The 143,307-nt window shown below is 43.7% G+C and overlaps 8 protein-coding genes across 13 annotated transcripts; 7 read left to right on the top strand and 1 right to left on the bottom strand.

The window, feature by feature from the left end:
- The first annotated feature begins 23,082 nt into the window (after window positions 1-23,082).
- On the top strand, window positions 23,083-54,512 carry LOC129834929 (RNA-binding Raly-like protein). Its single transcript, XM_055900299.1, has 6 exons — window positions 23,083-23,144; window positions 24,915-24,965; window positions 34,811-34,980; window positions 51,873-51,986; window positions 52,612-52,763; window positions 53,372-54,512. Exons 1-6 carry the CDS (start codon window positions 23,083-23,085, stop codon window positions 53,408-53,410), a joined length of 588 nt encoding a protein of 195 aa, XP_055756274.1. The 3' UTR covers window positions 53,411-54,512.
- Window positions 43,696-51,682, bottom strand: LOC129834743 (uncharacterized). 4 transcript variants are annotated; one of them, XM_055899997.1, is made up of 5 exons: window positions 49,576-51,682; window positions 49,286-49,390; window positions 48,921-49,190; window positions 48,715-48,819; window positions 43,696-48,596 (listed from the first exon to the last, which is right to left on the bottom strand). In XM_055899997.1, exons 1-5 carry the CDS (start codon window positions 49,589-49,591, stop codon window positions 48,211-48,213), a joined length of 882 nt encoding a protein of 293 aa, XP_055755972.1. In that variant the 5' UTR covers window positions 49,592-51,682; the 3' UTR covers window positions 43,696-48,210. The 4 variants fall into 4 exon arrangements, with proteins under 4 accessions (XP_055755972.1, XP_055755970.1, XP_055755969.1 ...); XM_055899995.1 differs by having other exon boundaries at window positions 49,576-51,677; XM_055899994.1 differs by having other exon boundaries at window positions 49,286-51,677.
- A 3,967-nt stretch (window positions 54,513-58,479) lies between the features above and the next one.
- Window positions 58,480-60,877, top strand: LOC129834744 (5-hydroxyisourate hydrolase-like). 2 transcript variants are annotated; one of them, XM_055899999.1, is made up of 4 exons: window positions 58,480-58,681; window positions 59,025-59,164; window positions 59,468-59,603; window positions 59,839-59,928. In XM_055899999.1, exons 1-4 carry the CDS (start codon window positions 58,628-58,630, stop codon window positions 59,848-59,850), a joined length of 342 nt encoding a protein of 113 aa, XP_055755974.1. In that variant the 5' UTR covers window positions 58,480-58,627; the 3' UTR covers window positions 59,851-59,928. The 2 variants fall into 2 exon arrangements, with proteins under 2 accessions (XP_055755974.1, XP_055755973.1); XM_055899998.1 differs by having other exon boundaries at window positions 58,485-58,681; window positions 59,835-60,877.
- A 151-nt stretch (window positions 60,878-61,028) lies between these two features.
- Window positions 61,029-77,098, top strand: pdcd5 (programmed cell death 5). Its single transcript, XM_055900000.1, has 6 exons — window positions 61,029-61,217; window positions 66,678-66,721; window positions 67,011-67,072; window positions 67,201-67,292; window positions 75,869-75,940; window positions 76,018-77,098. The coding sequence occupies exons 1-6, from the start codon at window positions 61,152-61,154 to the stop codon at window positions 76,066-76,068; spliced, it is 387 nt and encodes a 128-aa protein (XP_055755975.1). The 5' UTR covers window positions 61,029-61,151; the 3' UTR covers window positions 76,069-77,098.
- Window positions 77,099-77,470: 372 nt separating this feature from the next.
- On the top strand, window positions 77,471-81,329 carry mvda (mevalonate (diphospho) decarboxylase a). Its single transcript, XM_055899991.1, has 10 exons — window positions 77,471-77,673; window positions 77,967-78,037; window positions 78,140-78,254; window positions 78,368-78,514; window positions 78,723-78,922; window positions 79,043-79,117; window positions 79,241-79,459; window positions 80,340-80,455; window positions 80,530-80,638; window positions 80,934-81,329. Exons 1-10 carry the CDS (start codon window positions 77,598-77,600, stop codon window positions 81,012-81,014), a joined length of 1,209 nt encoding a protein of 402 aa, XP_055755966.1. The 5' UTR covers window positions 77,471-77,597; the 3' UTR covers window positions 81,015-81,329.
- Window positions 81,330-85,795: 4,466 nt separating this feature from the next.
- LOC129834742 (cytochrome b-245 light chain) lies at window positions 85,796-88,827 on the top strand. Its single transcript, XM_055899992.1, has 6 exons — window positions 85,796-86,020; window positions 86,450-86,519; window positions 86,775-86,849; window positions 87,014-87,097; window positions 87,316-87,397; window positions 87,814-88,827. The coding sequence occupies exons 1-6, from the start codon at window positions 85,963-85,965 to the stop codon at window positions 88,009-88,011; spliced, it is 567 nt and encodes a 188-aa protein (XP_055755967.1). The 5' UTR covers window positions 85,796-85,962; the 3' UTR covers window positions 88,012-88,827.
- An 824-nt stretch (window positions 88,828-89,651) lies between these two features.
- On the top strand, window positions 89,652-124,203 carry tcf25 (transcription factor 25 (basic helix-loop-helix)). Of its 2 annotated transcripts, XM_055899990.1 has the most exons (19): window positions 89,652-90,036; window positions 90,468-90,617; window positions 90,770-90,838; window positions 91,025-91,146; window positions 91,289-91,354; window positions 91,440-91,522; window positions 98,195-98,325; window positions 98,783-98,882; window positions 100,355-100,448; window positions 100,579-100,671; window positions 104,069-104,174; window positions 104,287-104,446; window positions 104,601-104,688; window positions 104,865-105,023; window positions 108,683-108,773; window positions 111,042-111,121; window positions 115,664-115,739; window positions 122,972-123,164; window positions 123,489-124,203. In XM_055899990.1, the coding sequence occupies exons 1-18, from the start codon at window positions 89,815-89,817 to the stop codon at window positions 123,137-123,139; spliced, it is 2,058 nt and encodes a 685-aa protein (XP_055755965.1). In that variant the 5' UTR covers window positions 89,652-89,814; the 3' UTR covers window positions 123,140-123,164; window positions 123,489-124,203. The 2 variants fall into 2 exon arrangements, with proteins under 2 accessions (XP_055755965.1, XP_055755964.1); XM_055899989.1 differs by having other exon boundaries at window positions 89,653-90,036; window positions 122,972-124,203.
- Window positions 124,204-137,912: 13,709 nt separating this feature from the next.
- On the top strand, window positions 137,913-141,505 carry mc1r (melanocortin 1 receptor). Its single transcript, XM_055899988.1, has one exon. The coding sequence runs from the start codon at window positions 138,532-138,534 to the stop codon at window positions 139,546-139,548; it is 1,017 nt and encodes a 338-aa protein (XP_055755963.1). The 5' UTR covers window positions 137,913-138,531; the 3' UTR covers window positions 139,549-141,505.
- Window positions 141,506-143,307: the final 1,802 nt, after the last annotated feature.

Raw genomic sequence — 143,307 nt, 5'->3', positions numbered from 1 at the left:
GGACTGGAGAGGAGGTTCACACACACACAAATTATGAGGGTCATGCGTCACCATGGTTACAGCGGGGTCATACTTTACCTGATTATTTAAAGTCAGTTGAATGTATGATGGTTTTGGACTGAGAAAGTGCTGGTTTGGAGAGAGAGGTGGGTGGCGGGGGGGGGGGGGGGGGGGGTCTCTCGGGAGCAAAGGCTTTTAGGATGCCATCTGAGGTACATTGTTTAGGACAGACAAGCAGTCAGAAATGTTGTAGACTGTGCTCCTCTTCCAGACATAGGGGGCGTTTTAGTGAGATGACTCTGGTGCTTTAACATTGTCAAATACAGTAATCATTCCACTTTCTCTCTCAGTGGAAGAGGGTACCGAAGCTCTGAGTGGCCAAAAAGCTCTTTCTTAGAGTAAGACGACAATAATGACACCATAAAGGGCCCTTCATTGTTTCTCTATATTTAACTGTCCTTCTTCTGTGGCAATGAGCAAAAAATATTGGATTCTTTGCCAAAGTTAGTTGAAAGGCCAAAGGTAGCCTGAGGACGTTGTGGGTTCTGTCTTCAGATGTCCAGATGGTCTCTAGCCATGCAGTCTATACTAGCCCATCCCACACCAAACGGCCCTCCGCCTCCAGAAAGATGAATCTAGTCTGTGAAAAACCAAAAGAGGAATGTCTCTGATACAAACACACACACACACATGCCTTAAGATGTACTTCCTTTGTTGCAAGTGTTTAGAGTAAAGCACCCTTTTGTTTGCAGCCTCCTGTCGTCCTCTCCTGTTTCACAAAGAGATTAGTTCAATCTATCATTGAATCTGATTACCTGCAGGTGTTTCCACCAGGAAAATGCACGATGGTATGCATATATCTCCCCCCCCCCTCTCTCTTTCTCTTCCTCTGTCTCTGTCTCTCTCTCTGTCAGGAGCCTAAGTGAGTAATTATAATAATAGCTTTTGGTTGGTAATCACAGTAAACACCTGTAACCTGGGCTGATTTGAAAGGCAGATTAATGCTAATCTGTTGTTTAAACATGCCAGAGCGGTTGTTGCCCAGTATCTATTCTCTCTCTCTCTAAAATATACTGTCATACACTGGACCACACTACTGCTTTGATACACACACTATGGAGGGAGTCATTTGGACCTCTTGTTACCTCTTCTTCTCTCCTTTTTGATTTAATTGTTTCAATCTTTTCTTCTCTTATGTCCTCCTCTCTTCCTCATCTCCTGTTTTCTTTTTCTCTTTTCCCCTTCTCTTAATATTTTACCTCTGTAAAAAAGCATTTGTTACATTGATATCTCACAAATCATATTTTATTCTAATACAATTGCTCAGAGAAAGAGATTTTGTCTAACAAGTAATACCTTTTTTTCCTCAAATAGATATGGATCAACATTATTGGTACCCCTGTTCCAATACCTTTCAATACCTCACCTTGCGGGGATAACGATACTGTTGTATGAGATTGGAGAACACATTGGGAGGGATCTTAGACCATTCCTCCATACAGAATCTTTCCAGATCCTTGATATCCTTTGTCTGCACTTATGGACTACCAGTTCAAACCACAGGTTTTCAATCGGGTTCAAGTCCGGAGACTGAGATGGCCATTGCAAAATGTTGATTTTACTTGGTCAAGTTCATGATACCGTTGACCTTAACAAGGGCCCAGGACCAGTGGAAGCAAAATAGTCCCATAACATCAAAGATCCACCACCATATTTTACAGTAGTTACTGGTGTACATGGCCAAAGAGATGTATTTTTATGTCGTCTGACCATAGCACCGGTTCCAAGTGCCAATCCCGTTTAGCAAACTCCAGGCATTTAGATTTGTTTGATTACATGAAAATAGAGCCCTTTGGCCAAGCACACCAGTGATGGGTTTTACGTGGAATAAGGATGCAAAAGCAGTAACAGTCCTGCTCCCTCACAACACAGTAGAGCACAGCAGTAAAAGGGGAGTGACTGGTGAGATAGTAGCAGGTGAATGTCAGAGGAGCAGGGGCCCCACTGTTAACCATCAATACTCAGACAGAGAGAGTGGACAATCTGACTCTCTGCACAAACACACGCCCACACCACACTGGCTGGTCCCTCTCAGTTGGTTTGTCAGCTCATTCTCAGGAAACAGCAATAACCCCCCAGGCGGGAGGTCTGTGTGTGTGTGTGCGTAGGTGTGTCATGTGTCCGTGCTTGCATACCTGCATTCTATGTTTAAGACCCAAACCCTACAGACAACCTCTTATCCTAAACTCTTTCCTTTGTTCCTCTGTGTTCTGTCTGTCTTTCTGTCCCAGTCTTCTGTGTTCCAGTGCACAGCTGAGTCTGCCCTATCTGCGCTGCTCCAGGCCCAGCGTTTACTCTAGCTCCAATGCCTTATCAATGCAGCACACTCCCATTCCTCTCTATCAACCTCTTTAACTTCTCTTTTAGTTGTGCTCTTCTAGTCAAACTGTGAAGAGGCATCAGTCAGGCCTACTCAGTACAGAGGAGCAGACACAGGGTGCCTTGAGGTTTTATTTCATTCATTCAGTCTGGCTCTGAGTAGCTAATGATGAATACTGCATTTATTCTGACTTAGTACATCACTTGCCTCTTGTGGTGCACTCCCTTACTCTCTCAGGGACAAATCGTCTCTTCAGATCCATATCCGTGTCTCAGACTTTTGCATTAATCATGGACTGATGTAACAGGGAGATTTGCACCATGTACTAGAAGATGCTGCTGTGATCGTCCAGAGCCTATGTTCAGCAGCCAGACCACCCTGTGTCCCTCTGCTGCTGACCAGTGGGTCGGTCTGTAATGGATGTTGAGCACTAGATTACATGGCTCCCAAGTGGCACAGCGGTCTAAGGCACCGCATCTCAGTGCTAAAGGTGTCATTACAGACCCTGGTTCGATTCCAGGCTGTATCACAACAGGCCATGATTGGGAGTCCCATAGGGCGATGCACAATTGGCCCAGCGTCGTCCGGGTTAGTGTTTGGCTGGGGTAGGCCGTCATTGTAAATAAGTATTTGTTCTTTAACTGACTTGTCTAGTTAAATAAAGGTTAAATAAATAAAAAATAAAAACATTGCGGCGTGTTATTGATTAGGCTCTGTCGAGGAGGTGCCATTGATGAGGCTGATAGCTGTTTTTTTTAAGTAGTGCCTCTCACTGGGAGTGGCTCAAACAGAGAGATTGAAAGATTTAAGGTTATGTCTCTCTCAGGACCAAATGTCTAGAATTGTAGACGTGCTGTGTCTCTGACTGTTCTCCTCAATATGGTGGGAAAATGTGTGTCTGGAGGAGGGAGGGATGAGAGAGAGTAAAGGAGAGAAGACCAGAGAAGATGAGAGCGGGAGAGAGAGAGTGATTGAATGAGGGAGAGAGTAGATTAGCCTTGTCCGGAGGGTCTCCCCAGAGTGTGTGCTGTATGAGGAGAACAGCCTGGTCTGAAATCCCTTGCCTCACTGCCCTCTCCCTCCTCCTCCACCCACGCCTCTCTTCACCTATGTCTGGGTCATACTGACCTGTAGCTACCAGTATTTCATTTTCAGTATTTAGTTTTTTCTCCTTTTTATTCTTTCTTTCTTTCCTTCTTTCTGTATAGTGAAGCCTGCTGTGATGTTAAGTTCACATAATGTACCAGCCTTACTCCAGCAGCATGTTTAGTTCACATAATGTACCAGCCTTTCTCCAGCAGCATGTTTAGTTCACATAATGTACCAGCCTTTCTCCAGCAGCATGTTTAGTTCACATAATGTACCAGCCTTTCTCCAGCAGCATGCTTAGTTCACATAATGTACCAGCCTTTCTCCAGCAGCATGTTTAGTTCACATAATGTACCAGCCTTTCTCCAGCAGCATGTTTAGTTCACATAATGTACCAGCCTTTCTCCAGCAGCATGTTTAGTTCACATAATGTACCAGCCTTTCTCCAGCAGCATGTTTAGTTCACATAATGTACCAGCCTTTCTCCAGCAGCATGCTTAGTTCACATAATGTACCAGCCTTTCTCCAGCAGCATGTTTAGTTCACATAATGTACCAGCCTTTCTCCAGCAGCATGTTTAGTTCACATAATGTACCAGCCTTTCTCCAGCAACATGTTTAGTTCCATCTCCTTTCACCCATTTCATCCTTCATTCTATTTCATCCTTCCTTCTATTTCATCCTTCATTGAAATAAATATATCATTATTGTCACGCCCTGGCCTTAGTTCCTTGTTTATTTCTCTATTTTGGTTTGGTCAGGGCGTGAGTTGGGGTGGGCATTCTATGTTTTGTTCTATGTTTTGTATTTCTAGGTGTTTGGCCTGGTGTGGTTCTCCATCAGAGGCAGCTGTCTATCGTTGTCTCTGATTGAGAACTATACTTAGGTAGCCTCATTCCCACCTGTGCTTAGTGGGTAGTTGTTTTCTGTTTTGTGTTTTGCACCTTGCAGAACTGTTCGTTTGTCGTTTTGTTGTTTTTGTTCAAGTGTTCGTATTTATTAAAAGTATTATGAATACTTACCACGATGCACCTTGGTCCTCTTCTCCTTCTCCCGACGACGTTCGTTACAATTATTTCCTAAAGAGTGGACATTTATGTTCGCTTTGAGCAGGGACATCTCTTGGGTTGTGTCCACAATCCGTACTTCCAATCTAAATAGTAGGGTGATTCGGTGTTTGAAAATATGACGTTTTATTCTATGTCACATTTCGATTGAATATGCTTTAAATACCAGAATGCCATACTCCTTTCAGATTTGTATCTAGAATGAATTGCCTGCATGTTATTTAGGAAGAGAATCGTCTTTTCAGACCCACGTGTGTTTGATAACAGCTGATGATCAGGTAAGGGGAGTGGCTGTACCAAAATGAACATATGGTGATAAAACAATGTAATTGTACATTAGATTACACATTCTCAGTATAGATGAAGCTAGTATGTTGATGTTTGTTGCTTACTACATACGTTTTTACTAAACAGTACATTCTAAACACTATTTAGTACGATTAGTACAGTTTTAGTAAGTACAGTAGCTGGCAAGACAGATTTTGGACACGGCCTTAGTTGCTCATGTACATCTAAAAACTGAAGTCACCATATGTCACTCTGCAACTCAGACACAGTCAGACAGAAGTATTGGGGTTAGTGTAGTATTTAAGGGGAAAATCTTTATCCCTTAGCATGCACAGTGCCCACTGATGTTCATCTTTCTGTCTATGTTAGATAAAGACTCCGTGAGAGAAACTCCGTGAGAGAGGCTCCGTGAGAGAGTCTCCGTGAGAGAGACTCCGTGAGAGATGATGGAGATGGATAGAGGCTGAGAATATGACTGATAGAGAGAGAGCCAGGGGCAGATATACCATCTGATAGAAGACAGGAGAAATTGTAAGCTGCACTGGCAGGGCATGGATTTCTCTATGCTTTATCTCTGAAAATGGCAAAATAAGAGAGATATAGAGATAGAACGATGAAAACAGAGATTGGAGGAAAGCCGAGAGAAAGGGGCACATGAGGTGGGGTGGGGGAGAAAGTGGTGGAGTTTAGAGAAAAACATTGAGTTGTAAAGAGGGAGAAAAATGGAGAGCATGACAAAAAAGGAGAGAATTACACAGAAAGCCCAGACTGAAAACACCTTGCCTTGTATAGCTCTGCAGCTGCATGCTTAGTTTAGTTGCAGCATGGTACTGGTAATAGCAGGGTGCACAGCCAGCACCACACAGAGCACTACTAGCCTGGGTCTGTCTCTTACCCAGGGCTCACAGTGGGGGATCAGGGGCTTACGAGGGACCATCCTTGGGCACATGGTGCAAAGTTGGAAAGGCCACAGCAACAAAACATCAACTTATTCCTCTGGCTCTGTCTGATGATGCGGAAATGCCCTCCCCTCCAGGTTTGCTGTATCTCTGCAGCTGTCTGTCTCTGTGTGTATCTGTCTGTCTGCCTGGAGTCTCTGGCTAGGATTAACAGATTATCAGATGAGTCAGTGTGAAATAGTTTGACTCTATTCAATGTTCTGCTAATCCAACTAGAGTACATTAGGCCTGTCCGACAGATAGATACACTGCAGGGAGCATACTTAGGGAGAGGACAGGAGCAGAGGAGAGGGGGACGGAATGAAAGGGGGATAGGAGAGGGAAAAGTAGGGAGAGAATAGGAAAGGGGAGGATTGAGCGGAGATCATAGAGAAGGGATAAGAGAGGGGAGGTTCTTGGAGAGGGGGGGGCAATGTTGGAGAGAGAATGGTAGGGTGAAAAACAAACAGAGTGGAGAGCTCTTATCTCTGAGCCCAACTCCGTATAGCTCTCACTGTGCTAAATTTGGCTTTTATCATACACAGAAAATGTGTGGGTGTTAAAAAATCTTGGTTTTAAAAAAAGTGGTCAAAAGTGTTGTGAGTGTTATATATGAGGGTGTTGATTCCAGTGGGGTTAACACCAGTGGGATTGAAATTGACACCACCTGCAGTGAATAAATTAAGTGTTATTTGAATCACAGTGGAATCAACACCACGTGGTGTTGTTGTTACTTGAATGTGTTTACTTAATTTCCATTAACTCTCTCAGAGTGAAAAAGACATTGGAAGGGCCTCATTATCTTAATTCCCAGCATGCTTTGTAGCAGATAGATTTTTTTGAATATTTTGTCTTAACATCAATGTTTCTGCATGCACATTGATTGATTAGTTGATCTTATACTACACAAACATAAATAATATACATTTTTCTAAACTTTTCCAATCTGTAAGTGGTTGGACTTATTTTACCCGTTATTGAGATGGTTCTTCCAGTTTAGATAGTTTAGGTAGTCTAATTTCAGAATGTTCCCTGGCAGTCATTCTAATGGTAGATTGTGGGTGATTAAAAGTTCCAATTGTTGGATATCTGAACTGGCTGGATTTCAATAGGAATTAGTGCCTTCAGAAAGTGTTCATACCCCTTGACTTATTCCACATTTTGTTGTGTTACAGCCTTTTTTAATCATCCATCTACACACAGTACCCCATAATGACAAAGTGAGAGAATGTTTTTCCAAAATTAAATACAGAAATATCTCATTTACATAAGTATTCACACCCCTGAGTCAATACTTTGTAGAATCACTTTCTGAAGACACTGTATATTACACCTTGCAAGTGTCACGGCTCCTCCTCTGCAGTGCAGGGGGCGGTTCCTCCTGCAGGCAGAGGAGGGTCGTTAAGTGATTGGAGCCACCTGGGCTCAGGGTATAAAACTGCTTACTAATCACCTCTCCCTCTCTTGGTCTTGCTCTCTCTCTCTCTGCTCCTCCAGGTATGCTCATGATTTGTTTGTTCCTTTTTAGTTTTGCATAGTTTTCACTCAGTCATGTTCACACACACATATTCATGCATCCATGCACTTTACATACACCTTACATTATGATACATCCACACCTCATTCCTATTTCTTAGTTTAAGTTAATAGTTTGTTTAATAATAAAGAACACTTTTGAATTGGCCTATACCTGTTGTTCGTGTCCCCTCATTTTTGTCACAGGCTATGAGCCGGCTTGTGACACAAGACAGCATAATATGACTTGCCAATGTGGCCTGCAAACCAGCAGTTTCAGACCACTGTGTTAGGGTGAAACTAGGTTGTCAAAGTATGATATTGTCAAAAAAAGTAATGTATTGTCATGAATAATAACATTTTTATGATAAAATATGGGAAATTATTATACAAATACGGCATAACCACAGGTGTTAGCATCAGCTCTTATAAAGTGTTTATTTCAGTTGGAATTTTCAACACCCGTGGTGTTAGGGATCGAACACCCGTGGTGTTAGGGGTCGAACACCCGTGGTGTTAGGGGTCGAACACCCGTGGTGTTAGGGATCGAACACCCGTGGTGTTAGGGGTCGAACACCCGTGGTGTTAGGGGTCGAACACCCGTGGTGTTAGGGATCGAACACCCGTTGTGTTAGGGATCGAACACCCGTTGTGTTAGAGGTTGAACACCCATTGTGTTAGAGGTCGAATACCCGTGGTGTTAGGGGTCGAACACCTTTGGGGTGTTAGTTTATCAACACTCTGAAAAGTGTTACTTTAACACTATTTTGGTGGGTTACATATACACACTAAGAAAGTGTTAAATGGAACACTGTCGGTGTTTAAAATTCTGATCTCAAATGTTCTGTGTAGGAGCCTATAGAATGCACCCACTTGAATTGTGTTCAGTACTAAACTGTATACAGTGCAAAAATGTCAGTGTACTGTGCTTCACTGTGTGTACTGTGCTTCACTGTGTGTTTGACACGGCATGATACTCTGCCCCCCTCCTGTGCACAGTCTAATCTCAGAGTGTACAGTACAGATAGTTGTGCCCCAGCCAGAGCGCAGAGGAGCCCTGCTAAATCCCTCGTTCATGAACGCAGGCGCGGTCAGCACTTTTCTCTAATAGCCCTCTAAACACAGCCCCAGTGGGGAGAGAGAGAGAGACATGGGGGGGTGAAAGAGAACACTCTCCCTGGTCTCTGAGGTAGTACTCAGGTAAACAGTCACACCGAAACAGTCAACAAGGGCATTACCCCCCTCTCCCTTCTTCGTATCCCTCTCTCCACCCCCCCTGCCTTCTGGATTGGCACTGAGATGCCTTGACCACCGTTCTACTCTGAGATGCCTTGACCACCCTTCTACTCTGAGATGCATTGACCACCCTTCTACTCTGAGATGCATTGACCACCCTTCTACTCTGAGATGCCTTGACCATCGTTCTACTCTGAGATGCCTTGACCACCCTTCTACTCTGAGATGCATTGACCACCCTTCTACTCTGAGATGCCTTGACCACCCTTCTTCTCTGAGATGCATTGACCACCCTTCTACTCTGAGATGCCTTGACCACCCTTCTACTCTGAGATGCCTTGACCACCGTTCTACTCTGAGATGCCTTGACCACCCTTCTACTCTGAGATGCATTGACCACCCTTCTACTCTGAGATGCATTGACCACCCTTCTACTCTGAGATGCCTTGACCACCGTTCTACTCTGAGATGCATTGACCACCCTTCTACTCTGAGATGCATTGACCACCCTTCTACTCTGAGATGCCTTGACCATCGTTCTACTCTGAGATGCCTTGACCACCCTTCTACTCTGAGATGCATTGACCACCCTTCTACTCTGAGATGCCTTGACCACCCTTCTTCTCTGAGATGCATTGACCACCCTTCTACTCTGAGATGCCTTGACCACCCTTCTACTCTGAGATGCCTTGACCACCCTTCTACTCTGAGATGCCTTGACCACCGTTCTACTCTGAGATGCATTGACCACACTTCTACTCTGAGATGCATTGACCACCCTTCTACTCTGAGATGCCTTGACCACCGTTCTACTCTGAGATGCCTTGACCACCCTTCTACTCTGAGAAACATGTGAATGTAGGAGTTTTCCCCCAACTCTATAACCTAGCCTGCCCGTACAGCACTGGACAAGCCACGGCAGTGAGATTGATGTCTCTTACCTCCACTACGTCCATGTTAGTAGCAAGAAGCGAAAATGTCCTGCATGGCCAGTAGGAAAGGCTCAGTACATCAAAGAGAAGTGTGAAGCTGGCAGAGAGCAGTGAGGTGCTACAAGCTCAGTAAAACACACCTGAGTTAAGGCTTCAGAGTGTTCCATTCCTCTATCACTCTCTCCTTTCTGTGTCAGACTGGAGACTTGGACTGGGCTCTCTGGACGTTCTCTTGTAAGAGTTGAGTGTGAGCATGATTGTATGACTGACCGTTGGCAGTCATAACTCAGGGCTGATGCTCCTCCCCTGTGTTTAAGAGGCTAGTTCCATTCCCCCTGCATTAGACTGAAATGATTTACACCAGCACAGCACGGCTCAGGTTGGAGTGTGAACTTTATCAAGAACATAAATCACCTGATACATGCCTACTAGGGCCTCCGGGAGGAGAGGGACAGAGACAGCACTTCACAACTAATACACCAGGGAGGGAAGGGAGAGTGGGAATGAGAAAGGGGGAAGGAAGCGGAAGGAGAGAGGGAGGGGGGAGGAAGTGGAAGGAGAGAGGGAGGGAGGAAGAGGTTGAAAGAGAGAGGGAGGAAGAGGTGGAAGGTGGGAAGAAGAGAGCAAACAGTGGAAGGATTGTTCTATGAAATTAGTCCCTTTTGGGTAGTGTCACTTGGTGGGTGAAAATTTGTGTCACAATAAAAATTAAATTGTTAAAACATTTCTAGCCTGTCTATGGGTAACAGGGTTGACGTGTTATGCTCGACCCACTCAGTTTTCCACCACAGAACACCAGAAAATGGCCAAAAAGAGTAGAACCAGCTCACCTGATTTTACAATAGGATTTGACTATTAGACGTTCAATGTTTCTTTAGATTTTTTGGGGAGGAATAGTTTCACCATGTTAAAACCTGTTGAGGACAGAGGGCGCTGTTTTCACTTTGGGGAAAAATCGTGCCCAATTTAAACGGCCTCGTACTCAATTCTTGCTCGTACAATATGCATATTATTATTACTATTGGATAGAAAACAGTCTCTAGTTTCTAAAACTGTTTGAATTATATCTGTGAGTAAAACAGAACTCCTTTTGCAGCAAACTTCCTGACAGTAGGTGGAAAATCTGAAGTCGATGCACTCTTCTAGGGGCTGCCTATTAAAGTCCTTGTTATTTATTAGTTTAGATGCACTTCATACGTCTTCCACTAGATGTCGACAAGCAGTGAGAGAAGAAATTGAGTGTGTAACTTGATCTGGACTCGAATTATAGCTCTTGGCATGACGTGTCACCAGTTTCCTGTTTTCTGGAGAGCGCGAGGAGGGACCTGGATTTGCCTTCTCATAAGCTGCCGTTATGGACGACTAATATCTCCGGCTTTGATTTTATTTAATACATGTGACAATATCATCGTAAAGTATGTTTTTTCAATATAGTTTAATCAGATTATTGAAATTTTTTCGGGAGTTTTGCCGTGTTCCGTTCTCTTCCGTTTGTTGACATGGAGAGATTCGAGCCACTTGGCTAGCGCGCTTGCTAAATGAAGAGGGAAAAAGGCCGTTCTAAATCCAAACAACGATTGTTCCAGACAAAAGACCCCTTGTACAACATTCTGATGAAAGATCAGCAAAAGTAGGACCCATTTTATGATGCTATTTCATATATCTGTCGAACATGTTGTGCTAGTCATTTGCGGCCAGCTTTTGGGTACTCTCTCGCTATGCCTAAGCTGGATGTCGTAATTAAGTTATTTTTAGAATTCTAACACGGCGATTGCATTAAGAACTAGTGTATCTATCATTTCCTATACAACATGTATTTTTTAGTTATGTTTATGAATAGTCATTTGGTCAGAATATGTGTGTCAGAAAAAGTGTCAGAAAAATATCCGGACGTTGTGGGAAAAAGATGCTACGTTAGCACAATGTATAACCACTGATTTCAGCTCTAAATATGCACATTTTCGAACAAAACATAAGTGTATGTATAACCTGATGTTATAGGACTGTCATCTGATGAAGCTTATCAAGGTTAGTTAGTGTTTCTGGCTATTGTGGTAAGCTAATATAACACTATATTGTGTTTTCGCTGTAAAACACTTAAGAAATCGGAAATATTGTCTGGAATCACAAGATGCCTGTCTTTCATTTGCTGTACACCATGTATTTTTCAGAAATGTTTTATGATGAGTATTTAGGTATTTGACGTTGGTGTCTGTAATTATTATGGCTGCTTTCGGTGCAATTTCTGATTGTAGCTGCAATATAAACTATGATTTATACCTGAAATATGCACATTTTTCGAACAAAACATAGATTTATTGAATAACATGTTATAAGACTGCCATCTGATGAAGTTGTTAGTTTGGTTGGTTCTTAGTTAGTTAGGTTGGCTTTGTGCATGCTACCTGTGCTGTGAAAAATGTCTGTCCTTTTTTGTATTTGGTGGTGAGCTAACATAAATATACGTGCTGTTTTCGCTGTAAAACATTTAAAAAATCGGACATGTTGGCTGGATTCACAAGATGTGTACCTTTCATTTGCTGTATTGGACTTGTTAATGTGTGACAGTTAAATATTTCCAAAATATATATTTCGAATTTCGCGCTCTGCCTTTTCAGTGGAATGTGGGAGGAGTTCCGCTGGCGGAACGCCAGAGTCAGACAGGTTTTAAAACAATAAATAATTTCATGCAACGGTAAGGACCAACGCTAGAGATGAGAAGCAGGTACAGGGAGTCAACATTTAATATAGCACAGACATTAAACAGGACAGGGACAGCTTCAGCACCGGGTAACATCACGACATACTAACATTAATCCTGAAGCAGGGACATACTAACATTAATCCTGAAGCAGGGAACAGAGCTTGGGAACAGACAGATATAGGGGAGGTAATGACACAGGTGATTGAGTCCAGGTGAGTCCAATAATTGCTGATGTGCGTGACGGGGGAAGGCAGGTGTGCGTAATGATTGTGTCAGGAGTGCGTAATGCTGGGGATCCTGGCGCCTTCATGCGCCAGGGAGTGGGAGCGAAGGTTTGGCGTGACAGCAACAGGGTTGACCTTATTTTTTTTAACCTTAATATGAATCACTAATACATGAAATAAATAATACTCTTCAGAAATGACTTTGTCAAAGCAACAAAATATCTACGGGTTCTTCCCCACCCCTGTTTCAGTAAGAATCTGAGGAATAGGGCTGGAGAAATGTAACCACTCTCAAATTCATAGACAGAGCTATGGAAGTAAGGACCGACCATCCATGATATCAAAAGTATAGTTTTAACCATGTTTTGAGGCTGTATAGTGTGTGTTTACATTACATTGCTTCCAAACATTGGAGTGATAAAGCTTATGTTTTGGGTTCTGATAGGGTATGACAGTTGAACTAAGCTCATGAGGAACATTTCATTAATCCAGAAGTCCCAAAATGGATGAAGCAACTGCAGATTGCCCCTTAGAGTGAGTTCAAATCTTCCTAGAAGTCACAGAGATGCACAGAGTGAAATGTCAAAATGCTGAATTTAGGCACTTTAGCAAGTCTTTATTCATATAAAAAATCGTATCTATTGAATTATCCATGTGGGCTATATTTAAGAAACTTAATTGAATATAACAGGCTTTTTAAAATTCAATATTGGGGCACAATTTCTACTTAAAATATCAAAGGGACACTAAATGGTCTCATTTCATGGAACGACCCGGAACAGCAGAACAATTATTATGTTGAAATCAGTCTTCTGTGGCTTCTGACCCATCCCCCTTGCCGTGTGATTGGGCAAAATGCCCTCTGACCCTTCCCCACGTCGTGTGATTGGGCAGAGGGGGCAGATTGGGCTTGGTGGCTCTGGAATAGATTCAGAAATATTTGCTCTGTCTGGCCCATTTCCCCACTCCCCAGCCAGATGAGCATTAACCATCACAGCGAAAACCAGAGAGCGAGATTAAGAGGAAAAGGGAGGGGGGAGAGGAAAAGGGATGGGGGAAAGGGGGAAGAAAGTGAGGAGGCATGCGTGCGTAAGTGTGTGCATTTGTTCGTGAGCTGAAATCCATCCTGTGGATGATGTGGGACTGTGTTCACTCTTCTCTGGGGCTCGTCAAACACAGATCAATATGAACACTCAACGCACACCATTATACTGATGACGACAAACTACTAGGACAGAATGAGAGAGGGGAGGAGGGGAGGATATTTATGAGTGTTTGATTCTAGGGGAGTTGGAGTGAGCGTAAGTAAGGTTGTGTCCTTATGCCATGGGATGACTTGGCTGTTAGTGTGGAGAGAGTAGATGAGGGCACATGTTCCTCCCTAGGCTAATCCCCTAAGAGCAATGAGCACATACTCATGAGGCCAGTTTCCTGATCAAAGGAATTGATCAAATCAAATCAAATGCTATTTGTCACATGCGTCGATTTAAACAGGTAAACCTTACAGTGAAATGCTTACTTACGAGCCCCTAACCAGCAATGCAGTTAAAACAAATACGGATAAGAATAAGAGATAAAAGTAACAAGTAATTAAAGAGCAGCAGTAAAAAATAATATATACAGGGGGTGCCGGTACAGAGTCAATGTGCAGGGGCATCGGTTAGTTGAGGTAGTATGTACATGTAAAGTTATTAAAGTGACTATGTATAGATGACAGAGATTGGCAGTGGTGTGGAGAGGGGTCAATGCAAATAGTCTGGGTAGCCATTTGACTAGATGTTCAGGAGTCTTATGGCTTGGGGGTAGAAGCTGTTTAGAGGCCTCTTGGACCTAGACTTGGGGCTCCGATACCGCTTGCTGTGCGGTAACAGAGAGAACAGTCTATGACTAGGGTGGCTGGAGTCTTTGACAATTTTTAGGGCCTTCCTCTGACACCGCCTGGTATAGAGGTCCTGGTGATCATGGCATCCTGTTAATATCAACATATAGTGTGTGTAGGGATGTGTGAGTATACGCTGTGTGTCAACAGGGGGAAGTCTCAATGCTTACCACAGACAGCACCTCCACCTTCCACATTTGCACGCACACACACATGCTATGCGACCAGCAAGGGGCGATGATTTGTAGCCAGCCATGTCTAATGGATTGCCGGGGCACTCAAGAAATAATGAAAATAAATGAATCAGCCTTCAGTGACCCTGCTGTCCCTGCACTGCCTTTTAACACACACACAGCTGTAACGATGTACAGTACACTGAGAGTCGGGAAGCAAGTTCAGGATGTGAATACGTTTAATAAATAACCAAACCCAACAAGAAACACGAACAGTGCACCAACATGACAGAGGGAGTGACATATAAAAGGGCAGGTAATCAAAGAGGTGATGGAGTCCAGGTGAGTGTCATTATGCGTAGATGCGCGTAACGATGGTGAAAGGTGTGTGCCATAACGAGCAGCCTGGTTACCTAGAGGCTTGCGAGGGAGCACACTGACAACAGCCCCTTCACTGAGCTGCCTCTCTGTTACGCCCTGGCCTTCTTTGTTTTTCTTTATTATTTTAGTTAGGTCAGGGTGTGACATGGGGGATGCTTGTGTGTTTTTGTCTCGTCTAGGGTGTTTGTATTGTATAGGGGGTGTTGTAGAGTTCATGGGGTTGTGTTCAGTGTAGGTGTTTATGTAAGTCTATGGTTGCCTGGATTGGTTCTCAATTAGAGACAGCTGTCTATCGTTGTCTCTGATTGGGAGCCATATTTACATTTACGTTTACATTTTAGTTGAATATTTAGGCAGCCATAGTCATTAGGTAGGTTGTGGGTAATTGTCTATGTGTAAGTTGCCAGTGTCGGCACTTATTTGTTTTGTATAGCTTCTCGTTTTGTTAGTTTGTAAAAGTGTTTGTTTCGTCTTCATTAAAAAGGAAGATGTATTGTTATTACGCTGCGCCTTGGTCCTCCTCTCTTTCTCCTAACGACGATTGTGACTCTCTCTCTCTCTCAAATACATGGTTCCCCTCACAAACTCAGACACCATTATGTCATTAAAGAGAACCAGTGTGATTGGTTTACTCAATGTGGTTGTGTTGCTGGTTGAGTAGTGCTGAGCGATTAACAGAAATGTCAGTTATTTTTTGTTTTTTAAACAATTAATTGACCAACATTGGTTTCAGTTATTAGAATTCCATTTTGTTTCTGTGAGCTCAATGCGTATTTTCTCTAGAAATAAATCAGATCAAGCCCGAACTGTGTAATGTAGTAGATAGTTGTAGTTTCCAACAGGCCAATATTCTACTAGTTTAGCTCAGAACACGTGGTAATTAACTACAATGACCATAATCCCGTGCGCGCCTACTTGTCCGATCTATGCATGGGCGACAGAAGACAGAAGAACGTGTGTTCGAGAGAGAGATAGAGAGCAGTTGCTTCATGAGGTATCTCTATCTGATAATACATGATCTAAGTGATTGATAGTTGGTATTCAGCAGTCATAAAAGTATTCCTTATTAACTTTGAAGAACTACTAAAATAGTGATTTTGTCAGACAGCATAGGCAGCAGCTCTATAGAGCTATAAATACCCTTGCGACAGGGGGAATGGAAACTTCTTGTGTGCAGGGGCAAATGAACGCAAGCTTCACAAAACAAATGAGATTGTTAAAAAATGTCTAGGCAGGCCTCCCGGGTGCCGCAGTGGTCTAAGGCACTGCATCGCAGTGCTAGCTGTGCCACCAGAGACTCTGGGTTCGAGCTCAAGCTCTGTCGCAGCCGGCTGCACATGGGGCGGTGCACAATTGGCCTAGCGTCGTCCTGGTTAGGGAGGGTTTGTTTCCTCCGACACATTGGTGCGGCTGGCTTCCGGGTTGGATGCGCGCTGTGTTAAGAAGCAGGCGGCTTGGTTGGGTTGTGTTTCGGAGGACGCATGGCTCTCGACCTTCGCCTCTCCTGAGTCCGTACGGGAGTTGTAGCGATGAGACAAGACAGTAACTACTAACAATTGGATACCACAAAATTGGGAAGAAAAAGGGGGGGGAAATAGAAAAAATGTTTAGCCTGTGGGTACAGTGGCGATTTTAGCATGTAAATCTTGGTGCGGCAAAAAAATAAAATGTGGGATGCATGCCAGCAAAGCCACAACACAACACTAAACAGTACATATGTTGCACTATACCAATGTTACACCTGGCTATCAGCGAAGCCTTGTCTGGCAGAGAAACAGTTCATTCAGTCTCATCTACATAGCTAATATGGCTGGCTTTCTTAAACAAATGTGGATTCTACTGACAATTGAGATGCACAAGCTATGACATAAGAGGACAACAAGAGTATAAGAGGCGATCCGTAATTTTGATTAAGACATTAATGAGCGAGCTAGGACAGACGTAGTCAATATAACTATTTGTTCAGCACTTTTGAAATGTACAGCGATATAATTCAAAACATGGGCCATTCTTACAGTGTTTTCCCTGTACACCAAGTCAGAACCGTTGGATAAATGAAGGGGGCATATAAGCAGACAATGAAAGCTCTTACAATATTTGATGATTACGTTTCTCAAAATCAGGTTATAGGTTATGTGCTCCACCAAGTCAGAACAGTAAGCAAAATTAATAGTTGAAAATAGACCAAATTATTAGGGTGAGGCACATGGGCTACTAACAGTTTACTACACAACATACACTAAGTATTACTTTCTAAGCTATAGTATACATATCTCCCTGGCAAATTACATAATTTATGCAGCAGCACACAATACATTTTTGGACTCACCTTGTTGTGCTGTGCTCACTTGAACAGGAAGGTGGCGCAGCGGTCCTTCGTGGGCAAATTTTGTCATCAAACTTTGTCATCAAAGTCTGTCATTCTCTGGATTTATGGTGCTTTCAAGACAATAGGGAACTCAAAAACAACAAAAAGGTTGAATCATGATGACGTCAGTGATCTTCAGGTCGTAGCTCTAGAAAGAGGCCTAAGTTACCGATTTTCAATTCCGAGTTGGATGTAAGTTCAAAACGTATTTTCCCAGTTGTAGCTCGTTTTTCCCGAGTTCCCAGTTGTCTTGAACTCACTAATGTAAGATTTTGCAGTTCCAAGTTAACAGTTGTTTTGAGTACGGCACAAATCATGCTTAATTGACAGCATTGTCAATGTTGAACTAAGAAAAGAGACCCTTAATCTTAGACTTGGGACCACACAGCCACTCCACTGAGTAGCAGGCTAATGATTGCTTTGCAATACTTGCAGTTAGCCACTGATTCCTTCCAAACCACTTATTGTTGAATTAGCGATTTCCAACTTGTTGTGTAATGTTTATGCCCAATGGCCGATGAGCACCGATACGTTGTATCTATAATTTCTCTTCATTATTTATCTTCATATAACAAGGATTGACAAGGATTAAAAAGGATTTGACAGTAGTTTGTCGACTTGATTCATGATGATGACTGCTAGCTAAGATCAGTCCAATCAAAGCCACTGTAGATATAACGTGATTTGACGTCATTTTATCTGTGGCCAATGACCTTGAGCCTTCTTGGATGTGCACTTCCAATGTAACTTTATGGCAGCACCCAAGGGGCTTGAATTTTCGTAGTGTCTCCATGAGTAACAGAACACTGAGCCAATCACGGCGCAACGCTCTGTATTTTCTACTGGCTTGCCCCACCATCACAGAAAGCACTGAGCTAGGCTGAAACACCTGCATTGTGGAGCAGCCTTACTCAAGAAAACAAAAAGGAGACCATGTTTGTTTGCGGCTTTATTAACTAAATTATATATTTTTTGTTGTTGCATTGTTTGCAAAATAATATGCGACACGTATTAACCTGTCTAGGATCAGCGTGGCGCTAGCGGCACACCCCCCCCCCCCCCACTGAAAAACCAGTGCCGCGAAATTCAAAAAAAATATTTTTTTAAAATATTTAACTTTCACACATTAAAGTCCAATACAGCTAATGAAAGACACAGATCTTATGAATCCAGTCAACATTTCCGATTTTTAAAATGTTTTACAGGGAAGACACAATATGTAAAGATGTACATCTATTACCTAAAAACACATTAGCATATTCCACCATCTTTTATTTGTCCACCAACACCAGTAGCCATCACCAATTCGGCTAAACTAAGATATTTATAGCCCCTAACCAACAAAAAAACTCATTAGATGACAGTCTGATAACATATTTATGGTATGGGATAGGTTTTGTTAGAAAAAAGTGCATATTTCAGGTATATGGCATAGTTTACAATTGCACCCACCATCACAAATGGACTAGAATAATTACAATGAGCAACGTGTTTACCTAACTACTAATCATCAAACATTTCGTAAAAATACACAGCATACACGAATCGAAAGACACAGATCCTGTGAATACAGACAATATTTCAGATTTTCTAAGTGTCTTACAGCGAAAACACAATAAATCGTTATATTAGCTTAGCACATAGCAATTAGCAGCCCAGCATTGATTCTAGCCAAAGTGAGCGATAAAAGTCAACATCGCCAAAAGATATTAATTTTTTCACTAACCTTCTCAGAATTCTTCCGATGACACTCCTGTAACATCACATTACAACATGCATATACAGTTTGATCGAAAATGTTTATATTTAGCCACCAAAATCATGGTTAGACAATGTGAAATGTAACTCGGCTGGTCAGAATTTGTCCTTGCGCCACTTAGACAGTGATCTACTCTTATACATAAATACTCATAAACGTGACTAAAAAATATAGGGTGGACAGGGATTGATAGACAATTTAATTCTTAATACAATTGCGTTATTACATTTTTTAATTTATCCTTACTTTTCAATACAGTTTGCGCCAAGCGAAGCTACGTCAAAAAACATGGCGTCCTAAGCCACTAAAATGTTTCGACAGAAACACGATTTATCATAATAAAAATGTCCTACCTTGAGCTGTTCTTCCATCAGTATCTTGGGCAAAGGATCCTTTCTTGGGAGAAATCGTCTTTTGGTGGAAAGCTGTCCTCTTGCCATGTGGAAATGTCAACTACGTTCGGGATGAACTGAAAAGCGTGTCCAACTTTTCACATCGTTGCAAAAATAAATGTCACAAAATCGCACTAAACGGATATAAATTGCTATAAAACGCTTTAAATTAACTACTTTGTGATGTTTGTAACTCCTATAACGAGTGAAAAGATGACCGGAGAAATATAACAGGCTAAACTAATGCTTGGAACAGGAGAGGGTCGGTGTCTTCCACGCGCGTTACGCAGCAAGAAAAGACTTGCTAGCTAAAGGTTTTTTTCATTTGTAGGGCCTGTGAACGAGCAATCGAGCCCGTTGGAATCGTCATCACGTAAAGGCATCCAGGGGAAGACGTAAGAAGTGTCCGTATAGTCATAGCAACGACAGTGCCCGTTTAAATGACTTCAGAAAAGTGGCCAACGTTTCTCAAATCTGACTCCATGTCAGGGAAATTGCTGTAGAATGGGCTCTGTTCCACTTAGAGACAAAATTTCAACTCCTATAGAAACTATAGACTGTTTTCTATCCAATAATAATAATAATATGCATATTGTACGATCAAGGATTTTGTGGGAAGCCGTTTAAAAAATTAGCCACATTAGCATAAATAGTCTAAACAGCGCCCCCATCCCCAACAGGTTAATGCCAGAATCACATGCAAAACAGGCAGCTGTCACGCCCTGACGGTAGAGATCCTTTATTATCTATTTTGGGTTAGGTCGGGGTGTGACTAGGGTGGGCATTCTAGTTTCTTTATTTCTAGGTTGGCCTGGTATGGTTCCCAATCAGAGGCATCTGTCTATCGTTGTCTCTGATTGGGGATCATACTTAGGCAGCCTTTTCCCATCTGTTGGTTGTGGGATCTTGTTTTTGTATTGTTGCCTTTGAGCACGACAAAGCTGCACGTTCATTTCTTTGCTCTTTATTGTTTTTGTGCCGGTTCTCATAATAAAAGATGATGAACCCAAACCACACTGCATTTTGGTCCGATTCTTACAACAACGTTCGTGACACAAGCCTGTTTTTTTTTTGCTAAATATGTGGGGCTCAAAACAGCCCCACCTGCCCTGAATGATGGGTCACCACTGTATGGGTAACAGGGTTGACGTGTTATGCTCGACCCACTCAGTTTTCACAAAACACCCGAAAATGTCCAAAAAGAGTGGCGCCAGCTCACCTGCTTTTAAACTGGGATTTGACTATTAGATGTTCAATGTTTCTTTTGATTAAATTATTTAAAAAGGAATAGTTTCACCATACAGTATTAAAACAAGAGTTCAGTTCATGAAACAGGGTTGACATTTTTTCCATTTTTCCATTAACAAGAATCACTAATCACATTAAATAAATAATACTTTACAGAAAGGACTTTGTCAGTGCAACAAAGCTTCCATTCCAGAGACCATTATGTCATTAAAGAGACAATCCAGAGTGTGATTGGTTTACTCCAGTTGGTTGTGTTGCTGGATGAGTAGTTCTGAGCAATTAACCAACATTTTGCTAGGTATCTCTTTCTGAAAATACATGATATAAGTGAGGGATAGCTGGTATTCAGCAGTCATAAAAGTATGCCTTATTTACTTTGAAAAACTCCAAAATAGTGGTTTTGTCAGACAGCATAGGCAGCAGTGCTATAGAGATGAGATGATGACTTGGAATTAAATAACAAAGTCATCAAATAAAACAAATGTAATATACACAACTGAAATATTTTTAGTAAAGTAATGTGAATAAATGATGGTTAATAAGTGATAAGCAGTAATTGGCCATCACTACCAACATGGGACTTGTTTTATTATCTGTTGTTACAGCATTCAACCCACATAAAGCATAGTGAAAAAAATTCTAATTTGAAACCGAAATCAAAAACTGTGATTTTTTTCTCTTCATAGAATCGAACCAAAACCGAACCGACCTCAAAAAGCACTAATCGCTCAACATTATGGTCGAGAGATGTGCTGTGGTTCTAATAGATACTGTTTATGTCTCGTGGTATTCAAACTTTTTCAGCGGGGACCCCATTTTTCCACCAGAATTTCTGGGGACCCCATTTCCCCCCTCAAAATGCCTAGTGATCCCACCCCACGCCAAATCTAACCTTAAACCTTAAAACCTTAAAATTGGTACATTTAAAATTTTACATCAACAAATAACCTTCAGTTCATTGCATTAAAAATATATAAAAAATTGTCTACCCCATTGAAGTTCCCCCGCGACCCCACTAGGAGAATACCACTGACTTATGGTCTCACAGCAGTCATTTTGGTCATGGTGACCATTCTGGAGCAGGGAATCTGTCTTTTCACCAGGCAGGTGGTGTTGCAATCACAATGCCTCTCCGGAGTGCTCGGCTAAAAGGATGATGATACTGTAATGCACTATGCGGTCTCCTATGTTTCCAAACTGCAGAAAGGCACTAATACCTGACATGTCTGTCTGCTTGTCTCAGACTTGGTTGAAGAGTTTAGCCACTCTAATAACAGAAGATGGCTTGGATAATGGAAGAGGAAATGGAAATTGTTTTCTGTTCTGACTCTCTCTCTCTCCTCCCAGTGCTCAATGACACAGATTACCAACTAGAACATTGCTGCAGGGAGAGAAAATGATAGAGAAAAAGAGGGAGAAAGAGAGTTAGAGTGAGTCAGTCTGTCTTAGTTTTCCTGCTGTGAGAGTTTGGCAAATAGTTGTTATTTTCTCTGTCTTCCGCTCGAGTTCCCCATTAGGACACAGAGCCCCTCATCTGTGCCGGGGACCATGGGGCTGTTCTCTCTCCCGATTCCTCACTCCGTCTCCCCTCCCTGCCTGAGCACAGAACTTCTGTTGGCCGCCAGATCTGTTAGCTCATGGTGTTCTGCTGAGTGCAGGGAATCTGTGGGTACAGGTTGAGAGTTTGTGTTCAGTTGGGTCCTATTAGCAGACTGAGTGGAGAGGTTCTGTTTGAGTTCAGTTTCAATGGTGGCTAAGTAGAACGGTTTTGTCAGTGTCTTCGAACTGGCTAAGTAGAGTGGTTTTGTTTTGGTTCAGTAGTACAACGCACATAAACCCTAATCCACATAGCCAACCCCGCACTGTGCAGACCCACACACACACACATTTGGACATGGAAAGAAACCTTCAACCAGAGTGTGCTCCCCTACAGAGGACTGAGTTTCCATCATGTTAAACAGGGATAGCTGGAAACATAGATGTCTACCATTTCACATGAAAGGCCTACCAGTATTTAGAATAACAGAAGGCTTTCTGCAAATTGATCAGACCTTGAGCTAAATCATAAAACACAGTTGGGGAAGAGTGTGATGAGTTGTAAATATTGACACTTATTACAGATTATTTGAAGCTGGCAGAATATGGAGCTCAGAAAATCCAACTGTCTTCAGACGAGGGGAGAAAGCCAGAAACAGTTTGGCTGCGGGTAGCTGGAGGAGAATTCATTAGGAATTCACACACACCTCAGGTACACAAACACACACTTTTATACCAACACTGCTAGCTATCTCAACACTTCAGAGACAGGGTTGCTACATTCTGATTCACATTTACATACAGAGTGAGCGAGAGAAAGTGTGTGTGTATTTGTGTGCAGCACATCTGTCTGTGTGTCTGCACTCATGCTTGTGTGTACTGTATGTTTTTAGCTGTGAAAAAGTGTTAGTTTTAGTCTCCTGCTGTACTTCCTGACATGTTTACTGATACATCACTTTCCTCCAGTCAACAACATGATTACAGCACTGAGACTCACCAGCCCCCTGCAGAGACAGATAGGACAGAGGGGCTTTAGGTGTGTGTGTGTGTGTGTGTGTGTGTGTGTGTGTGTGTGTGTGTGTGTGTGTGTGTGTGTGTGTGTGTGTGTGTGTGTGTGTGTGTGTGTGTGTGTGCGTGGACGTGGACGTGGACGTGGACGTGATGAGAGTGTGTTATGTGTCTGTCATTCATCTGTGTGTGTACGTGGGTGTGATTTTGTTTGTGTGTGTCTGGTTTGATCCATCTGTTTGAGAGACTCTGATGAACTCTGCTGATACCATCTGTATCGCCCACGTACTGTATGCTACTCACTTTGAGGTGATCATGTATTACATTTTGTAGAGGCTATGCTGATGGTTCTATTTATACAGTGTATTAATATATGTGTAATAAATAGGAATTAGTATGGGTACATGAGTCACCTTTCAGGTACCTATAAATACAGTTCTTCTCTGGTTGAAAGTTTTACAGAAAGCATAAGTGGAGGGTATTTGCTGATTGTGTGTGTGTGTGTGTGTGTGTGTGTGTGTGTGTGTGTGTGTGTGTGTGTGTGTGTGTGTGTGTGTGTGTGTGTGTGTGTGTGTGTGTGTGTGTGTGTGTGTGTGTGTGTGTGTGTGTGCGTGCGTGCGTGTGTACGTGCGTACGTGCGTGTGTGTGTAGACTTTAGGGCTGGGGTATCAGTGGCCAGGCAGGGATTAAACACACAGAGAAATGCTGAGCTCTATTTAACTACACACCAGGGTATGAGCTACTTACCATCAGGCTTAGTGTCACTCCTCTCTCTGCCCTGGTCCTCTCTACACACCAAATCGTACAGGGTAATCTATAAACTACAACCTACAGCAAACTATGCCCATATATTGTAGGCAAAGGTGTGAGCAATTTGAGTCTAATCAAACACACACACACACACACACACACACACACACACACACACACACACACACACACACACACACACACACACACACACACACACACGGGCACATACACGGGTGGGTGCATACACACCTACACACACACACACACACACACACACACACACACACACACACACACACACACACACACACACACACACACACACACACACACACACACACACACACACACACACACACACACACACAACTGACAGTCCAACTTCACAGTAAATGAGCTGGAATATGTAGAAGCACATAGAGTGCACAGCCTGTGGTCATTGGTGCATAACACAGGACAATTTCTATGGATTTTCCACCTTGGGTGCTGTGGCACAACAATTCCAATGTCTTTTTCCAGCTGGCTAGAAATCATGAATAGCATATTCCTTCCAGTTGCCAGAGCCCTGCTCTAACTATGTACACACTATTCCAGCAGCCTGCTACAGAGTGAAATATCTCTGATGGCACAGTATATTTAGCTCACCTAATAAGGAACAGATCTGAAAGGCTGCTTGTATCCGAGATAGATGTTGTTTGATCTCTCAGGTTTTCATCAGCCTGTCTTAACGTTCTGCTCTCACAGAGGATGGATGACTTTGTGTGTGTGCACGCGTGTGTGTGTGTGTGTGTGCCGTGCGTGCGCCATGCTTGCGTGTGCGTTTATGTGTGTCAGTAACACCTCTGTCAGTCAGCTGTGAAGATAGTTGTGAGCCTTTGTGTCAGGCCACTGTCAACTCACTGTCTCTCTCTCACTCTCTCCATCCCCCCTCCTCTCTCCATCCCCCCTCTCTCTATCATCCCCTCCTCTCTCTCTCTCTCCATCCCACCCTCCTCTCTCTCTCTCCATCCCCCCTCCCCTCCCACCTCCTCCTCTCTCTCTGCAGATCTGACTATGACCTGGACTATGAGTGCTATCAGGAGGACCTCTATGACAGGTACTGTCAGCCCGCTCTGCACAGTGCCTCTCACACAAACCCTTAATGTTGAGAGTCGGACAGAGGAAAAGTCTAAAACACACACTTAACCCTCCTTGTCTCCCCTGTCTCCCGCTGGCCCTCTCCCTCCTCCCCCTCCCACTGCCTGTCAGTCATGTGTCTCTGCTAACAGAGCTGCCTGTTACTGCGCACTAATCGCACCTTGGTAAATCTTCGCTCCACTCGGCCTGGCAGGTGTTCGAGGCACACTTAAATGAACGAACAAATACACACACATACAGTACCGTTCAAATGTTTGGGGTCACTTAGAAAACCCTTTTGCAATTATGTTAGCACAGCTGAAAACTGTTGTCCTGATTAAAGAAGCAATAAAACGGGCCTTCTTTAGACTAGAAAGAGGAGTGGGAGGCCCCGGTGCACAACTGAGCAAGAAGACAAGTACATTAGAGTGTCTAGTTTGAGAAACAGACTCCTCACAAGTCCTCAACTGGCAGCTTCATTAAATAGTACCCGCAAAACACCAGTGTCAATGGCAACAGTGAAGAGGCGACTCCGGGATGCTGGCCTTTTATGCAGAGTTCCTCTGTCCAGTGTCTGTGTTCTTTTGCTCATCTTAATATTTTTTTTTTTTTAATTTTCTCCCCTTTTCTCCCCAATTTTCGTGGTATCCAATCGCTAGTAATTACTATCTTGTCTCATCGCTACAACTCCCGTACGGGCTCGGGAGAGACGAAGGTCGAAAGTCATGCGTCCTCCGAAGCACAACCCAACCAAGCCGCACTGCTTCTTTAACACAGCGCGCCTCCAACCCGGAAGCCAGCCGCACCAATGTGTCGGAGGAAACACCGTGCACCTGGCCCCCTTGGTTAGCACGCACTGCGCCCAGCCCGCCACAGGAGTCGCTGGAGCGCGATGAGACAAGGAAATCCCTACCGGCCAAACCCTCCCTTACCCGGACGACGCTAGCCCAATTGTGCGTCGCCCCACGGACCTCCCGGTCGCGGCCGGCTGCGACAGAGCCTGGGGGCGAACCCAGAGACTCTGGTGGCGCAGTTAGCACTGGGATGCAGTGCTCTAGACCACTGCGCCACCCGGGAGGCCCCAATATTTTATTTTTATCGGCCAGTCTGAGATATGGCTTTTCACGGAGCCAGCATCCCGGAGTCGCCTCTTCACTGTTGATGTTGAGACTGGTGTTTTTCGGGTACTATTTAATGAAGCTGCCAGTTGAGGACTTATGAGGCGTCTGTTTCTCAAACTAGACACTCTAATGTACTTGCCTTCTTGCTCAGTTGTGCACCGGGGCCTCCCACTCCTCTTTCTATTCTGGTTAGAAACAGTTTGACCTGTTCTGTGAAGGGAGTAGTACACAGCGTTGTACGAGATCTTCAGTGTCTTGGCAATTTCTCGCATGGAATAGCCTGAACAAGAATAGACTGACAAGTTTCAGAAGAAAGTTATTTGTTTCTGGCCATTTTGAGCCTGTAATCGAATCCACTAATGCTGATGCTCCAGATACTCAAGTAGTCTAAAGAAGGCCAGTTTGATTGCTTCTTTAATCAGCACAGTTTTCAGCTGTGCTAACATAATTGCAAAAGGGTTTTCTAATGATCAATTAGCCTTTTAAAATTATAAACTTGGATTAGCTAACACAATGTGCCATTGGAACACAGGAGTGATGGTTGCTGATAATGGGCCTTTGTACGCCTATGTAGATTCCATAAAAAATCAGCCGTTTCCAGCTACAATAGTCATTTACAACATTAACAATGTCTACACTGTATTTCTGATCAATTTGATGTTATTTTAATGATCAAAAAAATTTGCCTTTCTTTCAAAAATAAGGACATTTCTAAGTGACCCCAAACCTTTGAATGGTAGTGTACACATAGACAAACACACACAGACATACATCCTGTGCACGAACACACATCAAGTGCAAGCATACACACACACACAAGCACACACACAGACACACACACACACACACACAAAGACAAACACTCCCAAAACACACACATCAACACACAGAGAGTTGCTATGTGCTGTGTGGCCTCTATAAGGAATCCAGTCAGGTTGTAAGCCACTCTAACCCTAGCTGAATCTCTAATAATTATGAGTCAGCTTAAACTGTTCTAAGTGCAGCAGCTTATATTACAAGTTCCATTAAAGCTCAGGTTAGTTTTCTGTGGCTCACAGCAGATGTTGGGCCGTGGGTCAGGGAGGCTACATTACAGTAACTGAAACATATTGAGAATTAACTGTAGGCTGGAAAACTGCCATTAAGTTCACTTTCCGGTGGTACAGTACTGTACATGGTACTGTGTTTTGACACGGAGCTGTGGAGTGTTTTCGCTACAGCTCCAGCCAAGAGATCATGACCTCAGTTCAGATTCCAAGCCCGAATTTGACAGTCAGTCCGGTTCAATACAATTAATTCAAGTTTAGTGCAGCCTACCCAGGTCACAGTTCAATCCCGTTCAGTCCACTTCAGTCTTGCTCAATGACTTTCAGTCTAATGATCTCTGATCACGTCGGATTCTGTCCATATCAGTCCGGTTTAGTCCAGTTCCGCATGGCTTAACCCAGGTCAGTCATGTTCAGTCTGACTCAGTTATGCCAAGTCCAGTTGAGTCCGGTTCTGTCTGGTTCGTCACCCAGGTCAGTCACTCAGGTAATTGCTGTGGGAGCTCTCCACCTCCCTCAGGCACACTGAAGGTGACATGGCTCATTCATAAACACAGCACTCAGCACATCTGAATAAAGAGTGCTCTCTCTCTCTCACACACACAAACACACACTGAACAACCTTGTTGTCCTCTGTGTGAATGCACTCTGTGTGAGGCACTCCGATGCTGTAGATGTAGGCATGCACAGAAGAGTTGAGGATGTCCTCTGTGTTTGTGTTTCTATCTTCAGTTTAAACAAACATGCAGAAAGAAAATAAGAGAGAGTAAAGATGATGGTTAGAGAAACAGGCCGTCCAACATAGAGATTACACTTTCACCTCCATTTCTCTCTCTCTCTCTCTCTCTCTCTCTCTCTCTCTCTCTCTCTCTCTCTCTCTCTCTCTCACACACACACACACACACACACACACACACACACACACACACACACACACACACACACACACACACACACACACACACACACACACACACACTCACACTCACACTCACACACAGTATTGTACAGCTAACCTTGTGGGGACACACAATTCAGTCCCATTCAAAATCCTATTTTCCCTAACCCCTATCGCTAACCCTAACCTGTACTCTTACCCTAATCCGAACCTTAACCCAAAAACCTAACCTTAATCCTAACCCTAAATCTTAGCTCCTGACGCTAAAACTAACCATAGCTCCTAACCTTAATCCTTAACGTAATTCTAACCCTAACTCTAATTCTAACCTTAACCCTAAACCCCCTAGAAATAGCATTTGACCTCATGGGGACGAACAAAATGTCCCCAGTTGGTCAAATATTTGTTTGTTTACAATACTTGTGGGGACTTCTAGTTAAACATGTTCACACACACACACACACACACACACACACACACACACACACACACACACACACACACACACACACACACACACACACAGTACTGTAGCTGTGAGTTGACACTGTCATCTTTTCTTTGCATTTTTTTGTTTTGCCGCGCTCTGCATTTTTCTGTCTTCACAAAGGAAAAAACCCTCACCACTGATTTTCAATTTGCTTCAAACACGGTACATGATTTTGCCCTACGTGGCTGGCTAGCTCCATCGACAGCTTGTGTGCGTTAGTGTGTGTGTGTGCGTGTCTGCATCTGTTTGTGTGCATATGAGAAAATGTCTGCCTCTACACACAGATAACAGCTCTAGCAGAGACAAAGCCTCTCTTCTAATATCTCTTCTAATCCACACACAAACACACGCATGCACACACACTTACACAAACACTTAAACACACTCTCGCTCTGTTTTCTCTAATCCTCACACATCCAGTCTCTCGTTGTCTGTTTCACGAGCTCCTATTCTCTGAAATTACACTTCAAAGTCATTGTAGCAGCACACTGCAAACTCCACTAAAGGACTTTAAACTCCCATAAGTCTTTAGTCTCCCAGCGTCTCTGCTGAACGGCAACGGTCGCAGCAATCTCACTACATTGGTGGCCGGTTGATAAACTTCATGCACAGTGAGGTGGCTGTATCTGCATATTTACTGGTAATACTATCTCCTGAGACAGGGGAACTGAAGTGTGAGAGAGATTTCAGTAAAGGGGTAACACACGTTCGTTCCTCAACTGAACACTAAAGTATTGTCTCTCTCAGCGACTTACAGCTCAATCACTGAACCCAAACTGACATCACACCTCAAGGCTTCCCGACTGGCATCCTGTTTGCAGCTGGATTAAAGTGTGTTTCTCTCTCCTCAGCAGTCTGCCTGGAGCCTTACTGCAGAGAGGGTGGCTATCTCCACACAGCCCTGACTGTGTAAAGGCCACTCAGGCTTACTTAGGACATGTAAATAAACACTAACCAATCTGTTCATGAGTCTCTGAGCCCTGCTCTGCTGTAGGCTACACTCAGGGCACAGGAGAACAGGGCTATGGTTCCTGGGGTGGGTTTTTGGTGGTGCAGGATCCTCTTGGTGTGTATGGAGGGTGATGTGTCCTTCTCTCTCTCTCTCTTGCTTTCGTTCTTACTTCCCCCCCCCCCCCTCCTCCTCCCTCCTCTCTCTCAGTTTTTAAGAGCTGGAGCCAGTGCCCAGGTCTCTGTCTGTCTGGCTCTCAGCCCTAATTGCTCTCTGATGCTATAAGCAGATGCCATATGAAAGGCATTCAGGTTGGAATGTGACTCAGTCAGTCTCGCAAGATTGAATTAGGTGGCAGAGCGTATTAAGAGGTTAGGATGAAAGCCAGCCCTTAAATACTGCAGACATGAGCCAGGTAGGCAGTCCTTGTATAAAAGTTCCTGTACTTCATTTCAGAGTGGAAGATTTTCATTAAAGCTGTGATTATAGGGCCTACAGGTTAACATAGGTCCCAGTCAAGCTGAGACTAAATTGACTTACAGCCTATGATTGTCATGTGACTGGAGTGCTGACTCCTGTAAAGTGTGTGTTGTGTGTGATTGCCCAACTCTGACCCCTCAGAGGAATCTGATTGGCTGACTGTGCTCCTGTGACCCTTTTCGGGGGTCTTATTGGTTCGTTTTTAGCCTTTACCAGTAGGTTGACATGTGTCCTTCCCCCTGGCTGATGATGGACGACCAGTGAGTGGTTGGTTCTCTCCAGGGAGGTAGTGGGGGTGGAGATCAATGACTCTCTTAATCAACATGATTAAAACACCACCTCTCTCTGTCACAGCCTTTGGCCTTTCCACACACACACACACACACACACACACACACACACACACACACACACACACACACACACACACACACACACACACACACACACACACACACACACACACACACACACACACACACACACAATATACACTCTCCCATGTTTCTGTAACCGTTATAAAGCGAGTGTGTGATACACTCTCTCCTGTCACCTGCTCCGCTGCGCTGCCAGAGAGCTTTTGATTGGCCCTGACAGAACCAATTAGATTTAGCTGTAGATAGGGATACGGAGCTAGGCGATGGGGGAACGAGGGAGGAGGGGGGGGCCTGACAGTGGAGACTGATCCAAATCTAACTTCTGTCACATAGTAGATCTCTCCCCTCCTCCTCATCTCATCTCCTTTCCCTTTTTCTCCTTCAATCCCTCCGTGCCTCTCCTCTCCTTCAATCCCTCCATACTTCTCCTCTCCTTCAATCCCTTCATACTTCTCCTCTCCTTCAATCCCTCCATACTTCTCCTCTCCTTCAATCCCTCCATACCTCTCCTCTACTTCAATCCCTCCATACCTCTCCTCTCCTTCAATCCCTTCATACCTCTCCTCTCCTTCAATCCCTTCATACCTCTCCTCTCCTTCAATCCCTTCATACCTCTCCTCTCCTTCAATCCCTCCATACTTCTCCTCTCCTTCAATCCCTCCATACCTCTCCTCTCCTTCAATCCCTCCATTCCTCTCCTCTCCTTCAATCCCTCCATACCTCTCCTTCAATCCCTTCATACCTCTCCTTCAATCCCTTCATACCTCTCCTTCAATCCCTTCATACCTCTCCTCTCCTCTCCTTCAATCCCTTCATACCTCTCCTCTCCTTCAATCCCTCCATACTTCTCCTCTTCTTCAATCCCTTCATACCTCTCCTCTCCTTCAATCCCTCCATACTTCTCCTCTCCTTCAATCCCTCCATACCTCTCCTCTCCTTCAATCCCTTCATACCTCTCCTCTCCTTCAATCCCTCCATACCTCTCCTCTCCTTCAATCCCTCCATACCTCTCCTCTCCTTCAATCCCTCCATACCTCTCCTCTCCTTCAATCCCTCCATACCTCTCCTCTCCTTCAATCCCTCCATACTTCTCCTCTCCTTCAATCCCTCCATACCTCTCCTTCAATCCCTTCATACCTCTCCTCTCCTTCAATCCCTCCATTCCTCTCCTCTCCTTCAATCCCTTCATACCTCACCTCTCCTTCAATCCCTTCATACCTCTCCTCTCCTTCAATCCCTTCATACCTCTCCTCTCCTTCAATCCCTCCATTCCTCTCCTCTCCTTCAATCCCTCCATACCTCTCCTTCAATCCCTTCATACCTCTCCTTCAATCCCTTCATACCTCTCCTATCCTTCAATCCCTCCATACCTCTCCTCTCCTTCAAACCCTCCATACCTCTCCTCTCCTTCAATCCCTCCATTCCTCTCCTCTCCTTCAATCCCTCCATACTTCTCCTCTCCTTCAATCCCTCCATACTTCTCCTCTCCTTCAATCCCTCCATACTTCTCCTCTCCTTCAATCCCTCCATACTTCTCCTCTTCTTCAAACCCTCCATACCGCTCCTCTCCTTCAATCCCTTCATACCTCTCCTCTCCTTCAAACCCTCCATACTTCTCCTCTCCTTCAATCCCTCCATACCTCTCCTCTCCTTCAATCCCTCCATACTTCTCCTCTCCTTCAATCCCTCCATACCTCTCCTTCAATCCCTTCATACCTCTCCTCTCCTTCAATCCCTCCATTCCTCTCCTCTCCTTCAATCCCTTCATACCTCGCCTCTCCTTCAATCCCTTCATACCTCTCCTCTCCTTCAATCCCTTCATACCTCTCCTCTCCTTCAACCCCTCCATTCCTCTCCTCTCCTTCAATCCCTCCATACCTCTCCTTCAATCCCTTCATACCTCTCCTTCAATCCCTTCATACCTCTCCTATCCTTCAATCCCTCCATACCTCTCCTCTCCTTCAAACCCTCCATACCTCTCCTCTCCTTCAATCCTCTCCTCCTTCAATCCCTCCATACTTCTCCTCTCATTCAATCCCTCCATACCTCTCCTCTCCTTCAATCCCTCCATTCCTCTCCTCTCCTTCAATCCCTCCATACTTCTCCTCTCCTTCACTCCCTTCATACCTCTCCTTCAATCCCTTCATACTTCTCCTCCCCTTCAATCCCTCCATACATCTCCTCTCCTTCAATCCCTTCATACCTCTCCTCTCCTTCAATCCCTTCATACCTCTCCTCTCCTTCAATCCCTCCATACTTCTCCTCTCCTTCAATCCCTCCATACTTCTCCTCTCCTTCAATCCCTCCATACTTCTCCTCTCCTTCAAACCCTCCATACCGCTCCTCTCCTTCAATCCCTTCATACCTCTCCTCTCCTTCAAACCCTCCATACTTCTCCTCTCCTTTAAACCCTCCATACCTCTCCTCTCCTTCAATCCCTCCATTCCTCTCCTCTCCTTCAATCCCTCCATACTTCTCCTCTCCTTCACTCCCTTCATACCTCTCCTTCAATCCCTTCATACTTCTCCTCTCCTTCAATCCCTCCATACCTCTCCTCTCCTTCAATCCCTTCATACCTCTCCTCTCCTTCAATCCCTCCATACCTCTCCTCTCCTTCAATCCCTTCATACCTCTCCTCTCCTTCAATCCCTTCATACCTCTCCTCTCCTTCAATCCCTCCATACTTCTCCTCTCCTTCAATCCCTCCATACTTCTCCTCTCCTTCAATCCCTCCATACCTCTCCTCTCCTTCAATCCCTCCATACCTCTCCTCTCCTTCAATCCCTTCATACCTCTCCTCTCCTTCAATCCCTTCATACCTCTCCTCTCCTTCAGTATATTCAGTCATTACACTCATTAGTCATTTGTAGTTTGTTTTGTTTTGTCACATGATTTGGTGAGACTTCCATATCCAGTGGCACTGTTTTCCTGTAGGGTAATACTAGAATGGTTGTGTGAGGAGTACCAGGGGTCTTCAACCTGTAGGGTAATACTATCAATCAATCAAGTTTATTTTATATAGCCCTTCGTACATCAGCTAATATCTCGAAGTGCTGTACAGAAATCCAGCCTAAAACCCCAAACAGCTAGTAATGCAGGTGTAGAAGCACGGTGGCTAGGAAAAACTCCCTAGAAAGGCCAAAACCTAGGAAGAAACCTAGAGAGGAACCAGGCTATAAGGGGTGGCCAGTCCTCTTCTGGCTGTGCCGGGTGGAGATTATAACAGAACTATGCCAAGATGTTCAAAAATGTTCATAAGTGACAAGCATGGTCAAATCATAATCATGAATAATTTTCAGTTGGCTTTTCATAGCCGATCATTAAGAGTTGAAAAACAACAGGTCTGGGACAGGTGGCGGTTCCATAACCGCAGGCAGAACAGCTGAAACTGGAATAGCAGCAAGGCCAGGTGGACTGGGGACAGCAAGAGGTCACCACGCCCGGCAGTCCCGACGCATGGTCCTAGGGCCCAGGTCCTCCGAGAGAAAAAAAGAGAGAGAAAATTAGAGAGAGCCAAGATTTTCAAAATGTTCATAAATGACAAGCATGGTCAAATAATAATCAGGAATAAATCTCAGTTGGCTTTTCATAGCCGATCATTAAGAGTTGAAAACAGCAGGTCTGGGACAGGTAGGGGTTCCGTAACTGGAATAGCAGCAAGGCCAGGCGGACTGGGGACAGCAAGGAGTCATCATGCCCGGTAGTCCTGACGTATGGTCCAAGGGCTCAGGTTCTCAGAGAGAGAGAGAGAAAGAAAGAGAGAACGAGAGAATTAGAGAGAGCATACTTAAATTCACACAGGACACTGGATAAGACAGGAGAAGTACTCCAGATATAACAAACTGACCCTAGCCCCCCGACACAAACTAATGCAGCATAAATACTGGAGGCTGAGACAGGAGCGGTCAGGAGACACTGTGGCCCCATCCGAAGATACCCCCGGACAGGGCCAAACAGGAAGGATATAACCCCACCCACTTTGCCAAAGCACAGCCCCCGCATCCACATACTATAATGGTTGTGTGAGGAGTACCAGGGGTCTTCAACCTGCTCAACTTCATTTCCTCATTCCCTATCTGGGATATCCTCTGCCTCACCTTATCAGATACTATTTCTTATTATTTTCTCACTTGTGTACACATTCTGTATGTGTGTGTATATTCCCTCTGCTTGTCAGATCGTATTACACCATCCTGTCAACTCTCTCCCTCTGTGTCCTTCATCATAGGAGAAATACATTCACAAATGCACACACCCACGTACACATCCATCCAACCAGGTGATAGACATCACTGCCCATACACGCAAACACACACACATGCTTGCCTGCTCACACACTCACTCACAAACATCCTGTCACTGTACTTTTCTGACATGTGTCACATACACATCTAGTCACACTGACAATACTACACAAAGTACAAGTAGTTGGATGACAGTGTGTGTGGATGTTTCCCTCTTCAGGATGTATGACTACCAGCGCGTGCCAGCTTCCCTACCTCCACTGTCCCAGGGACCTAGCCTGGCCAAACGACCCCGCTCCTCCTCCACATCCTCTGGGCACAGACGCAGCCGAGACAGGCCCCCCTCCAAGAGCTCTAGAGCCCACTCCACCAGCTCCAACAGGGCCAAGTGTGAGTAATACACACACACAGTCACACACTACACTCAAGATGGTTCTCTCATTACAACACTTCTATAGCAGCCTCTTTCCTTAATGGATCCTAGCCAATCAAGTCGCATTATTAGCCCAAATCAACAGAGCAGAGAGATTAAAGTAGATGTCACACGTCCAGATTTGATGGATGACCCTATGTGGTCCTATGTGAGCCTATGTGACCGCTATGTGAACCTAAGGGGTTGCCTGTCAGGGCATTCTGATGGTTAGGTGGGGGTCTTTGGGTAAGGGTCCAGTTGTCAGGTCAACCGGTAATGATTTATGACCCCAGCCTGATTTATGACCCTATGTAATGATTTATGACCCTATGTCCTGTTGTAGCAGGCCTGCCCATATTTGGGCTTCCGGTCAGGACATCCTGGCCGGGGTGGGGGTCTTTGGGGTAAGTGTCAAGTTGTCAATGTCGTAAATCAGAAAAAGATCATGATTTATGAACCTATGTAGTGATTGATGCCCCAATGGTTTGTAGAAGGGGGGCATGCCCATATTTGGGCTTCCGGTCAGGACATTCTGATGGTTAGAGGGGGGCTTTTGGGTGGCAAGTGACCAGGTGTCATGTCAAACTGTTCCTGGATGTCTAGTGTTGGGGGGTTGTTAATGAACATTTCAAAGAGGCTGGCTTTGCAGAAGCCTTATAAACCCCCAAAACAATGCCTGTTTAAGACTGTACAAGATCTTAAGAATAACCATGGAATTTGGGATCGGTGGCAAAGCGGTGATGACTGTAACAACTGAAGCGGGTCCTCGGTTGGTTCATAGAGCACGGGCCAAGTATCAACCCGCAATATATGATGCTCCAAAAAAACGTTTTTTAAATGTGTATAGAAGCCAAATACCTCCATCAAATGCGCTGAAAGATCAAGTGTTGATGTCTAATGGACAGCTATGGGGGTATCGGTTTGATTACGTGGCCTGTAGAGTGACCCTCTATACTGTCGCTGAAGGAGAAGAATATACAGAACAGACTGTAGGCTTGGACTATGGTGTTGAAGACTGGTCGGTTTTTCGCAAGGTGGTGTGTCCTGAACTGCGCCTTATCACCAAGGGGTATAGTGTGTTCACGGGCCACGAGACCCGTTGGGAAGGTACCCCTGACTCCTCAGGACGTATATTTCACAGGGTGAAAATACAAAGACAGAATGGACGTCCCTGCGGCTTGGAGTTCTATATCGGCACCCAGGAAATCCGAAACCAAAACCTTCGGGAGGGGGGCCATACTGGGGATACCAGACTGCGTCTGCTTATCCCTTTTAAAAGTTGGGATGTAGTGGAATTGAACATGTTGAAGGCGTTGGATGATCTCTTTGTACAGAGCCAACAGAGGCAGAGCCTTGTGCATTTAAAGAAGTGCATAATATATACGAATCTTGAAGATTACGTTTCAAAAGAGCCTCAAGAAGATACAACTTCAGAAGAAAACTAAGTACGGGGAGTCTTTAACCACGCCCAGATACCCTAAGGCGGGGTTCTACAATAAATGCAAAAGCAGCCGGTTCTTCATTTCATCATAGACCATGGATATCCCTACCTTCTACGAGGACTCCGCTACGTCATGGGGCCCCGAAACTAAGGACTCAATGCCTCGCAGCCCTACACTCTACTCACCCCTGGCAAGACCCGCGACACCCCCTACATGTACCCAGCCTGAGGATGTGTTTGATGGGGTGGTCAGTACTATTTTTGTGGATACCATCAAGGCCTCTGTAGCTACACTTTTAGACTTGGTGATTGGCGACTATATAAGAGAAAAATGCATCGGCTGTGAGATCAATCACCCCAGCCAGCGTCGTCATCCTTGCCTATACGACCCTCCGAGATACTACTTTTTCAATCATTTTGAGGAGCTGGTGAAAAGACTGTGGTCCCGCAGGTTTATACCATCGCTGGTCAGCGCCCTGGAGTCTATGGGTCTTGTGCCGTCTATCCCCAGAGTTTACGGGGTAACCGAGGCCTTCCTACATGAACTGAAGGAGGCAATTTTCATCCACGAGAAACTCAAAGAAATCCGACACACCCTGGTGACCGACAACAAATACCGGGAAGCTGTGGTGGCTGATGTGGTGGTTTTCTGGCTCAATAAATCCCAAGAGACCGAGTGACATTTTGTTATTTAGAGCTATGGGTAACTATGTGTCTACGATGTTGGAGCGAATAAATACATTTTTTCTTTTGAGAGACCTTACAAATGTTATGCATCAGATTATTGAAAATAAAGTGAATAATGTATCGTTCTACACGACACACAATACCTGGGCTAATGTCGAGCGTTTGTTGAAAATGGAACAAATCATGAATCATGTACGACATACGGGTGGGAGTTTGCAATGGACACAAATGGTATCAAGAATTGTTGATGAGTCTGAAGAGCTAGAAGTAACTTTGGCTAAGATTTTGCATTATTTGTTTGAACCCCCATTTAATGTGAACGTGTATCATATTTGTTGTTTATATACTTATATATCCGACGTGTGTGTTTTAAAAATTCAGCGGCACAAACCTGTACATCTAAACCAGATATACAGGGTGTTGCATGATGTGATTGTTGAGAAAACTGGGACTTGTATCTTGCAACAAATCCTGAATTGGTTGTATACGTAATACTTGGTGTTAAAAAAATAAAAATTCTCAAACTGAAATGTTGTCGTTATTTGAAAGTTGCTCATTAACGTTATTGTCCCTCAGAGAGGCAAGAAGGATGGCTGAACAGCTGTTGAAAAACATTTATTATAATCCCTCTAACCCCGGGTCTTATGGTGGTAAAGAGCGTTTACAGAGAGCAATAGCCGAAGAAACAGGTAGCCTGTTAAGCGATGCTAAAGTGAGTGAGTGGTTATCAGAGCAGGATGCCTATACTCTCCATAAATCTGTAAGAAAACATTTTCCAAGAAATAGAGTTTTTTCTACGCATCCCTTATCCCAATTTCAGGCGGATCTATGCGACATGCAGGCCCTTGCCGATAAAAATGATGGAAATCGCTACATGCTAACGGTTATAGATATTTTCTCTAAAGTAGCCTTTGTAAGGGTTTTAAAAAATAAGAGCGGGGCCGAGGTAACCCGGGCCTTTGACTCGATCTTGAAGGCAGGAGGCGCACCCAATAAAGTGCAGACTGATGGAGGAAAAGAATTCTTCAATAAGACATTTCAGAAGCTGATGAATAAGTATAACATAATACATTTTGCTACAGGCTCGGATTTGAAAGCTTCGGTTGTGGAACGCTTTAATAGGACTTTGAAGGAGCGGATGTGGAGATATTTTACAGCTCACAACACACACCGATATCTCGATATAGTTCAGGATTTAGTAAAGGGGTACAATAACAATTATCATAAGAGTATAAGGATGAAACCGTCTGAGGTGTCTTCTGAAAACTCTTTTCAAGTCTTTAAAAATCTGTATGGTTTGTTCCCCGTTCGCCGTAAGAAAAAAATTAACTTTAAATTCAACGTGGGTGACTTGGTGCGTATATCTAAATTGAGGGGTGTTTTCGACAAAAAATACGAACAAGGTTTTAGCTCGGAGTTGTTTACCGTTACAGAATGTCTGCCACGCATACCCTCTGTCTACAAATTACAAGATTATGACGGGGATCTTATAGAGGGATCTTTTTATGAAAAGGAATTACAGAAGGTCCAGTTGGGTAAAGACAAAGTCTTTCACGTGGAGGAGATTCTAGATCAGAAGAGAGAAAAGGGTAAAAAATGGTTGCTGGTCCGCTGGAAAAACTGGCCCCAAAAGTTCAACAGTTGGGTATTGGAGCATGATGTGGTGGAGGCAACGGGGATTAATTTAAACCCACAGTCCTGATAACTAGCTCCTCATTCTCGTGTACACAGGAGTGCATCATGGAACACAGCGGCTTCTACCTGACTCTCCCCAGTAATGCGTCTGCACATATATATCGTAATAATCAGAGTTCGAATTATACAACCAATTTTCCAAAGCCTATAGAGTTATCCGAGGCTTGGGAAGTAGGTCTCAGCGAGATTACATACCCCCATAGTTGGTATAATATCAAAGATAAGGACCGTGATTTTTATTGCAAAAAGTTATCGGAACCTGCGAAACTTATTAAGCTTAAAAAAGGTTTCTATAGAACCGTCGACAGGATCGTCTCAGAGTTGAATGAACACCTAACCCTAAACAAGATGGAAATATTCCTATTCTACAATCCAATCCATAAAAGGATACAAATCTCAGGGCCTGCTAACGGGGGTATAAAGACCAGCGGTAATTTATCCTACATGTTGGGGATGGGTCCCAATAAATGGACGTATGTGAAAGATAAATTATTCCCATTCCCTGCCGATATCCATGCAGGCTTTTACAACATATTTGTGTATACCGACATCATAACCTATCAAAGGGTCGGAGACACATGTGTGCCCCTCCTGAGAACAGTTCATATAGACGGAAAGGATGGGGACATCGTCACTGTCAATTATGACAAGCCGCACTACGTACCCGTCAGCAAGAAATATATTGAAAACATTCTGGTTGAGCTTAAAACGGATCAGAACGAAAACATTGAATTTACTTATGGTAAAACTATTGTAAAACTACACTTTAGACCCACCAAAACCTCTCTACATATATAATATTTGGTATTATATTTATAAACATAATACCAAATAAAAGGGTTATGGAGCACCCTCAGCTCGACCCCAACCGTTATGTTTCATACTATGTGGATCAAGTTGGTAATGGACTACCAGGATATCATGGATCACCGACAATGTATGGTGCGGGGATAGGGGGTATATTTCGTAACCTCTTTAGGATGGTTTTACCGTTTATGAAGAGAGGCTTCAGCATAGCCAAACCACACTTAAAATCCGCGGCTAAAAATATAGTAAGTGAGGTTGTAGCAAATGCTATGACCCGCAGAGCGTCACCAGAGGTGGAGCATCAAGAAGGCTCTGGTCTTATGATATTGTCTCGAAGGCCTAAAAAGAGACCCCCAGGTTTAAGACGCAGGCCTGCACCTAAAAAGCGGAGGTTAACTGTTAAAAGAACCTCAGTAAGTCAAAGACGTGGTAAAGTGAGGAGGTCTGGACCAAAAAGAATACTAGGAAGTATTTTCTAAAAGAATAAGTGACATGGCTCTTTTACACCGAATGTCCTCTGAAGCTATAAAGACAGAACTCGATCTTTTCACGGCACCGTTAACGCAGCATTCAATAGACAGGTCCAGTTATGTGGAGATAGCCCCCCTCTCGGCTATTACAGATAACGGGCCTATCGAATTTTTCATACCAGGACACGGTGACAACTATCTGGACCTCAACAACACCTTGGTGCATTTACGTCTAAAAGTGACCAAAAGAGATGGGTCTAATATTGCAGGCGATGCCAAAGTGAGTCTCATTAATTACCCCTTGGCCACCATCTTCTCCCAAGTGGATGTGACTTTGGGTGAACGCCTAATCAGTCAAAGCAGCGCCACATACCCATATAGAGCCATCATGGAGTGTTTGCTAAACTACTCCGAAGACACTCTCAAAACACAATTTAGCGCCGGGTTGTTTAGCAAGGATACTGCAGGAGTCTCTATGGAATCGACAGACCCTTCCACGGGGGCGAACAAAGGCCTAGCGGCACGCGCTCGCTACTGCGCCGAATCTCGAGAGTTTCATTTGCTAGGCCCTATACACTCTGACATTTTCTTTCAAGAACGGTTGCTCCTAAATTCTGTTGATTTAAGATTAAAATTAACCAGGGCCAAGGATGAGTTTTGCCTGATGTCTCCCCAAGACGGGGATTTTAGTTTGAAAGTGTTGGGGGCCACCCTTTTTATAAAAAAAGTGTCTGTATCTCCGGCAGTACGCCTGGGTCACTCACATGCTTTGATGAAAGGAAATGCCCTTTACCCTCTCCAAAGAATTACCATGAAAACCTTTAGCATACCTGTGGGCAGTAGAATCTGCAGTCAAGAAAACCTATTTCTAGGCCCTTTACCTAGATATGTGGTTATAGGTCTGGTTGATCACGCCTCTAATACGGGGAGTTTAGATAAAAACCCCTTTAATTTTCAACACTTCAATGCAGAGTATGTAGCTCTCTGTCAGGACGGACGTCAGGTTCCGGCTAAGGCTTTCCAACCCCAATTTAACAACAACATATCTGTGCGAGAATTTTACAATCTATTCCTGGCCACAGGGAGGCATCTAAAAGATCTCTCTTTGCCTATTGACAGAAATGATTTTGCAGAGGGTTACACTTTGTATGCTTTCAATTTATCACCTGATGATGACACCTCAGGAAATCTGTCTGTGATGTCCCAAGGTAACCTCAGGCTGGAAATGCGTTTCCGTACACCTTTAACCTGTACAGTTAGCATGATTGTTTACGCATGCTCTGATTCAATCTTGGAAGTGAATGCCCGAAGACAGGTCTTAGTGGATTATTATTAAGGACCTTTGAGCAAAGACATGAATACCCAAGAGTTGGAAGGGCTCATGAGCCGCTTGATTGGAAAACAATTTTGTGGAGTGATGGCTTGTGATGAATTACCTATTGAGATATGGCCTGAGAGGCCTGCAATGTTTATTGTCAATACCCATCCTAAACACATGCCTGGTGAACATTGGCTAGCTATGACATTAGAACAGGAAGGTGGAAGAAAAATCTCAACTTTTTTTGATTCCTATGGCTTTCCCCCCGGTTTTTCACATTTCCCTAAATCTATTAAAGATTTTTTGACCCTAAACGGTTCAAAGATCTACTACAGCATCAAACAAGTGCAAGATAACCTTTCCACTACATGCGGTCACCACTGTGTATTTTACCTGTGCCAAAGAGCCCGGGGAGTTTCTTTTGAAGATGTTATGTTTCTTTATAAGGATGATTTAAGAAGTAATGATGACTTTGTATCTTGTTTTGTTAGAAAATATCAAAAGTGTTCAAATGTGTGTCGTTTAAGAACGCGTAATCAAGGCGTATGCTCACGTCATATGTTTCAAGAATGCCACAAATGTTAAATTGCTTATTTTTCAAATAAAACATTTTATTGAATTTAATCATAGTCATTCAAAAGTCATTTTCAAAAGTCATTTTCAAAAGTCTAACCACGCCGAGAGATCGGGATTAGGAAAAGGTCCTGAGACGTTCATGGGAGTAAATGAGTTAGCATCATCGCTTTCATAGGGGGGCGGTGTCGTTGGGGCATCTTTAGGGGTGCTGTATCTCGTTGAAGGCTTTTGTTTTAAAGCTTGAATCTGTTGACGAAGCTTATGGTTGGGTACACCCGAGAGGGGAATGTTCAGGATTGCCAGGGCCTTAAGAAACTGACGCCAGCCGGGAGGCCTTCGGTCATCAGCAACCTTGTGGGCAGCCGTGGTACTTTTAAGTAAGTCCACCATATGGGAACCCCTAACAACAGCGCCCTGAAGTATAAACTCTCCAGAATCGTTCCAAGCAGCTAATCCCTTTGAGTCTTTTATCTTGTTCATAATGTATTTAACATTCTTCCGGTTACGTAAAGGCACATGTGTCAGTAGGTCATGCATAACTTTATCTTCAAAAGGCATTTGAGCTTCACCAGACATAGGATCTTCACTAGGTAAGAGCGCCGGTACAGGCCTTACCGGGGCCTGGCTATCGTTAGGTTCGACATCTGTTAAAGGGTCCGGTAGGGAAAGTGTTAAATGGTTGCTCTCTCTCGCCCCTTGCTTTACCAGAGTCAAATATCTTTGCATTAGGTTTGTGTATTTTTGGATCTTATCATAAGGGTTCAATCCTTTTCGGTTCAAAACATCCTTCATGGCCGTATCCAAATCATTTTCAGCTGTTTGTCTGATATTTTCAGGACCCTGCATTTGATTTTTAAGTCTATCCAACTCTTGTTGTGGCACCAAGTACATTTTAGTGGCCATCACACCGCGTGTTCAACCCCCACGTCTGGCAGCAATAAGGCTGGTGATGAAGGGCACAGCTATACTGAGTAAAGGTATGAGAAAACCTCCAGACTGTTGTATACTATGTCTTTTCTTTTGAAGACTGGCCCTTTTATTGGCAAAGAGTTTGATCGCGGTCTTTTGTCTCTTTAATTTTTTCAATTGGTTCAGGGTGAGTGGAATGCGCCCTTTGAGAAGATTCAAAGCAATCTCACATAAGGCTAATATGAGATCTGAAGAACAACTACCCAAGATGGCCTTCCGTCCTTTAGCTGTAGACCCAACTAGCCTTGTCAAAAGGGGCAGGTTTCTTTTTAAACGCAGAGACATAGCGTTTACTTTTTAGGAAGGTATGCAGCAGGCCGCTCCCACGGAAACAGGCCTGTACGTAGCCTAAGCTGTTCTGGAGTATTTGCTTTTAAATCCACGATTAAATAAGAAAATGGCTCTTTGGTAGCGTCCTCATAGCTCTCCATAAAGTATGATTTCCTTCCAGGGTACATCTGCTGAGCTAGAGTGCTAATTTGCAGTTTGTCTCTAGGATTTTTAAACAATACCATGTAGTTGGCATTCAAGCTAATGGTACGGCTATTTTTACCTTGGTGAAACACATTCTGGACCAAGTAAAGCACGGACAGGTTTCTATGATGAGTATATTGGGTAAAAGCTCTTGCAATTTCTGGATGTTCGCTACCAGCAAATAGCATATCGTCCAAAACAAGCAGATTGTGTATATGTGGGGGGAGAAGTTGATCATCAGACAGAGAATCGGGTATTCCTTCAACAAACTTGATTTTTATTGTCTTCAATAATTCATCATACAGAGGTTGGTAACAGGAATAACACCATACAATATTGTCAGGCTTTTGAGATAACACATGTTCAGAATTCTCTAAAATACTTTTTACAAAAAAAGTTTTACCACTGTTTGATGGGCCTGCAATTAAGGCCGAAAAGGGCAGTTTTAAACGGGGGTCAAAATCCTCGACAGCCGTCATTATATCTTAACCTTTAAGACACACTGGGGCTTGTAGCCTAAGTCAGTAGCCAAAGGGCAATGTGGTACCGTCAGGCAATAGCCGTCTCTTGTCATAGACTACCCTGAATCTTTTAGTGAGTGGGGCGTTTCTTAGATGGAACCCCTTTTTATCCCTCACTATTTTGTTGTAGGAGGTCAAAATCTCCAAGTCACTATTCTTGTCATTTACGAACCCGTCGACCAAGCGCGTGATTGATTCCAAGTTTACACGCGGGGCATTTTCGTAGTTTTGAGTCACGCCTTTGGCTTTCAACACCACGTGATTGTCTTTAGTCCTAAAAGCATAGCTTTTGGGCCCACATGAGGACCATTCTGTGATATGGTCACCCTCGGCGAGTTCACTAGTTAAACCCCCAAGATAGTTGCTGAGTGGGGGGTTCCAATCCCCCGGCTTGCTTACATAGACCACAGAGTCTGTGTCGTGGTAAAGAACCCGCCGCTGAAGCTGTTCCATGAGGGTGTACAGTTCAAGTCGGGCATAGGCTGTGGTAAATGCTGCAAGAAACACATTTACATTACCTGGGGGTAGAACCCACTTTGGGTTGCGCCGCCATTGCACCAAGGCAATGTCTTGACTCAAGAATGAAAAATGTGAAATTTCGTATTGGTCCGAAAAAACAAATTCCAAAAATTCTTCCGGGTCTTTAATGATCGAAGTTGTTAGCATATTGCTTCTCTGCGCTAACTTCCCCCAAAGGGAGTTCAAGTACAATTTCGAAACATTTCTTTTGGTTTTGTTGACCTGTATTCTGTCAGGGTCAAGAAGTATGCCTTCTCTGTCATGGTAGTCTTGAATGTACTTCTCTTTACTTTCTTCATCTGTAACCGATGCTGGATAGCCTGAAGCCATCTGCTTGCATCTCAAGAAGGTCTTGATGTACTCTTTAAAAAGTGTGTCTGATTTCCTGGAAAAGTTCCACACTTCAAAGATTTTGGCCACACGATACCCCTTCTCCAAAGCCTTAGAGAATTCAACGGTGACCCAGACACCTGTCAGGGCTCTTTCTTGATCTGAGTGATCACATGGGTTTTCCTGGTTGTTGTTTTCACAGCATGTGCGACAAAGGGGAAAGAAAAGTTTTCCTTTAGACCCCTTGTAAGGCAGCACAGGTATAAACAGACCCCTAGGAGGGTAGACAGTCGCTTTGATTAAACCAAAATAATTTTGGGGTTCGTCAAAGTCGCTGTGAATAATTTCAGGATGCCCTATAGGATAGCATGAGGAACTCATTACATGAGGATATAGGGATGTAAAATCTACATAACCTATTGTCTCGTCGGGTTGAGCTACATAACGCAATGTCAAAGCATTGGTCCTGCCTCCAAACAAGGCCTGTCTCGGTTCCAGGGGCTCTGGAGGGTCATATTGGGTAAGGAAGGCCTGAACATGAGGATCCGCCTTTTTCAGGGCTGTCCATTCGTGTTCCCACAAAACCACCACTTTTAACCCGTATGTAGCCTTTAAAGAATTCAGTTTGTCTTGGAACTCTTGGTACATTTCCCCAAAAGTCTTTTGGGTTAGGACACACATGGCCTGGGGGACAAAGCATAATTTACAACCGTGGAAGAAACAACCGTTGTACTCATACACTGTCTCAACACCGTCAATCTGTGTGTATCCATCTACATGGTAAGGCCCAAAAGCCTTCTCGCCCCGATTCAAAGCATGTTGGATAAAAACATTTTTATCCTGGGCTAGGTACTCCAACCATTGAATGGAGCCACTAGAGTAGGCCTTGAATTGTCGTCGGTAGTTGTCTGGCGATGGGATCGCTATAGAGGCTGGAGTTAGATAGTGTGTACGATAGGTTTTCATGCACGCGGATGCAATAGTTGTACAGCTCCAGGGGTCAATGCCTGCATCTTTGATTACCTCTTCTCGGAATCTGAGGCATCCTTCACGTAGTATAACCACGTCATTGTCACAGTATGATTCCATCTCTTTATGAAAATCAAAAGTTCCATGTCTTACTGTCTCGTACCAAGTCATGAATTTCTCACGCTCTTTGGTAGACATTTGATCACAACCGTACATTTCGGGGGCTGGATAAGCTCCTATATAATGTAGATTCTCGTCAGATGTGAAGAAGTGGGGGAAATAGCCTTTGACCGAGTTTTCAAAACCCAAGGCCTCTGGCATTTGAGCCAATCTCATGGGTAAGAAGCTTAAACTGTCAATGTATCTCTGTTTGAAGGCGTGGTCAACAAAACATAAGATTTTACTCCCTTGAGCAATGACACTGGGCGCCACGCCTTGCTGTATCAAAGGGTTCAGAAGCAGATAGGAGTCATAGGCGCGCGCATTGTGTGCTATAAACGTGAAGTTTCTGTACTGGGCCTTTCTAAAATGTTTTAGAAAGAGTCGGGCGCAATCGGGCCCCTCGGCCGACCACTTTTCACCGTTGAAAGTCATGGTAGATACAAAAATAGGCAAGTGAACCCCTGATTGCTGATTTGTCTCAAAATCATAAAAAACATATTTCTCTGTATGTTCATCTTCAGCCAGGGGCTGAATGTAGCACTCATGTGGTACTTCTTGAACAACTTCTGCGTCTCTGCTTTTCAAGGGCCCTTTACAGATTGGGCAATGTATGATTCCACAAACATGGGGTTTAGGGCTGTCTATTTTAAGGTTGTAATTGCAATGGCATTTTGGACATTTCTTGTTAATGTCACAAATGCTTACAGATTTACAGGCCTTGGGGTGCCATGTTTCAGTTTTGTGTTTTTCGTAACAGTAGGCTGAACGACATGTGCGGTGACAATCCTCACAGGGTGTCAAGTTTAGCGGTTGCATAGGGCAATGTTTATCCAGACATACTGAACAGTTATAACGGCACGAGTGCCCCCCCTTGCGGGTGTAGCCGGTATGACAGGCTGGACAGACATATGGGGCGCCTAAAAATGCTGTGATGTTAGTTACGGCATAGTAATGCTCATTTTGCACATAAAAGTACATAGTCTTAGGGTGTGGCTCTTGTATATTTTGGAACTTCAGGAGCGCGTCATTAGCCCTGCTGTGGTACAAAACCACAATCTTGATATTCAGAAAGTTTTCAAATTTGCCTATGTCTGAGAAAGCCACAGCATCCTGTATACCTAAACCCACAGCCTTTTGTAGCTCTTGAGCTTTCTGTAACGCTTCGCGCTCTGTACATCCTGGGCTGAGTAAGTGGGCCAAACCTATGGCAAAGCATAGCTTATTACCATGATTGTGAACGATTATGAGGTAGGCCTTTTTATTGCTTATGATTTCGGACTGCATCAGGCTATCGAGTTTACGTCTCTGCCCGCCGCCTCCTTGGGGTGGCCGGACTAATTGTACTACAAGTTCGAGGGTCCTATCTGCTAGCACGTTTAAATTTGACTGAACAAGGCGTTCTAGCAGGTTAACAAATTGTTCAAGATCTGCTTCACCCCTATTTAAAATAAGCGACACACGGCTCTGCAGACTGTCTCCTAAAATTTCCAACTGTAAGGTATCCCTTGGTTGGCTATAAGCTCTAACTCTATCTACCAGTTCATTCAAAGTGTCCATAAGCATTACGTAAAACACAGCATATTCCCGAATCTGACCCCCCCATGCGAAATTGAAAAACTGTCGAACCTCAATATTGTGGAATTTATTTCGATACAAAACATGTTCACTGCGATCAAGACCATCCCCATCCTGATTTGCTAGACAATCGTCCAACTGTTCAAAAACATCGTATTGGGTTTCAGACTCTTCAGACATGGGTGTTAAAGGCTGGCTTAGAGGTGTAGGTGGTGCAGAATTAAACCTAGGGCTTTCGTTCTGTACATTGTGATCAAGACCTTCCCGATCCAGATTTGATAGACATTTGTTCAGCTGTTCAAAAACATCGTATTGGGTTTCCTCTTCGAACAAGGGTGTTAAAGGATGGCTTAGAGGTGTAGGGGGTGCAGAATTAAACCTTGGGCTCTCGTTCATCTGGGTAATTAAAGATATGATTGATTCGGGTATCTGTGATAACCTGTTTTCATCTGCAGACCCTGACTCATTCATACGTGTAATAATTTCAATGAGTTCGGAGGGAATCTGGGATAATAGGTTTTCATCTATAGCCCCTATGTCAATTAGCCCAGAATCATTCATATGGTTAATTATATCTTGGAGCTCTGTAGGGATTTCCGCTAAGAGGGTTTCAATTGTCTCGCTTAGGTCTATAGGGGGCGCCATTTCTCTACTTAAGGATGTGTGTGCTTGTGTTTTTTTTACATATGTGTTTTTTAACGGAGGTATTTGCTTGTTTTAACCCTACTGTTGTTTAACATGCGGGGAAGCTCTCTACGCCAGAATGACACATCCTGATTGTATTGATGTTCGAATAGAATACCCATACGACGTTGAAGTAAAGCCTTTCGTGATTTTAAACCCTGTGTAAAAGCCTTGAAAAGCACGGCTTGGTCTATTTCACAAGAGGCTTTTGCCGCACCAGAATTGGCCGCTTCAATAAGGTTGGCCACTTCACAGAACATCAAATCGTCTACCTCAGAAATGTCATTTAAAACTTTGAAATCATCAGGCTTCGCTGTTCTGGTGACTGGGGTCTTTGGCGCCTCCTCGGGATCTAGATGTGTAGCTTCTTGGAGGTCTTTATAAGCAGGCGAGGAGTCTGCATTAAAAATAATACATACAGAAAAATAGGTTATTAACCCTAAAATATGTTTGATAAAAATGTAAAATACATTTCAGATATAAGCCTATATATTAACAATACATTAATTAAATACCTCGGCTTTTTTGAAGAGGGCTGTTCTGAAGAAGCTCTGAGAACTCGGGAACATGTCTTTGGGCAACCCTAATTATAGCATCTGCCTGGTCTGTAGCTTGTGAGCCTGAAATTTAAAAAAAAAAACAGCATTAGTACATGTTTAAACATATTCAGGCATAAAAATAAAATATATATATATATATATAAATTATAATTGATTCATACCTTGTCCTTGTAACGCTGTCTCGTGAATACCCTCCCAGTAGTATTGTTCGGGTGAAGCGGACCTGTGGATCTGGGCCCTGATTGTCCGTTGGTGTTTAATAGGGGGCGTCCAGCGGTCCTGGGTCAGGGGAGTTGACAGGCCGTTTAAAGTCTCTGTTTGCGGCTTCTGTGTAAATACATCCTGGGAGTAGGGCACAATTGTCTCGTAGGCATATCCTTCACAGAAACCGTGTAGACTCCCTATGGCACCCGTTCTAGGAGGTATTTCCGCTGTAAACACATAAAATAACTTTTAATATAAGACGCCGATACTTTTTGTTTTTAAGGTATAAATATTCTTAAGGAATTCTTGGAATCTTACTTACTACAATTCAGGGTCGGCGTTGGGATGTAAACAATTTGTTCCGGAGACCCTACGACCGGTTCGAGTTCAGTTATATCTCGGAGAATCTGAGTGAAGGTTTGAGAATCTAAAAAAAACATTAGATAATATTAAAGCTCTAATCATTTTAGCTAATATTGACATTTTATACGTTAAGAATCCGGGCCCTAAGACCTGTTTAATATTTCTATAACATACAACGTTTTCAAACAATTCCCAAGAACAAACAAATCTAATATATAGCATATGTAAATATTTATTTCAAGAACTAACCTTGAGAAATATCCATCAGGAGGGTATTTACCAGATCTTTTTTAAAGGGGTCCGTCCGATAACTATTCCTGGAGGAATGCTGTAGGGTAAATGCGCGAAAACGATGCTAACAGGGGGGACCTGTTTTGCTTAGCTTTTGTAGCCGTCGGACTCTAGTGGTGTCGTATTTTTCGCGCTAAAACAGCCTAAAAAGTTATCTTTGAAACCTAAGGCATGTGGTTCAAACACCAGCCATTTGGTTCAAACATAGGGTATTGGGTGGCGTCTAAACATTAGGTATCTTTTGATATTCTAAAATCTCCGGGGGCTAGCATCTAGATGCTGGGGCTGGGGAGGTCTCGACAGCACTGGGCTGAATGACTTTTAGACATCTGTTTGGCCTGATAGTGTAAACCCTGGTTTCAAACGACCCCCCCATGCATAGAGAGAGAGCCTTGAGCGCAGATGCAAGGGTATTTTTTTAACAAACACCTCGCCCCCCTTTTTCTGTTTTTGAAACACACACACACCCACACACACACACACACAGCCACTACAGCACAAGCACGCCCATACGCGCGCACATTGCGCAAGTTTTTTTTCTCAGGGACAGACTGCGCTAAGCGTGAACAAACGCGAGAGTTCATAACGTGGTGAGATTCTGTTTTTAAAAACCATTTTATTTCATTCAAAATATTTAGTACATACATTTTATAGCCTTACATTCTTAAGGTATTTTACAAAGCCTTTCTTACAGATCCAGGGATCTGATGCAACCACCCCCCATTGTCAGTGTCCAGTTGGTCATCAAAATGCCGGGATCTCTTGCCAGGCTCATCAACACTTGCTAAGTTTTCACTCCAGGGGTAAATCCTACGTCGGGCCTTTTGGTCCTGGCTATGTCTCAAGAAAAGTCGAGGCCAGCGTCTTAACTGTTCGCGATTTTTGAAGAGAATGTCCAGCTTATTCATAAGTGTTATGAAAATTGGATAATCAACCCATTTAAAACTAAACACAGGAATAAAAAAGTTGACATCTTTGCATGCTCTGGATGCTACTGGAGAATTGACAGACTTTGTAGCATTACCCGCATCATAAACTTGACAGGCTAAAATTGTCACTTTGTTGTCCGGGTTATAGTCCATTGAAGCAATTCTTAGAGCCTTGAGATCACTGCGTCCGAAGACCTGTTCTTCCAACGCATAGCCTGGCACAGCTGTGCCACTCAGGACCTGTTCAATTTTACAAAGAGCCATCCGGATGTTTAGCCATTCTCTCATGCCCAGAGCAGGAGAAAAACTCCCAGGTTTTGCCTGATAAACGGGTTTGGGGCCACAGGCGTTGAAGATCTTTACCGTAGAATCCTCCGGCTGGAATATGTAAGACATAGGGCCCTCACTCGTACCCAAAAATCCTTTAAAACATTCTGGAGCTTCACACAGAACTTCCTCAATGCTTTGTTCACTGGGTTCATGACAAGCCGAGCATAACATACCATAAATTGACATATGTGTCATTTTTGTTTAATATTCAGGGGGTTTATCTTGTACAATCTTAAACATGCATTGTTTTGGGGCTTTATAAGGCTTCTGCAAAGCCAGCCTCTTTGAAATGTTCATTAACAACCCCCCAACACTAGACATCCAGGAACAGTTTGACATGACACCTGGTCACTTACCACCCAAAAGCCCCCCTCTAACCATCAGAATGTCCTGACCGGAAGCCCAAATATGGGCATGCCCCCCTTCTACAAACCATTGGGGCATCAATCACTACATAGGTTCATAAATCATGATCTTTTTCTGATTTACGACATTGACAACTTGACACTTACCCCAAAGACCCCCACCCCGGCCAGGATGTCCTGACCGGAAGCCCAAATATGGGCAGGCCTGCTACAACAGGACATAGGGTCATAAATCATTACATAGGGTCATAAATCAGGCTGGGGTCATAAATCATTACCGGTTGACCTGACAACTGGACCCTTACCCAAAGACCCCCACCTAACCATCAGAATGCCCTGACAGGCAACCCCTTAGGTTCACATAGCGGTCACATAGGCTCACATAGGACCACATAGGGTCATCCATCAAATCTGGACGTGTGACATCTACTTTAATCTCTCTCAGAGCAGAACCAATAGGCAGTGTATATGCTGTTCTAATACCCACCCTCATCACCTTGATAGTCCTTATTACCAACACATTCACAGAAACTTGCCTTGGATCCTTTCCTTCCTTCTCTCCCCCTCTCGCATTCTCAATATCTCTCCTTCCCCCCTCTCGCTCCCTCCCTCAACCTCTCCCTACTTGTAGTGCGAATGGAGGAGCTGCAGGTCATTAAGAGGGAGCTGACTCTGATAAAGACACAGATTGACGGGCTGCTTGACAACCTGGACAGGATGGACACACTGAGGCAGGACCACACAGGTGAGACAACCAATCAGAGAGAGAGACAGAGGAGTGGACAGGTGAAACAGCAGTAAAGCATGGTAGGGGAAGCCACAGTTCTTACGAATCAGCGAAGAAGAATGACAGTGAGAAGTACAGAGATGGCGAAAGAAGGCTTACAGGAGAATAAATACAAAGCCCTACAGGGAAGTGTTGTAGCTGCTGCTGCCCTCATGTGGCCACATGGACAAACTGCATCTTTGTCCTTTCTACGACACACATACTGTACTGACAAATAAAAAAAGAAATGTGTGTCATCTCATCCTTTCTATCTCTTATCTGTACACGTTGCCTTTTTGTGGTTGACTGATCTCATCTCCATATTCATTTATTCCAATGTAAATTATGATCCTCCTCCACTACTGTACCTCATCTCTACTTTCTGTCTCCCTCTCCCCTCTCCTATTTCTCTCTCTATCGCCACATCTCTCCCTCATCCTGTCATTCTTGTTCTCTCCTCTCGTCTGTCAAATCGTGCATTGCAGTTGACCATCGATGGTTTAGATTGAAAGTGAGCACAGGCACACCAACACTAATCTGCCCTATAGAGGGAACTTAGTGAATGTTCACTCCTATTCACTCCCTCTCTCTCCGTATTTTTTAGGGTCTCCCGTGAGGGAGGGCAGCCTGGCCGGGTCACCGTACTCCCCCTCTGCCAGCAGCGGTGAGCGCTCCCCCTCCCCCCTGTCCCCCCCACGCCGCTGCATCCAGAGAGAGAGCCCCGAACTGGGGGAGGCCAGCGACGATGATCACACGGTAACTGGCTTGATGTCTGTGTGTGGAGAATATCTGAATGTGAGTGGGAGTTCTTTCTCCTTGTCTCAGAGCGACATGAGGGCCTAAGCATGTCCTATGGTTGGCTGTGATTTAGCAGCTGTCAGAGTGATTTGCCATGCAACAGAAATAGTGCTTATCTCCACACACATACACACACAGAAACACAGAAACACACACAAACACACATACACAAATACACACAAAGAGAACACTGACAAGAGCATCAAATCCATAGCCATTTTGAGTAATATAAACAAATCAATAGCATGACACTTGAAGATCCCATTCTGGGTTCATCTCACCCACACACAGTTCACAATCATAACTGACATTCAACTCAAACACACAAAGAACATCTGAGAGTAAAAGCAAGAGAGAAAGAAAGAGAGACTGAAAATAGGACAAACGAAAGCAGGGCAGGATGCTCTTACCCTGACAGATGAGTGGGTGTTTATATAGAAGACTATTATCCTCCAGACCTTCCTCATCACTGTGTATAATCACCCTGGAGAGGGGAGCCTTACCTGAACAAAACACTCTTTGGTGTTTTGACACACTGTTGCTGATTGAGTGTGTGTGTGTTACAGATGAATAACCACAGCTCTGACCCTGAGGACGAGATGTGAGGATGGAAACAGAGAAGAAACGGAGGAGCGCCAGACATAGAGGAAGAGAACATCTTGTCAAGAAGTTACCATGCCAACAACTGATTCAGAGGCCCCACTCCTGTCTAACCAACCAGTTACATTGTATTCTACATCCACATATACATCAAACAGAAATACACTACTACACACTACTACACACACCACTTTGTGTTCAGAGTATAAATCCTGCCCTTATATTCGTTAGCCTCTTTAGGTTCTAAATCATCTATTCCTACTCTCTCTGTATGGTAAGGGCAGATATTGTATGTGTGAACACACACACACACACACACACACACACACACACACACACACACACACACACACACACACACACACACACACACACACACACACACACACACACACACACACACACACACACACACTTTATCTGTAGAGTGTAATTATTGTAATTATTAACCAGAACAGGAAGGTGAAATAATTTCCATATTTATAATTTTCTTATGCTCTTTTTAGCACGTCTTCATATTTTCCTGAAAAACATTCTGATTACCAGTCCGTATAAATTTGACATTCATATTGAGAGACTGAAGGTTTTTTGAAAAGAGCATACTACAGATGTTGCAATCATAGTTTTTCAGTGACTTGAGTCATTTTGTTATCTGTATATCATATCATTACCAGAGCATGAGTTCATCAGTTTATACTTGTCCATAAGTTAAAATCCTCCCAGTTATGTCTGTGTAATGTTATCTCTCTGCTGTATTACTACCTGTCTGTATAAGGTATGAAGAAACAGTAGCCCATCTCTTCCTCTATGTACCTGGCGCTATGAGCTGAGGAGAGGCCCCGGCCCGGTCCATGTGTAATATTGTGTATTACTGTAAAACTTTACTGTATTTTGTCGGCTGTATGATTTTAATCCAGCATTTTGTTTCAGTTTTTTTTATTTGTTAATGTTTTTTAAAGCGAGAAGAAAACAACAATGATAATTGTTTTATTATAATTCTATTGGTGTTAGATGTTTTGTTAGTTCTGTTTGCATTCATGAAGAAGCCAAGTGGAAACACTACTCACACTGTCACAGTAGTAAAGGTATTTTCATATTGATTAAAAACACCTCTGGGAGTGTTTTCTTTATCTGTGTGTGTGTGTGTGTGTGTGTGTGTGTGTGTGTGTGTGTGTGTATGTGTATGTGTGTGTGTGTGTGTGTGTGTGTGTGTGTGTGTGTGTGTGTGTGTGTGTGTGTGTGTGTGTGTGTGTGTGTGTTTTACTATCCTTGTGGGGACCAGAATGAAAATATGGACAAGTGGGGACATTTCGCCAGTCCCCACAAGAAAAGTGGTTATTTTAGACATAGGGTTTAGGGTTAGGAGTCAGGTTTGGGGTTAAGTTTTAGGGAAAATAGGAATCAGTTGTCTGGTTCCCGTGTCTGTGTGTGTAATAAAGGGAAACAGGATGAAAGGCAATGATGTAATGTGTGTAACTAATGCTGACTGAACAACAAACAATGTAAAGCTCAACATCAGACACAGCGGAACGTGTGTAAACTGTGTGTGTACAGTATGTGAGTGTTACAGAGAGGATGGGGAGAGCAAGATGCTTTTTATCTCTCAGAATCACCTTTATTCGCCAAGTACATTTACACATACTCAGAATTTTACTTGATGATATGGTGCTGCAGCTGCTAGTGATAGACAACATTTAGAGACAGAATACAGACAGTGGAGTTTCAACAAAGTTTACATACAGTACATTTGGAAAGTTTTCAGACCCCTTGACTTTTTCTATATTTTGTTACTTTACAGCCTTTTTAAAAAATGTATTAAATAAAAAGATTCCTCATCAATCAAGAGGCAAGAAAGCCAAACCTTGACCAAGAAAATATAAAAAACTATCGGCCTATATCGAATCTTCCATTCCTCTCAAAAATGTTAGAAAAAGCTGTTGCGCAGCAACTCACTGCCTTCCTGAAGACAAACAATGTATATATGTATATATATAACAATGTATGCTTCAGTCTGGTTTTAGACCCCATCATAGCACTGACACTGCACTTGTGAAGGTGGTAAATTACCTTTTAATGGCGTCAGACCGAGGCTCTACATCTGTCCTCGTGCTCCTAGACCTTAGTGCTGCCTTTGATACCATCGATCACCACATTCTTTTGGAGAGATTGGAAACCCAAATTGGTCTACATGGACAAGTTCTGGCCTGGTTTAGATCTTATCTGTCGGAAAGATATCAGTTTGTCTCTGTGAATGGTTTGTCCTCTGACAAATCAACTGTAAATGTCGGTGTTCCTCAAGGTTCTGTTTTAGGACCACTATTGTTTTCACTATATATTTTACCTCTTGGGGATGTCATTCGAAAACATAATGTTAACTTTCACTGCTATGCGGATGACACACAGCTGTACAATTCAATGAAACATGGTGAAGCCCCAAAATTGCCCTCGCTAGAAGACTGTGTTTCAGACATAAGGAAGTGGATGGCTGCAAACGTTCTACTTTTAAACTCGGACAAAACAGAGATGCTTGTTCTAGGTCCCAAGAAACAAAGAGATCTTCTGTTGAATCTGACAATTAATCTTGATGGTTGTAAAGTCGTCTCAAATAAAACTGTGAAGGACCTCAGCGTTACTCTGGACCCTGATCTCTCTTTTGACGAACATATCAAGACTGTTTCAACGACAGCTTTTTTCCATTTACGTAACATTGCAAAAATCATAAACTTTCTGTCCAAAGATTATGCAGAAAAATTAATCCATGCTTTTGTTACTTCTAGGTTAGACTACTGCAATGCTCTACTTTCCGGCTACCCGGATAAAGCACTAAATAAACTTCAGTTAGTGCTAAATACGGCTGCTAGAATCCTGACTAGAACCAAAAAATTTGATCATATTACTCCAGTGCTTGCCTCCCTACACTGGCTTCCTATTAAGGCAAGGGCTGATTTCAAGGTTTTACTGCTAACCTAAAAAGCATTACATGGGTTTGCTCCTACCTATCTTTCCGATTTGGTCCTGCCGTACATACCTACACGTACGCTACAGTCACAAGACGCAGGCCTCCTAACTGTCCCTAGAATTTCTAAGCAAACAGCTGGAAGCAGGGCTTTCTCCTATAGAGCTCAATTTTTATGGAATGGTCTGCCTACCCATGTGAGAGACACAGACTCGGTCTCAACCTTTAAGTCTTTACTGAAGACTCATCTCTTCAGTGGGTCATATGATTAAGTGTAGTCTGGCCCAGGAGTGTGAAGGTGAACAGAAAGGCTCTGGAGCAACGAACCGCCCTTGCTGTCTCTGCCTGGCTGATTCCCCTCTCTCCACTGGGATTCTCTGCCTCTAACCCTATTGCAGGGGCTGAGTCACTGGCTTACTGGTGCTCTTTCATGCCGTCCCTAGGAGGGGTGCATCACTTGAGTGGGTTGAGTCACTGACGTGGTCTTCCTGTCTGGGTTGGCGCCCCCCTTGGGTTGTGCCATGGCGGAGATCTTTGTGAGCTATACTCGGCCTTGTCTCAGGATGGTAAGTTGGTGGTTGAAGGTATCCCTCTAGTGGTGCGGGGGCTGTGCTTTGGCAAAGTGGGTGGGGTTATATCCTTCCTGTTTGGCCCTGTCCGGGGGTATCATCGGATGGGGCCACAGTGTCTCCTGACCCCTCCTGTCTCAGCCTCCAGTATTTATGCTGCAGTAGTTTATGTGTCGGGTGGCTAGGGTCAGTTTGTTATATCTGGAGTACTTCTCCTGTCTTATCCGGTGTCCTGTGTGAATTTAAGTATGCTCTCTCTAATTCTCTCTTTCTCTCTTTCTTTCTCTCTCTCGGAGGACCTGAGCCCTAGGACCATGCCTCAGGACTACCTGGCATGATGACTCCTTGCTGTCTCCAGTCCACCTGGCCGTGCTGCTGCTCCAGTTTAAACTGTTCTGCCTGCAGCTATGGAACCCTGACCTGTTCACCGGACGTGCTACCTGTCCCAGACCTGCTGTTTTCAACTCTCTATAGACAGAAGGAGCGGTAGAGATACTCTTAATGATCGGCTATGAAAAGCCAACTGACATTTACTCCTGAGGTGCTGACTTGCTGCACCCTCGACAACTACTGTGATTATTATTATTTGACCATGCTGGTCATTTAGGAACATTTGAACATCTTGGCCATGTTCTGTAATAATCTCCACCCGGCACAGCCAGAAGAGGACTGGCCACCCCTCATAGCCTGGTTCCTCTCTAGGTTTCTTCCTAGGTTTTGGCCTTTCCAGGGAGTTTTTCCTAGCCACCGTGCTTCTACACCTGCATTGCTTGCTGTTTGGGTTTTTAGGCTGGGTTTCTGTACAGCACTTTGAGATATCAGCTGATGTAAGAATGGCTATATAAATAAATAAATAAATACATTTGATCAATCTACACGCAATACCTCATAACGACAAAGCAAAAACTAATTTTTGTAGTGTCAAAGCTTGTAGTGTCATACCCAAGAAGATTCGAGGCTGTAATCACTGCCAAAGGTGCTTCCATAAAGTACTGAGTAAAGGGTCTGAATAGTTATGTAAATTAAATGTTTTCGTTTTTATTTATTTTTGCTAAAATTTCGAACAAAAACTGTTTTTGCTTTGTCATTATAGGCTATTGTGTGTTGATTAATAAAGGGAAAAATCTACTATGTAATCCATTTTAGAATAAGGGTAACAAAATGTGGAAAAAGTCAAGGGATCTGAATTCTTCTGAATGCACTGTACATTATATACAACTAGCTTCTAAACTGGATTTAAAGGGAAATAAAGCAACTCATAGAGCAGTGTTGGGATGTTTTTAAGCTTGCTCCCCTGTGTAGAGCAGTAGGTGATATGTTATTCACCCTGACTGAACCGATGTTAGGCTACACAATTATGCTAATAATGGCATTTAGGCCTACAATCCTCACTATTATCATTATTAAGGACTTATCTAACGTGGGCTAAAACGCACTTTGACCCAAGCCTGTTTCCAAAAATGTTAAAAGGCCAATTGTGACTGGGATGTTTGCATATTCTTAACCATTAACAAATGCTGATGTTCCTCCCAACGAGATATGTAAGTTGCAACAGCAAACAGAGCAGCCCTAGTCATATGAATAACCTCGTGAGTTTTGAACTTGTGCTTAAAATCTGTTACAGTTAATTCACCGTAAATGCCATACTTTTCACTAGAGGGGAAAACTGGTTTGGGATTACTTTGAAATCAGCGCGCATGAGTACCAGCCGATTACAGCACATAAAGGATCATCTTTTGGGTGAATACACGGTAGGCTAATATATTGCTTTTGATTTTTAGAAATAGTGTTTTTTGTATTACAATATTATAAACCGAAATTATTGACATGTGACATTCGTTTGTCTGCAGGATTGTTATGAAATTCATGAAAATAATAAAGCGAAAGTAAAAGATGGGAAAATATAACAAATGTTGGGTTAGTTCAGCTCATAGACATTAGGCGTTCAGCTAGGCCTACCTTCTAATTTAACACAAATAATAAATAATTTATAGGCTACAGTTAGCCTACATCTTTCTGTATATAGTGTGCAAAATTACAGTAGCCATATGTCCATAATATTTACTCACTATGCTGTCGGTGTATGCGCTGTAGTGTGCAGAGATGGCAGCTCCATACAGCCCCCTAACCACTCACGTCCTGAACACCGGGATGGGCGTCCCTGGAGCCCACATGGCCCTCAGCCTGCATCGCATGGATCCCTCCACTTCACTCTGGAACCTTCTCACAACAGGGTAACCTCATCACAGAGAGTGCTGCAGCACCAGTTAACATAGACATAGAATGAAAATTAACACAATCATTTCTTATCAGCTTCATAATAATCAATATAATAGACAAATACACATTTAGTATTTATTTTAGAAATTTCAGATTCACCTCTACAGCCTCTTTCAGTAGGGCTGCATAATATCATCAAACATGAATATCTTTATACCGGTAGTAATGTTAATGAGCCAAGGCTTATTTCAGGATCACATCAAACCTATGTCCAATGTATTCAGTATTTTATATAATTTTAAATAATTTCTTCTCAGGACTACTAATGATGATGGGCGCTGCCCAGGACTCATCACCAGAGAAACGTTCACTCCAGCAGTGTACAAGATGCGCTTTGAGACAGGCCAATACTGGGAGAGTCTGGGAGAGACCTCCTTCTACCCATACGTCGAGGTTAGTTGAAGACAGTCTTCAATGCTTTTATCATAAAGAAAGGGTGCATTTAAATGTATGACTGTTGGACATATAAAGTTAGACATAAATGTTTCTTTATATCTACAGAATCAGCTTCTGTTTAATTCCTTGTCAGCTATGCGATCGCTAACTGAATGCTAAATGTTTTGGTAGCTCCTATTGGTTGGCTGAGTGGTTACTAACACATTGGTGGTCTGTGTTTATCTGCAGATAGTTTTCACCATAACGGACCACAGTCAGAAGTTCCATGTTCCTCTGCTCTGCAGCCGCTTCTCCTACACTACCTACCGGGGGAGCTAGAGAGTCTGTCACTCACCCCCACTCACCATCTCTCACCTGGGCCACATTCAGTTGTCAAACGTTGTCTAATCACGGTTAACCCAGAACTAATGTCTTGCGTAATTGTCAGATGCTTGATTAAGTTCCGGGTCCATATGTCTAAAGGGAAGAGATCGGAACCGGAACGAAGAGATCCACCCTTCTCTCTTTGCAAGTTACGGGCAAGTCTATGGTTCAAATGTCCCCTCCCCTTCCAAAATTTGAAAGATGCTAACACCTGTGAAATCGTGATTAATCCAAAGCACCGGAACTAATGCTGCTCATTATCTCACTCATCCCGTTGTATCATGCCAGATCTACAGAACCATTTATGTTTATGTAGCCTGTCCAAGAGAGATTAAACATTGTTGCACGTTGCAGATAGAAATGCCATGACCAGAGTCTACATGATTCCTTGTTCTACATGTCAGATAGAAATATGTTATGAAGAATAAACATCTGAACGTTCCAAGACGTTGTGTCCTGCTGAACGCGCCCCTGGCTGACTGTGACCCGCACCTGTCACCTGGGCCTATTCAGGTGGTTGAAAGTCATCAATCAGTTATTGTAGGTAGAAATGTACCTCAGAAAGCACTCTTCTGTAATACTAGTTATACTATTATAGTTATTGAGTACAGAACACAAGAACAGTATCCTTTATGTGGTACATGTCTACCAGTAACAGTTGTTATCTGCTCCTGTCATCCATGGCTCTCTGAGAGATCCCGGTCATTTGTTTCACTTGCCTTTTGGACCAATCGATGACAGCAAACACTTTTTTTAATGTTTGATCTGATATTAACAAAATGTCTAAGCTTTATTGGACAGTGGGGTTGTGATGTGTGCCATTTCCTTCAGAATATTGATTACCCATTTTTGTGTCCTTCAATTCATTTTGGAAAATCTAGATAGCAAAATAAACAATTACAATCTTATGTTTATGTATGACTAATTTAATTATATTTTATGTTGTAAGTGTGACTGGTTGATGGGTAGGCCTAAACTGTCCAGCCACTCATCATTTCTACGAGATCATCCTTTTGTGGTTCGATTGCTTTACTCTGGATGGATATTGGATTATTCTGAGATCGATTATATTATACTGAAGCAGGGCCCGGCCCCTAACGAAACAGTTCCACAAGACTCGTGAAGTGACAGATTTTCTTATTTTACCACTGATAAGGTCTATTTTCTATAAATTCGAACACAATGGCAGACGATGAATTGGAGGCTATCAGGCGGCAACGCATGGCCGAACTGCAGTCAAAACATGGGGTAAGGAGAGAACCTGAGGGGACGAAAATGCATAGTTCCGACCATATATGGAGATCCACTGTTCATTCTGTCGCTAGCTAGCTAGTATTAGCCTTATAGCTCAAGTTTCGAGTATTTTAACCTATCACCATCTTTAACAAATTCTCTGTTACTGTTCATTGCATGTTTGCATAGCAGCCAGATAATTCAGTACCTAGTTTACTAGCTAACGTAGTTAGTTATAAGATACTGTAGCTTGATAGCTAGCTAACGTTAGCTAGTAAGCTCATGCCATAGTGAGACACGAGTTATACTCGTAGCTAGTAAGCTATATGATGTGATTTAATCAACATTTATGAATAGCAGACACTTCAACGAATAGGCGAAACAAACATACATTTAATTTATGAACAGGACAATGACTAGTTTATTTTGGCGCTCGCGTCTCCCACTGCACAGGTATTTAGGTGCACGTGTGCGAGAGTAGTGTGAATGTCCGTTTTTCATACCTAGTTTGTAGCAATCAACTGAACATAATTGTTAGTAGCCCACCCTCTGGCTGGATTATCTAGCAAACCTGTTTGGCACTGATTTCTAAAGCTTCATTAAGCATAACACTTTACTGAATAGATATACCGAGATTAGCCCAATATTGGACTAAATGAGCCTAAAATCACTCCTTTTAGTCCAAGGACCAATGACCTCCAAGGACATGTTCTGTTTAGAGGCGAGTTGACTCTGGCAGCCAAAACAGCAATCAAAACTTGAATCGATTCTCAATTGCGGTATAGTTCTAGAAACATAAAGCCCTCAACTTTCATATCACATTTTAAAACAGCTGCAGCTGACAGTATGTTTTTCATTGACAAAAGTTTGTTGTGTCCGTCTTCCGTTTAAGCACAGGCGTTTCTCAGATTTCTATCACCTGAAACATTCACAGGAGATAAAAATACATGCACGAGATGTGTGCGTACTTGCCGAGCTCGTGCATGTGTTTACATTGTTCTGATAGAAATCTGATAGAAATCTGAACACATTACCAGTGCTTTGAAACATTTATGTAATTATACTTTCCTGTGGATATATTGTTTCACATTACTACTGCCAAAAGGACCAACTGCACGTACAACTAGATAAGTACACTGTACTATTATTTTATTCAACATTCTGGCTTGTAGAGGTCGGCGGAGGAAACTTTCTTGACTGAAATGCACATTTCTGCGCAACGTAGAATTCAATGTAATTCAACGTCCGGTTTCCAGGCAACTGCACGACAGAAGTCAATGCACATCTTCTGATGGAGTTCAGTCTAATTTTATTAACATAACCAAAGGACTCCCACAAGGCTCAATACTACTGTAGACCCTTTATGGTTTACTATTTACATTAATAATGTTGGTCTGTCCCTGAATAATAATAACTGGGGCTTACATCTCTATGCAGATGAGTAATTTATTAACGTGCCCCCTCAGTGCAGCAAGCCATTCATGACCTTCAGCTTGGCTTTGATTCAATTCAAGAATCGATTACCGATCTTAAATGAATGTTGATAAAAACCAAGTTTGTTTTTCTCCAGGTCTTGTAAAATTGATTTTAAAGACCCAGAGAGGAGCCCAAATTGAGCTAGTTCTCCATTTATAAGTAGGTAGGCATTTGGATTGATGATAAGTTGGCCTTTAAAAAAACAAAAAGTTGCAAGTAAAGGTTGATATCCTTTATACAGTGGCGATTTTAGCATGTAAATCTTTGTGGGGCAAACTCATTATTAGAGGTTGACCGATTATGATTTTTCAACGCCGATACTGGATTATTGGAGAACCTAAAAAAGACGATACCGATTAATCGGCCAATTTATAAAAAATATATAATATTAATACAAAAATTGTAAAAATGCTATATATTTTATATTTGTAATAATGACAATTACAACAATACTCAATGAACACTTTTATTTTAACTTAATAAAATCAATTTAGTCTCAAATAAATAATGAAACATGTTCAATTTGGTTTAAATAATGCAAAAACAGTGTGTTGGAGAAGAAGTGTTGGAGAAGAAAGTAAAAGTACAATATGTGCCATGTAAAAAAGCTGACGTTTAAGTTCCTTGCTCAGAACATGAGAACATATGAAAGCTGGTGGTTCCTTTTAACATGAGTCTTCAATATTCCCAGGTAAGTAGTTTTAGGTTGTAGTTATTATAGGACTATTTCTCTCTATAGCATTTGTATTTCATATACCTTTGACTATTGGATGTTCTTATAGGCACTATAGTATTGCCAGTGTAACAGTAAAGCTTCCGTCCCTCTCCTTGCCCCTACCTGGGCTCGAACCATGAACACATCGACAACAGCCACCCGCGAAGCATCATTACCCATCGCTCCACAGAAGGCAACTACTTCAAGGTCTCAGAGCGAGTGATGTCACCGATTGAAACACTATTAGCGCGCACCCCGCTAACTAGCTAGCCATTTCACATCGGTTACACCAGCCTAATCTCAGGAGTTGATAGGCTTGAATTCATAAACAGCTCAATGCTTGAAGCACAGCGAAGAGCTGCTGGCAAACGCACTAAAGTGTTGTTTGAATGATTGCTTACGAGCCTGCTGCTGCCTACCACCGCTCAGTCAGACTGCTCTATCAAATATAAAATCATAGACTTAATTATAACATAACACACAGAAATACGAGCCATAGGTCATTACTATGTTCAAATCCTGAATCTATCATTTCGAAAACAAAACGTTTATTTTTTCAGTGAAATACGCAACCGTTCCGTATTTTATCTAACGGGTGGCATCCCTAAGTCTAAATATTGCTGTTACATTGCACAACCTTCAATGTTATAATTATGTACAATTCTGGCAAATTAATTACAGTCTTTGTTAGGAATAAATGATCTTCACACAGTACGCAACGAGCCAGGCGGCCCAAACTGCTGCATATACCCTGACTGCTTACACGGAACACAAGAGAAGTGACACAATTTCCCTAGTTAAAATAAATTAATGTTAGCAGGCAATATTAACTAAATATGCAGGTTTAAAAATATATACTTGTGTATTGATTTTAAAGAAAGGCGTTGATGTTTATGGTTAGGTACATTGGTGCAACAACAGTGCTTTTTTCGCGAATGCGCTTGTTGAATCATCACCCGTTTGGCAGGGTAGGCTGTGATTCGATGAGAAATTAACAGGCACCGCATCGATTATATGCAATGCAGGTCAAGCTAGATAAACTAGTAATATCATCAACCATGTGTAGTTAACTAGTGATTATGTTAAGGTTGATTGTTTTTTATAAGTTAAGTTTAATGCTAGCTAGCAACTTACCTTGGCTCCTTGCTGCACTCACGTAACAGATAGTCAGCCTGCCACACAGTCTCCTCGTGGAGTGCATTGTAATCGGCCACAATCGTTGTCCAAAAATGCAGATTACCGATTGTTATGAAAACTTGAAATTGGCCCTAATTAATCGGCCATTCCGATTAATCGGTCGACCTCTATTACCAATCCCTATGCTCAATATTTTCTGCTGGCTGCCCTTCCACCACAGAAAGCACTGAGCTAGGCTGAAACACCTGCATTTTGGAGCTGCTTTAGTCAAGCAAGCAAAAAAGAGATGTTTGTTTGCAGCTTTATTAAGTAATTTTTTTTTACATTGTTTGCAAACTGATATGTGACAAGTATAAACGCCACTGCCTGTATAGAAATAAAATAATCTCACTTTTGAAGATAGGGGGAAGATTGTTCAAGCAACACTTCCCAGTAATTGACTATGGCGACTCAATCCTCATGCATATGGCAGCCTCTGTTAAAACCTCTAGATACAGTCTACCACTCGGCCTTTCGTTTTATCACTGGTGATCATTTCTGTACGCATCATTTTCTCTTATATAGTTCTGTTGGATGGGAGTCTCTGAGTAACAGAAGGAGCCAAAATTGGCTAATATTAATATATAAAGCACTTCTCCAGAAACTCCCATACTACCTCATCTCAATTCTAAGTAGGAAATCTGTATAATACTCTCTCTCAAGACTGGTTGGTACTAGAGATTTCATGGGTCTCCTGAGTTAGGGAAGACTGCTTTTAGTTACTATGCCCCTCAGACCTGGAATGACCTACAGGTCACTCTAAAACTTGATTATTTGGTCCCAAAAGGTGAATTTATGGCTATAATAAAAAATGTGACCAATGAAAACTGCACTGGATTTGATCGATTGTATATATTTGTTTCTACTAACCTTTTGAATGTAACAATTTATTTGAATTGTTGTAACTGTAGTGATCATGCTGGAATTGTTTTTCTCAGGGCACCATTGGAAATGAGACCCTGGTCTCAATGAGTTCCCCTGGTTAAATAAAGGTTAATAATAAAAAATTAAAATAAGGTGTGTAGTAATTTAACCTTTTATTTTTTTGTATTTATTATTATTTCTCGCATATATGAAATGTTACTTATGTTTCCAAAACCGTACTGCAAGTAATACGTTTTAACATCCGCAACGAGTGTCGGGGCTCTTAACAAAACTCCCCCGGCCAGAAGATACTATTGTCAATAGGCGCTAAAGGTAGTTAGTGTCTATGAATGGGTTATACCTAAATATGATGACAGAGATTATCAGTCAAAAGATTGGGAATGGGATGGACGTAGACACACTAGGAATCCTTTCCTCCAACAGAGATGTTTTGATTGAGTTTGAGTTGCTAATTTTTCAGAGTCTGTCTTGGAACCAAATGAATCCAGGGGTAAGCTGCTGTACAGCTACTGTACTGCACATTGTGTGATGAGGGTGACATGGCAAAAGGCTGTATAATTAATGACCTGGACTGAGCAATGCAGCATGTCTGCCAGTTCTGCTTGTGCTCCATGAGAAATGTGACCCAAGTATGTTTGCAATAAAGGAATAGCAAAATGTTTGAATGCCAGAATCATGATGGATTGTGAATGGTTTGGGACATGGTTATTAAGCTTAAGTGAAGCTTATATGTTAAAAAACCTTTTTTTAAATGTTTTTGTATTATTTTAAAAGCTTTGAATAAAATTATTTTCCAGAAACCTGTAAATATTAACTTTGTATTCTACTATACTAGAGTTAATTGTATCCCAGTCCCACTCCCTGTCCCTCTTGAGGTAGGCTAGATTTGAAGGAACTGGGCAGATGTAATCAATACGGGGATGGCTCTACCCAGTCTACCAATAGGCTCTTTCAGATCTGCAAACTCCAAAGGCGTAGGGATAGTGGAGGGGGCAAAGGGTTGTTTTCTGAACCACGTTTTGGTACAGTTCAAACTGTTGTTTAAAGATCTAGTCCCTTTCCAAGGGTGGGGGAAAATTCACATTAATATTAGGCTACACTTCAAGAGAGAGCCGATGTGCGCGCTCAGCATGGCTGTGTGATACAGTTGGCTGGTCTGTTCTCTTGTAAACAACTAAAGAAAGGTGTGGACTTTGACTCTCTTTTCTCCCCTCGCTTCCCAGGACTCTTCAAATGACCAGCAAGGGCAGCAGGAGGCCAAACAGAGGTTAGTTTTCATTATCTATCAAAACTTTTATTCCTGTCATGCATTCACAACTCAGTGCTGAGTATAGGTACATTTCAGAGACACAGATGTCTCCCCTGTTGTTGGTTTAGTTCACAGTAGTTTGCTAATGTTGCATGTCTTGACCTGCACTTTGCAGCTCTGGTTTATGAAGAACTATGTGACAGACTTTTTATAAAGCTAGCCAATGTGATAAAACAATTGGCTTCATTTACAGTGTAAATGTAGCCATTGTGGCCTAACTATAATCTTCTGTACTGTCTTTTCACAGGGAAACAGAGATGAGGAACTCCATACTGGCACAGGTTCTAGACCAGTCCGCCCGTGCCAGATGTAGGTCTTTCATATCCCCCTGGTTAGAATGAATCATTGATCTGATATTGGAACTTTCAGCACCTATGCCTGGTTAGCAATAGGTGGCTCCATTGCCTAAAAGCTTGCTATGTTTTGTTGCGTTGCAGTGAGTAACTTGGCTCTGGTGAAGCCAGAGAAGGCCAAATCAGTGGAGAATTACCTCATACAGATGGCCCGCATGGGCCAGCTGGGAGGAAAGGTGAGAGAACTGGGCCTAAAGCATATGTGGACATACAGTAGGGCAAAAAAGTATTTAGTCAGCCACCAATTATGCAAGTTCTCCCACTTAAAAAGATGAGAGAGCCCTGTAATTTTCATCATAGGTACACTTCAACTATGACAGACAAAATGTGAGAGAAAAAATCCAGGAAATCACATTGTAGGATTTTTAATGAATTTATTTGCAAATTATGGTGGAAAATAAGTATTTGGTCACCTACAAACAAGCAAGATTTCTGGCTCTCACAGACCTGTAACTTCTTCTTTAAGAGGCTCCTCTGTCCTCCACTCGTTACCTGTATTAATGGCACCTGTTTGAACTTGTTATCAGTATAAAAGACACCTGTCCACAACCTCAAACAGTCACACTCCAAACTCCACTATGGCCAAGACCAAAGAGCTGAGACACCAGAAACACAATTGTAGACCTGCACCAGGCTGGGAAGACTGAATCTGCAATAGGTAAGCAGCTTGGTTTGAAGAAATCAACTGTGGGAGCAATTATTAGGAAATGAAAGACATACAAGACAACTGATAATCTCCCTCGATCTGGGGCTCCACGCAAGATCTCACCCCGTGGGGTCAAAATGATCACAAGAACGGTGAGCAAAAATCCCAGAACCACACGGGGGGACCTAGTGAATGACCTGCAGAGAGCTGGGACCAAAGTAACAAAGCCTACCATCAGTAACACACTACGCCGCCAGGGACTCAAATCCTGCAGTGCCAGACGTGTCCCCCTGCTTAAGCCAGTACATGTCCAGGCCCGTCTGAAGTTTGCTAGAGAGCATTTGGATGATCCAGAAGAAGATTGGGAGAATGTCATATGGTCAGATGAAACCAAAATATAACTTTTTTGGTAAAAACTCAACCCGTCGTGTTTGGCGGACAAAGAATGCTGAGTTGCATCCAAAGAACATCATACCTACTGTGAAGCATGGGGGTGGAAACATCATGCTTTGGGGCTGTTTTTCTGCAAAGGGACCAGGACGACTGATCCGTGTAAAGGAAAGAATGAATGGGGCCATGTATCGTGAGGTTTTGAGTGAAAACCTCCTTCCATCAGCAAGGGCATTGAAGATGAAACGTGGCTGGGTCTTTCAGCATGACAATGATCCCAAACACACCGCCCGGGCAACGAAGCAGTGGCTTCGTAAGAAGCATTTCAAGTGCTGGAGTGGCCTAGCCAGTCTCCAGATCTCAACCCCATAGAACATTTTTGGAGGGAGTTGAAAGTCCGTGTTGCCCAGCAACAGCCCCAAAACATCACTGCTCTAGAGGAGATCTGCATGGAGGAATGGGCCAAAATACCAGCAACAGTGTGTGAAAACCTTGTGAAGACTTACAGAAAACATTTGACCTCAGTCATTGCCAACAAAGGGTATATAACAAAGTATTGAGATAAACTTTTGTTATTGACCAAATACTTATTTTCCACCATAATTTGCAAATAAATTCATTAAAAATTCTACAATGTGATTTTCTGGATTTCTTTTCTCATTTTGTCTGTAAAAGTGTACCTATGATAAATTACAGGCCTCTCATCTTTTTAAGTGGGAGAACTTGCACAATTGGTGGCTGACTAAATACTTTTTTGCCCCATTGTATATCACTGAACTTACGTTTAAACACAATTGTGATTGTTAATGCTTAGGAAAAATCCTTAACTGAAAAAAGTGGGGCTTAGGCTATGGGTGAGGTAGGAGGCAAATCAAATGTATTTATATAACCCTTCTTACATCAGCTGATATATCAAAGTGCTGTACAGAAACCCAGCCTAAAACCCCAAATGGCAAGCAATGCAGGTGTAGAAGCACGGTGGCTAGGAAAAACTCCCTAGAAAGGCCAAAACCTAGGAAGAAACCAGGCTATGAGGGGTGGCCAGTCCTCTTCTGGCTGTGCCGGGTGGAGATTATAACAGAACATGGCCAAAATGTTCATAAATGACCAGCATGGTCAAATAATAATAATCACAGTAGTTGTCGAGGGTGCAACAAGTCAGCACCTCCAGGAGTAAATGTCAGTTTGCTTTTCATAGCCGATCATTGAGAGTATCTCTACCGCTCCTGCTGTCTCTAGAGAGTTGAAAACAGCAGGTCTGGGACAGGTAGCACGTCCGGTGAACAGGTCAGGATTCCATAGCCGCAGGCAGAACAGTTGAAACTGGAGCAGCAGCACGGCCAGGTGGACTGGGGACAGCAAGGAGTCATCATTCCAGGTAGTCCTGAGGCATGGTCCTAGGGCTCAGGTCCTCTGAGAAAGAAAAAAAGAGAGAATTAGAGAGAGCATACTTAAGTTCACACAGGACACCGGATAAGACAGGAGAAATACTCCAGATAAAACAGACTGACCCTAGCCCCCCGACACAAACTACTGCAGCATAAATACTGGAGGCTGAGACAGGAGGGGTCAGGAGACACTGTGGCCCCATCCGATGATACCCCCAGACAGGGCCAAACAGGCAGGATATAACCCCACCCAGTTTGCCAAAGCACAGCCCCCACACCACTAGAGGGATATCTTCAACCACCAACTTACCATCCTGAGACAAGGCCGAGTATAGCCCACAAAGAGCTCCGCCACGGCACAACCCAAGGGGGGGCGCCAACCCAGACAGGAAGACCACGTCAGCGACTCAACCCACTCAAGTGACGCACCCCTCCTAGGGACGGCATGGAAGAGCACCAGTAAGCCAGTGACTCAGCCCCTGTAATAGGGTTAGAGGCAGAGAATCCCAGTGGAGAGAGGGGAACCAGCCAGGCAGAGACAGCAAGGGCGGTTCGTTGCTCCAGAGCCTTTCTGTTCACCTTCACACTCCTGGGCCAGACTACACTCAATCATAGGATCTACTGAAGAGATATGTCTTCAATAAAGACTTAAAGGTTGAGACCGAGTCTGCATCTCTCACATGGGTAGGCAGACCATTCCATAAAAATTGAGCTCTTTAGGAGAAAGCCCTGCCTCCAGCTGTTTGCTTAGAAATTGTAGGGACAATTAGGAGGCCTGCGTCTTGTGACATTTTAGAGGCCCCCATCTTGGCGGTGTAGAGAAATTAGTCCATTTTTAAGCCAATTTCCTGCAATTCTACGAAGTTCTCCATGTAGCTGAAATAACCTTTTGCCGTTTTAAAGCTAATTTCCTGTTCGATTTTATATATACATATACAGTTGTAAGTTTACATACACTTAGGTTGGAGTCATTAAAACTTGTTTTTCAACCACTCCAGAAATTTCTTGTTAACAAACTATACATTTGGCAAGTCAGTTAGGACTTTACTTTGTCCATGACACAAGTAATTTTTCCAACAATTGTTTAGACAGATTTTTTCACTTATAATTCACAGTATCACAATTCCAGTGGGTCAGAAGTTTACATACACTAAGTTGTTAGTGTATGTAAACTATTATTCTGACATTTCACATTCTTAAAATAAAGTAGTGATCCTAACGGACCTAAGACAAGGAATTTTACTAGGATTAAATGTCAGGAATTGTAAAAAACTGAGTTTAAATGCATTTGGCTAAGGTGTATGTAAACTTCCGACTTCAACTCTATATGTGTGTGCAGAAACACCTTCCTAATATTGAGTTGCACCCCCTTTTGCTCTCAGAACAACCTATATTCATTGGGGCATGGGCTTTACAAGATGTCAAAAGCGTTTCACAGGGATACTGGCCCATGTTACATTTACATTTACATTACATTTAAGTCATTTAGCAGACGCTCTTATCCAGAGCGACTTACAAATTGGTGCATTCACCTTATGACATCCAGTGGAACAGCCACTTTACAATAGTGCATCTAGATCTTTTAAGGGGGGGGGGGGGGGGGGCAGAAGGATTGCTTTATCCTAGGTATTCCTTGAAGAGGTGGGGTTTCAGGTGTCTCCGGAAGGTGGTGATTGACTCCGCTGTCCTGGCGTCGTGAGGGAGTTTGTTCCACCATTGGGGTGCCAGAGCAGCGAACAGTTTTGACTGGGCTGAGCGGGAACTGTACTTCCTCAGTGGTAGGGAGGCGAGCAGGCCAGAGGTGGATGAACGCAGTGCCCTTGTTTGGGTGTAGGGCCTGATCAGAGCCTGAAGGTACTGAGGTGCCGTTCCCCTCACAGCTCCGTAGGCAAGCACCATGGTCTTGTAGCGGATGCGAGCTTCAACTGGAAGCCAGTGGAGAGAGCGGAGGAGCGGGGTGACGTGAGAGAACTTGGGAAGGTTGAACACCAGACGGGCTGCGGCGTTCTGGATGAGTTGTAGGGGTTTAATGGCACAGGCAGGGAGCCCAGCCAACAGCGAGTTGCAGTAATCCAGACGGGAGATGACAAGTGCCTGGATTAGGACCTGCGCCGCTTCCTGTGTGAGGCAGGGTCGTACTCTGCGGATGTTGTAGAGCATGAACCTACAGGAACGGGCCACCGCCTTGATGTTGGTGGAGAACGACAGGGTGTTGTCCAGGATCACGCCAAGGTTCTTAGCGCTCTGGGAGGAGGACACAATGGAGTTGTCAACCGTGATGGCGAGATCATGGAACGGACAGTCCTTCCCCGGGAGGAAGAGCAGCTCCGTCTTGCCGAGGTTCAGCTTGAGGTGGTGATCCGTCATCCACACTGATATGTCTGCCAGACATGCAGAGATGCGATTCGCCACCTGGTCATCAGAAGGGGGAAAGGAGAAGATTAATTGTGTGTCGTCTGCATAGCAATGATAGGAGAGACCATGTGAGGTTATGACAGAGCCAAGTGACTTGGTGTATAGCGAGAATAGGAGAGGGCCTAGAACAGAGCCCTGGGGGACACCAGTGGTGAGAGCGCGTGGTGAGGAGACAGATTCTCGCCACGCCACCTGGTAGGAGCGACCTGTCAGGTAGGACGCAATCCAAGCGTGGGCCGCGCCGCAGATGCCCAACTCGGAGAGGGTGGAGAGGAGGATCTGATGGTTCACAGTATCGAAGGCAGCCGATAGGTCTAGAAGGATGAGAGCAGAGGAGAGAGAGTTAGCTTTAGCAGTGCGGAGCGCCTCCGTGATACAGAGAAGAGCAGTCTCAGTTGAGTGACTAGTCTTGAAACCTGACTGATTTGGATCAAGAAGGTCATTCTGAGAGAGATAGCAGGAGAGCTGGCCAAGGACGGCACGTTCAAGAGTTTTGGAGAGAAAAGAAAGAAGGGATACTGGTCTGTAGTTGTTGACATCGGAGGGATCGAGTGTAGGTTTTTTCAGAAGGGGTGCAACTCTCGCTCTCTTGAAGACGGAAGGGACGTAGCCAGCGGTCAAGGATGAGTTGATGAGCGAGGTGAGGTAAGGTAGAAGGTCTCCGGAAATGGTCTGGAGAAGAGAGGAGGGGATAGGGTCAAGCGGGCAGGTTGTTGGGCGGCCGGCCGTCACAAGACGCGAGATTTCATCTGGAGAGAGAGGGGAGAAAGAGGTCAAAGCACAGGGTTGGGCAGTGTGAGCAGAACCAGCGGTGTCGTTTGACTTAGCAAACGAGGATCGGATGTCGTCGACCTTCTTTTCAAAATGGTTGACGAAGTCGTCTGCAGAGAGGGAGGAGGGGGGGGGGGGGGGGAGGAGGATTCAGGAGGGAGGAGAAGGTGGCAAAGAGCTTCCTAGGGTTAGAGGCAGATGCTTGGAATTTAGAGTGGTAGAAAGTGGCTTTAGCAGCAGAGACAGAAGAGGAAAATGTAGAGAGGAGGGAGTGAAAGGATGCCAGGTCCGCAGGGAGGCGAGTTTTCCTCCATTTCCGCTCGGCTGCCCGGAGCCCTGTTCTGTGAGCTCGCAATGAGTCGTCGAGCCACGGAGCGGGAGGGGAGGACCGAGCCGGCCTGGAGGATAGGGGACATAGAGAGTCAAAGGATGCAGAAAGGGAGGAGAGGAGGGTTGAGGAGGCAGAATCAGGAGATAGGTTGGAGAAGGTTTGGGCAGAGGGAAGAGATGATAGGATGGAAGAGGAGAGAGTAGCGGGGGAGAGAGAGCGGAGGTTGGGACGGCGCGATACCATCCGAGTAGGGGCAGTGTGGGAAGTGTTGGATGAGAGCGAGAGGGAAAAGGATACAAGGTAGTGGTCGGAGACTTGGAGGGGAGTTGCAATGAGGTTAGTGGAAGAACAGCATCTAGTAAAGATGAGGTCAAGCGTATTGCCTGCCTTGTGAGTAGGGGGGGAAGGTGAGAGGGTGAGGTCAAAAGAGGAGAGGAGTGGAAAGAAGGAGGCAGAGAGGAATGAGTCAAAGGTAGACATGGGGAGGTTAAAGTCACCCAGAACTGTGAGAGGTGAGCCGTCCTCAGGAAAGGAGCTTATCAAGGCATCAAGCTCATTGATGAACTCTCCAAGGGAACCTGGAGGGCGATAAATGATAAGGATGTTAAGCTTGAAAGGGCTGGTAACTGTGACAGCATGGAATTCAAAGGAGGCGATAGACAGATGGGTAAGGGGAGAAAGAGAGAATGACCACTTGGGAGAGATGAGGATCCCGGTGCCACCACCCCGCTGACCAGAAGGTCTCGGGGTGTGCGAGAACACGTGGGCAGACGAAGAGAGAGCAGTAGGAGTAGCAGTGTTATCTGTGGTGAGCCATGTTTCCGTCAGTGCCAGGAAGTCGAGGGACTGGAGGGACGCATAGGCTGAGATGAGCTCTGCCTTGTTGGCCGCAGATCGGCAGTTCCAGAGGCTACCGGAGACCTGGAACTCCACGTGGGTCGTGCGGGCTGGGACCACCAGGTTAGGGTGGGCGCGGCCACGCGGTGTGAAGCGTTTGTATGGTCTGTGCAGAGAGGAGAGAACAGGGATAGACAGACACATGGTTGACAGGCTACAGAAGAGGCTACGCTAATGCAAAGGAGATTAGAATGACAAGTGGGCTACACGTCTCGAATGTTCAGAAAGTTAAGCTTACGTTGCAAAAAAATAAAAATAAAATACAAGATCTTATTGACTAAAATGATATAGTACTGCTGGCTGGTGAAGTAGCCTGGCTAGCAGTGGCTACGTTGTTGAAAGTGAAGCTGGCTAGGTAACCTCGACAATTTCACTAAATTTCACTAAACTACACAATTATCATGGATACAAGGACAGCAAAGACAACTAGCTAACACTACGCTAATCAAGTCGTTCCGTTGTAATGTAAGTTTCTACAGTGCTGCTATTCGGTAGAAGTTGGCTAGCTAGCAGTGTTGGCTAGGTAGGAGGACGGCAGCGCGGCAGGCGAAAAATAGCTGGCTAGCTAACCGATAATTACTCAAAGCTACACAATTATCTTAGATAAAAAGATAGCAAAGAAAACTATGTAGCTAGCTAACACTACACAAGTCAAGTCGTTCCGTTGTAATGTAATCGTTTCTACAGTGCTGCTAATCGGTGGCTAGCTGGCTAGCTAGCAGGGTTGACTACGTTACGTTACGGCGAGAATACCTGGCTAGCGAACCTTGATAACTACACAATTATCACCGATACAAAGACGGCTATGTAGCCAGCTAAGTAGCTAGCTAAGATCGAACAAATACAAATCAAAGATAGCAAAGACAACTGTGTAGTCAGCCAACACTACACTGATCAAGTCGTTCCGTTGTTGACTCCATGTCGTTCCGTTGTTGACTCCACGTTCCGATGTTGACTCCAATGCTTCCCACAGTTGTCACGTTGGCTGGATGTCCTTTGGGTGGTGGACCAATCTTTATACACACAGGAAACTGTTGAGCGTGTGAACCCCAGCAGCATTGCAAAAATCTGCCACCTACTACCATACCCTGTTCAAAGGCACTTAACTTTTGTCTTGCCCATTCACCCTATTATTTTATTTAACCTTTATTTAACTAGGCAAGTCAGTTTAGAACAAATTCTTATTTACAATGAAGGCAAAGGGCCTCCTGTGGGGACAGGGGCTGGGATCAAAAATAATATATATGTAGGACAAAACACACATGACAACACAACACTACATAAGACAACAACATAGCAAGGCAGCAACAAATGACAACACCGCATGGTAGAAACACAACATGACAACAACATGGTAGCAGCACAAAACATGGTACAAACATTATTGGGCACAGACAACAGCACAAAGGGCAAGAAGGTAGAGACAACAATACAACATAGGGACTGCGTCCCCTCTCATGAATGGCACACCTACACAATCCATGTCTCAATTGTCTCAAGGCTTAAAAATCCTTCTTTAACCTGTCTCCTCTTCGTCTACACTGATTGAGGTGGATTTAACAAGGGACATCAATAAGGGATCATAGCTTTCACCTGGATTCACCTAGTCAGTCGGTCATGCCAAGAGCAGGTATTCCAAATGTTTTTTACACTCAGTGTATATTATTATTTATTTTTTTACGCAACCCGAAAAAACCCACTTAGACAGCCTGCCGGTTCTTTCTCTTCACTAGTGACTGCATAGCCCCAAGCAGTCACACGCAGGACCATATTTCCCCTGTGAATTCACATGCAATTTTCAGATTTTTTTCTTATCATGCAAACGTTTAAACATTTAAAAAATTCTCTATGAAAAGCACTGACTTGACCCATCTGCTATTAGCTCTTCCTTATATTTGGATTGTCTCTTTTCAGATTTCAGAGACTGGTTTGATCGACATCCTAGAAAAAGTTAGTCAGCAAACAGAAAAAAAGACAACTGTCAAGGTGAGTCCACAGATCAAATACAATTTCACGATCTCAGACAGACTTTTAACTGACTGCATCCCCTCTCCTCCCCACAGTTCAACCGACGAAAGGTGATGGACTCAGATGATGATGAGGATGATGATTGATGCTTTGAAGGAGCTCAGGAGCCAGTCACACGGCTGGCTTAGGCTGGGATTCAGGACTGGATAGGTTGGAGCAGGGCTCTGCTCGTTGGCGGCCATCTTTGACTTGCCAAAGGCCCTGCATTAGTGATGCACCCAGGGATATCACATCACCCCCTGTGTGCATCTGGAACTCGTTACTATATTCTCTCTTATATCCATTTTCACCACGTTTTACTTTTTCTCCACAACAAGAAGCAGAACAAAATTCAACTTAGGGTATATTGCTGCTGATGCATTTTTCTAGAGACTGCTTTGTGAATACTGTCTGCTGATACTCAGTAAATAGTGAAACCATCAAATTGGACAGAGCACATTCATTCTTTTTTGTAAATTTTTGCTGACCTGTATCCAACAGTTTACATTTTGAAAAAATACAAAAGCCTTACATTTGAATGCTTATTCCATAAATTATCAACAGTTTTATCATGATGATATTTTGTCTTTGAGCCGAGTGCTTGAAGACTCATTGATTGGTCATATGGGTTTGCACTACATTTGCTTTCATTAAAAAAGTATAATCACTTAAGAGCAATGGCGTAAGAAAAATATAGTTTGTATTAAAATGTAGTCAATCTTTTTTACAAGGCATCCTAGGTAGTGTCTTAGGCTATCCTAATGTATAGGTTGACATTACATAGTTGCTTTGACTCACTAGGTTCAAATTCTCTATGCTGAAATGTATGCAGTATGTGCATTAAGAGGCTTAGACATGTATTTGTAGCAGGATTTGTTAAATTATCTCAATCGTTGGTCTATAACAGCACTTGAAGAACTTCCTGCTTCACTCATGTGGAACAGGTGTATGGTGAGACCACAGATATATGAATGGTTGATTCTATTGTACACCTGCCACAGGTAATACTCAATATCTGACAGTACATTGATGTTCTTACAAGTATGATGTTACAGAACATTTGGAGATAAGTTCATGGGAGATTTGGTTTCATGTTCATAGTGTTCACCCCAATAAATCAATGTCAGCATTGATAAAGCAGACAAGGAGTCATTCTTGATCATAAAACAAGTGTTCCTCTTATAATAACAATAATTATACACTAGATTACTGTTTTTTCTTTCCTCTGAAACCATAATTTCATATAACAAGGTTAACTAAAGAAGAACGTAACACAAGAGCTGTTAATATACGGTATATAGCAAATATACGCCGCATTATCATTCATAATATCCAGTCACTACTGCATTTCTGGCTGTGATCATGATACGCCCCCTAAATGTGTCTCTGGTCTCATTTTCGGACGACCGTGGTCTGATCAAAAGGATTGGCTGCCTTGTTTCAGTCACGGAACATGAGTGGCTCTGATTAGTGGGAGGTTTAGTCATGTGCTCTACCCCCTCCAATCCACAGAGACGTTTTGTAAAGCTCTATGGTTTTGCAGACATTACTGTATCAGTGGATCTCAAAATAGTAGACAATCTCGCGTTTATAGTATTTGTTGTTATTTTATTGCTCCTGATTTTACTTGATCAAAATGCCCGAGGACAGAGGCAAAAAGCTCACCATGGTAACATGCAGTGCGCCTGTGAATATCGCTGTCATCAAATACTGTAAGTATTGTATTTTCGTATAATCCACTACAGACATCTGATCGTCTGACTGTCAACCAAAGAACACTGTCAACCACATCTAGTTTAATGTAATGTAAAACTGCAACATTGATTGAATCAATGAAGTGCTTGCTTGCAACACTGTAGCCACTTCTAGCCAAGCTTTGGTGTGTGTGCATTGGTACATGACAAATGTATTGCCACAATGATGTCAAAGGAATGTTCTCTGTACAATCTTTGAAAATAACTATGTATTAAATTGTAAATGCTTTATTGTTATTGCTGTTTCAAAGGGGGGAAGAGGGATGAGGAGTTGATTCTACCTATAAATTCATCTTTGAGTGTCACATTACATCAAGACCAGGTAAGACTGTAATACTGTACACCAGACACTCAGTAAGTGGCAAAATATTACTGTCTTGTTAAAACAACAAAAACTAACGATTTATGTCCTTATTCCTCCCAGCTCAAAACAACCACAACAGTGGCGTGCAGCAGGTCGTTCCAGGAGGATCGTATCTGGCTCAACGGCAAAGAGGAGGACATAACCCAGCCCAGACTACAGTCCTGCCTTAGGGAGAGTGAGTCACTATATGCAATGATATGATAAAGGGAGAGAGTAGAGGGGGAAGAGTAAGAGGGCAAAGGGGAGGACAAGAAATTATGTGTTGTTGTTGATGGTTTCCATCCTCAGTTCGGCGCCTGGCCCGTAAGCGACGTAGTGATGGGGAGGCTGATGTAGACACGGCCGGTTTGTACCATAAAGTCCACATCTGCTCTGTCAACAACTTCCCAACTGCAGCCGGACTGGCCTCCTCTGCTGCCGGCTATGCCTGTCTGGGTAAGAGACTGTGTCCTATCATAATGGTTTGTACCTAACACAGCATTAAATGGATCAAATGAAGTAAAAGCTTGTGTGAAACTAGTTTCATTCTTTTTAAATGTTGGGAACTTAACTACTGTCTCCATCTCCTCATCCCTTTTCTCCTTACTCCTTATTTTCCTTTTGTCTCTCCATCTTGTCTCCTCACTCCATTCTCTTGTTCTAGTGTACACCCTGTCCCAGGTGATGGGAGTGGAGGGGGAGTTGTCTGTGGTTTCTAGGCAAGGTTCAGGTAGTGCCTGTAGGAGTATGTATGGGGGCTTCGTCCAGTGGATTATGGGCCAGCAAGGAGATGGCAAGGACAGTCTGGCCCAGCAGGTGGAGCCAGAGACTCACTGGCCTGAGCTCAGGGTCCTTGTACTGGTGGTAGGTTTCTGATCATTACTAAGGGTGGCTTTTTCTGGAGCAAATGTTGGCATATACATTTCTCCCATGTCTTTAATAATCTCAACACCACCATCTCTCTGTCTCCCTCTCTTTTTTTAGGTCAGTGCTGAGCGGAAACCAGTTGGCAGCACTTCCGGCATGCAAACTAGTGTAGAGACGAGCAGTCTCCTGAAGGTGTACACACACACACACACACACACACACACACACACACACACACACACACACACACACACACACACACACACACACAAAGTTATTAACCCTTACCCGTAAACCTTGCACTCTCCCCCTCAGCACCGGGCAGACTCTGTGGTCCCAGCCAGGATGAAGGAGATGATTGAGGCTGTACATAAGAGGGACTTTACTGCGTTCGCTGAGCTGACCATGAAGGATAGCAATCAGTTCCATGCCACCTGCCTGGACACCTACCCACCCATCTTCTACCTCAACGACGTGTCGCGCCACGTTATCAACCTTGTGCACCGCTATAACCATCACTACAGGGAAACAAAGGTGAGCACCATCAGGGAGTTAATTCTTTCTTTTAGTCATGGAAATGTGCTAGTCATATGGAACATTGACAGTTCTACAAGGGGTCTAAGCTAAGAAGCAGAACAAGGTGCAGTAATTGTTGATATTCTGAGATTATGAAATAGAGATATGAAACTGGTAGTATTTCTACAGTTCAAGAGGAATAGAAAATGTGTTAACAAGCCAAAGTATAGATGTGGTAAAGTCAATGGAACTTGACCAAAACAGTGGAAATGCCATGGAAAGATCCAGAATCTCCTTATTTCCCCTAAGTGGAATTAGCCTCTTAGGCTATTGTTTATGTGTATTTCACACAATGTTGTGGTGAAAATCGGAGTATAATGCTTGTATTGATGTCACCTTCAATACATGTTCATGTCATCATCACCAATCAACTGCATTAGTTAAAAAATGATTTACACTACCACCACTGATTTCTCTATGCTACCAGCTTATACGAACAGGAGTTAGCATTTAGCAATCACTTCTTCTAAACCTGAAATGTTATGCAGCGAAACAGCCAAGTATATGCAAATCAGACTTTGTCAACACATTGTGGGTCTGTTACAATACATCGATCATGGCGGATTTGACGAATATCCACTTTGTCAGATCAGATTTGTTGAATGTGCACCAATCTGGCATCCTTCTTCTATCCCCCATGGTCTGCGTTCTATTGACCTCTTTACCGTGTCTATGACCTAGTACTTCTTCATGAGTCTGAGGACTAGTGCAGCATCACATCCCTCCTTCTGCTGACACTGTTACAATATAACACTGCTGTAACAAAGCTATAACTTTGGTCCAGAGTTCTTTTCCTGAGTATAAGCAGTGACCGATGATGTTTTCTCTTCTCCACCAGGTGGCATATACATTTGATGCAGGTCCCAATGCAGTGATCTACACTCTTCAGCAGAATGTGGAAGAGTTTGTCCAGGTGGTCAAACACTTCTTCCCACCAGAGACCAATGGAGAACAGTGAGTTTCTCACAAACACACACTCAAGCAGTCAGACAACACTCCCTCCTGTGACTTTACCTGTCCCACATCAGGTTTCTAAAGGGTCTTCCGGTAGCCCCGACAACACTATCCGAGGAGCTGAAGCAGGCCATTGGTATGGAGCCCATGGTGAAGGGAATCAGCTATATAATCAGCACCAAGGTACACACACACAAACACATACATACATACATACATACATACATACATACATACATACATACATACATACATATAGGCAGCACCCTCCGGGTCCTTTGCCCGTTTCCTGTGCATCTCTGCGGGTTGGCGTAGTAGAGGGTTTTGGGGAGCGAGCTTGATGCTCTCTCCAACAGGCTTACGGGAAATCACCAGGAATGCAGATCCTATAAACGCACACATTATGTTTGGATCTGCTACATTTTGATGTGATATTAAGTTGGTTTGTCTGAGTGATTATTTCTGATTTGTGTATAAGGCTGGACCTGGACCTCGCGTGGTGGAGGACCCTAGTGAGCATCTGCTTGGATCTGACGGGCTGCCCAAGGAGAGTGCGTGATACAAGCCAGCCTCCCAGCTGGGCAGAGACAGAACTCTTTGGTGAAAATAAAGACCAGACATATTAACAATCAACAATTCCAATTCAATCAATTGGATACATATGCAAAGACTTAGTCATTAAAGGGGCAATCTGCAGTTGCCATATACATTTTTGGACTTATAAATTAATTATATGTAACGATTGATTCTTGAAGAATATAACTTGTAAATACCTCATGAGCTTAGTTAAACTGTCATACCCCATCAGAACTCAAAATATCAGCTTGTTTTACTACAATGTTTGTAAACAAAGTAAATGTAACCATGTTTTAAATGTTTGTTTATGTTTTTTATAACTATAATTTTGATATCATGGATGGTCAGTCCTTGTATCCATAGCTCTGTCTATAATTTTGAGTGGTTACATTTCTCCAGCCCCATCCCTCAGCTTTTTGCCAAAACTAAGGATTGCCACTTTAACTGGAGCGAAACAACCACTCACAGCTGAATACCTCTAACACTGTTGACTAGTGCTTCATTCGGACACTTTTCCTATTGCGAGTTTGGATGAAATGTTTTGTAATGTTAAAGATGAGGGGATGCCTTGTGAGAACGATCAGAAATGTTCTAGTACTTTGATAATTGTAGAAAACTCTTTTCAAATGTATCTATGTTGATTTTCTAAGTAGATGATGTACATTTTACCTAATGGTTTAACAGTCACCTTTAGAGTGAGTGAATCATAAGACAATCTAATTAAAATGAAAACCCTTAAAGGATTATAAATGACAGTATTGAGAACAATGTAGGTGCTTTAGTATAAGAGCTGGATATATAGCCTACATGTCATCTTCAGAGGTGGCACCACCACTCTGGGGCAATTTTTCTTCTCTCCTGATGGTAACCAGGTAAAACTACAAAAACTCTACAACCTAGTCGTAGCAGAGATCTTAAGGGTTGCCCTGTTGCCTGGGGCAAGTGAACTGAGCAGTCGAGCAAGTTGAGTCTGCTCTAAAGTTGGCCCAGCTAAAAATGTTTTACTGAAAACAACGATACCGTAAGGAATTCCAATAGGCATAGCCTAAAACTGATCTTTCTGGTTCATCCCCCATTGTTTAAGTCAGGGTTTCCAAACATGGTCCTGTGCCCCTCTCCCCCAGCACTGCACAGCTGATTCAAATAACTAACTCATTGTCAAGCTTTGATTATGTGAATCCGCTGTGTAGCGGATTCAAATAATGTTCACCCAGTGGGGGCCCCAGGACCGAGTTTGGGAAACTCTGTTTTAAGTGCAAGTTGGACCATTTATGTCAGCCGGGCAAGTTGAGCATGCTCTGTATTACAACAGCTGAACGTTTCCCCCTTTGACCAAATCATGTCAGGCAGCAAAGTTAGTTAAAGCAAAGATTATGGATAGACTGACAAGGGTGGCAGTCCAAACACTTAAAAGACACACCCTCGTCCACTTACCCTCGCCTTATGCCCTTGGGGGAATCCCCGTCGCCATCTTGGAGGGCGGTCCAAATGATTAGCCACCCAAGGGAAGTTTGCAACGTAAGCCTCTCAGCCCTCGTTTTTAATCGGATTTGCGAGTGTACAATTATGTTCACTCCGGGCCTGAAACTCCCCATATTTCAATTCGCGACGATTGTACATCCGCTAAGAAAAGTCAGCGAAAACTTAAAAACAACATCAATGGAGAAGTCAACATACAAGTGTAAGTAAAAACGAATGCAAATAAATTAGAAATTGTGCTACTTTTTTTAATTTCACCTTTATTTACAAGTTCTCAACAAGCACCCCCATAGAGACTGCAAGAGGTCTGGACAACAGGCCCTCTGATTTAACACACTGAACTCTATCTGAGAAGTAGTTGGTGAACCAGGAGGGACAGTCATTTGAGAAACCATGGCTATTGAGTCTGCCAATAAGAATGCGGTGATTGACAGAGTCGAAAGCCTTGACTAGGTCGATGAAGATGGCTGCACAGTACTGTTTTTTATCGATGGTGATTATGATATCGTTTAGGACCTTGAGCGTGGCTGAGGTGCACCCATGACCAGCTCAGAAACCAGATTGCATAGCGGAGAAGGTACGGTGGGATTCGAAATGGTCGGTGATCTGTTTGTTAACTTGGCTTTCGAAGACTTTAGAAAGGCAGGGTAGGATAGATATAGGTCTGTAAAAGTTTGGGTCTAGAGTGTCTCCCCCTTTGAAGAGGGGGGTGACCGCGGCAGCTTTCCAATCTTTAGGGATCTCAGATGATACAAAAGAGAGGTTGAACAGGCTAGTAATAGGGGTTGCAACAATTGTGGCGGATAATTTTAGAAAGAGAGGGTCCAGATTGTCTAGCCCAGCTGATTTGTAGGGGTCCAGATTTTGCAGCTGTTTCAGAACATCAGCTATCTGGATTTGGGTGAAGGAGAAATGGGGGAGGCTTAGGCAAGTTGCTGTGGGGGGTGCAGAGCTGTTGACCGGGGTAGGGGTAGCCAGGTGGAAAGCATGGCCAGCCGTAGAAAAATGCTTATTGAAATTCTCGATTATCGTAGATTTATCGGTGGTGACAGTGTTTCCTAACCTCAGTGCAGTGGGCAGCTGGGAGGAGGTGCTCTTATTCTCCATGGACTTTACAGTGTCCCAAAACTTTTTGAGTTTGTGCTACAGGTTGCAAATTTCTGTTTGAAAAAGCTAGCCTTTGCTTTCCTAATAGGCCGTGTATATTGGTTCCTAACTTCCCTGAAAAGTTGCATATCGTGAGGGCTATTCGATGCTAATGCAGTACCCCACAGGATGTTTTTGTGCTGGTCAAGGGCAGTCAAGTCTGGAGTGAACCAAGGGCTATATCTGTTCTTAGTTCTAAATTTTTTGAATGGGGCATGCTTATTTAAGATGGTGAGGAAAGCACTTTTAAAGAACAATCAGGCATCCTCTACTGACGGAATTAGGTCAATATCTTTCCAGGATACCCGAGCCAGGTCAATTAGAAAGGCCTGCTTGCTGAAGTGTTTTAGGGAGCATTTGAGAGTGATGAGGGGTGGTCATTTGACAGCGGACCCATTACGGACGCAAGCAATGAGGCAGTGTTCGCTGAGATCCTGGTTGAAGCAGAGCAGAGGTGCATTTAGAGGGCAGGTTGGTCAGGATGATATCTATGGGGGTGCCCGTGTTTGCCGATTTAGGGTTGTACCTGGTAGGTTCCATGATAATTGTGTGAGATTGAGGGCATCTATCTTAGATTGTAGGAGGGCCGGGGTGTTAAGCCTATCCCAGTTTAGGTCACTTAACAGTACAAACTCTGAAGATAAATGGGGGGCAATTAATTCACATATGGTGTCCAGGGCACAGCTGGGGGCTGAGGAGGGTCTATAATAAGCGGCAACAGTGAGAGACTTATTTCTGGAAAGGTGGATTTTTAAAAGTAGAAGCTCTAACTGTTTGAGCACAGACCTGGATAGCATGACAGAACTCTGAAGGCTATCTTTGCAGTAGATTGCAACTCCACTCCCTTTGGCAGTTCTATCTTGTTGGAAAATGTTGTAGTTGGGGATGGAAACTTCAGAATTTTTGGTGGCCTTCCGAGCCAGGATTCAGACACGGCTAGGACATCAGGGTTGGCAGAGTGTGCTAAAGCAGTGAATAAAACAAACTTAGGGAGGAGGCTTCTGATGTTAACATGCATGAAACCAAGGCTTTTACGGTTACAGAAGTCAACAAATGATAGTGCTTGGGGAATAGGAGTGGAACTGGGGGCTACAGGGCCTGGATTAAACTCTACATCACCAGAGGAACAGAGGAGGAGTAGGATAAGGGTACAGCTAAAGGCTATAAGAACTGGTCATCTAGTGCATTGGACACAGAATAAAAGGAGCAGATTTCTGGGCGTGGTAGAATAGATTCAAGGCATAATGTACAGACAAGGGTAGGATGTGAGTAGTGGAGGTAAACCTAGGCGTTGAGTGACGATGAGAGAGGTTTCGTCTCTGGAGGCACCAGTTAAGCCAGGTGAGGTCTCAGCATGTGTGTGGGGTGGGACAAAAGAGCTATATAAGACATTTTGAGCGGGACTGGGGGCTCTACAGTGAAATAAACAATAAGAACTAGCCAAGACAGCAGTAGACAAGGCATATGCACACGATGGCACAAACACGTCTCATAAAAAGTAAATCTGTTTTTGTTTGGTTATCTTTTGGAAATTGTAAAAATAAAACACGTCATCATAAGTGTCCACTTAATTTGAGGGCTGAGGGGTTAGGGTGTCTTTTTAGTGTTTGGACCGTTCTCGAGATACTTGTCTCTCTGCCCTAACAATGGAGTCGTTGTCCACATAGAGGTACAGCTTAATACGCATAGTTGGCTGTCTAGTTTCTGCCTATCCTCTCTTTGAATTGGTGGATACATCTCATAATTTTTATTTTTTTGAATATTAGATGAGGGTTGTTGACGTAAACCGCCTTTATTCAATGGAGAGAGAGATGCTGCTAGCCTCATGCATAACCATCTCGAAACAACTCTGATATAAAGTGTTTTTTCTCAAAATTGCCGGGATGTCACGTGTCCTACTTATAGCAGTATACTCATAACTTAAGCATTACGAAATTTCTATTCGATCAAATTAACCTCAAGTAGCAAATAAGCCATTACATTTTTTTGTGGACCAAATTCAACACGCTTATTGGCCTCCATACAACAACTTGGTGAGCGAAAGAAACGAAACAACGTCACCTGCTTGTATAATACAGATTTTTGGCCGAGTTGGTGCTCTCGCTTCGCCTCTTCCTCTCTGGCTAAGGGTTACTCCTCCCAGGTCACATCCCCAACCTTTTTTCCTTTCGCTACGCTCAGACGTTACGTGACCGAGGCCGGACCAGGCGGCTGCTACCACCCACCTTTGTTCCTCCAATATTTATACATTCTCACTCTCCATAATAATCGAACGTGACAACCTCGATCGATCGAACGGAGACAGAATGGGAAAAATAGAATGGGCTATGTGGGCCAATGAACAGGCTCTGGCGGCGGGGCTCAGTGAGTAGAGAACTTTTGCCAAGTTTAGACATCTGAGTTTGGTATTTGTATAATGGTATCAACTGTTAAAGGAATGTGTAATCCCATTAGTTGTGAGTTATTACTGAATATATGTGTTTTTCCAGTATGGTATGACTAACAAACATTGGTCATTAAAACCGACCAAAAACAAAATGTATTAATTGTTCCAGACAAAAATATTCTAAGTCATTAAATTATATTGGTAGTGGGAATATTTGTAAAAAGAAGACATATCTGTATAAAACACTAAATCAAATCAACTTGGGGGGAAAAAAGTTTACAAATTATTTGGTTCTTGGCACATTTCGATTTGAAAGTTACAGGATACAAAAAAAAGTGTTTATCTGTGACTTGCAGGAACTGTTTTGATTAACGAAATATTTTCTTCTTCCTACTTCCTCATTTCAGTTCTCCTTACTGGTGGCATAGTGGGGGTGGCAGGCCAGTTCAGGGACTGGGAGTTTGCTGCTTATGCTATGTATCCTTTCACTGGTGGTAGAGCTGTCTCTTACAGTATAATTCCATGCACAAAATTGTATCTATTGTCGTGATTAAATGCGGATTTACCCTTGACACGTCACAAGGAAATGTTTGTAGATGCATTACAGCATTACACCATCATTTATCTTATTTGTGCACTTATGTCCAGATGAGACCCAAATGTATATTTGCATTGTATAGTGAGGTCCACGTGTACCTGTTGTTGTTGAGTAACCTTGACTGAAGTGCCCAGAGCTGCAGGGGTGTTTGTCTGTCTACTAGAGTACCCAAGGGGCAAGAGAAACAAGGGCACCAGCGTAGAAAGGACGTGAGTACCCACATACACCATACCAAGCTAACGTTTCTGTAAAGTCACTAACAGTGAGGCAACAGATATGATTCCACCAGTTGAAAGCAAGTCATAAGCAAGTCTTCATCACTGAAAGTTTGAAAGTTCACAATAAATAACTCTTCATATTGCGATTCTTCCAGGGGTCAGTACTGCTTCACTGTCTGTGTGAAGTCATTCGGCCCACTGACCAGGAACTACTATGTCAGAGCGTTTCTACATGCAGCGTGAGTACATTCTGTGTCAGTCTAGTCAGATCTCTGGGCTGAGACAACATTCTTTCCCTTCACTGTCTCCTTCCAGCTGTAGCAGAGACAGGTTGTGTCATTGTGCACATTCCTTCTTGACACCGTCTTCATTGTTTAAATATCACATTGCATGTTATCAGTGCCTTGCCTTTGTAACACAATTTTTTGTGTGTGTGTGTGTGTGTGTGTGTTTATAGAATCTGTGTTCCTGGTGGTTTCATCCTTGCAACTGTTCTTGGCTGTGTCTGCCTCGGCATAGCTAGCCTCATCTACCTTGCGGTTAGTATTTTAAGTATTCGAAAGTATTTGACTCAAGTTAGGTGGTCAGACAACAACAAGGTAGTGTTGTTGTCTGACCACCATATAAAGGTAGTGTGATAAATCTAATTGGTGCAATATCAGCTGATGCTATCAGTTGACGCAACACTCAAGTTTCCTCTATGATCCTACTGCCCTTGATTTACAAGGAAGCGTTTGTTTGCCCTCTGGTATTTTTATTGAGTCATTATTAGCTAGTTAAGAAACCCAGACTGTCAGGGGAGTGACTTGGCTGTTATCACCTATTGTTGTTGGGAATTCACTGCATGCATGTCTGCATGCATGTTTCTAGAGATCAGCACCAAAGCAACCCATTTATCTATGTTATTCAGGGAGCCTGAATGATCTTTCGTCTATTGTGTCTGTATGTCTTCCAGGCGGCCATCCGAGGGGAGCAGTGGGAGCCCATCCTGCCCAGGAAGGAGAGTGCCCGTAAGCCGGTGGGAGAGAGCATCAAGCTCCCTCCCCAGAACCCTCCACCACGCCCACCCGCAGAGATGCGCAGGAAACGGGCAGAGGACCTGGAGGCGGCTGCCTATGTCAACCCCATCGCTGTCACTGCCAATGATGACTAGATCCTCTTACTCTCCGTCCTTCAGGCCTGCTGGGCTAAGCTCACTCAGGTTACCTTATGTTTCCACTGAGCCCCAACCAAAACAGATCTACAGTGGAGCCCCACCCAGGCCATGCTCAGTTCCGACTGCCATTGGCTGAGGACCGAATCCTAAATTGAGATAGATAAGCTTGCATAACTTAGGTTTTGTGTAAATTGGGCATTGGCGTCAATGGGATTTTTTTTATGGATTGGTATCAAGTTAGGAATCAGGCCTCGGAGAGTAGAGGGTTGTGGAGAGGACACACTGCTGCTGATGTTTGATGATGTATAAGGGATTGTATTGAACTGAGATGTTGCTGTGCCTTAGTTACTGCAAAAGGTTTGTGTCCTATATCTCTGCAACACCTGCTACAACTCTTTCAGTTACAATAATTTTGGTCCCCAAAAGACTTTGGAATGTAAATGGCAAAGTTTGTATTCTTGTTGTGACAGTAAGTTATTTTGTGAGTAATTGGATGAATAGATGTGGATGAGAATCAACCACATTTACTGGCACAGACATAATGAAATTATTTTAAAAGAGAATGAAGAGCTATTTATACATTTTGTATCCTAAAATATACTGTATTCTTTTACACTGGAATGTTAATTGTTTATAAGCAAGCACTGTTTTGCGTTATCTCTTTCTCTTTTTGGCCGGTTTACTATGTCAGTGGTCAACTAGCAATATTATGGACAGTTGTGTATTCACCTCTCTACAAAATAATGTATGTCTATGTTTTATGCTTGTTATGCTTTTGATATAATCTGAAAATAAATATAGTTATTCTAGTTATTTAAAATGTGCATGTTTACCATATAATCACAATTGATGTTTGTGTCTGTTTCATCATTGATGAACTGTGGGTTTGGAATGACAATTACGTGTCATGTCTCAAGTTTTACATTTCCTCTTTTCTAATAGTTGCTATGAACCCTATGCATTTAACCGTTCCTTCTCACAGTGCAACACACAAAGACGCTCACACACTTTATTACGACACATTGGAAATTCCTGCACTAATCAGATCATACACAGCCACAGAGATGTCATACATTAGTTATAACAGATGATACAGATTATGTTTATATACCCTAATGACATTTCCAGTTGTTGTGACATACACGTACATTTCTTTCCTCCATATGAAGCAACTTCTTCATTCCTATGTTCACAGTTGACCTTTACCTCAAGAATGAGGAATACAATGTGTGTTTTCTTAAGTGCTCTGGGTTTGGCAACCATTACATCATAACAGCAGCAGGAACAGGTGCAACTTCCTTATTTGTTTATTTGTGTTATACTCTGTCTAATTTATTAGTTATAATGGCCATTTCTTGACACCATAACACATAAAAGGTATTGATAGACCCAGGGCAACCCTTGTTAACAACAAAAAGATGCATTGGTCATAGGCTTTGAAACCATTTACTGACTTTACAGAAACCCCCTTGGCAGTGGTTGCCACTCCTCCAGTATGCAAATAATAGTTCAAATGTTGAAAGTCGTTAGTTCCCTTTTCTGTTAATTAACTAATTTCAGGCATTTTCAGAGCCTTTGTCCTTACACACTACTGCTGCCTAGTGGTACAAAGGTTAACGGCAGCGAACTGTGATTATCAAAACGAAAATATTTGGTATGCATCAAGATTGTCTACATGGAGTACCCGTAGAATAAGCTATTTGGCATGCGGATTTTGCTCTCATGTTGTTTATGGCTGTAGCTGGGTCAAATCCCAAATTTAACCATAGCCCATCTTCGTGACAACTCTGTCCCGGGAAGATGTCGAGTCGTGCTCTGAGGAGGTTGAAGGGGAAACAGCGGGGGCAGGAGGCCCTGGACCTCGGGGATCTTGTCCCAGGTGAAGGGCCAGAGCCAGTGGAGCAGGCTGCGGATGTTGAGGAAGAAGAAGAGGAACTGGAAGAAGCTGTTCTCCAGCCTGTTAAGAGCAGCATCAGAAAAGCTAAGAAGAATAAGAAAAACTTGAGCAACATTTACGAACTGGTGGAGTGTTTCTCTTTTTCTAACACACATTGCAAAATGTTTACGAAATGTCTCGCTAACTGCCACCTAGCTCCACCCCCTAGGCTACATAACTGTGTGACATAGCTAGCTAGCTTGTTATGCTAGGCAATGAAAAAAGCAGCAGGACACATTGACATATGCAGACAGTGTCAACAAATCAAACCAGCATTATACTGACTAACCGATTTTGCCTGGCCAGACAGGACTCATACAGTACACCCCCTTGCCTTGACCATATGAATGTCACTAGGATGGGTTGGAATCCCAATGGCTCCCGCAAGAACAAGAAAAAAAGGCAGAGACTGACCAAAGATTAATTAAAACTATGTGCCAATGTAGAGATTTAGTCTCTGATATATAACCTTAACCTGAGCCTTTCCATACTTCTTGCTGGAACCATGTCGTTGCAGATATGTGATGCAGAGAATGACGCAGAGAAAGCCACGACTGATGAAGACACAGTGAAGCCAGAAGAACAGAATGGTGATGAAAGCAAGGAGAAGAGTGACAGCGGGGAAACAGAGAAGAGAGATGCACAGCCTGAGACAGGTGCTGCGAAGGTGAGGAGAGAGACGGACGCCCTGATGCACTGTAGCCTCTACAGTTTCATGGGGTATTGTGTGCCCCTTCCTCTTCAGTCTTGTTGTTATTATGCATGATTGATCTAGTCAAAATGTTTTGAAGAGTTGTTTAATAGTTTTTATGATGTCAGTCCGAAGATAAAGCGAGCAAGAAAAAGAAGAAGAAGAAGAAGAAAAAGAACAGTACAGGAGATAAACAGGTATATAGTCCATCTTGACAAATCACTTACACATATGTCCCCCAATGTGGGGGCACTGTTGTGCACATTGCCATATTAACCACTTGCTTTAGCAGCATTTTATTGTGTATTGAGGCTATGGGGGTGCTGCCCTGATGCCGTCTCACTCGGTCACATAGGCTGCTCTGTTTTATATGTGGTTGTCAGGAGGGAGCTGGGGAAGACATTGACGCTTTGCTGGAGACCATAGAGCAGTCTAATGGACTGACCCTGCAGAGTGAGGGCTGTGGAGCCTCAGACAACAGGCCTGTACTCTATGTGGAACACAGGTGAGTAGGTTAACAGCACAGCAGCCAATCAGACATCAGGTCTCTTAGTGGGGTAACGTCATACAATCATAATATACTTAATTTATGGCAGTAATTTATCAGTGATACATTTTATTGGGACTTACCCTCTTTTGTTTTTTAGGAACCTGAATCCTGAGACGGAGTTGAAGAGATACTTTGGAGCTCGAGCAGTTCTTGGAGATCAAAGGTAAGATCTTCACAGAACTCCTTATCAGTGGGACTACTACTATTAAAGGTTACAGTGTAAGGCCATCTCTTCATTCTTTCCTCAGACCTCGTCAGAGACAGAGACAGTTCCATCGCAGCACCTGGATGACCATCCCTAAAGACACCTGGCCACGCTTCAGTCGCCCAGGTCAGACCTACACTCAACCTCTCACACTCGGGCATCGCTCAGAATGCTGAAAGCCGTGTGAATACATACTATTTATGCAACATTTCACAGAAATATTTTTGTGGATGCAAATGTAATTAAGTTTCTCCCATGACAAAGTCACAAAACATCGCTCGACCAAGAGTCGTCTGTTCTTTCGGCAAATCGATTGGTCGAAATGTGAAAACGTGCATTTTTCCATATATTTTGGGCTCCCGAGTGCGCAGCGGTCTAAGGCACTGCATCTCAGTCCTAGAGGCGTCACTACAGACACCCCGGTTCAAATCCAGGCTGTATCACAACCGGCCTTGATTGGGAGTGCAATAGGGCGGCGCACAATTGTCCCAGCGTCGTCCGGGTTTGGCTGGTGTAGGCCGTCATTGTAAATAAGAATTTGTTCTTAACTGACTTGCCTAGTTAAATAAAGGTAAAAATATATATATATATATTATAGACACATCCTATGTGTTTTAATCAAATCAACTATATGCACTGAGCTTGTCTGATGCTTTAAGCCAACTGTTTCATGAAATATTTAAGACACACAAAAGACACACATCAACAGTGTGTTGCTGAAGCCATTTCTGACTGAAAAGTTATGTGACAGAAATCCCTAATTTGTTTAGGAAAAACATTCTCTATTCCCTCAACCCTTTCTATCTCTACATGACACATGTATGCTTCGTATGCACGTGACCAATAGGGCCTGACCTGTAGCATATCATCATCCATATATATCTACAGAAATAAGACAGTTCCTGCTTCTGTTGCCTGTTTGAGTGTTTGTCTTACGGTGTTTGTCTTACGGTGTTCAGAGTTTGTTATAACCAATTTATTGATGTGATTATGATAGACAAACACCGTAACACAAACACTCAAACAGGCAACAGAAGCAGGAACTGTATTATTTCTGTAGATATATACGGATGATTTATAAAGCCAGGCACGTTTAACAGTTAGGCTATTGATTATAGACCTAATTAAGTGGGGGTTTCCTCTCTCCTCACTTAGTCAATTAAGGCAAGGGCTGTTTTCTTGTCTCCTAACTCTGCTGCTGCCTCTGTCGCATTGTTATCAACACCAATATGCCGGCTTTGTTATTAGCAACATGGTCTAGGAAAAGGCGCCAATTCAACAGCACACTGATGTGTTTCAGAACCGCGGACAGCGACCACTATCCAACGCAGGAGAAAGAACATTTGTGATAAAAAAATATTTTTTTATATTTATTTTTGTTGCACCATTATTCTTACATAATATAACCAAATACAATCTCAGTAGCATGTCTTAGAGTGAAGGACTATGCCATCCCCACGGCCTCCACAATGGATCAGTCCACTCAGACAGGTGCAAATTGGACAGGTGTCTTGTACAGCATGACTGTTATATTATTTTTGCTTCTGCTCAACTAAAGAAATCTCGGTCGACCAGTTGACTAAATGGGGTCAGCCCTACCTCATACACTAATGTACTGTAACTATGATGGCATAAATTAAGTTCAAGCGAACAATCGAGAGGCATGGCAGGATCCCCGTTAGCTGCTGCCAAGGCAGCCGCTACTCTTCCTGGGGTCCAAACAGAAACAGAAAAGTAAGCCCGGTGTACAGTATAAACGTTATATTTCAAAATACAGACGGTATGATTTTCAATACCATTCAGAAATGAATAATACAAAAAAAAAGTTATACTTTTTTGGGTTAAGGGCACCCCTGCCTCGTAAGGGTACGTACTACTCCACTGCTGATAAATATAATTTAAGTATAACTATAAGAAATCTATGATGTGTCAGTAAATTATATCCAGCTCAGGGCTTCAATAATGCATTTGGTTTGCTAACTTTCTTGCTAGATGTCAAGCTTCTTGGTTACAGCAGAGACATTCAATCCCCTCCTGGATCAAGATCCATGTTGACTAAATGGTTATGTGTGTAAATACATCAAAATATTTATTTATATTCATTATTATTTGAAATAGCGTCCCTTATCTGCATTTTGGGTAATACCGTATATCCCGATATGTTAGAGAAACGGTATGAAAATCTGGATACTGAACAACCCTACAAAACAACACATCAGAACAATAGTCTGCATCATAAATAATTCAATACATCACAACAGACATTGTGTACTGTACACATTCACACTACTCTACCATTAAAATGTACAACAATACAATATTACAATGTGTGTGTGTCTCTTCGCAGTCCATGTTGTGCTGTGAGGTGTTGTTTTATGTTTTTGAAATCTGATTTTACTGCTAGTTCGGGTTACCTGATGTGAGAGAGTTCAATGTAGTCTTGGCTCTATGAAGTACTGTGCGTTTCCCAACCTCTGTTCTGAACTTAAGGCAGGACTCTACAACCCTGTTCCTGGAGAGCTAACGTCTTGCAGGTTTTCACTCCAACCTTAATCTAGCACACCTGATTCTAATAATTAGCTGGTTGGTAAACTGAACCAGCTTATTTACAACTGGAGTTGGAATGAAAACCTACAGGAGGGTAGCTCTCCAGGAACAGGGTTGGAGACCCCTGCCTTAGGGACTGTGAAGAGACCCCTGGTGGCATGTCTTGTAGGGTATATATGGGTGTCTGAGCTGTGTTAGCTGTTGAACAGACAGTTTGGTGCTTTCAACACGTCAATACCTCTCACAAAGACAAGTAGTGATGCAGCCAGTCTCTCCTCTACTTTGAGCCAGGAGTGATTGACAGGCATGTTTTTGAAATTAGCTCTATGTAGTGTACATTTAAGGGCCAGCCACGCTATAGCTCCAGACTCCACTATACTGTAGCTCCAGTTTTCTGAAATACATTTTGAATGGCCAGTTTCTATTTATTAAGATTTAATCAATTATGCTAAATTTAACACCCGTCTCCCCGGGCTGGCGCCTCTGTGTTGAGCAACAAGGCAACAGTGTTTCTCCATTATCACATTTGGAATTCTCATCGGACTCTAAGAATCCTGGTTCAGTTTGGGTAGCATGTAACCAATCAAGAGTAGCAGCAGAAAAAAGTGCATGTTAACAGCAGTGGGCAGCCTGAAGCCTTGTTGACATAGACAGCTTTTCTGGGTAGGATCACACTAAAGGCTGTGTTCTTAAATGTTGCCATATGACGTCTTGTTAAAAAACAGTCCAATCACCACATATCGTTAATCAAATGCTGCCTAGCCCTCTGGCTCAAAGATATTGATGTTTGGGAAAGACTCAATTGATGTTTGGGTCCATAGTGCCCCTGGTGTTGTGGGATACTGGGCTGTTTAACCCAGAGCTGAGGTTGGAGAAGAATCAGAGTCTCTGTTATGTCAGTGTTAGCTACTCCTCAGGGTGTTAAAACTCCCCCAAACTCAAAGCTTATACAATCACCTGACTGGAGATTTGGTCTGGGAAATATCATTTCCCTCCCAAAATATAGATGGGTAATTTTATTTTACCTCTCACTTTTTGAGTAGTCTCAATGCCTTAGCTTGTATGTGGTACACCATGACTGCTGTGTCACCATGAAATGCTTCCCTCTGAATCCACTTCTCCTTAGCCCAAAGTGTGTTCATTCAAATTCTAGGGTGCTATACTGTACTTGGGCATAGAATGAGTGGGACAGATTGCAATTTTTATTCCACTTAAATATCTACAGTGCATTCGGAAAGTATTCCAACCCCTTGACTTTTTCCACATTTTGTTACGTTACAACCTTTTTCTCGTCAATCTACACACAATACACCATAATGACAAAGCGAAAACAGATTTTTTGAAATGTATTGAAAATTTTAAAAAACAGAAATACCTTATTCACATAAGTATTCAGACCCTTTGCTCTGAGACTCGAAATAGAGCTCAGGTGCATCGTGTTTCCATCGATAATCCTTGAGATGTTTCTACAACATGATTGGAGTCCACCTGTTGTAAATTCAATTGATTGGACATGTTTTGGAAAGGCACACACCTGTCTATATAAGGTCCCACAGTTTACAGTGCATGTCAGAGCAAAAACCAAGCCATGAGGTTGAAGGAATTGTCCGTAGAGTCGAGGCACAGATCTGGGGAAGGGTACCAAAACATTTCAACAATCAGGCCTTTATGGTAGAGTGGCCAAATGGAATTACATGACAGCCCACTTGGAGTTTGCCAAAAGCCACCTAAAGACTCTCAGTCCATGAGAAACAAGATTCTCTGGTCTGATGAAACCAAGATTGGCCTGAATGCCAAGTGTCATGTCTGGAGGAAACCTGGCACTATTCATATGGTGAAGCATTCTGGTGGCAGCATCATGATCTGGGGATGTTTTTCAGTGGCAGGGACTAGAAGGCTAGTCACCGGAAAGATGAACGGAGCAAAGTACAGAGAGATTCTTGATGAAACCTGCTCCAGAGCGCTCAGGACCTCCGACTAGGGTGAAGGTTCACCTTCCAACAGGACAACAACCATAAGCACACAGCCAAGACAACACAGGAGTGGCTTCGGAGCAAGTCTCTGAATGTCCTTGAGTGGCCCAGCCAGAGCCTGGACTTGAACCCAATCGAACATCTCTGGAGAGACCTGAAATTAGCTGTGCAGCGACGCTCCCCATCCAACTTGACAGAGCTTGAGAGGATCTGCAGAGAAGAATGGGAGAAACTCCCTAAATACAGGTGTGCCAAGCTTGTAGCATCATAACCTAGAAGACTCGGCTGTAATCGCTGCCAAAGGTGCTTCAACAAAATACTGAGTAAAGGGTCTGAATACTTATGTAAATGTGATATTTCTAAAAACCTGTTTTTGCTTTGTCATTATGGGGTATTGTGTGTAGATTGATGAGGGGAATAAACTATTTAATCCGTTTAAGAATAAGGCTGTAATGTAACAAAATATGGAAAAAGTCAAGGGGTCTGAATACTTTCCGAATGCACAGTATATCTATATCGAATTGCCTTATCATTATCTTTATTCCACATGCACATCTATATCAAATTGATGCAATTTCAACATACTGCAACTGTACACACATTTAACCAATAATGTGTATAAATCCTGGATGACTGATGGGGCGCTGTATTGAAGCCACCGCGCAGCCATCTTGGTACTCCTCCTCAATTGTAAAAATTTTGGATTTTGGAAGCTATAGAAATGCATTTATTATTGTCTATATTCGTTTCTGATTTATCCTAATACAGACACTTTAATGCATACTTTTAAGTTGTATTATGTGAGCTAAACATAAAAATGAAAAAATATGTAACATTTTCCTTAAAGCATTTTTTTTTGGGTGCTAATGTTACTGTCTCCACTACAACAACAAAATCTTTAAATACATGTCATTTTGTCCTTTTAATTGAAATACTGTAGAATTCCATTCATTTCTGTGGAGGACTGCTCCTACTAGGGAAGGCCAATATGGCCGACTGGTGGCTTCAAATCACATTTTATTGGTCACATACACATGTTTAGCAGATGTTATTGCAGGTGTAGCGAAATGCTTGTGTTTCTAGCTCCAACAGTGTAATAATATCTAACAAGTAATATATAACAATTTCACAACAATACAAACAAATTAAAGGAATGTAATTAAGAATATATAAATGTCAGAGCGGCATAGACTAAGATACAATAGAATACAGTATATACATATGAGATGAATAATGCAAAATATGTAAACATTATTAAAGTGGCCAGTGATTTCAAGTCTATGTATATAGGCAGCAGCCTCTAATGTGCTAGTGATGGTTATTTAACAGTCTGATGGCCTTGAGATTGAAGCTGTTTTTCAGTCTCTCGGTCCTAGCTTTGATGCACCTGTACTTATCTCGCCTTCTGGATGATAGCGGGGTGAACTGGCCGTGGCTCAGGTGGTTGTTGTCCTTGATGATCTTTTTAGCCTTCCTGTGACATTGTGTGCTGTAGGTGTCCTGGAGGGCAGGCAGTTTTCCCCTGGTGATGCGTTGGGCAGACCGCACCACCCTCTGGAGAGCCCTGAGGTTGCAGGCGGTGTAGTTGCCGTAGCAGGCGGTGATACAGCCCGACGGGATGCTCTCAATTGTGCATCTGTAAAAGTTTTAGGTGCCAAGCCAAATTTCTTCACCCTCCTGAGGTTGAAGAGGTGCTGTTGTGCCTTCTTCACCACACAGTCTGTGTGGGTGGACCATTTCAGTTTGTCAGTGATGTGTATGCCGAGGAACTTGAAGCTTTCCACCTTTAGCACTGCGGTCCTGTCTGTGGATAGGGGGGTGCTCCCTCTGCTGTTTCCTGAAGTCCATGATCAGCTGCTTTTGTTTTGTTGATGTTGAGTGAGGGGTTATTTTCCTGGCACCACACTCCCAGAGCCCTCACCTCCTCCCTGTAGGCTGTCTCGTCATTGTTGGTAATCAAGCCTACTACTGTTGTGTCGTCCGCAAACTTGATGATTGAGTTGGAGGCGTGCATGGCCACGCAGTCATGGGTGAACAGGGAGTACAGGAGGGGGCTGAGCACGCACCCTTGTGGGGCCTCAGTGTTGAGGATTAGCAAAGTGGAGGTGTTGTTTCCTACCTTCACCACCTGGGGGCGGCCTTTCAGGAAGTCCAGGACCCAGTTGAAGAAACTTAGCCTCTGAATGGGCAATACATAGCATCAGCAATCCAGGGTTTATATACGTCATTGCATGTAACTCACATAGAATAATACTGTCTGTAATATTTCCTCCCTCAGGTATCTCAATGACCCTACTGGAGTCCAGGGATGGTCTACAGTACTTCACCTTCGAGCACAGCCGAGACTACCAGCAGATTCAGTTCAAGTTCCTGGACTCAGTTGAGTCCATGGATCCCAACAACATTGTGGTAAGGCTACACCCGCGGTCTCAGGGCGATTGATCAGCAAAGCCGTGATGCGTGTCTCAAATATCTAGGACAACTGATATGCATGAATTTAGATTCTAGATAAATCCTGACTAAGATTCTAGGTCACGGCATGAGAAACTAGAGGTAAACTCAGTTGAAATTTCAGGTTGAGGACATACATAGTTTCTAATGTTTAGACAAACGATGATCCTCCCCCCTGTCCCCTCCATAACTCCCCCACCCATCTCCCTGTCTTCCCCACCTGTCCCCCCTACCCTTCTTCTGTCACCCCCACCCTCCCCCACCATGCCCCTGTCCATCCCAACCTCCCCTTCTCCCCCATCTCCCCTACCCTCTCCCTGTCTCCCCCATCCCTCCCCCATGTTCCTCACTCTCCACCTGTCCCCCTGCCCTCCCCCTGTCTCCCCCCCCCCCCCCCCCCCCCCCCTCTCTCCAGGCCCTGCTACAGATGAACCCCTACCACATTGACTCCCTGCTGCAGCTCTCTGATGTCTGCCGCATACAGGAGGACCAGGAAATGGCCAGGGACCTAATCGGTGAGTGTGAGGGACCTGATTGGTGAGTGGGACTCCTGCCTTTGCTCTGGTTGGCAAGGAGGGTCAACTCAAAGCTCTGATTGGTTAGTTGGGGATCCTCTCTGCTGTATCCTCTTGCTCAAGGTTTGTAAATGTGTCATGAGACCCCTTTGGTATGTTTCCTTGGACCCATATACAATTTAATCTAGGTCCCAGATAAATAGTTGGAATAAGTTTATGCAACATTATTCTTGATAAACATCGGTGTACTCTGGGCAGTACATGTTTAATAGGTTAGTGGATACACAATACCTATACCACACACTGCTCTAGTATGTCATATATTACCTGATGCCAGGGTTTCTTCAACTATGGTTTGGAAACTGACGTAGGCCCTGAGCATGTGAGTGGTGGGTCGCGAGTTAGGAGTAAAACATTTATTCACACACTATTTCTTCTTAATTTGGGTGGTTCGAGGACACTAAATTTCTCATTTGGGTCTCGAGCTGAAAAAGCTTAAGAACCTCTGCCTTATGCAATTGATCCAGAGAAGGTTTAATAGTTAAATTGAGTCAGCTGTATCCACAGCATGTTTATTCTCTGAAAGACTCTAAATTGGAAAAAAAGAACAAGGGGCCAGCATGCAAAGTAGCGTATTTCAGATTCCTCAGGTAATGCATTTAGGCAGGAAATGCTACCGTACTGTTACTCCAAGCCTGTCGCTACTTGCCTGCTATCATCATCTATAAATGAGTTGATAAATACAGTTAAGATTTGAGCAGATCACGCTTTGGTCAGGGCTAAATCACATCAATACAGAGGGCAAGCAAAAGCAGCTTCCATTTACAGTGACTTCTCTCTGACCTCCAAGGTGAAAGTACATTTTCAACCACAAGTAACTGAATTGAACCCATCAAAATATGTATTATTTTATAGTTATCTAGCCACGTGTTTGCACTGTACACAATACATTCAAACAACCCACTGATTGTTCAGATATAGTCACTGAAAGTGCATGTCAAGATTCTTGTGGGCGTAGCCCCTCTCATCCTGTCAGCTGCTCCTGATCATGCTAAAGAGGTCCTACTCATATCAACTCATTACAACAGCTCTGGATTTTTTTTTATACAGTTGTATAATCTTAGTTTGCAAGGGCTTAGTACATTGGGATCCTACCAGTGTTTTGACCAATGAGAAATGCTGCTACCTCTAGGTAGCTAGTCTTGTTGATGTAGTAGTTGACACTTGAACTTGCAAGGGAGAAAGTGAGTGGTTTCACTTAAAGCTGTTTTCATGCCTTCCAGCAGAGGGAGACATTTATGTTTTTACAAAAGACAAACACAGACAGGTGGAAGAAGCCTGGAGGAGGGTATTGTGATCTACCAATTGAGAAACACTGAGACTGTTTAGCAGCCAGATAGTGCTGGCTAAAGTTATATATTTTCACTTGTCTTTGATAAATGACTGTGTGTGTGTGTGTGTGTGTGTTTCAGAGCGTGCCCTGTACAGCTTTGAGTGTGCATTCCACCCTGTGTGCAGCCTGACGTCAGGAACCAGCAGACTGGACTACCTGCGACCAGAAAACAGGTTAGATAATACATCTCTGCTATACAGGTCAATCCACAAACGCTGTTATGCAAGGGCCTTTCTCTTAAATTTCCAATGAATTTATCATTTTACATGGTTTATAATGTCTGTATATTTATCCTCTCTGCAGGGCATTCTACTTGGCTGTTTATAAGCACATGATGTTCCTGGAGAGGAGGGGATGCCCCCGGACAGCCCTGGAGTACTGCAGACTCATCCTGAGGTACATGGGAGACTGTGTGTGTATGTGTGCGCACAGTGTGCACCCCAGGTGTACGGGGTAGAGGGTATGAATCGCATAATGGACAGAAGTACAGCGACGGACTGTTTTTTATTTATTCGCACAAGAAAGACAAATAGTGCAGATAAAGACAAAAAGTGTGGGCATTTAATTATTATAATTTTTTTATGTATGTAGATTAGGGCCTAATACATTTATTTCAATTGACTGATTTCCTTATATGATCTGCAACTCAGTAAAATCTTTGAAATTGTTGCATGTTGCAACAGGTGTATAAAACCGAGCACACCGCCATGCAATCTCCATAGACAAACATTGACAGTAGAATGGCCTTACTGAAGAGCTCAGTGACTTCAACATGACACTGTCATAGGATGCCACCTTTCCAACAAGTCAGTTTATAAAATTTCTGCCCTGCTAGAGTGGCCCCGGTCAACTGTAAGTCCTGTTCTTGTGAAGTGGAAACGTCTAGGGGCAACAACGGCTCAGACTCAACGTGGTAGGCCACACAAGCTCACAGAACAGGCCCGCTGAAGCTGCTATGGGTTTCCATAGCAGAGCAGCCGCACACAAGCCTAGATCACCATGTGCAATGCCAAGCGTCGGCTGGAGTGGAGTAAAGCTCCTGCCATTGGACTATGGAGCAGTGGAAATGCGTTCTCCGGAGTGATGAATCATGCTTTACCATCTGGCAGTCCGACAGACAAATCTGGGTTTGGCGGATGCCAGGAGAACGCTACCTGCACAAATGCATAGTGCCAACTGTAAATTTTGGGGGGGGGAGGAATAATGGTCTGGGGTTGTTTTTCATGGTTCCCTTTCCTGTTTCAGCATGACAATACCCCTGTGCACAAAGTGAGGTCCATACGTAAATGGTTTGTCGAGATCGGTGTGGAAGAACTTGACTGACCTGCACAAAGCCTTGACCTCAACTCCATCGAACACCTTTGGGATGAATTGGAACGCTGACTGCGAGCCAGGCCTAATGCCCAACATCAGTGTACAATCTTACAAATGCTCTTGTGGCTGAATGGAAGCAAGTCCCCGCAGCAATGTTCCAACATCCTAGTGGAAAGCCTTCTTAGAGTAGAGGCTGTTATAACAGTAAAGGGTGGACCAACTCCATATTAATTCCCATGATTTTGGAATGGGATGTTCGACAAGCAGGTGTCCACATACCTTTGGTCGTGTAGTGTGTATGTATGTTATATATATATATATAACAGATTGTTCAATCAATTAAATTAAATATATTAATTATGTGATATTTGTAGTTTATTAAATGGCACAAAGGCTGCGCTGTGCTAATCTGTGCCCGATCCCAATTGTTATCTAAGATTTCCTCTTAAAAAGATTCCTCATATTATAATAATAAAGGTCTCATCACACTTCACATCAACTAAACAAACTTAAAACATGAGTCAGATGTCCATATCGTACCCAGGAATGACTCTTCTAAATGGACCAGGGTGGCTGCATTCCATTACTGGTCATTAAACCTGTCTAAGCAGTATGACAGAACAACACCCATGGGACAGGCCACACACTATTATTACACATTCATCCCTGTGTCTTAGGCCTTTAGCCTTTATCTTATCTAGGATGTGGTGGTCATGGTGTACAAAACATTATGAACACCTGCTCTTTCCATGACACAGACTGACCAGGTGAATCCAGGTGAAAGCTATGACCCCTTATTGATGTCATTTATTGAAGGGGAGTAGACAGGTTAAAGAATGTTTTTTAAGCCTTGAGACAATTGAGACATGACTTGTGTGTGTGCCGTTCAGAGGATGAATGGGCAAGACAAAAGATTTAAGTGCCTTTGAATGGGGTATCGTAGTAGGTGCCAGGCACACCTGTTTGAGTGTCAAGAACTGCAACGCTGCTGGATTTTTCGCGCTCAACCGTTTCCTATGTGTTGGGTTTTTCACGCTCAACAGTTTCCTATGTGTATCAAGAATGGTCCAACACCCAAATGACATCTAGCCAACTTGACAAAACTGTGGGAAGCATTGGAGTCAACATGGGCCAGCATCCCTGTGGAACACTTTCAGCAAAAGTGGGTGCAACTCAATATTAGTAAGGTGTTTCTACTGTTTTGTATACTCAGTGCATATCTCTGATTTCCGTCAAACGCTGGCTTCCTCCCCTCACGGTGGTGTGTGTCTGCTCTGTATAAGCATCCACGGTGGAACACGTTGTGACGGCTGTCCCTCTCAGGCCTGCTGTGTTATGATCAGGAGGACCTTATCTCTGCTTAAGTAGATGACTGATAGGAATACCAGATGAACAGCCCTGCGGCCCGCAGCAGCTCTGTCATATACCACATATAGGGCCCTGCTTTTTGTTGCAGAAATGGAGGCACTGTGCTTTTACCGGTATTTACAGTGTTATCCAATAGTGTTGATGGAGGTAGAAAATCTTAGGAAATTATATTTAATTGACACAAGCTGTCTCCAATCAATATCTGACTGGGACTCGAACCCGGGTCCAGCACCTGCCAAGCCAACCCCTTCACCTGTTACTCCCAAGAGGTCCAAACCCCGAACCTCTTGATGAGCTCGCTAGGTGTTGGGTTATTGTCGCTTCACTACCCCCTTCCTTCGGGAGAGTGTGTCCCCAAGCTTTACCAACTCCCTCGCGAGTACATGCCACTCGGATGGCCTCATGGGCACCATCCCACTTCTGACACCAATGTAGTGAATTTGGAGGGTAGCCCCGACTGGGACTCAAACGCAGATCCAGTGACTGTCAAGCCAACAGGTGTTGATTTTATAGTCGCTGGATTCGGGTTTGAATCTGTTGGGGCTACCCCCGGAATTACATACAATGTATTTCAAATTGTTGGTTTAATTTAATCTCCCCTTTAACTTCCCCCAATTTACCAATTTTTAGCTACAACTTCCAAGTCTGTTGGAGAGGATCAGCTTGAGCTAAATAAGGTGTAGAATCACTGATCTACAAATAGTATTCCATGCCAAATTATAGTAAATAATAATATCACACGCACAACCAGACATTGATTGATTAGAGACCGTGTCACTTAAATAACATTTCCTAGGATTTTCTACCTGCAGAAACACTAGTGGATAAAGCTTGAAATACCAGTAAAAGCACAGTGCCTCCATTTCCATGATGTATAGTGTCACTGTATTTAGGATCCCCAGGATATTGAGTGTTTCCAGCAATGGCACAGATTCTGGTCACGGGTTGTCATGGGTCCGCTGTTAATAAAGAAACCATTTATTTTATTTCTGTAATGTTTATTTATATAGTAGTTATGTGGTCTTAGTTCTGCAGGCGAAACGGAATGAAGTATTCATTGAAGAAGAGGAGCTGTTGTGTGTTTTATTCCGTCATCTCCTTTCTCTCCTAGTCTGGACCCCGACAGCGATCCTCTTTGTATGCTACTGCTCATTGACTTCCTCTCCCTGCGCTCACGAGAGTACAACTTCCTCCTCCGGCTATACCAGGATTGGGAGGTGAGACGAGTGTGTGCCCAAGATTTTCCCTGTGTGTGACCTCATACCAGTGTGTGTGTGATTTCTGTGTGTGGTGTGTGTATTGTCTGATTCCTGTGTGTGTGTTTCCTAGGTGCACAGGAACCTGTCCCAGTTGCCAAACTTTGCCTTCTCTGTGGCTCTGAGCCACTTCCACCTGAGTCAGGAGGATCAGACTGAGTCAGAGGAGAGGGAAAGGCTCAAAGACAAGGCTGACCTGCTGCTGCAGAACGCTCTCATCATGTTCCCTGGAGGTTAAAGTCACACACACACACACACACAGGCCTGAGAGGGACAGCCGTCAGAATGTGTTCCACCATGGATGCTTATATAGAACACACACACATACACACACACACAGAGAAAAGAGACCTATGCCTGATATCTGTTTGTTTGTGTGTTCCCCAGTGTTGATGCCTCTGTTGGACCTGTGCACAGTGCAGCCAGACGCTGCTGTATCGTCACATGACTTCTTTGGACCCAGAAGCCAGTTGGGGTAAAACATCTGCTTCAACTGAGGCATCATGTCTCCCTGTCTGTCATGTCTTCCCTTTATGCACATCTTCTGTGTCAGTCAGCCTAATGGAATTGAATCATCATTTATTGGCATGAAATTGTATTAGAGTGACAAATTGAATTGTTCCTTCCTCCCATCTCTTTCCCTCTTTCTAGGCAGTCTCCTGCCCTGGCTGAACTGGTGTCTCTGTATGTGGGGCGGACACATACCCTGTGGAGGGAGGGAGGGGTCCTGTTGTGGCTGGAGGAGTGTGTTAGGGAGGTGTTACGACGAGTCGACACTAAAGACCCTCTGGTGGAGGACTGCCAAAACAAGTAAGAGCCCCTTGGACTCTAGACCACTGGCATTATTACCTTTCCAACCGCCCAAACTGTTCCTCATTACCCCATTCACCTCTATCCTCAAAGTAACACTGAGTATTTCTGTTCAAGAAGTAATATTCATTGATTCAGTGGAGCAATGTTCAGTGTAGATTCCAGGCTAGTTCACCTCCAACATTCCGTGCCTAGTGAAGGTCTACTTACCCCTTGCACAGTTTACACATTTTGCAGCCTTAAAATGAAATACAAAAATAGATGACATAGTTTTTCTACCATTGTTCACAACCTACTCTACATTTCCAATGTGAAAGAAAAATTATAGAACATTTTCCAAATTAATAAAATAAAAATAAGATGTCTGGATTGCATATGTCTTCACACCCCAGGGTCAATACTTGGTGGAAGCACATTTGGTAGCCATTACAGCTGAAAAAACATTTGTAATAGGAATCTACCAACTTTGCACAGATGTTAGGGCAACATATATCCATTGTTTTTCCCCCCAAATTTGCTCAAGCTCAGTAAATTTGGTTGGAAGTCATTGATGGACAGCAATATTCAAACCTTGTCTCTGATTTTCAAGCAGATTCAAATTAGGACTGAGACTGGACCATTCAGGAACACTCAACACCTCTTGGAAAGCCATTCTGGTGTGTCTTTGGCATTACAAATACGGCATTACAATTTGTGTAATTGTCCTGCTGAAATATAAAACTCTATCCCAGGGTTATGTGTTCAGAAGACTGAGACAGGGTTTCCTCTAACTTTTTATTTGGGCTTTGCACCTTTCATATTTATTTTGATCCTGACAAACTCCCCAGTCCCTGCAGGTGACAAGCATAACCATAACATGATGCTGCAAGCACATAACTTTGAAAATACAGAGGATAAACCACATTGCATTCATTCCACATATCTGACATGTATGACAAAGTGAAAAGAATGAAGCCTGTGGTACAGTCCACTTCAAATAATTCATTCTGTTTGCAACAAGGCCGTTAAGTAGTACTGGAAGACAACACGGCAGAGTATTGTGCTTTTTTGCCTGAATTAAAAACTACAGGCTTGGGTCCAATACAACACAACACAGAGTGAAACCCACTGTATTTTCAAGTATTGTGGTGGCAGAATCATGTTAAGGGTATGCTTGTCACCGGCAGGGCTTGGAGAGTTTGTTAGGATCAAAAATAAATATGAAAGGAGCAAAGCCCAGGTAAAAAGTCTGAAAACCTAACCCTGGAATAAAATGTACACCCCCAAGCTCTCTAAGCCTACCCCTCATCTCCACCACCCAGTAGGATCCACCATTGTAGTCCAATCAATCATCTACCTTTGCCTCAAATGGGCCTTATCCCCCAACCTTTACTCTTAACCCTTCCTCCTTCCCCTCGCTCATCCCTACTTAACCCTCTCCCACGTTGTCTCTCCTTTTCCTTCTCTCACCCCACATATCACTTTATTTTTTCCCCCCTCTCTCACCCTGCTTAACGGTCTCTCAATCGATTTCTCCATTTCCCACTTGCACCTCAGGCTGCCGAGGTTAGGGTCAGTGTTTGTACTCTATGTCTGTTAACCCCATGTTAATCAGAGTCATCTGACTGACCCCTCACGAGTGGAGAAGAGAGAGGTTACATAGAGAGGTTTACATAGAGAGGTTTACATAGAGAGGTTTACATGGAGAGGTTTACATGGAGAGGTTTACATGGAGAGGTTTACATGGAGAGGTTTACATGGAGAGGTTTACATGGAGAGGTTTACATGGAGAGGTTTACATGGAGAGGTTTACATGGAGAGGTTTACATGGAGAGGTTTACATGGAGAGGTTTACATGGAGAGGTTTACATGGAGAGGTTTACATGGAGAGGTTTACATGGAGAGGTTTACATGGAGAGGTTTACATGGAGAGGTTTACATGGAGAGGTTTACATGGAGAGGTCTACATGGAGAGGTCTACATGGAGAGGTTTACATGGAGAGGTTTACATGGAGAGGTTTACATGGAGAGGTTTACATGGAGAGGTTTACATGGAGAGGTTTACATGGAGAGGTTTACATGGAGAGGTTTACATGGAGAGGTTTACATGGAGAGGTTTACATGGAGAGGTTTACATGGAGAGATCACGGAGCGGTCACGGAGCGGTCACATGGAGCGGTCACATGGAGCGGTCACATGGAGCGGTCACATGGAGCGGTCACATGGAGCGGTCACATGGAGCGGTCACATAGAGAGTTTACATGGAGAGGTTTACATGGAGAGGTTTACATGGAGAGGTTTACATGGAGAGGTTTACATGGAGAGGTTTACATGGAGAGGTTTACATGGAGAGGTTTACATGGAGAGGTTTACATGGAGAGGTTTACATGGAGAGGTTTACATGGAGAGGTTTACATGGAGAGGTTACATAGAGAGGTTACATAGAGACAGGTCATAAAGTGCTCTTTGTGCTCCAGGAGGCCAAATGTTTCTGGGTTGTTTTCTCACTGTCAGAAGTCCTGAGCCCTATACTACAAATGTAGTTGGAGGAGTTGGCGAGGTAACTTTGGTCTGAGTTCAATTTGGGATTACCGGTTTCACAAATGTGGCTTACCTTTTAGACAGGTACATTCCTATGGTAACGAATCCTTCAGATCTTACTTGCTCCGAGGCAGGGTAACTCAGGGCTAACTACATGTATCCTAAATGGAGTGTCTGAGCTGCGAATTGAGGACCAATGAAATCATATTCCCTCCCTCTCTCAAAGATTGCTTCATCATTCACTTCATTTGAGGAAGTCAAGTAATTAAAGATTTTATTCATCAAATGTGTTTTTGTGTGTAAAAGAAACACTCATGTTTAAAATACCTATCACATTACACATAGTAATGACCGATGCATTCGAAACTTCACGCACAGTAAAACTTTTGTATGACCCAATACAGTTATTTTATTATAAGAGGGAAAAGATGCTCATGCATTGGTAACCACACCAAAGTAATTCAATAAAGACTGCACTTAGAAGTCTATTTCACACCATAGCCTGCTGAATTTGCCAGATAACTTTTCTTTCATTTTGATTTATGCACAAATGAAAATGTGGCACTGACTTGCCCATGGATTGATGTTTCAGTATTGTCGCAATGAAGATTTGGGCGTTCGACTAGCAGATTACCCCTATTCCTTAGATTAAATAGCATGCTTTAATGGAGAATCTCCTTGGAAAGTGCTTTTCAGTCTAGGAAAAGGCTTAATCTAGGTCTGAGAAACCATCCATACGTCTATGACAAATCTGCAAAAGTTATTGTTTCATAAGTGTTGAGGCAACACTTTTAGATGCAATGTTACATTTCGATGTCATTAAGAAATCAAAGGAACCTCCTGAAATGAGGCATATTGGCTTATTTCTTTTTATTTGATTATTATTATTAATATATATTTGTTGTACTTTTACCCCTTTTTTGTGATCCCGGCCGGCCAAACCCTCCCCTAACCCGGACGAAGCATTGTCAAATGTGTACCGCCTCATGGGTCTTCCGGTCACGCCTGGATTCGAACCCGGGGCTGTAGTTACGCCTCAAGCACTGCGGTGCAGTGCCTTAGACTGCTGCACCACTCGGGAGGACCTGGCCTATGTGTCTCTGACTTTGGTTTCCCTTCCTGTCTCCTCCACCCCCTAGGAGGAAGCAGAGGTACCAGAGTGCCCCCCTAAACATCCATCGCCACGTCATCCTGTCTGAAATCAAAGAGGCCACCTCCACTCTACCGCTGGTGAGAGACTCAGGCAACAGCCACTCTACTATACCCTGGCCACCAGTTCTGTTTCTGATTTAGCCCAGTAATCCATTGTCATGCTGTTTGTTCAATCAGAAACAGATTTGGCAACCAGGTTTACTCTATTATTATGTCTGTGTCTCATATACAGTGGGGCAAAAAAGTATTTAGTCAGCCACCAATTGTGCAAGTTCTCCCACTTAAAAAGATGAGAGAGGCCTGTAATTTTCATCATAGGTACAATTCAACTATGATAGACAAAATGAGAAAAAAAAATCCAGAAAATCACATTGTAGGATTTTTAATGAATTTATTTGCAAATTATGGTGGAAAATAAGTATTTGGTCAATAACAAAAGTTTATCTCAATACTTTGTTATATACCCTTTGTTGGCAATGACAGAGGTCAAATGTTTTCTGTAAGTCTTCACAAGGTTTTCACACACTGTTGCTGGTATTTTGGCCCATTCCTCCATGCAGATCTCCTCTAGAGCAGTGATGTTTTGGGGCTGTTGCTGGGCAACACGGACTTTCAACTCCCTCCAAAGATTTTCTATGGGGTTGAGATCTGGAGACTGGCTAGGCCACTCCAGGACCTTGAAATGCTTCTTACGAAGCCATTCCTTCGTTGCCCGGGCGGTGTGTTTGGGATCATTGTCATGCTGAAAGACCCAGCCACGTTTCATCTTCAATGCCTTTGCTGATGGAAGGAGGTTTTCACTCAAAACCTCACGATACATGGCCCCATTCATTCTGTCCTTTACACGGATCAGTCGTCCTGGTCCATTTGCAGAAAAACAGCCCCAAAGCATGATGTTTCCACCCCCATGCTTCACAGTAGGTATGGTGTTCTTTGGATGCAACTCAGCATTCTTTGTCCTCCAAACACGACGAGTTGAGTTTTTACCAAAAAGTTATATTTTGGTTTCATCTGACCATATGACATTCTCCCAATCTTCTTCTGGATCATCCAAATGCTCTCTAGCAAACTTCAGACGGGCCTGGACATGTACTGGCTTAAGCAGGGGGACACGTCTAGCACTGCAGGATTTGAGTCCCTGGCGGCATAGTGTGTTACTGATGGTAGGCTTTGTTACTTTGGTCCCAGCTTTCTGCAGGTCATTCACTAGGTCCCCCCATGTGGTTCTGGGATTTTTGCTCACCGTTCTTGTGATCATTTTGACCCCACGGGGTGAGTTCTTGCGTGGAGCCCCAGATCGCGGGAGATTATCAGTGGTCTTGTATGTCTTCCATTTCCTAATAATTGCTCCCACAGTTGATTTCTTCAAACCAAGCTGCTTACCTATTGCAGATTCAGTCTTCCCAGCCTGGTGCAGGTCTACAATTTTGTTTCTGGTGTCCTTTGACAGCTCTTTGGTCTTGGCCATAGTGGAGTTTGGAGTGTGACTGTTTGAGGTTGTGGACAGGTGTCTTTTATACTGATAACAAGTTTAAACAGGTGCCATTAATACAGGTAACGAGTGGAGGACAGAGGAGCCTCTTAAAGAAGTTGTTACAGGTCTGTGAGAGACAGAAATCTTGCTTGTTGGTAGTTGACCAAATACTTATTTTCCACCATAATTTGCAAATAAATTCATAAAAAATCCTACAATGTGATTTTCTGGATTTTTCCCCCTCATTTTGTCTGTCATAGTTGAAGTGTACCTATGATGAAAATGACAGGCCTCATCTTTTTAAGTGGGAGAACTTTCACCATTGGTGGCTGACTAAATCCTTTTTCCCCCACTGTAGCACCCTATCCCCTTATATTGCATGACTTTTGACCAGCCATAACCCTGGTCAATAGTAGCACACAGTATATAGGGGAATAGAGTGACTTATCTAATCATAGGATCATTTCCTTACTGCTTTATCACATGATCATGAATGGTTGTATTCATTCATTCTGTACACTGTATATCCTGTATCTGTATAACATGAAACGTCCCACAGAGTAAATGTGGTTTGCAGGAGAGTAGCGTACACATACACAACCACTACAGTACAGAGCATGCCAAATTATGCTGAGAATGTAGTCCTCTAGTTCAACAAGATAATTAACAACTGGCATACGGCTTCCTTATTGATTCCATGAAGAACCCAATCAAATATAATGATTGGACCTCCTCATCGAGAGGTCCTCATAACACAAACAAGATCAACGTTGATGTTTTGGGTGCATGACAATTACATCAGTAACAGTGTTAGTGAGGATAGGCCTTCAATATGTTTACTGTAATGGTGAATTGTGTGTGTTCTCTCCCAGGAGGTGACCACTCAGTCGGTGATGGGGTTCGATCCTCTCCCCCCGCTGGACTCAGTGGCCTCATACACCCGGCCTGAGAGGTAACCCTCCAAACATGTCCTAACTTGTGTCATTATACATATCTTGTGCAAGGTAGGGTATGTACCAGTGCAGGTTTTTACATAGTACACAAAATATAAACACTACCGTTCAAAATTGTGTGGTCACTTAGAAATGTCCTTGTTTTTTAAATAAAAGCACATTTTTGTCATTTAAATAACAACATCAAATTGATCAGAAATATAGTGTAGACTGGCAGCTTCATTAAATAGTACCCGTAAAACACCAGTCTCAACGTCAACAGTGAAGAGGCGATGCTGGGATGCTGGCCTTCTAGGCAGAGTTCCTCTGTGTTCTTTTGCCCATCTTAATCTCTTCTTTTAATTGGCCAGTCTGAGATATGGCTTTTTCTTTGCAACTCTGCCTAGAAGACCAGCGTCCCGGAGTTGCCTCTTCACTGTTGACGTTGAGGCTGGTGTTTTGCTGGTACTATTTAATGAAGCTGCCAGTTGAGGACTTGTGAGGCGTCTGTTTCTCAAACTAGACACTCTAATGTACTTGTCCTATTGCTCAGTTGTGCACCGGGGCCTCCCACTCCTCTTTCTATTCTGGTTAAAACCAGTTTGCGCTGTTCTGTGAAGGGAGTAGTACACAGAGTTGCACGAGATCTTCAGTTTCTTGGCAATTTCTCACATGGAATAGCCTTCTTTTCTCAGAACAAGAATAGACTGACGAGTTTCAGAAGAAAGTTCTTTGTTTCTGGCCATTTTGAGCCTGTAATCGAACCCACAAATGCTGATGCTCCAGATACTCAACTAGCCTAAAGAAGGCCAGTTTTATTGCTTCTTTAATCAGAAACAACCGTTTTCAGCTGTGCTAACATAATTACAAAAGGGTTTTCTAATTAGCCTTTTAAAATGATAAACGTTGATTAGCTAACACAACGTACCATTGGAACACAGGAGTGATGGTTGCTGGTAATGGGCCTCTGTACGCCAATGTCAATATTCCATTAAAAATCAGCCGTTTCCTTTTACAACAATGTCAATGTAACAATGTCTACACTGTATTTCTGATCAATTTGATGTTATTTTAATGGACAAAAAATGTGCTTTTCTTTCAAAAACAAGGACATTTCTAAGTGACCCCAAACTTTTTAACGGTAGTGTACATATATCATATGTACACAGTGCATTCGGAAAGTATTCAGAGCCCTTGACTTTTTCCACATTTTGTTACGTTACTGCCTTGTTCTAAAATTGATTAAATATATTTTTTTCCTCATAAATCTACACACAATACCTCATAATGACAAAGCAAAAACAGTTTTTTTGACATTTTTGCAAAAGTATTAAAAATAAAAACTGAAATATTCCATTTACATAAGTATTCAGAACCTATACTCAGTACTTTGTTGAAGCACCTTTGGCAGCGATTACAGCCTCGAGTCTTCTTGGATATGACGAAACAAGCTTGGCACACCTGTATTTGGGGAGTTTCTCCCATTCTTCTCTACAGATCCTCTCAAGGTCTGTCAGGTTGGATGGGGAGCGTCGCTGCACAGCTATTTTCAGGTCTCTCCAGAGATGTTCTATCGGGTTCAAGTCCAGGCTCTGGCTGGGCCACTCAGGGACATTCAGAGACTTGTCCTGAAGCCACTCCTGCGTTGTCTTGGCTGTGTAGTTAGGGTTGTTATACTGTTGGAAGGTGAAACTTCGCCCCAGTCTGAGGTCCTGAGTGCTCTGGAGCAGGTTTTCACCAAGGATCTCTCTGTACTTTGCTCCGTTCATCTTTCCCTCGATCCTGACTAGTCTCCCAGTCCCTGGAACATCCCCACAGCATGATGCTACCACCACCATGCTTCACCGTGGATGGTGCCAGGTTTCCTCCAGACATGACACTTGGCATTCAGCCCAATCTTGGTTTCATCAGACCAGAGAATCTTGTTTCTCATGGTCTGAGAGTCTTTAGGTGCCTTTTGATGGAGAGCTGCAGAGATGGTTGTCCTTCCGGAAGGTTCTCCCATCTCCACAGAGGAACTCTGGTGCTCTGTCAGAGTGACCATCGGGTTCTCGGTCACCTCCCTGACCAAGGCCCTTCTCCCCCAATTGCTCAGTTTGGCCGGGCGGTCAGCTTTAGGAAGAGTCTTGGTGGTTCCAAACTTCTTCCATTTAAGAATGATGGAGGCCACTGTGTTCTTGGGGACCTTCAATGCTGCAGAAATGTTTTGGTACCTTTCCCCAGATCTGTGCCTCGACACAATCCTGTCTTGGAGCTCTACGGACAATTCTTTCGACCTCATGGCTTGGTTTTTGCTCTGACATGCACTGTCAACTGTGTGACCTTATATAGACGGGTGTGTGCCTTTCCAAATCATGTCCAATCAATTAAATTTACCACCGGTGGACGCCAATCAAGTTGTAGAAACATCTCAAGGATGATCAATGGAAACAGGACGCACCTGAGCTCAATTTCGAGTCTCATAGCAAAGGGTCTGAATACTTGTGTAAAGAAAGTTTTTTTAAATTTATTTTTATAATATATAATGTGCATAAATGTCTAAACCTGTTTTTGCTTTGTCATTATGGTGTGTGGTGTGTCAATTGATGAGGAAAACAATTAATTTAATCAATTTGTGGGAAAAAGTCAAGGGGTCTGAATACTTTCCGAATGCACTGTAGCTAGTTATAGAATGCGGCTCCTTCAGATCGCTAGGTTCTTCTCTATAGGTCTACTTGGATCATCAATCCTGTTGGTGCCACTGGACTGAAAACCAAGAGTCAGGACAGTATCTGCTTGTGTTTTCCTAAGCAGAACCAATAACGCTTGGTTTGTTTCAGTCCACATAAGACTGACTGGCCCACTGGCCACTGACTCCATTGAGAATCTCTAATAAAGGTATATTAGAGTACAGTGTAAGGGGATGGGGGTGATCCATTTGTAGTGTTCAGGAGTGTGGACATTGGAAAGGCACACAGTTATGCAGACCGGGGGAGGTGAGTTAACCCTCTCTCTGTCTTTGCCAATGATGGCAAACGCCATTGATGTAAATTTGGCATAAAAAATAGCTTTGATTTCACCAGCTTGCATCTCTCCTCTCAATTTACATTTTTAGTAATTTAGCAGATGCTCTTATCCAGAACGACTTACAGTAGAGTGCATACATTTTATTACATATTACATATTACATTTTTTTTTTACATACTGAGACAAGGATATCCCTACCGGCCAAACCCTCCCTAACCCGGACGACGCTATGCCAATTGTGCGTTGCCCCACGGACCTCCCGGTTGCGGCCGGCTGCGACAGAGCCTGGGCGCGAACCCAGCCAAGCCTGGGCGCGAACCCAGAGACTCTGGTAGCGCAGCTAGCACTGCGATGCAGTGCCCTAGACCACTGTGCCACCCGGGAGGCTGGGTTCAATGGTCTATCCCTGACACACCCTCCCTTCTCTGCCTCCATTTTTTTTCTCCCAACTATCCCTCTCTTCAATCTCTCTTCTCCCCTCTCGCTGTCATCAGTTTCTCTGAAATAGCATGTGGTTACAGGAGTGTTGTTGGCTCCTGACTGAGGCCTCTTTCCTCCCATCTTGTGATAGCTGTTAACCAGCCGAGTCAGTGGTGGATGGTAGGGAGGCATCAAACCATCAGAGAGGCGAATACAGTGACAACGAATAACATGACAAATACCCTGTTCTGATGATCTCTGGTGAGAATTACTTAGAATGACAGCCCACCCATGTCTGAGGACAGCCCACCCATGTCTGAGGACAGCCCACCCATGTCTGAGGACAGCCCACCCATGTCTGAGGACAGCCCACCCATGTCTGAGGACAGCCCACCCATGTCTGAGGACAGCCTACCCATGTCTGAGGACAGCCCACCCTTGTCTGAGGACAGCCCTACTATTTCTGCCTGATGGTTGCTTGTTCCTCACAAGCTTTACAAACATGGCCACGGAGAAGTGTTTTGATTGATAAAGAACTGGGAGGTGTAAGTGGTTGAAGTAATGATTTTTATTAATGGGTGGGGGGTTAATGGTTACAATTTAGCACTGGATCTGTAACCGCAACATAAAAGCAGAGCATTCTTTTGGATTCAGAAAAACTATTGGACCTACTTATAATGATCTACAGTGATGTCCAAAAGTACTTAGACAGTGACACTTTGTTGGAATGGTTAATAATACATTATCATGTATTTCTATTGGGCACACATAATCTGAAACACAACCAAAACTAACTGCAAATGCATCCAACAAGTTTGGAGTATTACAAGCTTGTTGTAGTCGGGACCAAATATATGGGACCAAATATATGGGACCAAATACTAAACTTTTGACTACTTTAATACACATATAAGTACATTTGCCCAATACTTTTGGTTCTCTAAAATGCGTTGACTATGTACACATTCCAAAGTGCAGGAGTACAGAGCGAAAACAACAAAACGTGGACCTCACTGTATATGATGGTTGATATAATTTATGGTCATGGGAGAATCCTTATCAGCAGAAGAGTGTGAGAAACGTATTGCATGCTTGTGTTATCTTGTTAGCTTTCTCACTTGTCTCTGTCTTTGCAGGCAGAGTGTGGGAGCCTCCAATGAGAGCACCCTGTCACTTTTCTTCCGCTCTCTGCTGCCAAACTTCAACCTGCAGGTAAGTGAGTGAGCTTGGCCGAGGGTGAGCTACAGTAGACTAGGGGTATGCAACCATGGTCCTCGGGAGCTGCAGTGTCAGGCAGATGGCTGGGTTCTTTCATTCAAGTCCGTGCCTGATTATTTAGATCTGGAAACTCTGATTCCAATCAGTGACATTAATGGATATGGATTTGACAAAGAAGTAGCAGAGGAAGAGGACATCAGCAGACACTGGTCCCTGAGGACAGAGCTGCATGCCCCCAAGCGTGGCAAATCTAAGAAAAGGTCCGCTGCATCATAGAACATCATGACTGCTTGTCATTTGACCCCAATGTCCCATCTCCTGTTAATGACCTCATAAACCAACGTGTGTGTATGTGTGTATGTGTGTGTGTGTGTGTCTGTGTGTCTGTGTGTCTGTCTGTCTGTCTTGTGGGTTTTTTAACATAGGGCAGGGACCTTGAATAAGATGGCATGTGAAACACAGCCTCATAATGATAATATAGCTAGCATCTCCACCGTGCCTTTCCCAATAGGACCAATATGGAACATCAGCTGTTGAGGCATATGACCTCCCCACACACGGAAGAGTGTAAAAAAAGATTATAAAGATCACAGGATATTTCAGTTGGCACGTTGCTGCAGCAGACAATGAAAACATTCATAAAGTGTACCGAGAGTCAAAGAACCTGGTCTGTCGCCTCCTCACGGCTCCCAGATTCCTCACATACACTAATCCACGCTGTTGCTAGGCCACAGTCAGCGGGATGAGACGTCATCATAATAATCTCTAAACATTTGTGGGAGTGCTGAGCTAATGGAGACATCCTGGGCTACTGTTGGGCTGAGCTAATGGAGACATCCTGGGCTACTGTTGGGCTGAGCTAATGGAGACATCCTGGGCTACTGTTGGGCTGAGCTAATGGAGACATCCTGGGCTACTGTTGGGCTGAGCTAATGGAGACATCCTGGGCTGAGCTAATGGAGACATCCTGGGCTACTGTTGGGCTGAGCTAATGGAGACATCCTGGGCTACTGTTGGGCTGAGCTAATGGAGACATCCTGGGCTACTGTTGGGCTGAGCTAATGGAGACATCCTGGGCTACTGTTGGGCTGAACTAATGGAGACATCCTGGGCTACTGTTGGGCTGAGCTAATGGAGACATCCTGGGCTACTGTTGGGCTGAGCTAATGGAGACATCCTGGGCTACTGTTGGGCTGAGCTAATGGAGACATCCTGGGCTACTGTTGGGCTGAGCTAATGGAGACATCCTGGGCTACTGTTGGGCTGAGCTAATGGATACATCCTGGGCTACTGTTGGGCTGAGCTAATGGAGACATCCTGGGCTACTGTTGGGCTGAGCTAATGGAGACATCCTGGGCTACTGTTGGGCTGAGCTAATGGAGACATCCTGGGCTACTGTTGGGCTGAGCTAATGGAGACATCCTGGGCTACTGTTGGGCTGAGCTAATGGAGACATCCTGGGCTACTGTTGGGCTGAGCTAATGGAGACATCCTGGGCTACTGTTGGGCTGAGCTAATGGAGACATCCTGGGCTACTATTGGGCTGAGCTAATGGAGACATCCTGGGCTACTGTTGGGCTGAGCTAATGGAGACATCCTGGGCTACTGTTGGGCTGAGCTAATGGAGACATCCTGGGCTACTGTTGGGCTGAGCTAATGGAGACATCCTGGGCTACTGTTGGGCTGAGCTAATGGAGACATCCTGGGCTACTGTTGGGCTGAGCTAATGGAGACATCCTGGGCTACTGTTGGGCTGAGCTAATGGAGACATCCTGGGCTACTGTTGGGCTGAGCTAATGGAGACATCCTGGGCTACTGTTGGGCTGAGCTAATGGAGACATCCTGGGCTACTGTTGGGCTGAGCTAATGGAGACATCCTGGGCTGAGCTAATGGAGACATCCTGGGCTACTGTTGGGCTGAGCTAATGGAGACATCCTGGGCTACTGTTGGGCTGAGCTAATGGAGACATCCTGGGCTACTGTTGGGCTGAGCTAATGGAGACATCCTGGGCTACTGTTGGGCTGAGCTAATGGAGACATCCTGGGCTGAGCTAATGGAGACATCCTGGGCTACTGTTGGGCTGAGCTAATGGAGACATCCTGGGCTACTGTTGGGCTGAGCTAATGGAGACATCCTGGGCTGAGCTAATGGAGACATCCTGGGCTACTGTTGGGCTGAGCTAATGGAGACATCCTGGGCTACTGTTGGCACAAAGGGTTCTGACAGGATGGAAGGGAACATTGATTAGCTGGAGTTTAGGTAGATATTCCCTAACACTGGAGGTTTCTGAATGGATTAACCATACGACTCATTTCATGCCTTTTTGCTCTGTGGCCAAGCCTTAGAAAGTGCTTCTGAGTAGCTTCCTACTCCACTAGATCTACTGCAGCTTATCCACATTAAGTCTACAGTATCGTAACTTTGCCACAGAAAAACGGGTTCCTCTGTTGGAACTAACCAATATGGCCCATGAAGAACATGCTCTTGAAATAGTGTTTGCTTGTGCGTTTTGGACACGTCCGAGCAATGTTGACCCATTGACGATGTTATGTAGTGTCTGACTCTGACCTGTATCTGATGTCCGATAACACAATCTGATCACAATATACAACCAACACTTTGTGACGAGGCATCGGAGGCCTAACAAAGTTTGGCTTTATCATTTGATACAGCACAGATCGTGGAGACAGGATGACGAGGCAAACTTGGCTTTTGGTACAAGAACTCTTGATTGACTCTGTTTTGTATGGTCTAACTTGATTTGAAACAGTTTACTGCTATGGATTGGCTAACATCGCCTCTCTTTGATGCACTGTTTTTAATGGTGCATTACTTGAGTCCTGTTGAAGCAGAACAGAAAACTGTTGCATTTCAAGAGAGAGTCTTGATTCCTCTCCGACTCAGTGTTGTCCATGGCAACCAACGAGGAGGGCATGGACTGTCCACCCCATTTCCCCCTGCTTCTCAGGCAGAGTGGAGAGGATGTAAAGAGTGGGCAGTGTCACACAGGGTGCAACACACAAGAGACAGATTGTGACAAACACCCCTGGAGAGGATAAGCACTCAGCAGCCTGGCACCAGCAACCAGAGGATAGCCTATATTTACACACCACATTGTCTCTCGTCATGTTGACCTAGTTCAGAACATTCATTTGTCTATAAAAAAAGATCCACATGATCAAAGCATCAATGGACAGTATACATGTGTGGGAGTGATTTTTATATTTGATGAGGTGTCCCACACTGACTGGCAGTGTGTTACCATGTAACCTTGTGCAGTGGGATGCAACGTGATGTGAAGGAAGCAAAGCATCGTCTCCTATTATAGTCACTCTCCAATGTCCATGCTAGTTCGGAGTGTAGATATCCATGCTAGTGATCAGAGGACATGTGGCCAATTGTAAAGATAATCACTAATGTGGACCACCAACCTGAGTGTCCTCAGGTCCTCCTGTGCCACAACTGACCATGCAAGTTCCAGAAACATCCACTGACAAACAGAAACACATATGCCCAGTGTTTTAACCAAGAGGGACCACCTTTTTTATGCAGCTAGTTTTAAACCATCTTGAGACTTATCTGATTAGGAAGAGGAAGAGATGCAATTAGGATAAGAATGAGACAGTTTAGGAGGAAGAGAGTCTGCGTGCAGTTGTTTTATTGCACTAGAATAGCTACAGTGTTATCCAACAGGTCTGAAATCACAATTTAGGTGTGTTGGAAATGAATCTAATAAATGTATGTTGTGTGTGTGAAAACCCCAAAACACTTAGACACAAAACACTGACATACTGTATGTCATCTAGGGTCGTACAAAGCTCCTGTTTGTCTCTTAAAATTTATTTGTTTACGCGTGATACCTTATTGCAACGTTTGAAACATTTTGAACCTGAGTGAGACAGGAGATAATAATGTGGTGTTCTTAAGAGATGGTATTGTGCTTTTACCGGTTGAATTTAAGTGACACATACACATACAGTGCATTTGTGAAGTATTCAGACTCCATGACTTTTTCAATTTTGTTACATTACAGCCTTATTCTAAAATGGATTAAATACATTTTCTACAAACAATACTCCATAATAACAAAACATTTTCGTTATTGTAAATTCATATTTTTTTATTTATTTAAAAATATTTATTTACATACAGTTGGGCAAAAAAGTATTTAGTCAGCCACCAATTGTGCAAGTTATCCCAATTAAAAAGATGAGAGAGGCCTGTAATTTTCATCACAGGTACACTTCAACTATGACAGACAAAATGAGAAAAGAAAATCCAGAAAATCACATTGTAGGATTTTTAATAAATTTATTTGCAAATTATGGTGGAAAATAAGTATTTCGTCACCTACAAACAAGCAAGATTTCTGGCTCTCACAGACCTGTAACTTCTTCTTTAAGAGGCTCCTCTGTCCTCCACTTGTTACCTGTATTAATGGCACCTGTTTGAACTTGTTATCAGTATAAAAGACACCTGTCCACAACCTCAAACAGTCACACTCCAAACTCCACTATGGCCAAGACCAAAGAGCTGTCAAAGGACACCAGAAACAAAATTGTAGACCTGCACCAGGCTGGGAAGACTGAATCTGCAATAGGTAAGCAGCTTGGTTTGAAGAAATCAACTGTGGGAGCAATTATTAGGAAATGGAAGACATACAAGACCACTGATAATCTCCCTCGATCTGGGGCTCCACGCAAGAACTCACCCCGTGGGGTCAAAATGATCACAAGAACGGTGAGCAAAAATCCCAGAACCACACGGGGGGGATCTAGTGAATGACCTGCAGAGAGCTGGGACCAAAGTAACAAAGCCTACCATCAGTAACACACTACGCCGCCAGGGACTCAAATCCTGCAGTGCCAGACGTGTCCCCCTGCTTAAGCCAGTACATGTCCAGGCCCGTCTGAAGTTTGCTAGAGAGCATTTGGATGATCCAGAAGAAGATTGGGAGAATGTCATATGGTCAGATGAAACCAAAATATAACTTTTTGGTAAAAACTCAACTCGTCGTGTTTGGAGGACAAAGAATGCTGAGTTGCATCCAAAGAACACCATACCTACTGTGAAGCATGGGGGTGGAAACATCATGCTTTGGGGCTGTTTTTCTGCAAAGGGACCAGGACGACTGATCCGTGTAAAGGAAAGAATGAATGGGGCCATGTATCGTGAGGTTTTGAGTGAAAACCTCCTTCCATCAGCAAGGGCATTGAAGATGAAACGTGGCTGGGTCTTTCAGCATGACAATGATCCCAAACACACCGCCCGGGCAACGAAGCAGTGGCTTCGTAAGAAGCATTTCAAGGTCCTGGAGTGGCCTAGCCAGTCTCCAGATCTCAACCCCATAGAAAATCTTTGGAGGGAGTTGAAAGTCCGTGTTGCCCAGCAACAGCCCCAAAACATCACTGCTCTAGAGGAGATCTGCATGGAGGAATGGGCCAAAATACCAGCAACAGTGTGTGAAAACCTTGTGAAGACTTACAGAAAACGTTTGACCTCTGTCATTGCCAACAAAGGGTATATAACAAAGTATTGAGATAAACTTTTGTTATTGACCAAATACTTATTTTCCACCATAATTTGCAAATAAATTCATAAAAAATCCTACAATGTGTTTTTCTGGATTTTTTTTCTCATTTTGTCTGTCATAGTTGAAGTGTACCTATGATGAAAATTACAGGCCTCTCTCATCTTTTTAAGTGGGAGAACTTGCACAATTGGTGGCTGACTAAATACTTTTTTGCCCCACTAAGTATTCTGACCCTTTGCTATGAGATTTGAAATTGAGCTCAGGTGCATGCCCACTTAACCCAGAAGCCAGCCGTACCAATGTGGAAACACAGTACACCTGGCAACCGTGCCAGCATGCACTGCGCCCGGCCCACCACAGGAGTCGCTAGTGCGCGCTGGGCCAATTGTGCGCCGCCCCATGGGTCTCCCGGTCGCGGCCGGCTACGACAGAGCCTAGACTCGAACCCAGACTCTCTAGTGGCACAGCTAGAACTGCGATGCAGTGGCTTAGACCACTGCGCCACTCGGGTGGCCCCTCCATTGATCATCCTTGAGATGTTTAAATAACTTGATTGGAGTCCACCTGTGGTAAATTCAATTGATTGAACATGATTTGGAAAGGCACACACCTGTCTATGTAACATCCCACAGTTGACAGTGCATTTCAGTGCAAAAACCAAGCCATGAGGTCAAAGGAATTGTCTGTAGAGCTCCGAGACAGGATTGTGTCGAGGCACAGATCTGGGGAAGGGTAGCAACATTTTTTTGCAGCATTGAAGGTCCCCAAGAACACAGGGGCCTGCGTCATTCTTAAATGGAAGAAGTTTGGAACCACCAAGACTCTAGAGCTGGCTGCCTGGCCAAACTGAACAATCGGGAGAGAAGGGCCTTGGTCAGGGAGGTGACCAAGAACCACCAATCAGGCATTTATGGTTGAGTGCCCAGACGGAAGCCAATCCACAGTAAAAGGCACATGACAGCCCGCTTGGAGTTTGCCAAAAGGCAACTAAAGAATCTCAGACAATGAGAAACTAGATTCTCTGGTCTGATGAAACCAAGACTGAACTCTTTGGCCTGAATGCCAAGCGTTACGTCTGGAGGAAACCTGGCAGCATCATGCTTTGGAGGTGTCTTTCAGTGGGAGGGAGTGGGAGACTAGTCAGGATCGAGGGAAAGATGAACGGAGCAAAATAAAGAGATCCTTGATGAAAACCTGCTCCAGAGTGCTCAGTACCTCAGACTGGGGCGAAGTTTCACCTTTCAACAGGACAACGACCCTAAGCACACAGCCAAGACAATGCAGGAGTTGCTTCGGGACAAGTCTCAATGTCCTTGAGTGGCTCAGCCAGAGCCCAACTTGAACCCGAGGAATACAGGTGTACCAAGCTTGTAGTGTCATTACCAAGAAGACTCGAGGCTGTAATCACTGCTAAAGGTGCTACAATAAAGTACTGAGTTAAGGGTCTGTAAATGTGATACTTAAAAAGATATACAACTTTTTTTGCTTCGTCATTATGGGGTATTGTGGGTAGATTAATGAGGGGGAAAACGATTTATTCCATTTTAGAATAAGGCTGTAATGTAACAACATGTATAAAAAGTCAAGGGATCTGAATACTTTCTGAATGCACTGTATACACACACACTTCCGTATTATCATGTTCAGTGATGATTAGAATTACTGCTCACTCTCTAGTCACTGTCTCTGCAGGGTGAGCCGATGCCGCAGGATGACCTGGAAGTAGCTCAGGCAGGTCGGGAGCTGAACCAGGAAGTAAATCGTCTGATGGTGGCCATGAGGGACATGCTAGCCAATATCCAGTTTCAGGAGCCACCTAGAGATGACAACCCTGACAGAGACGAGGGGGAGTGGGACTGAGATGAGGAGGAGGACACAGAGAGAGGTGGAGTGAGACTTGAGGGAGGGGTACATAGAGATGCGAATGGATAGAAGAAAATAAAAGGTTGATTAAGATGAATGAAGATGGAATACAGCAGGGAGGTAGGAGGATGAAGAGTGAGTGAGGGAATAGATTCAGTGAGGGTAGCAATAACCGATGTACTGTAACCTTAAAGAAAGAAAAGGCAGGTCATCTATATGACCCAAACATCAAACCAACTCTCCCTTTCTGATATAGGCACAGTAGTATCACCTCTTCCTCATGTCATAGTCAGTCAGTCCATCAACCCTCTCTCCTTCCTCATGTTGTCCCATTCTCTTTCCTCAGGACAGTTGTTTTTACTGATCTAGAAGATCAGGAGGCTGCGTTCATCAAGACAAAAACTCCCTTTTCAGTTTTTTAAAAGAACATTGCTTATCAGAAAAATGAATATTGTGTTTCATCAGAATGATGCCCTACTGCTACAGTATATCTGAAGTGGAATTATTTATGATTGAATAAATCCATATGGTGTTGTCTTAGCAACCAAACGTCGTACACACATTGACAGTCTACTGCCATACGGGTTGATGAGAGTCAGGATAAAGGTTAATGAGCGTCTGATAAGTCAGAATTATACAGTAATTCACCTTATGAGTGGAACAAATGGACTTAACTTCTTATTCCATTTTTAATATTGGCCATAACAACTTTGATTTTTAACTTCAACTCCCAATTAACCCTGTTTATCATTGAATATAAAATGCTGTTGTCTTAGCAATCTGATTTTGAGGATAAAATTCAAACTGATCAGGATATTTTTCTGTTGTGATTCTCTATAAAGAGGTATTTTTAACCTTACCTGAAATCAATTCTAGGCTGTTTATTAACTAGGGCCCGAAGTTGGTCCCAATGAGGTCATGTTGGCAGGAAAAACTACTGGCCCAAGTCATCTGTTAATGTCAGGAATGGATTGCATCCAACCCACTACTGTAAATACACTGCTTAGAAATCATGTATTACACAAACTAATGTAAAGACAATAAACTTGATGTGCATATGATTCAATATTGTCTTAAGTAAAAATACATATTTCATAATTAATCTCTTTCCAGGCCAATAGGTGGTTCATTCTGTGTCTTAGCCTCCCAAGCCGCCTGATCATGAGTGTTTGCTACACGGTGAGTGGTAATCAGTCTAGAAATTACAAGGCTATCTGTGTCTACCATCCAAAAATAAATGTCCTTTCACTTATCTTGAAGTCTTTGATGCTGAGAAGATTAACTGGTAGGTGTTATCTGATATGCAGTCAGTCAGTTGTTGCTAATGCATCTGCCATTACTCAATCTGAGGACACTGCCTCTCAGGTTCGCGTTAAAATAGAGCAGTGTTTCCCAAACTTGGTCCTCGGCACCCCAAGGGGTGCACGTTGTGGTTTTGCCCTAACATTACACAGCTGATGCAAATTATCAAAGCTTGATGATTAGTTGATCATTTGAATCAGCTGTGTAGTGCTAGGGGGGAAAACTAAACGTTCACTTCCTGGGGTCCCGAAGACCAAGTTTAGGAAACCCTGCAATAGAGAGTCTTACGTACCGTTGAAGTAGAAAGTTTACATACACTTAGGTTGGAGTCATTAAAACTAGTTTTTCAACCACTCCACAAATGTCTTGTTAACAAACTATAGTTTTGGCAAGTCGGTTAGGACATCTACTTTGTGCATGACAAGTAATTTTTCTAACAATTGTTTACAGACAGATTATTTCACTTATAATTCACTGTATCACAATTCCAGTGGGTCAGAAGTTTACGTATACTAAGTTGGCTGCTTTTAAGCAGCTTGGAAAATTCCAGATAATGATGTTATGGCTTTAGAAGCTTCTGATAGGCTAATTGACATCATTTGAGTGTACCTGTGGATGTATTTCAAGGCCTACCTTCAAACTCAGTGCCTCTTTGCTTGACATCATGGGAAATTCAAAAGAAATCAGCCAAGAACTCAGGAAAAAAATTGTAGACCTCCACAAGTGTGGTTCATCCTTGGGAGCAATTTCCAAACGCCTGAAGGTACCACGTTCATCTGTACAAACAATAGTACGCAAGTATAAACACCATGGGACCACGCAGAAAAGTGCAAATCAATTCCAGAACAACAGCAAGGACCTTGTGAAGATGCTGGAGGAAGCAGGTACAGTTGAAGTCGGAATGTACTTAAGTATCAAAAGTGAAAGTATAAATCAATTCAAGCTCCTTATATTAAGAAAACCAGACGGCACAATTGGCAAAAAAATGGAACATGGTCCAATTCACACACTTATCAAGAGAACATCCCTGGTTATCCCTACAGCCTCTGATCTGGCGGACTCACTAAACACAAATCTTTTGTTTGTAAATTATGTCTGAGTGTTGGAGTGTGCCCCTGGCTATCCGCCAATAAAAATAAGAACATGGGGCGTCTGGTTTGCTTAATGTAAGCAATGTGAAATTATTTATACTTTTACTTTTGATACTTAAGTATATTTAAAACCAAATACTTTGACTTTTACTAAAGTAGGATTTTATTGGGTGACGTTCACTTTTACTTTTACTTTAGTCATATTCTATTAAGGCAGCTTTACTTTTACTCAAGTATGACAATTGGGTACTTTGTCCACCACTGTATCATATTACTTTTGATATTTTATTTCCTCCGTCTTTTGGTTGTGTGTCACTGATTCTTCCAAGTAATTTGATAAGTGAGATGTTTCCCGGGGGTTTAAAAGAGTCCAAGTTATTGTTCTTGAAAGACCATCTGGCAAAAGGAAGAGACCATCCCATACTCATTTGCATAATTGCCTAGTTTTCATTCCCTTGAAATAGTCCAGAAATATGCCGTTTCCTATCAGAGGATGTATAAATGAAAGCAGAGTCAATGGGTACACCGCAGCTCACACACACACTCAAAACCGTACTCGCTTAAAAGACACCCACATCAACAACACGCATACATCCACTCTGTACTGTTTTTGCATAGAACCACATGGTGTAATGCTGTGGGTGCAGTTGGTAGACTGCTGTTCAAACGAGGGCCTTGTTCCAGAGTTTACCTGGAGCTACTGCAGTGCCTGGGTCACGAGGGGTGTTCATGTGAGGTCTACCCTCTTCCCTGCTAAGACATGTCCCCACGAGCAAATGGTCGGTAGTGTTCACTGTGATATGAAGTACATTCCCAGTTCTATGTGAGCCTCGGTGTCAGAGGAGGATGGGACTATCAGAGACATACCAGTGGGGAGAACAAGTATTGGATACACTGCCGATTTTGCAGGTTTTCCTACTTACAAAGCATGTAGATGTCTGTCATTTTTATCATAGGTACACTTCAACTGTGAGAGACGGAATCTAAAACAAAAATCCAGAAAATCACATTGTATGATTTCGGTAATTAATTTGCATTTTATTGCATGACATAAGTATTTGATACATCAGAAAAGCAGAACTTAATATTTTGGTACAGAAACCTTTGTTTGCAATTACAGAGATCATACGTTTCCTGTAGTTCTTGACCAGGTTTGCACACACTGCAGCAGGGATTTTGGCCCACTCCTCCATACAGACCTTCTCCAGATCCTTCAGGTTTCGGGGCTGTCGCTGGGCAATACGGACTTTCAGCTCCCTCCAAAGATTTTCTATTGGGTTCAGGTCTGGAGACTGGCTAGGCCACTCCAGGACCTTGAGATGCTTCTTACGGAGCCTAGTTGCCCTGGCTGTGTGTTTCGGGTCGTTGTCATGCTGGAAGACCCAGCCACGACCCATCTTCAATGCACTTACTGAGGGAAGGAGGTTGTTAGCCAAGATCTCGCGATACATGGCCCCATCCATCCTCCCCTCAATACGGTGCAGTCGTCCTGTCCCCTTTGCAGAAAAGCATCCCCAAAGAATGACGTTTCCCCCTCCATGCTTCACGGTTGGGATGGTGTTCTTGGGGTTGTACTCATCCTTCTTCCTCCAAACACAGCGAGTGGAGTTTAGACCAAAAAAGCTCTATTTTTGTCTCATCAGACCACATGACCTTCTCCCATTCCTCCTCTGGATCATCCAGATGGTCATTGGCAAACTTCAGACGGGCCTGGACATGCGCTGGCTTGAACAGGGGGACCTTGCGTGCGCTGCAGGATTTTAATTCCTGACGGCGTAGTGTGTTACTAATGGTTTTCTTTGAGACTGTGGTCCCAGCTCTCTTCAGGTCATTGACCAGGTCCCGCCGTGTAGTTCTGGGCTGATCCCTCACATTCCTCATGATCATTGATGCCCCACGAGGTGAGATCTTGCATGGAGCCCCAGACCGAGGGTGATTGACCGTCATCTTCAACTTCTTCCATTTTCTAATAACTGCGCTAACAGTTGTTGCCTTCTCACCAAGCTGCTTGCCTATTGTCCTGTAGCCCATCCCAGCCTTGTGCAGGTCTACAATTTTATCCCTGATGTCCTTACACAGCTCTCTGGTCTTGGCCATTGTGGAGAGGTTGGAGTCTGTTTGATTGTGTGTGGACAGGTGTCTTTTATAAAGGTAACGAGTTCAAACAGGTGCAGTTAATACAGGTAATGAGTGGAGAACAGGAGGGCTTCTTAAAAAAAACTAACAGGTCTGTGAGAGCTGGAATTCTTACTGGTTGGTAGGTGATCAAATACTTATGTCATGCAATAAAATGCAAATTAATTACTTAAAAATCATACAATGTGATTTTCTGGATTTTTGTTTTAGATTCTGTCTCTCACAGTTGAAGTGTACCTATGACAAAAATGTCAGACCTCTACATGCTTTGTAAGTAGGAAAACCTGCAAAATCGGCAGTGTATCAAATACTTGTTCTCCCCACTGTACACTACTCTTCAAAAGTTTCGGGACACTTACAAATGTCCTTTTTTTGTTGTTGATGGCCTTCTAGAGTTGCAAATGAAAAGCCACATTTTAGACTGGCCAATAAAAAGCAAATATTAAGATGGGCAAAAGAACACAGATACTGGACAGAGGAACTCTGCCTAGAAGGCCAGCATCCCAGAGTTGCCTCCACTGTTGAAGTTGAAACTGGTGTTTTGCTGGTACTATTTAATGAAGCTGCCAGTTGAGGACTTCTGAGGCGTCTGTTTCTCAAACTAGACACTCTAATGTACTTGTCCTCTTACTCAGTTGTGCACTGGGGCCTCCCACTCCTCTTTCTATTCTGGTTAGAGCCAGTTTGCGCTGTTCTGTGAAGGGAGTAGTACACAGCGTTGTACGAGATCTTCAGTTTCTTGGCAATTTCTCGCATGGAATAGCCTTAATTTCTCAGAACAAGAACAGACTGACGTGTTTCAGAAGGATGTTCTTTGTTTCTGGCTTATTTGAGCCTGTAATTGAACCCACAAATGCTGATGCTCCAGATACTAAACTAGTCTAAATGCCAGTTTTATTGCTTCTTTAACCAGAACAACAGTTTTCAGTTGAGCTAACATAATTGCAAAAGGGTTCTCTAATGATCAATTAGCCTCTTAAAATTATAAACTTGGATTAGCTAACACAACATGCCATTGGAACACAGGAGTGATGGTTGCTAATAATGGGCCTCTGTACGCTTATGTAGATATTCCATAAAAAATGTGCAGTTTCCAGCTACAGTAGTCATTTACAACATTAACAATGTCTACACTGTATTTATAATCAATTTTATGTTATTTTAATGGTCAAAAATGTGCTTTTCTTTCAAAAACAAGGACATTTCTAAGTGAACCCAAACTTTTGAAGAGTGTGTATTAAACTTGTAAGATAAATCTCCCTCTGGGGCAAGTGTCACGACTTCCGCCGAAGTTGGCTCCCCTGCCTGTTCGGGCGGTGCTCGGCAGTCGTCGTCACCGGCCTACTAGCCGCCGCCGATCCCTTTTTCATTGTCTGTTTGGTTTGTCTTATTAGTTGCACCTGTGTCTATTTGTGTGCTTGATGGGCTTCCTTATTTAAAGTACGTTTACCCTTGTTTTGTGCGGGATTATTCGTGTGTTCGTGTTCTAGACCTGGCACCCTGTGTTTTGGGTGGTCCATTTATTTCTGCGCCCTGTGTTGTGGGCTTGCTTTTGTGCCATATTAATGTGCACTTTTCCCTGTGGAGCTCTCTGCGCCTGATTCTTCCTCACACACCTAGTCCCGCGTGACAGAATCCTGCACCACACGATGGAATCAGCAGGAGCAGCCGCACCTCCTCTCCCGTCGATGGAGAAAAGGGCCCTCCATCACACCAGCATTCTCCACCGTATAGGATCCGCGATGGATCTGATGATGGAGAGGATTGACCGATGGGAGAGGAGTGGCCTTCCCACCTCATCTCCAGCACCCCCTCCACCAGCACCTCCTACCCCTACTACAGCATCTGGCTCCGGGGCTCTGCGGCTGGCGCTCCCTAGGGAGTATGATGGGAGGGCGGCTGGGTGTCAGGGGTTCCTCCTCCAACTAGAACTATACCTGGCGACTGTCTGTCCTACTCCCTACAGGGGAGGAGAGCGTGAGCGTCCTCGTCTCCTGTCTGACGGGACGAGCCCTGGAGTGGGCAAACGCAGTGTGGAATGGCCCAGACTCGGCGAGGGATCACTACCACGAGTTCACCCGCCGATTCCGAGCTGTGTTCGATCACCCACCAGAGGGTCGTGCGGCGGGTGAACGGCTGTTCCACCTGCGACAGGAGACGAGGAGCGCGCAGGACTTTGCCCTGGAGTTCAGCACCTTGGCCGCAGGAGCAGGGTGGAACGACAGGGCTTTGATAGACCATTACCGATGTAGCCTCAGGGAGGATGTCCGCAGGGAGCTAGCGTGTCGGGACACCACCCTCACGTTGGATAAACTTATAGACATGTCCATTCGTCTTGACAACCTGCTGGCTGCCCGCGGGCGTTCGGAACAGGCCCTGTTGTTTCCACCTCCAGGCCCTCCTGCTCCCATCCCCATGGAGTTAGGGGGGGCTGCATCGAGGGGGACCGGAGGAGGAGTTTCCTCCTGCACCAGTTGTGGTCGGCGAGAACACACGGCCGACCGGTGCTGGAGGAACTCGTCTGGGAGTCGGGAGGGCAGGCGGAGCACTACTCGGTCACCCCAGGTGAGTCAGCACCAGACTCACCCAGAGCTTCCTGTCGTTCATATGTTTGTGTTTTCCTGGGTTTTCTCCCTCTCTACAGCATAAGGCACTAGTCGATTCAGGCGCAGCTGGGAACTTCATGGATCGTGGGCTCGCGTTAAGGCTAGGGATTCCCCTGGTGTCGTTAGACCTACCTTTCCCCGTGCACTCCTTAGATAGCCAACTATTAGGGTCAGGAGTGGTCAGGGAGGCCACGGTGCCTCTGGACATGGTAACGCAGGGGGGTCATAAGGAGCAGATTAGTCTATTCCTTATCGATTCACCTGCGTTTCCAGTGGTGTTGGGAATTCCCTGGCTAGCTCAGCACAACCCGGTGATTTCCTGGCGACAGAGGGCTCTTAGAGGGTGTTCAGGCAGGTGTATAGGAGTTGCCGTTGGTGCGACTACGGTGGAGAGTCCAAACCAGGTTTCCACCATGCGCATTCCCTCTGAATATGCTGATTTGGCTATCGCCTTCAGTAAAAAGAAGAAGACCCAATTACCACCCCATCGTCGAGGGCTGTGCGATAGACCTCCTGGAAAACGCTGCACATCCTAGAAGTCACGTGTACCCATTGTCCCAGGAGGAGACAGTAGCTATGGAGACATATGTTGCTGAATCACTGGGACAGGGGGACATACGGCCCTCCGCATCACCCGTCACCTCAAGCTTCTTTTTTGTGAAGAAGGGAGGTCTGCGTCCGTGCATTGATTATCGAGGTCTAAATTCTATCACAGTGGGGTTTAGTTACCCACTACCTCTCATCGCTACAGCGGTGGAATCATTTCACGGGGCGCGCTTCTAAACAAAACTGGACCTGAGGAGTGCGTATAATCTGGTGCGGATCCGGGGAGGAGATGAGTGGAAAACCGCATTTAGTACTACATCTGGCCATTATGAGTACCGCGTCATGCCATATGGGTTGAAGAATGCTCCAGCCCTCTTCCAATCCTTCGTAGACGAGATTCTCCGAGACCTGCTCGGGCAGGGAGTGGTAGTGTACATCGATGACATCTTGGTCTATTCTGCCACACGCGCGGCGCACGTGTCTCTGGTGCGTAAGGTACTTGGGCGACTGCTGGAGCATGACCTGTATTGCAAGGCCGAGAAATGGGAGTTCTTCAAACAGGCCGTTTCCTTCCTGGGTTATCGTATTTCCACCTCCGGGGTGGTGATGGAGTGTGACCGCGTTACAGCCGTGCGTAATTGGCCGACTCCGACCACAGTGAAAGAGGTGCAGCGGTTTTTAGGGTTTGCCAATTACTACCGGAGGTTTATCCGGGGTTTTGGTCAGGTGGCTGCTCCCATTACCTCACTGCTGAAGGGAGGACCGGTGCGCTTGCGTTGGTCAGCAGAGGCGGGCAGAGCTTTCAGTCGTCTGAAGGAGCTGTTCACCAATGCACCCATGTTGGCGCATCCGGACCCCTCTTTAGCGTTCATAGTAGAGGTGGACGCGTCCAAGGCTGGGGTCGGGGCCGTGCTGTCCCAGCGCTCGGGCGTGCCACCAAAGCTCCGCCCTTGTGCCTTCTTTTCGAGGAAGCTCGGTCCGGCGGAGCGAAACTATTACGTGGGGGACCGGGAGTTGTTAGCTGTAGTCAAGGCTCTGAAGGTGTGGAGACATTGGCTTGAGGGGGCTAAGCACCCTTTTCTCATCTGGACTGACTATCGTAATCTCGAGTATATCCGGGCAGCGAGGAGACTAAATCCGCGTCAGGCTAGATGGGCCATGTTTTTTACCCGGTTTCGTTTCACCATCTCGTACCGGCCAGGCTCCCAAAACACCAAAGCCGACGCGCTGTCCCGTCTCTATGATACCGAGGAGCGGCCCGTTGAGCCGACCCCCATCATTCCACCTTCATGTCTCGTGGCACCGGTAGTATGGGAGGTGGACGCGGAGATAGAGAGGGCATCACGGTTAGAGCCGGCCCCCCCTCCGTGTCCAACAGGGGCTCAGTACGTGCCGAGGGGGGTCCGTGACAAACTAATCCGTTGGGCTCATACTCTACCCTCCTCGGGTCATCCTGGCATCGAGAGGACAGTGCGGATTCTTAGGGGGAGATACTGGTGGCCCACGTTGGCTAAGGACGAGAGATTTTATGTCTCCTCCTGCTCGGTGTGCGCTCAGAGCAAGGCTCCTCGACACTTACCTAGAAGGAAGTTACAGCCCCTCCCCGTTCCACAACAGCCGTAGACACACTTATCGGTGGACTTTCTTACCGACCTTCCTCCGTCCCAGGGAAGTACTACGACCCTGGTCGGTGTGGATCGGTTTTCTAAGTCCTGCCGTTTCATCCCGTTGCCCGGTCTCCCTACGGCCCTGCAGACTGCGGAGGCCCTGTTTACCCATGTCTTCCGGCACTATGGGGTGCCTGAGGACATCGTTTCTGATCGGGGCCCCCAATTCACGTCCAGAGTTTGGAGGGCGTTTATGGAGAGACTGGGGGTCTCGGTCAGCTTGACCTCGGGTTTTCACCCCGATAGTAATGGGCAGGTGGAGCGCGTAAACCAGGATGTGGGCAGGTTTCTGCGGTCATGTTGCCGGGACCGGCCAGGTGAGTGGGCGAGGTATGTTCCATGGGCTGAGCTCGCTCAGAACTCCCTCCGCCACTCCTCAACAAACATGTCCCCTTTTTAGTGTGTGTTGGGTTACCAGCCGGTCCTGGCCCCATGGCATCAGAGCCAGACCGAGGCTCCTGCGGTAGAGGAATGGGTACAGCGCTCAAAGGACACCTGGAAAGCCGTCCAGGAGTCGCTGAGACTGGCGGGTGAACGGCAGAAGAGGAGCGCTGACCAGCACCATAGTGAGGCCCCCGTGTTCGCACCGGGGGACCGGGTCTGGCTCTCGACCCGAAACCTGCCCTGCCGGAAGCTGGGGCCGCAGTGTGTGGGGCCATGTAAAGTCCTGAGGAGAATAAACGAGGTGTGTTACAGGTTACAACTTCCTAGGTATTATCGTATTAACCCCTTGTTTCATGTGTCTCTCCTCAGGCCGGTGGTGGCTGGTCCCCTTCAGGAAGGTGAGGTGCCTGAGGTCCCTCCGTCCCCTCTGGAGATCGAGGGGTCCCCGGCGTACACAGTACGTGGCATTCTGGACTCGAGACGCCGGGTGAGGGGCCTACAGTACCTCGTGGACTGGGAGGGGTACGGTCCGGAGGAGAGGTTTTGGGGGACATTTTGGATCCTTCCCTCCTGAGAGACTTCCACCGCCTCCACCCGGATCGCCCGGCGCTTCGCCCTCCGGGTCGCCCTCGAGGCCGCCGAAGTTGGCTCCCCTGCCTGTTCGGGCGGTGCTCGGCGGTCGTCGTCACCGGCCTACTAGCCGCCACCGATCCCTTTTTCATTGTCTGTTTGTTTTGTCTTATTAGTTGCACCTGTGTCTATTTGTGTGCTTGATGGGCTTCCTTATTTAAAGTACGTTTACCCGCCCTTGTTTTGTGCGGGATTATTCTTGTGTTACGTGTGTGCGTTATTTAGGTGTGTTCGTGTTCTAGACCTGGCACCCTGTGTTTTGGGTGGTCCATTTATTTCCGTGCCCTGTGTTGTGGGCTTGCTTTTGTGCCGTATTAAAGTGCACTTTTCCCTGTGGAACTCTCTGCTCTCTGCGCCTGATTCTTCCTCACACACACCTAGTCCCGCGTGACAGCAAGACAAAGGTTTTTAACATTCAGAATTAACTGAAGGCCTACATCACAGTACATCGAGAAATCTATAATGTGGGTAAATATTTCTCTATTGGATTAGATAATCTACTGAACATTCAGAACTGTAAATAACTAAATCCAGGGAAATCGAGAAATTCAGTCAATCTTGATCTATTCAGTTTCTCCTTGTAACCTTCTCCATATTGCTTTCTTCTGTCAACTGTGGGTAGAAAAGATTAAATGATTTATACATATTGTCCTTTTCACCTATAGTTATGTAGACAGGTGATAATTATTTTTACTAATGGTTTATGAAGCATGCAATAATGGTTCATTATATGCATGGGTGCAATTGTGGGGAATGCTCTAGAAAGTTTCCAAAGTCAAATTATTTTGTTATGTAAAAATGTGTGAGTGTGGGAGGGGGGGATTTACAATGGTGAGTTCCCAGACTTCTTCCAACTCCACCCCTGATTGTAAGTGTTTATAATTATAAAGTTAAAGTTGGTAGTTTTGCCTGCTGGGATGTACTATTTATTACATGGTTAGTTCAAGGCCACTGTAAAATAACTATATTTGGTTATGAGACATTGCTCTAAGAAACACCCTGTGAAACAGCAGGAGCATTGATCAGCACTTGTAATAGACCTTTAACGGTGTATTGAGGTTGAACTGGGGTTAACGTACACTACCGGTCAAAAGGTTTAGAACAGGTCATTCAAGTTTAAAAATATATTTTTTACTATTTTCTACATTGTAGAATAATAGTGAAGACATCACAAATATGAAATAACACATAGCATCATGTAGTAACCAATAACGTGTTAAACAAATCAAATATATTTTATATTTGAGATTCTTCAAATAGCCACCCTTTGCCTTGATGACAGCTTTGCACATTCTTGGCATTCTCCCTGTGCTGTGCTCACTTGAACAGGAAGGTGGCGCGGCGGTCCTTCGTGGGCAAATTTTGTCATTAAAGTCTGATATTCTCTGGATTATTGGTGCTTTCAAGACAACTGGGAACTTGGGAAAAAAACAAGATTGAATCATGATGACATCAGTGATCTTCAGGTCGGAGCTCTAGAAAGGGGCCCCGAGTTCCCGACATGCAATTCCAAGTTGGATGACCGTTCAAAGCGTATTTTCCCAGTCGGAGCTCATTTTTTCCCCGAGTTCCCAGTTGTCTTGAACTCACTGAAGTCTGAGATTTTCCAGTTCCGAGTTTCCAGTTGTTTTGAGCTCGGCAGAAGCCATTATGGATTGACAGCATGGCCAATGTTGAATGTTTATCCTTTTAAGCTTGGAAAAGAGCTACTGGATGGGCAATTCTAATGTAACTCTATGGCAGCACCCAAGGGGGTTGAATTTTCGAGCTCTCCCCGTAGATTTTGTGGTGACATGGTGTCCCCACGAGTGACAAAACACTGAGCCAATCACGGCTAAATTAGAGAACATTACCAACCCCTAAGACCCATATTTTCCGCTGGTTGCCCCACCACCACAGAGAGCACTGAGCTAGGCTAAAACACCTGCATTTTGGAGCTGCCTTTCTCAAGAAAGAAAAAAAGAGACCATGTTTGAATGTGGCTTTATTAACTCAAGTATTCTTTTTTCTTTCTTTTTTTTTTTTTTACATTGTTTACATTTTTACATCGTATTAATGCCAAAATAACATTCAAAACAGGTGGGGCTCAAAACAGGCGGGGCTCTGCTCCACCTGCCCTGAATGACAGGTCACCACTGGCCACATCACTTATCATCTGTCCTATTGGGTCCCCCTACCCCATCCAACCCCTCTTGTCTCTCTCTTTGACAGAGTGACAGTCCAGACACACATATGGGAGTTGGATGCCCCTTTTGCAGAGTGTGTGTGATAGGCCCAGATGTTGAGTTGGTCTGGTCAGGTCTGAAGTTGTAGTCCCAGGTAGGAGTGGTGCTCCTCAGCTAGAGGCTGATACAGATCTGTGTCTGGCCCTGAGTGAATGGAGGATTCTCCTTATCTCCCACTATCACACTCTAACTATGGACAGTCTGGCTGTTTACAGTTGACACTGCTGCTCTCCACAGGTGAGAGAATGCTGCCTTTTGCACAAACTGCAGTTTGTGTGTGTTATATCTCCCATGAAATCGCTAGAGGAAGAGGCTGGTTATGCAAGCACTGAGAAGGATTGTTTCAAAAGCTGGAGCCATAACACTTGGCACTTTGTTCAGAACTCTTTATGTGGTTTCCTCCAGCGGGAAGTATTCACTTCTCAGCTGTCAGAAGTTTGAACAAATATATCTTGTTTTGGAAATATTTTATGAACATTGTCAACTAAATTATATATTTAATTTTGTTATGGTTTGGTTTGGTTTAAAGTGATGTTGCTTCATGAGTCCGAACTCCGTCCTGAATGGATCACTGTATTGTTATTGGGTGGCTGGGATGAGGTTCAACACTCGAACTCAATTTGTCCATGTGTAGGCAGGCTACTGTAGCCTACTTGTTCCCTGAAGGGCAGCTTCTTGCGTCATCATTAACCTGAGGCTCCGCTTGTAGTGTTGCGAAGGGTTTCTGAAGTTGGAAAAAAAACGCTTTCTTGATTGCTCAACTACACAGTATAAAAACATTTAATCAAATAGAGATTGTAATGAAGAAAAAAACATCCGATTCAATGCAGCAGAGAAAAGAGCCCGCCCTTCTGTTGTAATCGGCTCGGTACGCAGGACAGGTAGTCCCCAAAACACACATACACACACAAAACCTGTCAAAATGCCAAGTGGCTCTGCTGCAACTAGGTCACTACAAAAACCCTCATGCGTAATGGACCAACCCATTCAATCGGGTTTGTCTATCCAAATCCCCTCCCATTTGTTTTGGGTAATAGCGCGCGTTACCGCTGTTTTGGCAGACAACAAACATCATGTTTGCGAGCCTTTACAACATTTATTCTTAAAACTTTATTGTAATTACAAATGTATTTCGCAATTATATCAAAGAAGAAAAATACTGCAACAGTTTGAGCCATAATCATGAATGCATTTACAATTGCGCTCTGTGCGTAAAGTTCCCGCCCAAATACAGATACATGAGCGCAGCGTGTCATTTTTTAAATTAACTGATCATTGTTGTCGGTTGCCATTAAGAATCCCTTTCCTAATATTGAGTTGCACCCCCTTTTGCCATCAGAACAGCCTCAATTCGCAGGGGCATAGACTTTACAAGGTGTCAAAAGCGTTCCACAGGGATACTGGCCCATGTTGACTCCAACGCTTCCCACAGTTGTCAAGTTGACTGTATGTGTTTTGGGTGGTGGACAATTCTTGATACACACAGGAAACTGTTGAGCGTGAAAAACCCAGCAGGGTTGCAGTTCTTGACACAAACCGGTGTGCCTGGCACCTACTACCATACCCCGTTCAAAGGCACTTAAATATTTTGTCCTGCCCATTCACCCTCTGAATGTCACACATACACAATCCATGTCTCAATTGTCTCAAGGCTTAAAAATCCTTCTTTAACCTGTCTTCTCCCCTTCATCTACACTGATTGACGAGGATTTAACAGGTGGCATCAATAAGGGGTCAAAGCTTTCACCTAGATTCACCTGGTCAGTCTATCTCTTGGAAAGAGCAGGTGTTCCTAATGTTTTGTACACTCAGTGTATACCATGACCTCCACATCCTAGATAAGATACACGGCCCGAGGCAAATGCATGTGTAATAATAGCCCTTCCATGGTGTGTGGAGTGTCCCATGGGTGTTCCTAATGTTTTGTACACTCTGTGTATTTGAGGCACGTGAAATATGGATTGTCTAAATCAATTGTGCACAGTGCGCGGTAAATTCCATTTTAGTGCTGGGGAACATGTTCTCAACTATGTCTTTGAATTACTTAATTAATTATTATTATGGTCTGCTCAGGCGATTAGTAAGTATATCAATACTACACTCTCTCCATCCATTTTACTACCTAATCTTGTTAAATATTTCCATTTGGGATCACGCGTTCGTTAAGCGTTTGTGTCAGTCTGAGAATCATGCGGTTGGCTTTCGCTATGAGAAAGGAGGAGTTAGAAAGGTGGACTCTTTTAAGAACACACTGTCACGTTGTGTGCCTGAGAGCTCACTTGGATAGGCTTCAGTTCACACATTAGGATTGATTGGAGCTTACTTGGACGTCCAAATGGTAGAGGATTTTCTCTCATGCGATCCAGCACCAAGGAGCTGTTTTCAGACTCAGACTAGGATTCTCATCACTTGGAAATACCATACATGGACTATGTGCAAAATACCGTTGGATAAACCTTTGAATCTAAGCAGTTACTTGGGAAAGAGACGATTTCACATGGATGATTCTCCACTGTGAGCATCTGGGCTCTTCACTCTGTGTTAAAGTTCGTTCTGGAGACCTCCGTTTGTGAGAAAACATCACTCCAATTTCAGGGTTGCGACATAAACGTGAGCTAAACTACCTTCACCTCACACATTCTGTGCTCTTTTTTTCCTGAGGTCACATTCCAGTTGAATAGGATATGGTCTCTATATAATAACTAGTTCATTCTGTTACACTAACGAGCCCACAAAGAAAATATTTTAAGGCTTTTTCTTTCCACCTCATCCAATAGCCTACTACAGCAGAGAGCAGCAGACATGACGGACAACACGTCTCAACATAACTTCATCATGCACCACCACATGGAGCTGAGCACCCTCACCATGTACAGCGAGAACAGCACCAACAACACCAGCACCAGGGAGCAGAACTCTACGACCTGCTCGCTCCGCATTCCACAAGAGCTGTTCCTGACGCTGGGCCTCATTAGTCTGGTGGAGAACATCCTAGTGGTGCTAGCCATCATCAAGAACCGCAATCTGCACTCGCCCATGTACTACTTCATATGCTGCCTGGCCGTCTCCGACATGCTGGTCAGCGTCGCCAACGTAGTGGAGACCATAGTTATGTTGCTCACCGAACACGGGCTGCTAGTGGTCACACCTGAAATGCTGCGGCACCTGGACAACGTCATCGACATCATGAACTGCAGCTCGGTGGTGTCGTCGCTGTCCTTCCTGTGCACCATCGCCGCGGATCGATACATCACCATCTTTTACGCGCTGCGTTACCACAGCATCATGACCACGCAGCGCGCCGTGACCATCATCGCGATGGTGTGGCTGACCAGCATCACTGCCAGCATACTTTTCATCGTCTACCACTCGCACACCGCCGTCATTGTATGCCTCGTCACCTTCTTCTGCATCACTCTTGTCTTCACCGCTGTGCTCTACATGCACATGTTTATCCTGGCACACGTGCACTCGCGGCGCATCATGGCCATCTACAAGTCTCGCCGCCAGGGCACGAGCATGAAGGGCGCCATCACGCTCACTATCCTGCTAGGGGTTTTCATCCTCTGCTGGGGACCCTTCTTCCTCCACCTTATTCTCATCCTCACCTGCCCCACGACCCCCTTCTGCACCTGCTTCTTCAGCTACTTCAACCTCTTCCTCATCCTCATCATCTGTAACTCGCTCATTGACCCGCTCATCTACGCCTATAGGAGCCAGGAGCTGCGCAAGACACTCAAGGAGCTGCTCTTCTGCTCCTGCGTCACCTTTCGATGCGATTCCATACTTGAGTGTCTATTTCCATGGAAGTTCACGTGACTGCAGGATTTGTTCAGGAATAACAGATTATTTAATATTTGCGGCACTATTAGGCGAATGCCTGCCGTTGCTGTTGAATTAACTGAAATACATAGTTAATAAACTATGAGACCTCAGGTTGGATTGCGCACAACGGCACAGTGCCACGTATGGGACATTTTACCAACCCCTGGCCTCTTCCATGTTGCAGGCCAAGCCATACATATATGCCATACTTGCGTGTTGAACAAATGCTTGAACCGTAATCTAAAGCATCTATATCTAATTATACACAGCAAATGTGTGATCAGAATTGTAACTCCCACAGTGTTAAATGTATCACTTTCTTAGAAATCATATGTAACCATCTCAAATAGTCTAGTGTTAAACTAACACTTTTAAAAGTGTTGATAAACCAACACCCCAAAAGTGATTGGTCCCTAGCACAATGGGTGTTGCAAATTCCGACTTAAATTAACACCTTATAAGAGCTGATGCGGTTACACTTTCTCAGTGTTAGCTAATTAACACGTGGTGTTACAGTAACTCGTTTTGGAGTGTTGTTTTAACATTTTAGGGTGTAAAGACTGCACATTTATTTCCCAGGGTTACTTTTTTGCTGTGTGTTTGTTATTGACAGAGACATGATTGTTGCATTCGATGGCTTTCAGTCATCTAGCCTTCACCAAGTGAGTGACTAAGTGAATATTTGATCATAAAAATGTAATTATTTATGTCAATACATATACATTACTTTTTTTGAATTTTTGTTGAACCACAATGGAGTAGATTGAATTGAAGTCTGTGCCCAGTACAGGCCACATTAGCAAGTCACCATAGTCACTCGCTTTCAAAGTGTTGTATAATTCCTATTGGAATCTAGTCAGTTTGGATATCCAACAACCACAACTGCAGTTAGAGTGACTGCCAAGGTAGGGAAGATTGATAAATGAGACTACCTTAACCATCTAAACTGGAACTGCAACAACCATCTCAATAAAGGGTGAAATAAGGCCAACTACTTACAGATTGGATTAGTTTAGATTTATTTATCTTTGTTTAAGATCAATTTATCAATCAATGTGCATGCAGAAACATAGGCCTAGATATTAAAACAAACTATTCTAAAAAGCAACTGGCAACAAAGCATGCTGGGAAATATGATAATGAGGCCCCTCCCATGTCTTGAATCTGAGAGAGTTAACGGAAATTAACTCAACACAGCCGAGTAACAACAACACCACACAGTGTTGATTCCACTGTGATTCAAGTAACTTCATTTATTCACGGCAGGTGATTTCAATTTCAATCCCACTGGTGTTATCCCCACCAGAGTCAACACTCACAACACTTTTTACCTCAACACCGTGATTTTAACACCCTCAAATTTGCTATTTAGTTATCATCTCCATATAACAGCAACTGACGTAACTTTTTCAAGGATGCCAATGTCTGTAAAAGCTGCGGGTCCAGTTTTCTCAGGCACCAAGAAACTTTGGTTTAACAGTACATTACTGTAAACTTTACAGTAATGCACTACAGTAATGTACTGTTAAACCAAAGTTGCTTTGGAATTTATGGTAACACACTGTACATTTTTTTTACAGTAATTTACAGGTAAATGGCTGCCAGTAAATTAGCATAAAAACATTATTATTTTACAGTGTACTATGTAGGACAAATAGTAATTTGTGCTTTAATTGTATAGCCGACACTGGAAATAGACTTTAGGATATAGCAAGTGTTCTGTTTAAAATAGGAAAGAATTTCCCAGAATGTTGTTGGGAAGAGGATGTTGTTTGAAAGAGGCTATTGTTGAAGAAAATTCCATGGACCTACTGATATACACTAGCCCTGATTCTTTGTATGGAGTCAAAGAAAGATGCACAAATATGAGAGTCATTATGTTGTGTTTTGTACAAGAAAACAATTCTGTCTCATGTTTTGATTAAATAAAATTTGTGCATTGTGAAGTCCAGTAATAGCCTAATTGGTCTATATAGTTGCATTGCATTGGTCTATATAGTTGCATTTTTATTTATTCACTCATTATTTGTTTACATCCAGCCCACTTAGAATAAATTGAAATAACATTTTTGGAATACAACTTTTTACATGAAATCCAATCTTGAAACAGATCAGACATTTTAAGATTATCCTCACCATTTTAATGCAAATAATAATGTATGCATAGACAGAAACAAAATGTTTATTTCAATATGTATTTCACAAGTAGCCCATGTAATGTAGGCTAGGCATGTTTTTTAATTGTGTTATGGATGTACTGAATACTTTGAATGTTTCAACATATTTATAACATTTTCAAAAGCCTCAAGAGGGTATCAATATTCATCCCTTTAAACAATCCATGCTATTTTATGGCTGTGTGTCAGAACCAAGGCTCAAACGTATCTTATTGTAAATGTGTACATTTGATTACTTTTTACTGTATTTCAACATATTGCTATGGTCAAATTGTACTAATATATACTGAACAAAAATATAAGCGCAACATGCAACAATTTCAAAGATTTTACTGAGTTACAGTACATATGAGGAAATCAGCCAGTTGAAATAAATTCATTAGGCCCTAATCTATGGATTTCACATGACTTGGCAGGGGTGCAGCCCACCCACTTGCCAGCCAGGCCCACCCACTGGGGAGCCAGGCCCAGCCAATCAGGGGTGAAACCATTGGTGGGCCTTAGAGAGCATAGGCCCAACCATTTGCCAGCCAGGCCCAACCACCAACAAGGCCGGATGTGGAAGGGTTGGCATGGTTACACGTGGTCTGCTGTAGTGCCGGTTGGACATACTGACAAATTCTCTAAAACAACGTTAGCGGCAGTTTATGGTAGAGAAATTGACATTAAATTATCTGGCAACAGCTCTGGTGGACATTCCTGTAGTCAGCATGCCATTTGCATGCTCCCTCAAAACTTGAGACATCTGTGGTATTGTGTTGTGTGACACAACTGCACATTTTAAAGTGGCCTTTTATTGTCCCCAGCACAATGTGCACCTGTGTAATGATCACGCTGTTCAATCAGCTTCTTAATATGCCACACCTGTCAGGTGGATGGATTATATTGGCAAAGGAGAAATGCTCACGTACAGGGATGTAAACAGATTTGTGCACAACATTTGAGAGAAATAAGCTTTTTGTGCGTATGGAACATTTCTGGGACTTGTTATTTCAGCTCATGATGGTGTATTATTTAACAACAGCATCAGTAATGAGGGCAATGATAGTAGGCATGATAACAATATAATTATAACACTATTGTTGTCATGATTTCATTTGTTGCTATAATATTGTTGTAATATTGATCATTAATAATTACTATTATTATTGCAATACTAATAATAACATCATTAATCCAAAAATATTTATTGTTCTTGTTATTTTATGTACAGTGTACATATTGCATGTCATACATTTCCTCATCATGTAATGTTTGTTGATGTCAATCCTCATTTATTTTAGTCAGTATGTGATCCTGTGGATAAAAAAAAAAATCATAAAAACTATTTTGGTCCAGAAGTGTAATTTCAACCTTTCTCATGCCACAAGTGATGTTATGTGAGAATTTATTTAGTCCCCTCTTAAATACTGTATGTGTCTCTCTTGTCCATATAAAGGCCCACAAGCTCTCTGTGTAACCTGGGCTGACCGTCTGTCTAACTGCCTCCTCTTTCAGACAAGAGGAGAAGTCTCTATCTAGGCCTACAGTCCACTGCTCTTCTAAGTCCTCCAAATAAAGCTTCAATCACTTTTAA

The sequence above is a fragment of the Salvelinus fontinalis genome, chromosome 35 (assembly GCF_029448725.1).
Source record: "Salvelinus fontinalis isolate EN_2023a chromosome 35, ASM2944872v1, whole genome shotgun sequence".
Classification (NCBI taxonomy): Eukaryota; Metazoa; Chordata; class Actinopteri; order Salmoniformes; family Salmonidae; genus Salvelinus; species Salvelinus fontinalis.
Note: the sequence above shows the minus strand (reverse complement) of the source record. Positions and strands in the feature narration are given on the sequence as shown.

Excerpts from the sequence above, each read along its gene's own strand:
- mc1r (XM_055899988.1), top strand. The coding sequence starts at position 138,532 with ATGACGGACAACACGTCTCAACATAACTTCATCATGCACCACCACATG.
- LOC129834743 (XM_055899996.1), bottom strand. The coding sequence starts at position 48,160 with ATGGCGCCCCCTATAGACCTAAGCGAGACAATTGAAACCCTCTTAGCG.
- LOC129834744 (XM_055899998.1), top strand. The coding sequence starts at position 58,628 with ATGAGTACCAGCCGATTACAGCACATAAAGGATCATCTTTTGGGTGAA. Across the intron at positions 58,682-59,024 it reads ATCTTTTGGGTGAATACACG|TGTGCAGAGATGGCAGCTCC; the intron begins GTAGGCTAATAT and ends TATGCGCTGTAG. Across the intron at positions 59,165-59,467 it reads TGGAACCTTCTCACAACAGG|GACTACTAATGATGATGGGC; the intron begins GTAACCTCATCA and ends ATTTCTTCTCAG.
- tcf25 (XM_055899990.1), top strand. The coding sequence starts at position 89,815 with ATGTCGAGTCGTGCTCTGAGGAGGTTGAAGGGGAAACAGCGGGGGCAG. Across the intron at positions 90,618-90,769 it reads CTGAGACAGGTGCTGCGAAG|TCCGAAGATAAAGCGAGCAA; the intron begins GTGAGGAGAGAG and ends TTATGATGTCAG. Across the intron at positions 100,672-104,068 it reads TACTGCAGACTCATCCTGAG|TCTGGACCCCGACAGCGATC; the intron begins GTACATGGGAGA and ends TTTCTCTCCTAG.
- LOC129834742 (XM_055899992.1), top strand. The coding sequence starts at position 85,963 with ATGGGAAAAATAGAATGGGCTATGTGGGCCAATGAACAGGCTCTGGCG. Across the intron at positions 86,021-86,449 it reads GGCTCTGGCGGCGGGGCTCA|TTCTCCTTACTGGTGGCATA; the intron begins GTGAGTAGAGAA and ends TCCTCATTTCAG. Across the intron at positions 86,520-86,774 it reads GAGTTTGCTGCTTATGCTAT|AGCTGCAGGGGTGTTTGTCT; the intron begins GTATCCTTTCAC and ends TGAAGTGCCCAG.
- mvda (XM_055899991.1), top strand. The coding sequence starts at position 77,598 with ATGCCCGAGGACAGAGGCAAAAAGCTCACCATGGTAACATGCAGTGCG. Across the intron at positions 78,038-78,139 it reads TCACATTACATCAAGACCAG|CTCAAAACAACCACAACAGT; the intron begins GTAAGACTGTAA and ends TATTCCTCCCAG. Across the intron at positions 80,639-80,933 it reads GCTATATAATCAGCACCAAG|GCTGGACCTGGACCTCGCGT; the intron begins GTACACACACAC and ends TTTGTGTATAAG.
- LOC129834929 (XM_055900299.1), top strand. The coding sequence starts at position 23,083 with ATGATTACAGCACTGAGACTCACCAGCCCCCTGCAGAGACAGATAGGA. Across the intron at positions 34,981-51,872 it reads CAGCTCCAACAGGGCCAAGT|TGCGAATGGAGGAGCTGCAG; the intron begins GTGAGTAATACA and ends CCCTACTTGTAG. Across the intron at positions 52,764-53,371 it reads CCAGCGACGATGATCACACG|ATGAATAACCACAGCTCTGA; the intron begins GTAACTGGCTTG and ends TGTGTGTTACAG.
- pdcd5 (XM_055900000.1), top strand. The coding sequence starts at position 61,152 with ATGGCAGACGATGAATTGGAGGCTATCAGGCGGCAACGCATGGCCGAA. Across the intron at positions 66,722-67,010 it reads CAGCAGGAGGCCAAACAGAG|GGAAACAGAGATGAGGAACT; the intron begins GTTAGTTTTCAT and ends GTCTTTTCACAG. Across the intron at positions 67,073-67,200 it reads CCAGTCCGCCCGTGCCAGAT|TGAGTAACTTGGCTCTGGTG; the intron begins GTAGGTCTTTCA and ends GTTGCGTTGCAG.